General features: G+C 45.8%; 2 protein-coding genes across 2 annotated transcripts; both read right to left on the minus strand.

Moving 5' to 3' along the window:
* Positions 1 to 38,607: 38,607 nt before the first annotated feature.
* Positions 38,608 to 66,668, minus strand: NUAK2 (NUAK family kinase 2). The gene is made up of 7 exons (XM_030220873.1): positions 66,263 to 66,668; positions 56,891 to 57,011; positions 55,513 to 55,664; positions 52,976 to 53,041; positions 43,858 to 43,977; positions 42,929 to 43,061; positions 38,608 to 41,815 (listed from the first exon to the last, which is right to left on the minus strand). Exons 1-7 carry the CDS (start codon positions 66,446 to 66,448, stop codon positions 40,761 to 40,763), a joined length of 1,833 nt encoding a protein of 610 aa, XP_030076733.1. The 5' UTR covers positions 66,449 to 66,668; the 3' UTR covers positions 38,608 to 40,760.
* Positions 66,669 to 80,928: 14,260 nt separating this feature from the next.
* KLHDC8A (kelch domain containing 8A) lies at positions 80,929 to 89,298 on the minus strand. The gene is made up of 5 exons (XM_030221496.1): positions 88,923 to 89,298; positions 86,195 to 86,359; positions 83,318 to 83,533; positions 82,357 to 82,458; positions 80,929 to 81,122 (listed from the first exon to the last, which is right to left on the minus strand). The coding sequence occupies exons 1-5, from the start codon at positions 89,296 to 89,298 to the stop codon at positions 80,929 to 80,931; spliced, it is 1,053 nt and encodes a 350-aa protein (XP_030077356.1).
* Between the last annotated feature and the right edge of the window lie 14,989 nt (positions 89,299 to 104,287).

A 104,287-nucleotide genomic window follows, 5' to 3' on the forward strand; every position in this document is an offset into this window, starting at 1 on the left:
TTAAGAGATCGCCAATCTAAGGAGTGTACATAATTATGCTTCAATTGGTAATATACAAATCTATTCCCCCATCTCTCTGCTATTCGCAATTGAAGGTCTTCCAGGGGAATAACAGAATTATCTCCTACAATAATTCGTTCCAACAGGGGATCTGAAGCCAGGGTGACTACGTTTGCAGTTAAACCCTTACAAAATAAGATCGCCACTCCTCCCTTTTTATGATGCGCCTCTGCCACCCACCAGCATTTCAACGTAAGATGTTCCGCAACTGTTAGGTGCGTTTCCTGTAAAAAGGCGATATCGCTTCAACTGCTGCAAAATCTTTGGCCTTTTCATAGGGGAATTAATACCACCTGCTGAGACGGGGGGGGGGGGGGGGGGGCAAAATATCCCGGGCCTCCAAGGGGGGCCAGGCGCTGGGGTCTCTCTCTCTGCTGCTCCTGACGGGACCCAGGTGATTGCGTCACGACAGGCGCAGGAGAGAGAAAAGTCCGGCGCTGGGCCCCCCCTTGGAGGCTGGGGAGGGACTCGCAGGAGCAGCAGATACAGCGGGCAGAAGAGCTCTTTTTCACAGTCAACTGCCGCATTGCCTTCCAAGCAACTGCTTTTCCCCTGAGGCGCGCATGCTCGGTTTTGAAACCCAGCATGCATGACCCGAGATAAAAAGCAGCCGCAGGAACAGGCCACGCGGCAGAACTGTGAAGAAGAGCAGTGCTGGACTGGAGGAGAAGACTCTTCTGCTGGCACGGCCTTGGCATCCCTGCCAGCAAAGGTATTTCCAGTTGCGCCAGGGAAGGCGGACCGGGCGGCAGCGGCCCTGACCCGGGCCCAGCTCGGTCTCTCGGTGGTCCTGAATAAGAATCAACTTGCAAGTTCATGTAAAGGGAAGCGAAGAAACGTTTCCCATAGCAAAGGCAGGACTCCTTGGACTAGGAAACATTGAGGGCTCACATCCTGCTGAAAGTCACGGATCACGCACACACGCACACACATTCGTAAACAATCTGCCAGTCCAATGTCCTGTTGTCCTTGGCCACCCTCGACCCTTAGAGAAGTTATAAATGAGATAAAGTTCTGTGGTCAGTGGCGTTCCGACCCTAGCTGACACCCGGGGCGGATCGCCGATGCGACCCCCCCCCCGGGTGTAGCGCGACCCCCCCCCCCCAGCGAAATGACCCCCCCCCCGGAACAGTAACCTGTTCCGGGGCAGACTCAGAGGGAGCAGTGAACACATGCGAATTGCAAAATCGGACTGAAACAGGGCAACAGGCGCGCGCCGCGGCACCCCCCCAGCGGCGTGCACCCAGGGCGGACCGCCCCCCCCTTGGTACGCCACTGTCTGTGGTTCCTGCCTGATCAAGTGCCACTGAGTATCGGCAATTAGCCGGCTCCAAGCGATTTTAGTGGACAGAAGCCTCACTTGCCCACTTAAACCGCTTTGAATATTGGACAGATAATTTCTATAGACACAAGACACATAGGAGAGAGTTCCTGCTGGGAAGAGCTTGCAATCTCTTCCTGGTGGACCCAAGGAATCAATGGAGTCTGGAGTTGGCAGTGGAGGAGAAGGGGACAGATAAGAGCCTCCTATCAAGTAAACGGAGTTTCTGGGGAGAGATAAGAGAGAGGAGCTGCAGAATGAATTGCACTTGAAAGAGGAGTTTGACCTGTATATGGCAGGGAGGCAATGAAGTGACCTGAGTAGAGGGGTTATGTGAGTTCGAGCGGAATTTTGAATAAATTGAAGGGGAGCGAGAGGAAGTTAGTGAGAGACCTGTGAGAAGCAATTTGCAGTACAGGGCCACTGACAGGGGGGGCATGGGGAAATTCCCTGGGCCCAGTGTCCAAGGGGGGGGGGGGGGGCCTGGGTCTGGCACCAGCAATCTTCTTCCTGCCTGCTTCTGGGTCTGTCCTCTCCTGCCTGCCGCCCAGAACCCAAAAGATTGCATTTAACGTGATAACACGTTAATGCGATCATCCAATTCCCAACTCCTGGCACGGAAAGGAGCCGCGCAGGAGAGGACAGAGCAAGCAAGCAGATAGAAAGGTGTACGGGAGCGGCCTGGGGGGGGGGGCACGCGGCAGTCCAGCCCTGCCCCCGGCCTGGCTGTGTCTCTCAGCGGCCCTATGCACTGTCTAAGCAGGAGAGAACAACAATGTGGATAAGGGTTTTGTTGGTGTGTTCAGAAAGAAAAAGCTGAATTTTGCTGATGTAGAGAAAGAAATTACAGGTTTAACAGTGTGTTTGATCCTGTAGATGCAGAGAACGAAGAGTCAAGGATGACCCCAAGGATACAAACTCAGGAGACAAGGAGGGTAATAGTGTTATCCACAGAAACAGAGAATTGGGGAAGGGAGAGGTAGGTTTAGGGGGAAAGATGAGAAGCTCAGTCTTGGTCATGTTTAGTTTCAGAGGACGGTGAGACATCCAGGCAGCAATGTCAGACAAGCAGGCTGAGATTTGGGCCTGGATTCTTGCTAAAACAAACAGAAAAGTGGGCACAAAACCAGGAGTCCCAGAGACTGGATCACAGTAAAGCTAAAACCAAATTTTATTCACAGTAAAGCTAAAACCAAATTTTATACTAATTAATAAAATTTGGTTTTAGCTTTACTGTGATCCAGTCTCTGGGACTCCTGGTTTTGTGCCCACTTTTCTGTTTGCTTTACAAAGTATCCGTGGGTCTTCTTTGAGTTCTCCACGCTTTGTGGATTCTCTATTGCCTGGATTCTTGCTGACATTTCTGGTGTGGAGAGGTAGATCTGGGAGTCATCAGCAGAAAGGTGATACTGAAAACCATGGGAGGAGATCAGAGCGCCAAGGGAAGAAGTACAGATGGAGAAAAGAAGAGGTCTCAAGACCAGAACCCTGAGGTACACCAACTGACAGTGGGATAGAAGTGGAGAAGGATCCACCAGAGTCTACACTAAACGTACGATGGGAGAGATAAGAAGAAAACCAAGAAAGAACAGGCCTGAAATCCAAGTGAGGACAACGTGATCAACAGTGTCAAAAGCAGCAGATCGAGAAGGGTGAGGATAGAATAGAGACCTTTGGATCTGGCCAGGAACCGGTCAATGGAGACTTTAGCAAGGGCTCTTTCTGTTGAATGTAGAGGGCGAAAGCCAGATTGCAGTGGATGGAGAATAACTTGAGATGAAAGAAAGTCAAGACAGTGGCAATGAACAGCAGGTTCAAGTAGCTTGGATAAGAAAGGGAGGAGGGAGATGGGAGGATAGTTGGATGGGCAGGTAGTGTCCAGTGAAGGATTTTTGAGGAGTGGTATAACTACAGCCTGTTTGAAGGCACTTGAATGTAACTTGCTTTGAGCTGGTACTGAAAAGGTCTAAGTAAACAAATACATTTCATGTGCCACAAGTTGGAAGACTGGGCGGCTAAATGGCAGATGACGTTTAATGTGAGCAAGTGCAAGGTGATGCATGTGGGAAAAAAGAACCCGAATTATAGCTACGTCATGCAAGGTTCCACGTTAGGAGTTACGGACCAAGAAAGGGAACTGGGTATCGTCGTCGATAATACACTGGAACCTTCTGCTCAGTGTGCTGCTGCGGCTCGGAAAGCGAATAGAATGTTGGGTATTATTAGGAAAGGTATGGAAAACAGGTGTGAGGATGTTATAATGCTGTTGTATCGCTCCATGGTGCGACCGCACCTTGAGTATTGTGTTCAATTCTGGTCGCCGCATCTCAAGAAAGATATAGTAGAATTGGAAAAGGTGCAGCGAAGGGCGACTAAAATGATAGCGAGGATGGGACGACTTCCCTATGAAGAAAGACTAAGGAGGCTAGGGCTATTCAGCTTGGAGAAGAGACAGCTGAGGGGAGACATGATAGAGGTATATAAAATAATGAGTGGAGTGGAACAGGTGGATGTGAAGCATCTGTTCACGTTTTCCAAAAATACTAGGACTAGGGGGCATGCGATGAAACTACAGTGTAGTAAATTTAAAACAAATCGGAGAAAATATTTCTTCACCCAACGTGTAATTAAACTCTGGAATTCGTTGCCGGAAAATGTGGTGAAGGCGGTTAGCTTAGCAGAGTTTAAAAAGGGGTTGGACGGTTTCCTAAAGGACAAGTTCATAAACCGCTACTAAACGGACTTGGAAAAATCCCAAATCCCAGGAATAACATGTATAGAATGTTTGTACGTTTGGGAAGCTTGCCAGGTGCCCTTGGCCTGGATTGGCCGCTGTCATGGACAAGATGCTGGGCTCGATGGACCCTTGGTCTTTTCCCAGTATGGCATTACTTATGTACTTATTAAGTTGAGAGAAGTAGATGGCAGGAGGCAAAGGGGGGCGAGGGACATGGGTTTTAAAAATTGCCATCGAGCCACTGGGAGGGGCTTCAGAAATTCACTAATGGCTTTAAAATATTATCTTCAGTGCACCCAGCTTAAAGGTAGAAAGAGTTCCACCCTCCCCCCCCCCCCCATTTGATGTTAGGGAGGGCAGGATAGGCTCACCTGCTACCTCTAGGGAGCCCCACTGTCTCTCATGGGACTGATAGGTTCTGTGGTCCTCAGGATCCTGTGGGGAGGGGGATGGGAAGGCCCCTTAATTACCTGAGCACTCACTAGACACATTCCTGAGAAAACTGGAGCCTTACCCACTTTCCTTCTTCCCCTGCTAATGAAATTCCCCTGGCACCTCATGCTTCATCTCATCTATGCCACTAATTAGCCCATTAACATCCTACCAGAACAATGGCCAGACACCAAGTTACCAAGGGGGAAGAGCGCCACAGGACCCAGAAACCTCAGCAGCAGATCAAGCAGCTGAAAGGAACCCTGTACATCATCTACTCAAAGAGCTGGAGATCAGAAGATGTCATTATCCTCTAGTCAGTCCCTGCCTGACACAACCCCGACACAGTCAACTGCAAGCCTCTTGGAGTTTAGTCAAGATCGGGAGGCAGGGCTGGTGGTTGGGAGGTGGGGTTAGGGCTGGGCAGACTTATACGGTCTGTGCCAGAACCGGTGGTGGGAAGCGGGACTGGTGGTTGGGAGGCGGGATTAGTGCTGGACAGACTTGTACGGTCTGTGCCAGAGCCGGTGGTTGGGAGGCAGGGCTGGTGGTGGGGAGGTGAGGATAGTGCTGGGCAGACTTATATGGTCTGTGCCAGAGCCGGTGGTTGGGAGGTGAGGATAGTGCTGGGCAGACTTATATGGTCTGTGCCAGAGCTGGTGGTTGGGAGGCGGTGATAGTACTGGGCAGACTTATATGGTCTGTGCCAGAGCTGGTGGTTGGGAGGCGGGGATAGTGCTGGGCAGACTTATACGGTCTGTGCCAGAGCTGGTGGTTGGGAGGCGGTGATAGTGCTGGGCAGACTTATACGGTCTGTGCCAGAGCCGGTGGTTGGGAGGTGGGGCTGGTGGTTGGGAGGCGGGGATAGTGCTGGGCAGACTTGTACGGTCTGTGCCAGAGCCGGTGGTTGGGAGGTGGGGCTGGTGGTGGGGAGGTGAGGATAGTGCTGGGCAGACTTATACGGTCTGTGCCAGAGCTGGTGGTTGGGAGGCGGTGATAGTGCTGGGCAGACTTATACGGTCTGTGCCAGAGCCGGTGGTTGGGAGGTGGGGCTGGTGGTTGGGAGGCGGGGATAGTGCTGGGCAGACTTGTACGGTCTGTGCCAGAGCCGGTGGTTGGGAGGCAGGGCTGGTGGTTGGGAGGTGAGGATAGTGCTGGGCAGACTTATACGGTCTGTGCCAGAGCCGGTGGTTGGGAGGTGGGGCTGGTGGTTGGGAGGCGGGGATAGTACTGGGCAGACTTGTACGGTCTGTGCCAGAGCCGGTGGTTGGGAGGCAGGGCTGGTGGTTGGGAGGTGAGGATAGTGCTGGGCAGACTTATATGGTCTGTGCCAGAGCTGGTGGTTGGGAGGCGGTGATAGTACTGGGCAGACTTATACGGTCTGTGCCAGAGCCGGTGGTTGGGAGGTGGGGCTGGTGGTGGGGAGGTGAGGATAGTGCTGGGCAGACTTATACGGTCTGTGCCAGAGCTGGTGGTTGGGAGGCGGTGATAGTGCTGGGCAGACTTATACGGTCTGTGCCAGAGCCGGTGGTTGGGAGGTGGGGCTGGTGGTTGGGAGGCGGGGATAGTGCTGGGCAGACTTGTACGGTCTGTGCCAGAGCCGGTGGTTGGGAGGCAGGGCTGGTGGTTGGGAGGTGAGGATAGTGCTGGGCAGACTTATACGGTCTGTGCCAGAGCCGGTGGTTGGGAGGTGGGGCTGGTGGTTGGGAGGCGGGGATAGTGCTGGGCAGACTTGTACGGTCTGTGCCAGAGCCGGTGGTTGGGAGGCAGGGCTGGTGGTTGGGAGGTGAGGATAGTGCTGGGCAGACTTATACGGTCTGTGCCAGAGCCGGTGGTTGGGAGGTGGGGCTGGTGATTGGGAAGCGGGGATAGTGCGGGGCAGACTTATACGGTCTGTGCCCTGAAGAGCACAGGTACAAATCAAAGTAGGGTATACACAAAAAGCAGCAAATATGAGTTATCTTGTTGGGCAGACTGGATGGACCGTGCAGGTCTTTTTCTGCCGTCATCTACTATGTTACTATATGTTACTATGTTACTATTGGAGTTGTGCCTGGTGCGTTAGCTCCGGCTCCAGGCCGCAAAGCAGATTAGTCAGTTCAGCAGTTGCAGAGTCAGGGCCATTCTCCCCTCACTCATCCATTCCAGTTCCCCTGCAATCCAGCTTGAGAGTGGGTCTATGGTCTGGAATAGCGATCCGGGGGTTTGGGGGGCACTTGTACCCTCATCCTCAAAGATACTCTGTAAATGCCCTTTAACCAGTCAGATAAATGCTTCAAAGAGTGGGAGCCACAGTATCGATACACTTCAACGCTCAGCCCTCTACAGCTACATGAATTACGGACCTCAGCAGCGAGTCTTTTCACGTGGGCAAACTACCCATGACTCGCCTGCCTCCTCATCGCTCCAAGTACTTTTAGTTAATCTGCTTATGTTCTTACTTTTTTAAGTAATATTTTCAATTAAATCAGACAGAAAACTTCAACTTAAGCCACCTTCTGTTTGTAGATCACACGGACTATGTTTCCCCCAGAGCAGCTAGGGCGATGCACAGAAGTTTTAAAATGGGTGCGGCAGGGGCGTAGCCAGATCTTACGGTGGGAGGGGGCCAGAGCCCGAGGTTGGGGGCACATTTTTAATGCTGCCCTGCCGCCCCCCCACTGCCATGCTTCGCTTCGCCTCACCTCCCCCTGCCACCGCCTCGCGCTTCCTCACACCCCCCCTTGCCTCCTCGCCTCGCAAACGTCTCTCACATCCTCTGTTAATAACTTGTTATCAGTGTCCCGAGTCCTTGTCTTGCAGGGGATCAGACACCTGGGGTGTACTGCAGGTTCATGGATCCCCCCACCTCACCTATAGCTTTTTTTGCATACCATGATGTTACCGGCATTTAACTGCTTTGTGTCCCTTTTGGGAGGGGGGGGGGGGGGTGAGATGAAGGTGATTTATGAGAGAGTATATGGTCAAGCTGTGCAGAGAAACAGCCAGCAGAAAACAAGGAGCTTTCAGCTAAAGAGAGAGATCAGATTGTTTGAACTGCAAGGAGAAGCCCCCTCTTGCAGAGTGGAGAGGGGGAGAAGAAGCATCTTTTGTGAGATCCAGAGAAAGATCAGAGGCACAGCTAAGCTTTCACCCCTTGAAGGTGGTGGATCAGAGCCTACTTAGGAGCTAAACACTGAGATGCCTCCCGGCTGATTTCTAGCACGAGATAAAATCACTAGTGCATCTAATCGCAGTAGAACGTTTTCGATTCTTAGTTCAGGCTCTATTGCTCTCCCGGTTAGACTACTGCAATGCTAGTTATATAGATCGGACTAAATTTTTGTTAAAGAAATTGCAAACAACACAGTTCGACTGATCTTCTCCTTAGGTAAATAGGATCTCACATTACTATAAGAAATGACATTGTCTCCCCATAGCAGTGAGGGTTTTATTTAAACTCTCGTGTATTTTACACAAAACTCTGTATGGTGAATTAGCATTGAACATGGATGAACACTTTTATTCTTGTTGGTTCGACTAGGCCGTGCAGAAGGTGTACCAATAATCCTTTTGCTTTTCCATCTTTGAAGGGCGTTAAAAGACTGCAAATAAGATGTTGTTGGCTTTTCCAGCAGCTAAAATCGGGAAGGAGAGCTCCAACCTTTTCTGGCAATTTCTTAATTATAACCATTTTAGAAAAATGTTGAGAGGTGTGGTAGCCATGTTAGTCCACTTTTAGAGGTAATCAATAGAAATCAAACAAAATAAAACATGGAAAAGAAAATAAGATGATACCTTTTTTATTGGACATAACTTAATACATTTCTTGATTAGCTTTCGAAGGTTGCCCTTCTCTCGTCAGATCGGAAATAAGAAAAATGTTGAAAACTCTGCTCTTTCAGAAATATATTTTAGCTGATTCAGGGCCTCTTCTATCAAGCTGTGCTCATCCCTCACAGCATTTTCCCACTGGGAACCGCTAGCGTGGCTCGATAAAAGAGGACCTGAATGTAACTTATCCTGATAGTATTGTGGATTCCGGGAATTATGCTCTGTTTTTCTTTAATTTGTTAACCGTTGTAGCGGTATAAAAAGCGACTGGTATGTTATACCCTAATCTGTTATGTAAACTAATGGTCTATAACCAACCAAGGCCAAAATCCACCTGAGTGGTGGCTGCACATTTGTTTTGGTTCCTTCTAAACAGAGCACATGCTGCCTTGTTTGTTCGGGGGAAGGAGGGAGAGGTGAGTGATTCACCTCTGTGTCAGTGCCCTGAGGACCAGGCTTGTCTACCTGTCTGTCTGGAATTTCCCACCTGATGCAAGTGATGACATGCTTCTTTGGGGGGGGGGGGGGGGTAGGAAAATGCTCAGAGAAAGACACAGAGAGGAAGAAAAGCACAGATCGATTTCCAGATACCCAGGAAAAAACCTGCAAGGGGTAAAGGAGCCCGCTTCCACTGTGTTTTCTGACTGGCTTATGTAACCCTAGACAAGTTTCCCCTTTCAATAGCTATTGTTCAAAGTCCTCCCTGTCTCTTCTTTCTTGCTGTAAAATCTTTCCTTTTAAAGTCAGTCAGGCGATTTTGCAGGAATGCTGTCTCAGGCACACTCGGGAAGATGCCCTGCCTTCTTTAGGTGTGCTGCCTGGATGTGGGCCAGCCAGAGAATTCAATCCTCCCCAGCAACAGCCAAGATCCCAGGAGGGCACATCCAGGTATCTTGGGATAAGGAAGCACAGGGGACCCGGCCCAGCTGCCCACAGTGAGATATTTGAAGCTGAGAACCCAAATTCTATAGCAGCAAACATTTTCAAAAAGAGGGGATGCCTGACCCTGGGAGGGCACATGCACCCACTGCCCCCCATCCAGCTAGCAGGATTTAGCCAGCCTCTGGGAGTGGGGGGCCTGGTCCCTTCTCTCCTCTGCTGACAAATCAGTACAGGGTCAGAAGAAAAGATTCTCCCATTGTTCAGGGCAGCATAAGGATGTTTTGATCAGTCTGACCTGGAGGTCATTCACTGCAGGCAGCGTCTGAGCCATTTGCAAAGCTTTGCAAGTTCAGGGACCTCCACGGGAGTTTCAGTCAAGGATGGCTCACTTCTGCTTCCTCCTTTCTCGCCACATGGTTTATGATTTATTGCATTTAATATGCTGCCTTTTGCATACACGACAAAATGGTATACATCAAAACAAAATGTGAAAGAGATTTGAAAGGCACCTACAACAGGAAATAGGAAAGTGAAAAGAACAGAGGTAACTTGCCGCTTTGAAACCTGCCCCAGGTGAAAAAGGCCCAAGGCATTCTGGGATAAGCATTGGCTTTGCACAATACAAAGTAATGTGTAATAGGCAAGGACTCTGCTCATACTTTGTTCCATACTTTGTATTAACTCTGTGTTACTTTGTACCATACCTTGTAAGCCGCACTGCACCTGCTATCGAGCGGGAAAGAGCGGGGTATAAATGCTACAAATAATAATAATAATAATTATGTTCCCCAGACATGTCTTATCCTTCCATCTCGCTGTATCCCATGACCCAGGGTGCAATAAAAACCATCTCTAGATCTTTCTATCCCTTCAGTATCTCACCATCCCCAGGTGTTTCAATCATTTTGATATCTCGCTCTATCACATGGTGCAGTAAGGACCAACCCCAGGCATTTCTATCCCTCCTTCTCGCTGTATCACATGGTACAATAAAGACCATCCTTCCTTCTCGCTGTATCACACGGTGCAGTAAGGACCAACCCCAGACATTTCTATCCCTTCTTCTCACTGAATCACACGGTGCAGTAAGGACCAACCCCAGGCATTTCTATCCCTCCTTCTCACTGTATCACACGGTGCAGTAAGGACCAACCCCAGACATTTCTATCCCTTCTTCTCACTGAATCACACGGTGCAGTAAGGACCAACCCCAGGCATTTCTATCCCTCCTTCTCGCTGTATCACACGGTGCAGTAAGGACCAACCCCAGACATTTCTATCCCTTCTTCTCACTGAATCACACGGTGCAGTAAGGACCAACCCCAGGCATTTCTATCCCTCCTTCTCGATGTATCACACGGTGCAGTAAGGACCAACCCCAGGCATTTCTATCCCTCCTTCTCGCTGTATCACATGGTACAATAAAGACCATCCTTCCTTCTCGCTGTATCACACGGTGCAGTAAGGACCAACCCCAGGCATTTCTATCCCTCCTTCTCGATGTATCACACGGTGCAGTAAGGACCAACCCCAGGCATTTCTATCCCTCCTTCTCGCTGTATCACATGGTACAATAAAGACCATCCTTCCTTCTCGCTGTATCACACGGTGCAGTAAGGACCAACCCCAGGCATTTCTATCCCTCCTTCTCGCTGTATCACACGGTGCAGTAAGGACCAACCCCAGGCATTTCTATCCCTCCTTCTCGCTGTATCACACGGTGCAGTAAGGACCAACCCCAGGCATTTCTATCCCTTCTTCTCACTGTATCACACGGTGCAGTAAGGACCAACCCCAGGCATTTCTATCCCTTCTTCTCGATGTATCACACGGTGCAGTAAGGACCAACCCCAGGCATTTCTATCCCTCCTTCTCGCTGTATCACACGGTGCAGTAAGGACCAACCCCAGGCATTTCTATCCCTTCTTCTCACTGTATCACACGGTGCAGTAAGGACCAACCCCAGGCATTTCTATCCCTCCTTCTCGATGTATCACACGGTGCAGTAAGGACCAACCCCAGGCATTTCTATCCCTCCTTCTCGCTGTATCACACGGTGCAGTAAGGACCAACCCCAGGCATTTCTATCCCTCCTTCTCGCTGTATCACACGGTGCAGTAAGGACCAACCCCAGGCATTTCTATCCCTCCTTCTCGATGTATCACATGGTACAATAAAGACCATCCTTCCTTCTCGCTGTATCACACGGTGCAGTAAGGACCAACCCCAGGCATTTCTATCCCTCCTTCTCGATGTATCACACGGTGCAGTAAGGACCAACCCCAGGCATTTCTATCCCTCCTTCTCGCTGTATCACACGGTGCAGTAAGGACCAACCCCAGGCATTTCTATCCCTCCTTCTCGATGTATCACACGGTGCAGTAAGGACCAACCCCAGGCATTTCTATCCCTCCTTCTCGATGTATCACATGGTACAATAAAGACCATCCTTCCTTCTCGCTGTATCACACGGTGCAGTAAGGACCAACCCCAGGCATTTCTATCCCTCCTTCTCGATGTATCACACGGTGCAGTAAGGACCAACCCCAGGCATTTCTATCCCTCCTTCTCGCTGTATCACACGGTGCAGTAAGGACCAACCCCAGGCATTTCTATCCCTCCTTCTCGATGTATCACACGGTGCAGTAAGGACCAACCCCAGGCATTTCTATCCCTCCTTCTCGATGTATCACACGGTGCAGTAAAGACCATTGTCTGTTGTTTCTATGGGACTGCTGTGGAAGTTTGCTATTGGCACGGGAAATCACTGGCCCACAGCACCCTAAGGAGCCCAAAATATAGCCTGCTGTTGCTGCTGCCTGGGAGATTGACCAGGATACGAGGTGAACGCAAGAGTGGCTAGATGGAAAACGCTGCTAATACCCAGTAGAATAAGTCTGTATCAAAACTTCTGGAATGTATATATTTTGTGTCCTTTTATTTAACACTATGTCCCAACTCAATTGTTACATTCTGTACAGAAGAACTTGTTTCAAGTGACTTTTTTAGGAAGAAGACATGGGACAGGAGGGCTTTTAGCCAGCTGGCTGTGCTGGGATGGAATAATTTGCCAGCAGAATTGAACCATATCAACTCCTTATGGTTTTAGAAAGGCTCCGACATGTCATTGATTTTCTAATACCACATGAGGCTTTGTTGTTGTTTTATTGTAAGTAGGTGTTTCTTTTGTTTTGATTATAAACCATCTTGATTTGTTTAGCCAAGAAGAGGGTAAAGAAAGTTTAATAAATAAACTTTACAAATTGCAATGAAGCATAATAAGAAGCATTTAAAGCACTTATTTATTTATTCCATTATTTAGCTCCTGACAGCACCTGGAACAGCTTACAGATTTGCGTTCATAATATAATAAATAGTACAATATATCACATACAATTAAATTAAACAATGGTTCCAGCCTCACAATTTCCATTTCAACTCATCAAATTGCTAGATTGAAACAAGTGCATAAGAACATCAGAATATCCATACTGGGTCAGACCAGTGGTCCATCCAGCTCAGTATCCTGCTTCCAACAGTGGCCAATCCAGGTCACAAGTATCTGACAGAATCCCAAATCTTAACAAGATTCCGGAATTCCAAAGAATAGCAACATTCCATGCTACCAATCCTGGGGCAAGCAGTGGCTTCCCCTATGTCTATCCCAATAGCAGACAATGGACTTTTCCTCCAGGAACTTGTCCAATCTTTTAAAAACCCAGATATGCTAACCGCTGTTACTAGATCCTCCGGCAGCGAGTTCTAAAGCTTAACTATTCTTTGAGTGAAAAAATATTTCCTTTCAGTGAGTGTCCCCTGGTCTTTGTACTTTTTGAAAGAGTGAAAAAAATTGATTCTACCCATTATAGACCTCAATTCCAAAAGATCATTAATAGATTTCACAAAGGAAGTTTCCTTGTTCCACAATCAGGTCATAAAATAACAGTAAGCTTCAGAGCAAGCACACTGTAACTGAACATGTCCAAGACCCAGCTTATCGTCTTTCCACCAAAACCCACTTCTTCTCTTCCTCCACTCTCTATCTCAGTTGATGGCACCCTCATCCTCCCCGTTTCATATGCCCGCAACCTCGGAGTCATCTTCGACTCCTCCCTCTCCTTCTCTGCGCATATCCAGCAGACAGCTAAGACCTGTCGCTTCTTCCTCTTTAACATCAGCAAAATTCACCCCTTCCTCTCTGAGCACACCACCCGAACTCTCATCCACGCTCTCATTACCTCTCGCCTTGACTACTGCAACCTACTCCTCACTGGCCTCCCACTTAGCCATCTATCCCCCCTTCAATCTGTTCAGAACTCTGCTGCATGTCTTATATTCCACCTGAACCGATATACTCATATCACCGCTCTCCTCAGGTCACTTCACTGGCTTCCAATCAGATACCGCATACAGTTCAAGCTTCTCCTTCTTACCTACAAATGCACTCAGTCTGCAGCCCTGCATTACCTCTCTACCCTCATCTCCCCTTACGTTCCCGCCCAAAACCTCCGCTCACAGGACAAATCCCTCCTCTCTGTACCCTTCTCCACCACCACCAATTCCAGGCTCCGCCCATTCTGCCTCGCCTCACCCTATGCTTGGAATAAACTGCCTGAGCCCTTACGCCAAGCCCCCTCCCTACCCATCTTCATATCCTTACTCAAAGCCCACCTCTTCAATGTTGCTTTCGGCACCTAACCTTTATACCTTTCAGGAAATCTAGACTGCCCCTATTTGACTGACTGTACATTTGTCCTTTAGATTGTAAGCTCCTTTGAGCAGGGACTGTCCTTCTATGTTAAATTGTACAGCGCTGCGTAACCCTAGTAGCACTTTAGAAATGTCAAGTAGTAGTAGTAGTAGTAGTAAAGGATCCAGCAGGAGGTAAAAGAAAATGTCTATCACTCGGAGAACGTACTACTAATTCTTATCATTTCTATAACACTACTAAATGCTATAGCTCTACTAGACATACACAGTGCTGTACACTTGAACATGAAGAGACAGTTCCTGCTCGACAGAGCTTACAATCTAATCAAGATTCCGGAATCCTAATAGAGTAGCAGGATTCCAGAATCCCAAAGAGTAGCAAGAGTCTGGAATCCCAAAGAGTAACAATATTCTAGAATCCCAAAGAGTAGCCAGATTCCGGAATCCCATAGAGTAACAAGAGTCTGGAATCCCAAAGAGTAACAAGATTCTAAAATCCCAAAGAGTAGCAAGAGTCTGGAATCCCAAAGAGTAGCAAGATTCCGGAATACCAAAGAGTAACAAGATTACAGAATCCCAAAGACTACTACTACTACTACTACTTATCATTGCTATAGCGCTACTAGACATACGCAGCACTGTACACTGAACATTAAGAGACAGTCTCTGTTCGACAGAGCTTACAATCTAATCAAGACAAGCAGGACAAATAAGGGATAAGAGAATTACTTAAAATGGGAATTATAAAACAGACATGGGTACTGAACAAGTGAATAGAAGCACTTAGGAGTATAAATTGGCAGCTTATCGGAAACGTATCTTGGTACCATGCCATGAAATACTTTAAATGCCAACACCAGTTGCAAAGAAGAAAGAATAGGTGAGACATGATCTTGTAAGCCTAAACTTTTCAAAAGTGGAACAGCTGCATTTTGAACGTGCTGGAGTCTTTTTAAACTCTTATCAGGTAACCCCACAAACAATGGTGCATAAGCAGGAAGCAACTGAGCAAAATCAGACTCTGTAAAATACAAACAAATCCTGCATAGTTGACCTAGATAGTAAAATGAAGAAGAAGCCAACTGAGAAATAAGCTCATCAAGAGTTAATCCAGCATTTAGCAAAACTCCCAGACTTGGTCTTTCGTCACTGTATTAGATTCTTCTCATGGTAAAGTTGGATGAGAAAACTGAAAATGACCTATGAATCCTTATGAATTTGGTTTTGGACGCATTCAATTGCAACTTATTCAACATCACCCAATTTTTTTATTTCAGTGAGACAAATCCACAATTTCTCCAATTGGCCCTCTCGGGCTGATCCCAACAAAATGACCCCCCCCTCCCTGTTTACCCCACACAGCCCATTCACTTTGAATTTTGCTGTGTCAGCGTTGTTGCGTGGCAGCCGCTAGCACGACTTTGTAAATGGGGGGGGGGGGGGTGTTAAAATAACTGAATATCATCAGTGGATATGAATTCCATATCTCAAGATTAAAAAGCAATGGTGACAACAGAGCATTTTGTGGGACACCATATTTCCAAAATGTAGGTTTAGAAAGTTCAGAGTCAACAAATACACTCTCTGGCCTCTTCTCTTTCTCTAGAAAAGATCGAAACCAGAGAAGCACAATGTTTATGTTTATTAAAAACTTGATATACCGCCTTTACATAACAATAGGGCAAAGCGGTTAACAATAAAATATCAAAATAAAATAATTATCATGAAAGGAAAGAAAACAAACAAACAAACAGTCATACACGAGTTAAAAGGAGCACTAATACACAACCAAAAATGACAGATACACAATGAAACAATAAAAGGCCTGGTGTGTGCAGGCCAAATCAGGAAGTATGATTATTCAGAACTAGTTTGAAAAGCCAATTGAAAAAAGCAATTAGTCTTTCAAAGTTTTCTAAACTTTGGAAGGGAAAGTTCCAATCAGATATTGACTGGTACATTATTCCTTAGATGTGGTGCCATAAAGTAACATGAACGGAAGATTGTTGTTTTTTGGGGTTTTTTACGGGAGATTTGGACTCTCTTTGTCGTTGTTTGCCATAAAGTAACATTACATATCCCAATTTCCAATAATCTGGTTAACAGAATTGAGTGATCTTGCGCAATGTATCAAAGGTGGCACTTAAGTCCAATTCCCTTGATTTAGTTTTTAAACAATTTTTTTATTGATGGTTCAGCATGTTACACATGTACATACTTAATATTATAAAATGACAAAATTACTTGAATAACATAACACGCTTGTGAACATGGAAGTTCCTGCTATTGAATTTTTTTATTTCCCCCCCCCCCCCCGCCCTCTGTACTCCCCCCTTCACCTTTCCCACCCGTGTAACTCGTAACAGAATGCTTATGGTTATACTGGAAAAGAAACTTCCAAATAAAATATAAACTGTTACCAGGAACTTTGTAGTCATTGTTTATTATTACACTACTATGATGTTCATTCATCTACAATTCCCTTGATTTAAATATTTTCAACAGTCAACAGCAGTGTCCAACAAAACAGTTTCTGTACTATGGAACTTCCTAAAACCAGACTGAAACTCAGGGGAAAAAAACCCCCTGCTTCTCAACAAAATCAAGCAGTTGTGTTAATGCCACCTGTTCTAAGACTTTTAATAAAAATGGTAAATTAGACACTGCCCTAAAATTACCCAGCAGACCTGTGTCTAATGTGGGTTTCATTAATATGGTTGAACTACTGCTCTCCTCCAAGCCTTAGGTGCAATTCCCAGTCTCAAAGATTCAGTAATGAAAGGTATAACAGACTTAAGCCTTACATCTTTCACAGTCAAATTAAAGCTGAAGGACGCAAGGAAGCAATTAATTTTCTGAGGTCATCCAACAAAACAGCCCTTTGTTACTTGGGCTACTCATGAGTCACACAAGACAAAATAGTGGGTTTGAAGGAAGGAGCTTGGGGTGGGGGAGGTTTAGGTTTAAGCAGTGCATTTTTTCTAGCGAAAAAGGTGCCGGTACTCAAATGCCTGGCCACCCTTCAGGGGTGGGGAGATCACTGAGGAGCCCACCCCACAATAGCCAAGCTCCCTTCAACCAGTCACAAAATGTATGACAAGGTAGAATTGGTGTGTAGAGCTTGAGCGCTTTCATTAAAACTTGGGTATCATGGGTCAATTTTAGCAGACAATGGAAAAGGTGCCGGTACTCAGTACCCCCAAGTACCCCCTCAAAAAAAGCCCTGGGTTTAAGAGGGACCAGGATGGGGTGATTTTTCTTTTTTAACAGTTTGACACATTATCCACTCCTACTCTAGCTGAGATAACATTTAACCATTTCTCTGACCTCATGTGCAACTTTCTTTAAATCAGTCGCCTTACTTTCTAACTCTTCCTACTTTCTTACCCTTCTATATGTTACGTCTTTGCTTTACCCTTCGCTATCACCGATAATGTTCTATTACGTATTGCGTTGACATTGTAAATAGTATTATGACTATTAGTTCACTCAAGCTCAAACCTTCTTATTCGAAATTCCAATCACAGCTTCACACCCACCGTGTAGATAATTGGGTACAGGAGACAGCTATCACCCCAATTGTGAAACAACACTCTGCACCGTAGTGGAGAAATAAAGCTTCAGTGACACCACCCAGCCAGCCCGAGAATATCAGACTATAAGGCGTGGGCCTGGCGTAACATAATCTAGCCACAGTAGCTTAGTGTCAGGTGATAGACAGGTTCATGTATCCATAGATCACAGGATATCAATAGATTCAATTCTTTACAAACTTACATTGCACTATAACCGAAAGTCACTTATCTTGACTGGAGTCAAGATAAGTGACTTTCGGTTATAGTGAAGCTGTGATTGGAATTTCGAATTGTAAATAGTATACCATGCCATACTTTGTATTGTTGTTCGAATATTTTTACTGCTGTAATTGCATATTGCTCATGCTTGATCTATTCTTACTGTATACCGCCTTGAGTGAATTCCTTCAAAAAGGCAGTAAATAAATCCTAATAAATAATTTGTAAATGTGTTCTGTATTGAAAAATCTGTATAACAATAATAATTTTTAAAGAATGGATTGTTAGCAGTGGGGTCACCAGGTCTAGTGTTATCCATCAGCACTCCTTAAACAGGTGAAGTCCATTGCCAACAAATGTGGTAACAGTAGTTAGCATAACTGGGTTTTAAAAAAGTTTGGATACGTTCTTGGAGGAAAAGTCCATAGTCTGTTATTGAGATAGACATGGGGAAGCCACTACTTGCCCTGGGATTGGTAGCATGGAATGTTGCTACTCTTTGGGATTCCGGAATGTTGCTACTCTTTGGGATTCCGGAATGTAATTGTGACCTGGACCGGCCATTGTTGGAAACAGGATACTGTGCTGGATAGACTCAGTTTGTCCCAGTATGGCTATTCTTATATTCTTATGGGTTAAGTGCTGGGGCCACCTGGCTGAAAATCAGGCCACAAGTTTTCTGCACAAGTACAGGAGGAATTGGTGAGAAAGGTGGGTGTAAATCCTCAGAGAATGATCCCAGGTTTGGAAGTAATTGTATAACTGTTTCAGATGTACTGGGAAATATCCTCTGGCCTTTCTCCTCCCTCACTTCTTTTAGTGGGGGATTTGGGAAGAGCGAAAATCTGAAATGTTTGGACCATGGGATAAGAGGTGCAGGGATGATATAGGGTTGTTGAGTGACAGAACCATTCTTTTGGCAGATTTTCATGATTGATGTTACTGCATCAGGAAGGTGGGGAGGGAGAGGAAGAGCAGATGAGAAGGGGAGGGAGGACAGAGCAAACAGAAAACAGGGGAGTGCAAGGGAGAGAACAGATATGGAGGAGGGGGGCGGGTGTTCTGGATTTCCTACAAAATAGTGTGATATTCATGTAGGAATGCTCTGTATTTGGCACAAGGACAAGACTGGAAAAATCTGGGGATCATTTTGTACTGTTTGGTGTTAAGTCTGACAATTTGGAGAAACCCCAGTTCATAAAAGCGTCATGAAGAACACGTTTTTGCCCTTTGCAATGACAGTGGGAGTGGGCTGGATCTAAGAACCTGCACGATACGGTGAGGTGCGGGGGGGGGGGGGGAATGATCTGCCCCACCCTCCCGAACAGAATTGCATTATCATTATGGGTGAAACAGGCGGATTAATGCTGCAGATGAAAAGAAATCTGTAGGGTACAGGCTCACAGTGTGAGAGAAGACGCTGCTTGGTCGAAGGGGGGGGGGGGGGGTGAGAGGCTGCCCAGTACCCCTCCTCCCCTCCCAATCGTCCTTCCGCATTTTCTCCTCACGTGAATTGACAGACTTTTTTTTTATTACACCAGCAGAAGTGCTTTGTAAACAGGTTCTGCGTAATTCCAGGGACAAACACATTATTACTGCCTAGGGAGTGGCTGAGATCTTCCTCGTTCCCCTCCTCCACCTCCTCTTCCTCCTCCTCAGGAGGCTTTGGCCAGACATGAGTCATGAATAGGATAAAATAATCAGCTTTCAAACCCCAGTCTTGTGAATGTACCACATTCTGTCCTGAATCACCTCCTCCCCCCCCCCCCCCCCAGTGCTAAAGACTCCAAACTAATGCCCCTCAATCCTGCCCTGCAAACCCTCTTGTTATTCCAGTACTGAGATCCCTCACTCTGCCAACCCACCAGCACCCCAATATTGAGACAGTAACCCCCTCCCCCCCAGCTTTGCCAACCAACCCACCTACGCTATAGGACACTCTGCTATTCCAGTACCAAGACCCCCCCACACTCTGTCAATCCACCTCTCTCCTACTCTGCAGCACCCCAATACTGAGGTCGTAACCCCCCCACCAACATACACAGCTTTGCCAACTAACCCTCCTCACTCAGTCTATAGCACATCCTGCTGTTTATTTACTTATTTTAAAATTTATATCCCACCTATAACAAGGTGGGTTATAAATATACACTCAAACAATATACACAAACAGAATTAATCTAAAATTAGTATTAATATGCCCCCAAAACTGTATCTATCTATTTATTTGTTGCATTTATACCCCGCTCTTTCCCGCTCGGTAGCAGACTCAGTGCGGTTTACATAGTGTGGAATTACATAGTATCACAGAAGGAACACAGCTGTAGCAATAGTAGAGGTAAGATGTGGTTGTTAGGAAATAGGTTGAGATAGGTGAAATGGGCAGGGGATGTAGGGGTAGGAGAGGTAGGAGTGCTGTAGAGTGGGTTCATAGGTTAAGCCATTTGGGTAGGCTTGTTTGAAGAGGTAAGTTTTTAGCAACTTCCGGAAGGGTAGATGGTCTAACTGTTCGAATGGGTCTTGGTAAGGCGTTCCAGAGTTGGCTGCCTATAACGGAGACGTTGGATGCGTAGTACGTTTTGTAGAGAGGTAAACACAACACAGTTAAGCAATACATAACAATGAGTTGTCGATCATTTTACAAACTGTTGTAAATTCTTACAACACCGAACACCACTGCTTCTACCAAGACTTGCTCTCTGCCAACCTACCTCACTCCTACCTTGCAGCACCTTGAGACTCTCCTCCTCCCCATTACACACATAGTTGTGTCAACCCACCTCACTCCTACTGTACTGCACACTCTGTTATCCCAGTACCAAGACCCCTACTCTGCCAGTGCACCTCATTCCTGCTCTACAGTGCCATCTGCTGTTCCAGTACCAAGACCTCCACTCTGCCAACCCACCTCACTCCTACTGTACAGCATACTCCTACTGTACCCCCACTCTGCCAACCTACCTCATTCCTACCCTGCAGCACCCCAATACTGAGACTCTCCGCCCCCATACTACACACATAGCTCTGTCAACCCACCTCACTCTTACTGTACTGCACACCCTGTTATCCCAGTACCAAGACCCCCACTCTGCCAGTGCACCTCATTCCTGCTCTACAGTGCCATCTGCTGTTCCAGTACCAAGACCTCCACTCTGCCAACCTACCTCATTCCTACCCTGCTGCAGCACCCCAATACTGAGACCCCTCCCACTACACACATACACAGTTCTGTCAACCCACCTCACTCCTACAGTACAGCACGCACTGCTATTCCAGTACCAAGACCTGAACTCTGCCAGTGCACCTCACTCCTGCTCTACAGTGCCATCTGCTATTCCAGTACTGTGGATTCCCTCCCACAAAGTCTCTGCAGGGGTACTAGACCCTGATGGACCACTTTACAGTGATCACTGATCCTTGTACAACAGAGCACAGAAAATTGAGGGCAGGAGTGACAACCTCGTAATTCTGTAACGCTCTATTTAGACATATAGGACCAGATTCAGTGAACTGCATCAAAATTGGGTGCTGAAAAATATATCGCTAAGCGCAATTCTGTAAAGGGTACCTGCCAATTCCCGTACCTAAATTTAGGTGCCAGCCTTACGCATGCTGAAACCTGGTGTAAATACCGGCGGGCAATTTAAGCGCGCTGAGGCCGTATTCTATAACTACACATGCAGCTTTTCAGAACGCCCCTGACACCCCATGTCCATGCCCCCTTTTTAATATGTACAAACAACAAAAAAGCAACACCGGGCCTTCAAGACTGAGACAACAGGAGTATTTGATTGACAAATGACCCGACACGGGCCGTGTTTCAGCGTGAAACAATGCCTGCCTCAGGGGTCAGGGTGTACTTGCAAAGTGTGCGCAATATATATGCGTCCAACGCCTTTGAAAACGAGAGAAGGCTTTAAAACAAATGTTCCTGTTGCAAAAGACAGTCGCGATGTTCGAAGTAAACTCCTGTATTAACATTGTTTTTAGCTTGTTTGTTTTAAAGCCTTCTCTCGTTTTCAAAGGCGTTGGACGCATATATATTGCGTACACTTTGCAAGTACACCCTGACCCCTGAGGCAGGTATTGTTTCACGCTGAAACACGGCCCGTGACGGGTCATTTGTCAATCAAATACTCCTGTTGTCTCAGTCTTGAAGGCCCGGTGTTGCTTTTTTTTGTTTGCGTACTTTCTATGTATGCTGATCACCCTCCCTCTCTGTTTGTTCAGTCCTTTTTATTGTGCTGCCTTATAGAATAGCCCACAGCCAGGTGTGTGTGCAAATATTAACTTCAATTTTATGTTTACTATACCACATAGGCCACACACGATGAATCTACGCAGTGCACAATTGTAATTAAAATATAAAAAGGAAAAGAACTCCATGACATGACATGAAGGTTGCTGCAGCCCTGTGCTTGCTTTTTTTAAAATTTGTTTTTCTGCCGCTGCTGCACAGCTGTATGCAGCAGCAGCTCAGGCAGGTGGGAGGTCAGGATTTTCTGCAGCACTCCAGAGAGTTCGCTGAGGTGCAGCAGGGTGCCACAGTGCACAGTTTGGGAAACCCTGGCCTAGTGGGTAGTGCAATGGACTTTGATCTTGGGGAACTGGGTTCAGTTCCCACTGCAGCTCCTTGTGACTCTGGGCAAGTCACTTAACCTTCCATTGCCCCTGGTACAAAATAAGTACCTGAATATATGTAAACCGCTTTGAACGTAGTTGCAAAATACCACAGAAAGGCGGTATATCAAGTCCCAGTTCCCTTTCCCTATCTAAGATTCTACATGGAATGTTGCTACTATTGAGACTCTACATGGAATGTTGCTACTATTGAGATTCTGTTGCTACTATTTGAGATTCTACATGGAATGTTGCTATTTCACTAGCAACATTGCATGTAGAAGCCTGCCCTTGCAGATCAGCAACGCCGCCGCGCAGGCTTCTGTTTCTGTGAGTCTGACGTCCTGCACGTACATGCGATGTTGCTAGTGGAGGAGTAGCCTAGTGGTTAGTGTAGCAGACTCTGATTCTGGGGAACTGGATTCAATTCTCACTGCAGCTCCTTGTGACTCTGGGCAAGTCACTTAACCCTCCATTGCCCCTGGTACAAAATAAGTACCTGAATATACTATGTAAACCGCTTTGATTGTAACCACAGAGAGGCGGTATATCAAGTCCTATTTCCCTTTCCTTATCTAAGATTCTACATGGAATGTTGCTAGTGGAGGAGTAGCCTGGGTTAGTGCAGTGGACCTTGATCCTGGGGAACTGGGTTCAATTTCCACTTGTGACTCTGAGCAAGTCACTTAACCTAATAAGTACCTGTATATAGTATGCAAACTGCTTTGAATGTAGCTGCAACAACTACAGAAAGGTAGTATATTAAGTCCCATTAACAAGATTCCAGGCACAATCTCAAAGAGTAGCAACATTCCATGTAGAACCCCAAAGAATAGCAAGATTCCGGAATCCCAAAGAGTGGAGGAGTAGCCTAGTGGTTACTGCAGTGGAACATGGAATGTTTCTTCTATTAGAGATTCTGGAATGTTGCTATTATTTGAGATTTTGGATGGAATGTTGCTAGTGGAGGAGTAGCCTAGGGGTTAGTGAAGTGGCCTGAGAACCAAGAGTACCAGGTTCAGGTCCCACTGCAGTTCCTTGTGACTCTGGTTAAGTCACTTAACCCTCCTTTGCCCAAGGTACAAATAAGGACCTGTATATACTATGTAAAGCGCTTTGATTGTAACCACAGAAAGGTGGTATATGAGGTCTCTTTCCCTTTCTCTTGCAGAGGAGTGTGGTAGCCGTGTTAGTCCACTCTTAAGGTTATCAATAGAAATCAAACAAAATAAAACATGGAAAAGAAAATAAGATGATCCCTTTTTTATTGGACATAACTTAATACATTTCTTGATTAGCTTTCGAAGGTTGCCCTTCTTCCTCAGATCGGAAATAAGCAAATGTGCTAGCTGACAGTGTATATAAGTGAAAACATTCAAGCATTACTTTTCCATGTTTTATTTTGTTTGATTTCTATTGATAACCTTTCTCTTGCAAAACCCCCAGCTCTTCCCCGATTCCACCCCAGATGCCAGCGAGTGCCACAGTGTCAGAGCCGATATTCAGTGACACTTTCTAGTGTGATTTAACTGAGCAGAAGGCTTTGAGACAGACATAGGGGCAGCGCTGGATTAACACAATATTGGGCCCCAGGCAATCATGTATTTGTGCCCCCCCCCCATTTTCACCGCTCCAGAAGTAGCAGGGGCAAATGCAGAGCCTAGCGGGTATGAGGGAAGTAATAGTTTGTGAGTGAGAACTGGGCTATGCAAGCACATGCTTTGAATGAAGAGGCTTAATGGATAGAGAAGGAGAGCTGCCAAGTTACCCAGTTCCAGGAGGGAAATTCTGAGCCAGTCCTGGATTTCTTCAACCCCTATCCTGGTACATTATGGGATCCCAAGTGATGATTTCAATTGATTTTTTTTTTTGTTACATTTGTACCCTGCGCTTTCCCACTCATGGCAGGCTCAATGCAGCTTACATGGGGGCAATGGAGGGTTAAGTGACTTGCCCAGAGTCACAAGGAGCTGCCTGTGCCGGGAATCGAACTCAGTTCCTCAGTTCCCCAGGACCAAAGTCCACCACCCTAAGCACTAGGCCACTCCTCCACTGTTGCTACTATTTGAGATTCTACATGGAACGTTGCTATTCCACTAGCAACATTCCATGTAGAAGTCGGCCCTTGCAGATCACCAATGTGGCCGCGCAGGCTTCTGCTTCTGTGAGTCTGACGTCCTGCACGTACGTGCAGGACGTCAGACTCACAGAAACAGAAGCCTGCGCAGCCTTCTACATGGAATGTTGCAACATTCCATGTAGAATCTCCAATAGTAGCAACATTCCATGTAGAATCTCCAATAGTATCTATTTTATTTTTGTTACATTTGTACCCTGCACTTTCCCACTCATGGCAGGCTCAATGCGGCTTACATGGGGCAATGGAGGGTTAACTGACTTGCCCAGAGTCACAAGGAGCTGCCTGTGCCTGAAGTGGGAATCGAACTCAGTTCCCCAGGACCAAAGTCCACCACTCTAACCACTAAGCCACTCCTCCACGGATGATCTCAGAGACTACAAAAAGAACACAGACTTGGGATATATAAGTTCAAAACAGAACTGTAACTTGGCAGCTCTGCAGCGGTGGGCTCAGACCAAGTCATATTCACTGTCTATTGCCTCTTATACAAACCAGAGATTCCAAGGATGGACGGCCCAAAAGAGTGGGTCCAAGATATACATTTACAAAGTTTTTACATGTGAAAAGAGGTTCACAAATGGAAAAAGCAAAATAAAATATTTTAGCTTTGTTTTAATGCTTCTGAAAGAATATAGGCAGAGTGGAAGGAATTTGCCCGAGTAATTTAATAGTTAAGAGGGTAAATTCCCTGGGTTGAAAACTTCCCTTCAGGTTTATTTGTACCAGTGAACTTCCGCAATCCAGCCCAGATTTTCAAAGGGCAGCTTCATTCCTATGAGATAAACAAACATGACCCTGCACTTTCTAACTCTTTTCTAGTGCTGTCCTGCTGCTCATGTGCTCATTCAGGCAGTGCCCCCACCTCTCACCAGGTCTGCCCACTATCCTGTAAAACTCTGGCATTTGCTGCCTGTTCTTTCCCTCAGCAGACAGCAGACCCTTCACACTTCCCCTGCAACAATATCTCCCTCCTCCACCCCACCCCAAGACCATTCTCTTTCTCTCCACAAAGAGCATGTGCAGAGCTCAGCTTCAGGCACCTCAGCCCCTCCCTTCCTGTGACTACTAGAGCCTTCCCATTGGCTGGATTCTACCACAGCCTCTGCTCTGGAAAGGGGGAGCATTGGAGAGCTGCCATGGGCTAAACTCTGAAAAATAGCCACACGCTTAGCCATCCTTCTGGCTTTCAGATAATGCAAAAAATTTTAGAATCCCGAAAAAATCCAGACAGTTGGCAATCCCAGCCTCCTGAATCCTGAGCACATCTGACAGGACCCCCCCCCCCTAAACCTTTGGGCACAAGGCACGTGCCTACAAGTTACCAAGTCCACTGGTTTCCCCAATTCCCGCACAATTGGGCTCCTTTAATAAGTTGTCTGCGGGTGGTTGCTGGTTGTGTTTTTTGGGGCTGTTTCCGTCTCCATCTCCTATTGGTTGAATTTGGTGTTGGAATGAGGCTCGGTGCGTCTCAAGCCTCATCCTGGCTCCAACTTCGACCAATAGGAGGGTGAGGTGGGTGATGAGGTCATCAGCCCTGTGAGAGGCGGCAGCAGCGGTGAGCAGAGCAGTGACCACGTGGGATGGGAGTGGGATTTCAGCACCGAGCAGTGACCCCGTGGGATTTGTGGTTGGGCTATTTTGGGCTCCTTTCGGGTGCGGATTGGGCTGGATTTTTTTTTTCTATCTGGCAACCGGGTGCTGCATGGGGGGAATCCACTGCTTACCCCAGGTTGTGGAATGTTGCTACGTTTTAGGATGCCTCATGGAATCTTGTTACTTTTGGGGGTTCTGTCAGGTACTTGTGACCTGGATTGGAAGCAGGATCCTGGGCTGGATGGACCATTGGTCTGACCCAGTATGGCTATTCTTATGTTCTTACATTCTTAACATCCATCCCCTGGTGTTGTCATGTCATGTCACTTACAGTGTGTCTGCAGGTGTGACTGTGTGGCTAGGGAAGGAGTGGCTCGGCAGTGTCTGGGAACCTCTGTAATGATCTCAGCACCTTTCAGGATGCTTAAAACTGCTTTTAGTCTACCAGCCAGAAGCTTTTGGACACACCTAGGCGGTGCATTGATACACTTACCAATTCTAAAGAACCTAGAAATCACTGGTAGGGTTATTGCAGACAGGGAGGAGCATAACTTGCTCAAGCAAGAGAGAGAAAGTCACAGCTTGTCCTAATGGCATTGCCTTCTCAAGAGCCTATGAGTGGGAGAAGGCAGGGATCTGCCATGTGACAAATCAAACCACCCAGCAACTACAGTACCAAGCGTAAAGTCCAGAGTACAAGCACCAAGGGAGTTACAGGTTACCTCCTCTCACTGCTGGGTGAATGGAAACATAAGAATAGCCATACTGGGTTGGTCCAATGATCCATCTAGCCCAGTATCCTGCTTCCAGCAGTGGCCATCCAGGTCACAAGTACCTGGCAGAAACCCAATGAGTAGCAACATCCCATGCTACCAATCCCAGGGCAAGCAGTGGCTTCCCACATGTCCATCTCAATAACAGACTATGGACTTTTCCTCCAAGAACTTGTCCAAACCTTTTTTAAACCCAGATATGCTAACCGCTGTTACCACATCCTCTGGCAAAGCGTTCCAGAGCTTAACTATTCTTTGAGTGAAAAAAATACTTCCTCCTATTTGTTTTAAAAGTATTTCCATATAATTTCATTGAGTGTCCCCTGGTCTTTGTACTTTTTCAAAGAGTGAAAAATCGATTCTCTTCTACCCATTCTACACTACTTAGGATTTTATTGACCTCAATCATATCCCCCCTCAGCCCTCTCTTTTCCAAGCTGAAGAGCCCTAACCTCTTTAGCCTTTCCTTATATGGGAGGAGTTCCACCCCTCTATCATTTTGGTCGCTCTTCTTTGAACCTTTTCTAATCCTGCTATATCGGCGACCGGAATTGAATGCAATACTCCAGGTGAGGTTGCACCATGGAGCAATACAGAGGCATTTTAATATTCTTGGTCTTATTTTGCATCCTTTTCCTAATAATTCCTAGTATCTTGTTTGCTTGTTTGGCCACCGCCAGCATCACACATTGTGCAGAACTTTAAAGCCTCAAGAGATTAGGGCTCTTCAGCTTGGAAAAGAGATGGCTGAGGGGGGATATGATTGAGGTCTACAAAATCCTGAGTGGTGTAGAACAGGTAGAAGTGAACCAATTTTTTTTACTCATTCTAAAAGTACAAAGACTAGGGGACACTCGAGGAAGTTACACGGAAATAGTTTTAAAACAAATAGGAGAAAATATTTTTTCACTCAACGAATAGTTAAGCTCTGGAACTCTTTGCCGGAGGATGTAGTAACAACGGTTAGCATATCTGGGTTTAAAAAAGGTTTGGACAAATTCCTGGAGGAAAAGTCCATAGTCTGCTATTGAGACAGACATGTGGATGCTACTGCTTTGCCAGGTACTTGTTGTGACCTGGCTTGGCCACTGTTAGAAACAGGATACTGGGCTAGATAGACCATTGCTCTGGTCCAGTATGGCTATTCTTATGTTCCTATGACTCCTAAGATGGACCCTAGCATCAGGTAACTGTGATTTGGATTATTCTTCCCAATGTGCATCACTTTGCATTTGTCCACATTAAATTTCATATAAGCCTTTCCGCAATTTTTCACACACGTCATGTGTTTTGACAACTTTGAATAGTTTTGTGTTATCTGCAAATTTAATCACCTCATTCATCGTTTGGTTTTCTAGATCATTTATAAATATGTTCAATAGCACTGGTCTCAGTACAGATCCCTTTGGCACTCCACTATTCACCCTTCTCCATTGAGAAAAATGGCCATTTAACCCTACCCTCTGTTTTCTGTCCAATAACCAATTCCTAATCCGCAGAAGATTGCCTCCTATCCCATGACTTTCTAATTTTTTCAGGAGTCTCTCGTGAGGAACTTTATCAAAAGCCTTCTGATAGACTACATCAACTGGGTCACCTTTATTTATTTATACATACCCCACATTTTCCAGCTTACAATTCACTTAAGTAGACAGGTATGAAGTTGCGAGGGTCAACCTGGTTCAGATTCTATCTGTGATCATGTTCTGTGATGTGACATCCGGCCAGATCCCCTTGACTAAGTGATTTTGTCTGAAAGGAACTTCCTGAAGAGATGGGCTTTCATATGTTTTTGGAATGTTATTTAGTGGTTCATGCATTTTAAGTCTTTCGGTAGAGATTTTGGTGTAAGTAAGTGTATTTGGGATAGTGAAAGGAAAAGGGAAATGGGACTTGATTTACTGCCTTTCTGTGGTTTTTGCAACAACATTCAAAGCAGTTTACATAGTATATTCAGGTCCTTATTTTGTACCTGGGGCAATGGAGGGTTAAGTGACTTACCCAGACTCACAAGGAGCTGCAGCGGGAATAGAACCCAGTTCCCCAGGATCAAAGTCCACTGAACTAACCACTAGGCTATTTTTCCATTCCACAGTTAGATGTGATTTTGCATTCTTATTTATGTTACGTATTGGTAAATCTATCAGTCCAGCCAAGTATTCTGGAGCTAGGCCGGAGATCATTTTATAGGCCAGCGTGCATACCTTGAAGGATACGCGTGCTTTGGTAGGTAGCCAGTGTAAGTCCCGGAGTAGTGGGCTCGCTCATCAATCTTTTTTTTTTCAGAATATAAGTCTGGCTGCTGTGTTTTGTGCTGTTTGTAGTCTGTTTAATGTTTGTTCCTTACATCCTGTGTAGATTCTGTTGCAGTAGTCTGCATGGGCGAGAACCCAAGTGTGTGGAATTCCTTTCTGGGGAGATACTGAATTCCCATATAGCGTGAAACATTTTCTTAGTGGTATTTGTGACCTGGTCATCGAAGGATAAATTGCGGTCGATGGTCACTGCTAGGAGTTTTAGTTTCTCTACTATTGGGAGGGGTGATGTTTGTGAAGCGTTCAGTGTTGTGACGAGATGTTAGTATTACACAATGTGTTTTTTTTTCCCCATTCAGTTTTAATTTGAACACTGAGGCCCAGGTTTCCGTGGTATTTATGCTATCCAAAATCATGGTAGTAATTTCAGATAGATTGTTCTTGAAATGGATGAATATTGTCACATCATCTTGCATATATGAAGGGGTTGGAGCCTTGTTTGGACAATGATCGGGGAAGGGGTGCCATCATTAGATTTAATAGTATTGGAGAGAGTGGTGAACCATGGGGGACCCCGTAATCAGCTTTCCATAGGGAAGAGACTGTGGAATTCATCTTTACTTGGCAGGATCTAGTAGTCAGAAATCCCTTGACCCATTCCAGCACCTTATGTCCAGTTCCGATTTTATTGAGTATTCTTCGTAAGATTTGATGATCAACCATGTCAAATGCCCTGGACATGTCGAACTGAAGTGGGAGGATGTTTTTCCCAACTGAGATTTCCACATGTTTATTGATGCCTTTAAAGAAATGAAGCAAATTGGTGAGACAAGACCTCCCATGGCTGAATCCATGCTGACTCTGTCCCATTAAACCACGTTTGTCTACATGTTCCGTAATTTAAAGTTTCAAGTTTATTGAGCACTTGCGCAATGCCAACTAAGTGCTTACAGACTAAAAAAGAGGAAGAGGCATATGCTGCACCATATGCCTGGAATAGACTTCCTGAGCCGGTACGTCAAGCTCCATCTCTGGACGTCTTCAAATCTAAGCTAAAAACCCACCTTTTTGATGCTGCTTTTAACTCCTAACCCTTATTCACTTTGTTCAGAACTCTTATTTTATCATCCTCACTTTAATATTCCCTTATCTCTTGTTTGTCCTGTTTGTCTGGCCTAATTAGATTGTAAGCTCTGTGGAGCAGGGACTATCTCTTCAAGTTCAAGTGTACAGCGCTGCGTACGTCTAGTAGCGCTATAGAAATGATGAGTAGTAATAGTAAAAGGGAGGAGTGAACGCAAGCAGAGGGAAGGAGGAAGAACCACATTGCCATGACAGTAAAGAGGGGGAAGGGAGGTACACTTGGGAGGGGGAGCCACTATTACTCCCAGCACTGAAGTCAGGCTTACCGGTCTGTAATTGCTCAGCTCACCCCTGGAACCCTTTTTAAAAATCAGCATTACATTGGCCACCCTCCAATTTTCAGGTACTATGGATGATTTTAACTAGGGCTGCCGAGGGGGGGGGGGGGGGCAAGATTTCAAGGGAGCAGAAGCTTCTTCTTGCCTGCTTCTGGGTCTGTGTCTCTCCTACTCCTTTGCGCCAGGACCCAGATGATTGCGTTAACGTGATAACCCGTGTCCCGGCACACAGGAACAAGAGGACAGACCAAGGGATGAGCAGACACAGGAAGATAAAGGGGCAGGGACATTGTTTGGCAGCAGCCCCGGTGGGGGAGGGATGGTCTTGCCCCAGGCCTGGCTGTGTCTCTCCGTGGTCCTGATTTTAAGGTTACAGATCACTAAAAACAGATCAGCACCACTGGTAATACCCACTACTGAGGGAGGAAACATTCAGGCCATCATCTGCTATATGTGTCTATTCACACCCTCTAACTCTACCTCCTGTGATAAGGACATATTTTTATTTATTTATTTAGATTTTGCTCCCACCTTTTTCAGTAGTAGCTCAAGGTGAGTTACATTCAGGTACTCTGGATATTTCTCTGTCCCAGGAGGGCTCACAATCTAAGTTTGTACCTGAGGCAATGGAGGGTTAAGTGACTTGCCCAGGATCACAAGGAGCAGCAGTGGGATTTGAACCGGCCACCTCTGGATGTCAAGAGCGGTGCTCTAACCACTAGGCCACTCCTCCACCCCCAAAGAAGCTTGCTACTCTTTGGGGTTCTACATGGAATGTTGCTACTCTTTGAGATTCTGCATGGAATCTTGTCACTGTTTAGGATTCCAGAATCTTGCTATTCTTTGAGGTTCTACATGGAATGTTGCTACACTTTGAATCTTGTTACTCTTTAGAATTCTAGAATCTTTTATTTATTTATTTAGATTTTGCTCACACCTTTTTCAGTAGTAGCTCAAGGTGAGTTACATTCAGGTACTCTGGATATTTCTCTGTCCCAGGAGGGCTCACAATAAGTCTGTACCTGAGGCAATGGAGGGTTAAGTGACTTGCCCAAGATCACAAGGAGCAGCGGCGGGATTTGAACAGACACAGATTGTCTGTGGCTTCCTGCTGACTTTTGGTAGAGATCCTCAAAATTCAGAAGTGGCTTGATAAAAATGGAGAATAGATAGGTGAGGAACTGAATGGACTGGTAGGAGGCAGGGGGGTGATAGCACAGCCTGAGAGGAATCCTTTTAAAGATTTTATTTCTGAGCTCTGGGAGGGTAAAATTCTGGCTCCCTCAGATGATGTCACCATTGTGTGACCAACTCATCCTGCTCTCCATGGGAAACCCCTGTTACAGGTACGTAACCCTGCTTTGCCAGCTTAAAGCATGTTAACATTCCTCTTGAGAACTGTAGAGGCGAAGGTTTTGATAATATAACAGAGAAGATAAAATAGACGTGAGTTTATGTCCAAAAGCTAGCTCGCTGCCTCAGAAGGAGCCCAGTGCCTCCGTGGAAAAGAGAGTTTGGTGCAGGCGGGTTAGTTGGTTAATTCTTGACGTAGTGATGTAATTATGCTCTGTTAATGTTTTATGGAGGTCAGTTTGGAAGGGTTAGGGGGTCATTTGCACTGTTTACATATGGAAGTTGAATTTTTTTTAGAAAAGCCACTGTTACACAATATGGCCACTACCCCAGGCCACGTCTGGGTAGAAATTACACCTGTTTACCCCAGTACATACAGGTCTGAAGAAGGCAATGTTTTATTTATTTATAACATTTGTATCCCACATTTTCCCACCTATTTGCAGGCTCAATGTGGCTTACATAATTCCACAAGTGGTGATTACCAGTTACGGATAGGAGAAATATATAGTTGGGGCAAAGGGTCAGATTAGGTTACGTTACAAGAGGAAAGTTCTAGGTGCACCTAGAAGGCAATGTTTATGTTTGCATGGGAAATAGTCAAATATCTGAAAAAAGTCCTCTGTTGGTATTGTAAAAAGAAATGTTTACCAAACCAACCCAATGCATTGTACATGGACTGAAATTACAAATGTAGAAATGTCCACACAGTCCTCCAGACCTGGAATGCTACTTTGGACTGAAGTTTCAGGAGACGAGAAACACAGAATCAAGCTAAAAAGAGAAAATGAAATAGATAAGGTGATCGGATAACTCCATCATGAGGCACAGACTGAGCCAGTCCTGGTTTTCCTCCACCCCCCACTGCCACCGCAGCTTTGCTGTTCTGAGAGAGGCTGGAACCAAAAGTCCCAAAATGCTCTGGGGGTAGAACCAGCTCCAATGACATGGAATCAGTCGGCAAACTGAGGCTCTGCCCATGATGTGCCCACTAAGGTCATGCTGCTTTCACTGTGTGGATCCTGGACTCTGTTTCAGGATCCGGCCTGTTGCAGGACCACTGGCCACTGTCACCATTTCATAATCCCTCCCCCCTCCCCAGTGAACTATCTGCTCCAGAAGGATTTATTTTAACAGGCTGACCTTCATAGGAATGTGGGGAATTCTCTGCAGGGGGTGAGAGCAGCAGCTCCTAATCACCTTTGGCTGTGATTCCAAAAACTTTCCTCTCTCAAAAGTAGCCACTAGAATTGCAAAACAACCTCCCTGGCGATTACATATTCCAGACAATAAATGTTTAATAAATAAAAACATGTTGAAAAACAAGGAAATGAGACCTTTTCATTGCACTTTCACGTTTGACCAACTTTTGAGAGTTGAAACCTCCTTCCTCTGGATAGGAGAGTCTGTTCTGGGTCCAAAAACATGGTGTCTCTTAAGCACCCAGGCTTCAGATGCGTTGGGGGCTCTGACCATAATTCCATAAGCAGCATAAAATGTATTGTACTGTTTTGGGATCTTGCCAGGTACTTGTGACCTGGACTGGCCACTGTTGAAAACAGGATACTGGGCTTGATGGACCTTCGGTCTGTCCGAGTATGGCAACACTAATGTGGGGCAAGGACAGAGCTCCGGGCAGGAAAGAGGGGGCTCTTTCCTGCCCCGAAGAGGTCACTAGACCACCAGGGCAGTAGATAGTAAGGGAGGGGAGGTGACAGGGGGCGGGGCGAGGATACAAAAGGGGCAGGGGCAGGGCCATGTGTCCTCTTTTTGACAGGACAAAATATGGTAACCCTAACCTCAGCGGCATACAGAGGGCATTCACAGCCTCCCTCCCTGGACCTCCTTAACTTCTGCCTGGCCCTGTCTCTTGAACTTCCCTGTAGTGACTCCACCCCTTCCAGAAGCAGCCCAGGCTAATCAAAGAGGGACTTTTCTTAACCATGAGGGGCAACATCCTATACACCCCCTCACATGTATATATGCATCCTTTCTAACATGTAAGGTGGTGCTTAAAATGTTTCTTTTTTAAAAGGCCTAAGATGACCTGTGAGACTCCAAGTTCACCTCAAGTGAGCTGACAGACTGTGTCCTTCTTCTGTCCGTTCCTTTCCCCTCTGCTCTTCTGATCTGATATAAACTGCCTTTCTATTTTGTAAGGAAAGGTGGTATATAAAGCTGAATAAACCTCTTTCCGACAGTAAGCACCCAGAACCTGCTACCACTGATGACTTCAGCCCTGCCCTGGAGAGAAAGGTTGGCCGACACTCATGCGGGTGACTGCTTAACCTGGCTTCTGCCGAGGACTGCACATCACTGGCTCAGTGGCAGATGCTTGGACAGCACGTTACTCTCTTACTTTCCATAAGTGTAGAGGAGTGTGGTAGCACTTCACAGAACCAGGACACTGTACCAGTGACTTCACAGTGAGAATCCTGAAAGGTAACTTTAAAACCATACAAGAACGTAAGACCTTTGAAGTCAGAATGATTGAATATTTTAACACCCAACAGAAAGGACTTAACAAGGATCTGGGGTTCCTAGCCCATTATAAACCATAAAGCTGCATTTCTCTGTTGATCACCCCACCCCTCACCTATCCACACCCATCCTGTTAGAATATCAATGATATGCTTTGATGTCCCCATGCATACCTCCGACCCACCCCCATCCTCCCACCCTGTCAGACTGTCATAGTAATGCTTGAATGTTTTCACTTATATACACTGTCAGCTAGCACATTTGCTTATTTCCGATCTGACGAAGAAGGGCAACCTTCGAAAGCTAATCAAGAAATGTATTAAGTTATGTCCAATAAAAAAGGTATCATCTTATTTTCTTTTCCATGTTTTATTTTGTTTGATTTCTATAGATTCTACATGGAATGTTGCTATTCCACTAGCAACATTCCATGTAGAAGTCGGCCCTTGCAGATCACCAATGTGGCCGCGCAGGCTTCTGCTTCTGTGAGTCTGACGTCCTGCACGTACGTGCAGGACGTCAGACTCACAGAAACAGAAGCCTGCGCAGCCTTCTACATGGAATGTTGCTAGTGGAATAGCAACATTCCATGTAGAATCTCCAATAGTAGCAACATTCCATGTAGAATCTCCAATGGTATCTATTTTACTGTCATAGTAATGCTTGAATGTTTTCACTTATATACACTGTCAGCTAGCACATTTGCTTATTTCCGATCTGAGGAAGAAGGGCAACCTTCGAAAGCTAATCAAGAAATGTATTAAGTTATGTCCAATAAAAAAGGTATCATCTTATTTTCTTTTCCATGTTTTATTTTGTTTGATTTCTATAGATTCTACATGGAATGTTGCTATTCCACTAGCAACATTCCATGTAGAAGTCGGCCCTTGCAGATCACCAATGTGGCCGCGCAGGCTTCTGCTTCTGTGAGTCTGACGTCCTGCACGTACGTGCAGGACGTCAGACTCACAGAAACAGAAGCCTGCGCAGCCTTCTACATGGAATGTTGCTAGTGGAATAGCAACATTCCATGTAGAATCTCCAATAGTAGCAACATTCCATGTAGAATCTCCAATGGTATCTATTTTACTGTCATAGTAATGCTTGAATGTTTTCACTTATATACACTGTCAGCTAGCACATTTGCTTATTTCCGATCTGAGGAAGAAGGGCAACCTTCGAAAGCTAATCAAGAAATGTATTAAGTTATGTCCAATCGAAAAGGTATCATCTTATTTTCTTTTCCATGTTTTATTTTGTTTGATTTCTATTGATTCTACATGGAATGTTGCTATTCCACTAGCAACATTCCATGTAGAAGTCGGCCCTTGCAGATCACCAATGTGGCCGCGCAGGCTTCTGCTTCTGTGAGTCTGACGTCCTGCACGTACGTGCAGGACGTCAGACTCACAGAAACAGAAGCCTGCGCAGCCTTCTACATGGAATGTTGCTAGTGGAATAGCAACATTCCATCTAGAATCTCCAATAGTAGCAACAGAATCTCAATAGTAGCAACATTCCATGTAGAATCTCCAATAGTAGCAACATTCCATGTAGAATCTCCAATGGTATCTATTTTACTGTCATAGTAATGCTTGAATGTTTTCACTTATATACACTGTCAGCCAGCACATTTGCTTATTTCCGATCTGAGGAAGAAGGGCAACCTTCGAAAGCTAATCAAGAAATGTATTAAGTTATGTCCAATCGAAAAGGTATCATCTTATTTTCTTTTCCATGTTTTATTTTGTTTGATTTCTATTGATTCTACATGGAATGTTGCTATTCCACTAGCAACATTCCATGTAGAAGTCGGCCCTTGCAGATCACCAATGTGGCCGCGCAGGCTTCTGCTTCTGTGAGTCTGACGTCCTGCACGTACGTGCAGGACGTCAGACTCACAGAAACAGAAGCCTGCGCAGCCTTCTACATGGAATGTTGCTAGTGGAATAGCAACATTCCATGTAGAATCTCCAATAGTAGCAACATTCCATGTAGAATCTCCAATGGTATCTATTTTACTGTCATAGTAATACTTGAATGTTTTCACTTATATACACTGTCAGCTAGCACATTTGCTTATTTCCGATCTGACGAAGAAGGGCAACCTTCGAAAGCTAATCAAGAAATGTATTAAGTTATGTCCAATAAAAAAGGTATCATCTTATTTTCTTTTCCATGTTTTATTTTGTTTGATTTCTATAGATTCTACATGGAATGTTGCTATTCCACTAGCAACATTCCATGTAGAAGTCGGCCCTTGCAGATCACCAATGTGGCCGCGCAGGCTTCTGCTTCTGTGAGTCTGACGTCCTGCACGTATGTGCAGGACGTCAGACTCACAGAAACAGAAGCCTGCGCAGCCTTCTACATGGAATGTTGCTAGTGGAATAGCAACATTCCATCTAGAATCTCCAATAGTAGCAACAGAATCTCAATAGTAGCAACATTCCATGTAGAATCTCCAATAGTAGCAACATTCCATGTAGAATCTCCAATGGTATCTATTTTACTGTCATAGTAATGCTTGAATGTTTTCACTTATATACACTGTCAGCCAGCACATTTGCTTATTTCCGATCTGAGGAAGAAGGGCAACCTTCGAAAGCTAATCAAGAAATGTATTAAGTTATGTCCAATCGAAAAGGTATCATCTTATTTTCTTTTCCATGTTTTATTTTGTTTGATTTCTATTGATTCTACATGGAATGTTGCTATTCCACTAGCAACATTCCATGTAGAAGTCGGCCCTTGCAGATCACCAATGTGGCCGCGCAGGCTTCTGCTTCTGTGAGTCTGACGTCCTGCATGTACGTGCAGGACGTCAGACTCACAGAAACAGAAGCCTGTGCAGCCTTCTACATGGAATGTTGCTAGTGGAATAGCAACATTCCATGTAGAATCTCCAATAGTAGCAACATTCCATGTAGAATCTCCAATGGTATCTATTTTACTGTCATAGTAATGCTTGAATGTTTTCACTTATATACACTGTCAGCTAGCACATTTGCTTATTTCCGATCTGACGAAGAAGGGCAACCTTCGAAAGCTAATCAAGAAATGTATTAAGTTATGTCCAATAAAAAAGGTATCATCTTATTTTCTTTTCCATGTTTTATTTTGTTTGATTTCTATAGATTCTACATGGAATGTTGCTATTCCACTAGCAACATTCCATGTAGAAGTCGGCCCTTGCAGATCACCAATGTGGCCGCGCAGGCTTCTGCTTCTGTGAGTCTGACGTCCTGCACGTATGTGCAGGACGTCAGACTCACAGAAACAGAAGCCTGCGCAGCCTTCTACATGGAATGTTGCTAGTGGAATAGCAACATTCCATCTAGAATCTCCAATAGTAGCAACAGAATCTCAATAGTAGCAACATTCCATGTAGAATCTCCAATAGTAGCAACATTCCATGTAGAATCTCCAATGGTATCTATTTTACTGTCATAGTAATGCTTGAATGTTTTCACTTATATACACTGTCAGCCAGCACATTTGCTTGTTTCCGATCTGAGGAAGAAGGGCAACCTTCGAAAGCTAATCAAGAAATGTATTAAGTTATGTCCAATCGAAAAGGTATCATCTTATTTTCTTTTCCATGTTTTATTTTGTTTGATTTCTATTGATTCTACATGGAATGTTGCTATTCCACTAGCAACATTCCATGTAGAAGTCGGCCCTTGCAGATCACCAATGTGGCCGCGCAGGCTTCTGCTTCTGTGAGTCTGACGTCCTGCACGTACGTGCAGGACGTCAGACTCACAGAAACAGAAGCCTGCGCAGCCTTCTGCATGGAATGTTGCTAGTGGAATAGCAACATTCCATGTAGAATCTCCAATAGCAGCAACATTCCATGTAGAATCTCCAGTAGTAGCAACATTCCATGTAGAATCTCCAATAGTAGCAACATTCCATGTAGAATCTCCAATAGTATCTATTTTACTGTCATAGTAATGCTTGAATGTTTTCACTTATATACACTGTCATCTACCACATTTGCTTATTTCCGATCTGAGGAAGAAGGGCAACCTTCGAAAGCTAATCAAGAAATGTATTAAGTTATGTCCAATAAAAAAGGTATCATCTTATTTTCTTTTCCATGTTTTATTTTGTTTGATTTCTATTGATAACCATAAGTGTAGAGAATGTTTAAGATACTGTGAGATCCAGGGACGGCAGAACATCATGTTGGTTGCAGGGGCCAAACAGCCCTCAAGCTCTCGGTTTACTGATGCTGGGTTGGCAAAAGATCAGTGTGGCCTTGGTCCCCGTTACCCACCCCATGCCGCTGCCTAGGTTGAGATTTTTGGCTAAAATGCCAAGAGTGGTCCAGATTTCTTTGGCTTTGTGTAGGGATAACACCCCCTCCTATTTTCAGTGGAATCTTAGGGAAAAGTGGTGGCCATCTTAGCCCTAGTGGCTGCTGGGCTGTTATACGGAAGGGCGTGTGCAGAGAACCGAAGTGTGGATGAATGAACGGCTGCCTGCCTTGAGGCCTAGAAGACATGGAGTGAGACTGAGGCACTGGTATGGTTCCAGTCATAACTTTATTCAAAGTGGACCCCTGTGGCCCACACGGTGGCAAAAAAGATGAAGTCAAGAAGACCTGTCATCCAAAAGACGAGGCAGCACAAGACACCTGTTGTAACTATTATTTCTGAACCTCCTCACAGTCACAGTGTGTAGCACAAAAATATTAAACACAAGGCACAAATGACAAGAAGAAATGTATAATTATTAACAATTTTATTTTTCCATACACTTTGCTAAGGCTCAGAGGACAGAACTTTTTATGCAGGTAGATTTGGAGGTGGAGGTACAGGACTGAACTGAGAATTTTGCCCTTTAGACTGAAAGATGTCCAAATGGGCAGGAATCGGATCCGTTTTCAACATTTTTCACATTAAAGGGCTCCTTTTACAAAGCTGCACTAGGGATTAGTGGTGTGCAAAATGCAACGAAGCCCATGCAATTCCTTCGGGCTTTGTCGTATTCGGCGCATGGTAATCACTACCAAGGCTTTGTAAAAGCAGCTCTCTATATCTGTTGTCGGAAAATTATTCTCCCTCCCTGCCGCTGGGAAGTCGGTGTGTGCTTTTGTTCCCAGGAGCAGGCGGCGATCACTGCGTGTTTGGATCAGGGGAAGAAAATACACACAAGCTGATATTTTCAACTCCTTGCAAAATTCTAGCCTCCGAAAAGCAAGTGCATAGACTCTGTACCCCGTGCGAGGTTCAGAGCAAACGTGCATGCTACAGTTTAAGACCCGGTACACAGTCTCTGTCCCAGTATCTCCAGTTAACACCAGTAAAGCCCAGGCTGATTGCTGGACTCTTCATCTCATGTTCACTGTCCCCAACTGTTCTTCCGGCCGGTTCCACCGATGCACAGCACGGATGAAGGACTGATTAGTGCAGTAGGCTGGTCACTGGCAAACCCGGTTTCTTTTCTAATTCCTCCAGTCTGAGATTAAGGTATCGGATCTCCTCCTCCTCCCCGGAACCAGCCTTACCAGGAATACAGAGGAGTCTTGGATTTGATTGCTCACAGGGGTCGTTCTCCACAACTCAGCAGCCCGACTCTTTCCCCAATATACAGACCAAAAAGCAAGCGCTCTCTCTGGGACCCCAGGGCCTGAACACACCTTAGCTCACCACGCCTTAGCTCACCACACCAGAGTCCCTTGATGCGTTCACCTCCTTTCAGGTCTGATTTACTTTTGACAAAACAAAACCATCTCTTGTGGCAGTGAATAAGGGACCAAAGCCCAGGATCTGCCTCTCCAGAGCCCCTGAGCTGGCCTTGGAGCTAAGTCCTGTTCCTGTGAAATAAAAGGTCCCACCCTTTATCCCACAAGAAACATAGTGCAAAAAACCAAAATCACCCCAGCCCAGCTGAAATGCAATCTGGAATCATTCCAACTGTGAGGGAATAAGATACCCCAGGCAGTCAGTGTGAATAGTGAGGTCTGTGCATTTTATATCAACAGAACATGGAGAAGTAAAAATAAGGTCTCCCTTTCTCAACTCCCACTGAACTACTTCCATGCAGCTCAGTTAATGCTCACATATTACAACATAGTCGGAGATACAATCCGCTCATCCCCCCTCCTTGCTCTGAAGGCTATGACTGAAACAGCCAATGAGTCATCGAACAGTGGAAGAGAGACACGTCCAAAAATCCTCCCAAATCCACGCTCAGCATGCTGCAAAACCCAACAGCCAGCGGCCCCAGCTCCGGCAGCCTCGTTTTCATCGTATGCGGCTGTGGCAGCGGATTTTGAGGGGTCTGCAACGCTGCCTGTATCCAGGGACACTCAATCTACAAATCCCTTCTCACGGATCAGCGGTCGAGTCCCACCCTGGCTTCTCCTCAGCTAAGCTTCAGGCCGATCCGGATGGCTCTCTTGTATGCTTCCGTCACATTCTCGCAGTCTGTCAGGGAGAAGCAGCTGTCTGCGATGTGACGCTGGTAGCAATGCGTGTCCTGGAGAGGTGCAGGGTGACCCCTCTCCTCTGCATCTTCTAGCTGTAGCAGATCGTCTGCAGAGATGCAGTTCCGCATGCCCCGGCTCTCGGGCAGATCCAGTTGGTCAAAGGACTCTGTGGAGAGAATGCTTTCCTCGCTGACTGCAGTGGCTGGACGGCTGCGGGGCAAGGTTAGAGGGACCTTGGGGAAAGTCAGCTCGACCAAAGAGCCATAGTTCTGGGCTGCAAGGCTGCCGGAGTCGGGGCTGGAGGAATAGCGTCCGTTGTATTTCAGGATCCCTTTTCTCCTGAAAGGTATTACCGGGGGGGCCTGGGTTGGGGAGGTGTCTGTGTAGAAGACAGAGGAATTCTGATCCATATACGCACAGTCCAGAACCTCCCCAAATTCGCTGGGTTCAGAAGAGGAGTAATAGCCAGACTCCCTCTGCTGGGGCTTTTTCAGGATGCCCTTCTTGGGTAGGGATGCACCGACTGCCTGGGACACAGGATTTGGGTTACTAGCGGAGGGCGAAATCTCTTCCTTCCTAATGTCTGGAGTGTCAGTCTGCTGCTTCTTTTTCAGGATGCCCTTGGGACGCTTCAGGATGGACTTGGCAGGACCCACGGTTGCAACAGCGGTGGTGGCTCCTTCAGGTGTGCCGGAGCTCATGTTCTCTTTCTTGGACTTCTTCAGTGACCGCTGCCTGTCCAGGGTGACACTGGGCATGTGTTGTTTGAAGAAACAGCGAACTTTCGAGCCATTCTCAAAGAGCGGCCGAGAAGAGCGTCGAAGCCACTCGGCAACGGTTGCCAACGGGGACTCGCTATCCCTATGGGTCTCCACCTCACCCACTTGTGTCTTGTAGCCCCAGTTCACCCACCAGTGGTTGCTGATGTCTTCTATGGTGGCCCTGCGGTCCGGGTTAACCATCAGCATCCAGCGAATCAGCCCACATGCCTCTGTGAACAAACAAGAATGAACAATGAGGGCACCTGCCCAGCCAAGGAGGCAAAACAGTCTCAGACCTACCAAGTCATCTCCCGCTGAACAGCAGAAAATACCTTCATTAAACGTCATCTCCTACTGCCGCTGGAAAGGGAGGCTGTGTTGTGGGCAGGCCCTAAATCTCTCTCAGGAGGGTGACCCCCCCCTTGGCAGCTCTGCGGCTAATCAGGTGGCACGTTTACATCCACAGGGGGTGGGGCAATTAGACTTCCCTCTGCAAATGTGGCTGGTAGCAGGACAGTGGGTCTAACAGAGCCACATGCCTTTTTGCATGCAGGTAATAAAGGGAAATGGGACTTAAATACCGCCTTTCTGTGGTTTTTGCAACTACATTCAAAGCGGTTTACATATATTCAGGTACTTCACCTGTGTTCCTGCCAGTGGGAGGTGCTGTTTCAGTAGCGAGGGAAAGGCAAGCTCTGCAGGACTCCAGGGAACCTGACTGTCCCCTAACGACTGAAAACAGCACCCTCCACTGGCAGGAGGACTCCTGCACAGCTTAAGAGAGAACATTGCATGCTGCTGGGCCAAGTTTCTTTTGGTCTGAGATGGGGCTTGGGTGGAGGAAGGGTGAACGCAGCAGCAGTGGGATGGGGGAGAGGGGGAAGGTACTGGGCAATGCTAGACTCTGGAGGTGGCAGGTGAATGGCTGAAGGTTTGTCTAAGGCCTCAGATACCCTCGGGCTGGATCTAGAAACCAGGCTTAAAACTCCATTTTCCCCACTGATACTCCGACCTTGGGTAATTCACAGCACCTCCTGCTATCTCAAGAACCCACTTAGACTGTAAGCTCTTTGGATCAAGGACTTCAGTACAGATCAATATTAAAAGCAGCACTATGAAAATAAGGATTGTGCTGAACAGGCCATATTTTGTCTGCTTGCGACATCAGATGTGGGACTGGTAATGGGCCAATGTCACATGCAAGGATGAGCTAGAAGTCATTGTATGTGGGAGGTAGCAGACATCCTCCAAAAGTCCCTCAGTCGCTAAATTTAACTCCTTTTCATCACATGACTTTTGCATCAAGTCCTCTGTATCCCATAGATTTCAGCCAGTCATCTTACCTGAAGGTTTGCCAGGGTCTCTGTACTCCCCACTGCTGATCTGTTTCACCAGGTTCCTGTAATCCTGACTGTCGAAAGGCATTGCCCCATGCACCAAAACGTAGAGTAAAACGCCCAGAGACCAGCTGTCAACCTGCCCCAAAAGGAAGAGAAGAAACGACTGTTAAAGCCACCCCAACTCCTCTCACAAATCAGACCTCTCAGAACCAAGAGATGGCCGAGACCACCAGCTGTCATCATCAGAGGTGTCCCCTGGTGCAGAAACATGGAGTAAACAAGAAGCAAAATAATTGAGGGAGGAGAGGGGAGGACAAGGCTGGGGGTATAAAACATTCAGCATTATTTCAGGATTGCAGGCAGGAGAAGAGGCACCAAAACTGGCAAATTAGATCAGTCAGCAGTGTGTAGACCACAGCCCACAGCTAAAGGCTTTACTGAGAGGGGTTTTAGCAGAATGAAAACTCCAAAACACAAGTACATAAGTGTTTTAATTCTGGGACAGATCAAAGGTCCATCAAACCCAGCGTCCTGTTTCCAACCTGGCAAGATCCCAAAAACGTACAATACATTTTATGCTGCTTACCCCAGAAATAAGCAGTGGAGTTTCCCCAAGTCCATTTTAATAATGGTCTACGGACTTTTTCTTTAGGAAACCAGCCAAGCCTTTTTTAAACCCTGCTAAGCTAACCGCCTTTACCACATTCTTACACGTTGAGCGAAGAAAAATTTCCTCCAATTGGTTTTAAATTTACTACATTGTAGCTTCATTACGTGCCCTGATGGGCTGGGTCCCCCTTTCTCAATGGGGTTTCTAATTTAAAGAAATGGGAACCTTAACTCTCACTGCCCTTACTACTTTCTGTGGGGATGAACAAGGGGCAGGAGCTGCACAGAGCAGGGCATTTCCGAGAAGAGCAGGGAATCCTCACCTCTGGGCCCTTATAAGGCCGGCCATTCACAATCTCCGGTGACGCATACAAGGGGCTTCCACAGTATGTCTGAAGGTACTTATCGTGCTGGTACACGTTGGAGAGCCCAAAATCTGCTATCTAGGAGGCAAAACAAAAGAGAATTATATACATAAGGAAAAGAAGCTGCAAGTACTTAAAAACTAAACGACAAACATGGCAGGAACCACTGTGGTCAGGGGTGAAACAGAACAACCACTGGTGCAGCTTCACAATCTACTTGCACACACCCAGTATCCAGGTGTGTAAAGGAAGGAGTTTTGATGAACGCACTACAGATGTGTGGTAGACTGCGTTTGTAAAAAGCACCGGTAGCTTCTGCACTTTAAATCCACATTTTATTTTTGGGACCCCCCGCCCCCCCCCAACATACTGCCTCCCAGAATCTCAGCTCACCTGACACAGGCTACAAGGGCAAATTAAAATAAAACATTGAGTAAACATAATTAAAATCATATACGGCAAATACAAGAAACAGCATTTAACAAAGTTTATACCCTCTTGATCTGGGGGGGAAAGGGAAATGGGACTTGATATACAGCCTTTCTGATGTTTTTGCAACTACATTCAAAGCGGTTTACATATATTCAGGTACTTATTTTGTACCAGGGGCAATGGAGGGTTAAGTGACTTGCCCACAGTCACAAGGAGCTGCAGTGGGAATTGGACCCAGTTCCCCAGGATCAAAGTCCGTTGCACTAACCACTAGGCTACTCCTCCACTCATTCCACCAATAAGAGCCAACCTCATCAGTGATGTCACAATGGCTTGATTGCCCAATACAGTTCCCCAGGATCAAAGTCCACTGCACTAACCACTAGGCTACTCCTCCACTCATTCCACCAATAAGAGCCAACCTCATCAGTGATGTCACAATGGCTTGATTGCCCGATACTTGGCTCACTTCTGATATTGTGATGTCATAAGGGAAAGGAGGGAAGGGAAATGGGACTTGATATACCGCCTTTCTGTGGTTTTTGCAACTACATTCAAAGCGGTTTACATATATTCAGGTACTTATTTTGTACCAGGGGCAATGGAGGGTTAAGTGACTTGCCCACAGTCACAAGGAGCTGCAGTGGGAATTGAACCCAGTTCCCCAGGATCAGAGTCTGCTGCATTAACCACCAGGCTACTCCTCCACTCTGCAGAACATTCAAAGCACTTACTAAAATATCCTTGAGTGACCCCCATCCTCACAAAGAAATCGACAGGCAAGAGCCCAACCCTGAGGCCAGAATCAAAGTTTTCCAACTTCCATCTAGTAAAGACAAGAACTTCCTCAGGCCCAGACCCTTCCTCCATCGTACAGTATTATAAGTCCACATCTTCCTAAGCTTTAAAAATTAGGCTCCATCCTCATTTCAGTGTGGGAGATCCATGTCATAAGCTCTGCGCCAGAACTGAAAAATCAGTCCACCACAACCATTCATTCCCATCACTCATGCAGTAGGGACATGAAATACCGATTCCCACCTGGAACAAAATTCCTAACCACCAGTACCCGCTCTGTAAAGAGGCTGTCTCCACCCCTCTCCGGACCCAGAAGCTATTTCAATGACTGGAGACCAGCGACAAGGTTCACAAACCTCCCGTCTCCTGTAACTGCTCTTCCAGGCGCGATCTGTAACCTCCCTGGGAATGGCGCATAAATGAGCTGGGAACCAGAGCGGACGTTACCTGCTGGAGATTCACCAGATCCAAAACACAGGTGTAACCGAGATCAAAACCCCCTTCGCCACAGAGGAAATAAAAACCACTAACCAACCTAACTCCTAGATCCTCAGCCTCCGTGCAGAATATTAATTAACCCCACCCCTTAAGACAATGCCCTCCAATCCACCTCCCCAGTACACAAAACCTTTATTATTCAATCCTCATTCTGCTTTCCTCAAATGTTTATTTAAATCATCCAGAAGCCTCCTAATTGGATTTACCCCATTAGATTCCAAGTATTGAAACCAATTATGTAACGAATGTGGTTAATGGTTCGTGTGTTACACTGGTATTTTTCCTCTCCTGTTCCTGTATTGTGCTTTGTGCTGATCCCAGTAAAGTGGAATATCAACTCCAATTAAAAACACAAATACACTAAACAGGGCTCCTCCCTCTGCCCCCACATCCCCTGCACCAGCCGTTCTCCACCTGTGTAGCAGCTTCTCCACTTTTGCCAGAACCCGTCCTTAAATCCAGAGATCAAGTAACTGAACTGATTATTTCAGCTCAGTCACCTGCCGCGAACAGAGCGAGGTTAGCCACGCCCACCTCGCCTCCGGTAGTGAAGTCAGTAACACGCGCTTTTAAATTAGACTTTGAATTGTGGCGAATGCCTCAGGAGCGCACAAAAGGCACAGGACGTGGCTCCTTGGTGTACATTTACTTCACTATACATGAGCTGTCGTCTCCCTATCTGCGTCCACTGGGGGCACCGTCCATGTTGCCCAGATCGCTATGCTTTTGGCACGTACATCTCGGGTAAGTTGTGTCCATACCGTTATATTTTCCGGTAAGTAATACCTCGCTGCTCCAACTATGTCTACATGTATGAAACTTGATGTGCTCAACACCTGTTCTTTACCAGGTAAAAACATACCGTTATTAAAGACTTACGTACTCAGCATTCAATTGATATTCTCTGTACTACTGAACAGTGGCGTAGCTACGTGGGGCCACGGGGGCCTGGGCCCCCATAGATTTGGCCCTGAAACCCCATGCTGATGACCCTCTCAACCCCCCCTCCCACCGCCATGGGCTACCTTTGCTGGCGGGGGACCCCAATCCCCGCAAGCTGAGGTCCTCTTCTTCCGGTGCAAGGCTCCATTCTGTTTCCGAGTCTGATGTCTTGCACGTACAACTCAGAAAGAGAACAAAGCCTTGCGCCGGAAGAAGAGGACCTCGTCTGGCGGAGGTTGGGGTCCCCTGCCAGCAAAGGTAGGCGACGGCGGGGGAGGGCTAAAATGTGTCCCCTCACCTCTGGCTCTGGACCCCCCTCCCGCCGAAGTCTGGCTACACCCCTGCTACTGAATCGTGGCTCATGGACAATGATATAACAGATCTGAACCAAGCAAAGCCCACCCCCCCCAGATTTTCCTACATATATAAGCTAATAGGAAAGAAATGAGGAGGTGGACTAGTTGTTTTTTATGACTCTAAACTACCTTATACCAAATCCCTAAATCTTAGCACATCACCCATTGAAAGTTTAAACTTTAGACTGAACATACCACAACCTCTGGACTTTTTACTTAAATATGCTCCCCCACCGTTAACATCGCATCATTTTATCAACTTGGATCACTAATTAGCGATCACTATTTTAAGAGATTTTAATCTCCCTGTAGATGATCTACAGGCTTCACTTAGCTCAGATTCTTTTCCTTTAATAATGAACGAGCCCTCATCCAACATATTACTGCCCCCCCCCCCCCAACACTGCTGGTCACACTTTAGACCAACTACTTACTCACTTCTCCACCGCTGCTGCCGCCGATTGCGATGCAAATCCCGTTTACCCATCATTCGCTTATCCTTTCTGATTTTTCAATACCGGCTCTCTTTAAATCTTGGGCTACCGCAATTTAGAGAATCCTAGAGGTGCATCTTTCTCTACTAAAATTCACTTTCTCACCCGACGTCTTCCCTACTCACTAACTCCTGTAAAACTGATCCTGCCACACCATTGTTTCGATCCGAACGTTGGCTTCCACTCTCACATCGTATTACTTACAAGAATCACTCTGGACAAGCACTTTATTTTTCCTGCTATTTAACACAATGTGCGCCATCCAGATCTCTCTGCTCATCGCAAAAGAAATCGTCTCATTGTACCAACTCACCGGCGAATTTGCCTCGAGACTATGCGCTGTAAAATGTTCAATGTTAACGGACCTTTTCTCTGGAATATGCTTTTTTTGCATCTCTGTTTAGAGGCTTCTCTGTAACAATTTATAGTAGCATTAAAAACGTTTCTAAAATTCTGATGCATACGATAATCTTTAATATTTTACATCACGATACGGAATGGTACACAGTAGCTTGGAATCGGCTATTTTTCCCCTCCCTTTTAGATTTTATTATTTAATTCCTATCCTCGCTTGGCTTTATGATTCCTCTGCCCTGTTGGTTTTGTAGTTCTTTTCAAACTTCTTATAAATTTTAAATTTAATTGTAAACCGCCTAAATGTTAACCTATGTGCGTTATATCAAGTTTAATAAAACCTGGAAACCTGAGTCACCAGTGTGGAGGCTGCGCAGCTGTGTGAAGCAATATCCAATCTATGACAAAACTGGCAAACCTCTCTGTGGGAGATGGTTATTAGCCTAGGTTGTGCTAATCTGTTCCAGGAAGGTTGCACTGCAGACAGACTGGTTCTCGACATGGCACTGCCACAGGGCACAAATTCAGGTTAAGCCCAAAAAGGTACTGTGAACCTTCCTAGATCACAAGGTATGCAGACAGGGCTGGCAAGTCTACTGCATGGTCTTTGTGAAAACCAGACCTGGGTATAGAATTCTAGGATCAGAGCTGTGAACTCTTAAATGTATCCTGACATAAGCTGCACTTGGAGGGCCAGGAAATATGTCTTCTAATAAAAACCCCGAACATCATAAATAGTAAATATTGCCTGGAATGCCTATACCAGCCTTCATGTTTTGATTTAGAAGTTTGATTCTAAAAATTCTATCTGAATTTCCTGAAAATTGTGATAATCCCCTATTATTGTGGACTATAGACGAGTAATGGTATCTTTGTTAATTATAATTATTTTTACAAAGTTTATATTTTTTCTTTAAAAGTGTAATTTCTTAAGACACTAAATCGTCTTTATCTGTATTCAAGATATAATACTTGATGTAAATTGAAAAATTTAAATAAAAAAAAAAATAAAAAAAAATAATAAAAAAAAAAAACCCCGAACAGCACAAATCCGTAAGTCCTACTGAGAAGCCTCAGCACAGCATAAGACTCGCAGAACCTCTACTAAATGCTAAAATTCACCCCCCCCCCCTCGCCAACAGCAAGACCTCAGCCTCCTCAGACAAGGTTCTGCTGATTTCTCTTCCTGCTCCACCCAGCTAAAAGGAAGGGATGGGGGAAAAGAGAGGAGAATAGCTGGAAAAAAATGCACTTTACAAAACCAGAACACTGTACCAGTGATTTCATGGTAAGAAAATCCTGAAAGGGACTTTTAAAACAATACAGGAACATAAGACCTTTGAAGTCAGAATGATTAAATATTTTGACACCCACCAGACTAGACTTAAAGATCTGGGTTTTCTAGCCCATTATAAACCATAAAATTGTACTGCTTTGTCACCCTCCTGTCTCCATGCATATCTCCCTGTCCCTCATCCACTCGACTCTCCCTGTCTCTCACCTATCCACCCCCATCCTGTTAGACTGTCACTGGAATGCTTTGATGTTTCACTTATATATACTGTCATCTACCAACATTTGCTTATTTCCGATCTGACGAAGAAGGGAAACCTTCGAAAGCTAATCAAGAAATGTATTAAGTTATGTCCAATAAAAAAGGTATCATCTTATTTTCTTTTCCATGTTTTATTTCTGTTGATTACCTTTAAAAGTGGACTAACACGGCTACCACACCTCTCTACTGGAAAAAAATACCAGTCCTGGAGTGTTGAAATTACTCTAAAGGTTAGCGAGGTCTTTTGCTTTTGGTTTCTAGATTTCTCAGTTTTATTATATAAAAACTTCAGGGACGGAGCACCTCAAGGACAGAGTAGCTTGTAATGGAAACTTTTCTTCAGGAAAGCCGAGAACACAAACAGCTCGTGACATTCCTAAGCCCGGGGAATCCCCGAACAGCACACCTCCTCCCTTCCACCAAAAACAGAAGCTGTGTCCCTGGCCTCGGGTAATGTGGACTTCAGAAATCGAGACCTGAACCTTCTCCTGTCTTTCCTGGGACAAAGAGCAAAGCCCTGCAGTGTCCCCATGTGCCTCTTTTTTTTTGTTTGTTACATTTGTATCCCGCGCTTTCCCACTCATGGCAGGCTCAATGCGGCTTACATGGGGCAATGGAGGGTTAAGTGACTTGCCCAGAGTCACAAGGAGCTGCCTGTGCCGGGAATCCAACTCAGTTCCTCAGTTCCCCAGGACCAAAGTCCACCACCCTAACCACTAGGCCACTCCTCCACTGTTGCTACTATTTGAGATTCTACATGGAATGTTGCTATTCCACCAATGTGGCCGCGCAGGCTTCTGCTTCTGTGAGTCTGACGTCCTGCACGTACGTGCAGGACGTCAGACTCACAGAAACAGAAGCCTGCGCAGCCTTCTACATGGAATGTGGCTAGTGGAATAGCAACATTCCATGTAGAATCTCCAATAGTAGCAACATTCCATGTAGAATCTCCAATAGTATCTATTTTATTTTTGTTACATTTGTACCCTGCGCTTTCCCACTCATGGCAGGCTCAATGCAGCTTACATGGGGCAATGGAGGGTTAAGTGACTTGCCCAGAGTCACAAGGAGCTGCCTGTGCCGGGAATCAAACTCAGTTCCTCAGTTCCCCAGGACCAAAGTCCACCACCCTAACCACTAGGCCACTCCTCCACTGTTGCTACTATTTGAGATTCTACATGGAATGTTGCTATTCCACCAATGTGGCCGCGCAGGCTTCTGCTTCTGTGAGTCTGACGTCCTGCACGTACGTGCAGGACGTCAGACTCACAGAAACAGAAGCCTGCGCAGCCTTCTACATGGAATGTGGCTAGTGGAATAGCAACATTCCATGTAGAATCTCCAATAGTAGCAACATTCCATGTAGAATCTCCAATAGTATCTATTTTATTTTTGTTACATTTGTACCCTGCGCTTTCCCACTCATGGCAGGCTCAATGCATCTTACATGGGGCAATGGAGAGTTAAGTGACTTGCCCAGAGTCACAAGGAGCTGCCTGTGCCTGAAGTGGGAATCGAGCTCAGTTCCCCAGGACCAAAGTCCACCACCCTAACCACTAGGCCACTCCTCTACTGTTGCTACTATTTGAGATTCTACATGGAATGTTGCTATTCCACCAATGTGGCCGCGCAGGCTTCTGCTTCTGTGAGTCTGACGTCCTGCACATACGTGCAGGACGTCAGACTCACAGAAACAGAAGCCTGCGCAGCCTTCTATATGGAATGTTGCTAGTGGAATAGCAACATTCCATGTAGAATCTCCAATAGTAGCAACATTCCCTGTAGAATCTCCAATAGTAGCAACATTCCATGTAGAATGTCCAATAGTAGCAACATTCCATGTAGAATCTCCAATAATATCTATTTTATTTTTGTTACATTTGTACCCTGCGCTTTCCCACTCATGGCAGGCTCAATGCGGCTTACATGGGGCAATGGAGGGTTAAGTGACTTGCCCAGAGTCACAAGGAGCTGCCTGTGCCGGGAATCAAACTCAGTTCCTCAGTTCCCCAGGACCAAAGTCCACCACCCTAACCACTAGGCCACTCCTAACCACTAGGCTGTTCCTATTACACATGATTTCGGAGCTGCAGTGGTTCAGGAATTAGTCGAAGCCCAGACTGATTGCTAGCTCTCCGAGGACCTCCAGACTGCTAACATAGTAACATAGATTGTAAAATGACGGCAGATAAAGAGACCTGTACGGTCCATCCAGAGAGTCCAACAAGATAAACTAATTTTACGTGGTATGTGATACTTTATACCCGAGTTTGATTTGTCCTTGCCATTCTCGGGGCACAGACCGTAGAAGTCTGCCCAGAACTGTTCTTGTACTAAGTTCTGAAGCTCAGGTATATCTGGAAAAAACCAGCCCTGCTCATGGCCAGAACTTCTCTCCACCCCCCACCCCCACACTTCAAGAATGGCCGTCATGGACAAGGAGTCACATTTTCCAGGTGCAAAGTGACCAGAGGACTGCGTCATCATATACAGAACTCTCTTCCCCCTCCCCAGGGGAACCGACACTTTACTTCTCCCCATTAGATATACAGCTGCAAAAAAACGACAAAGTAGGCAGGCCCTGATGTGGAGAAGGTAACAGATGTGAAGTCCGACTCCAGAAGGGATGGCACCGATGGGACTTAGGGCTCGATCTGGGAATGGAATTACATGAGCATGGAGGGAGGGGCTCAGAAAATGGTTATGGAGAAAGGAAGGGGGAACGTTAATACCCTCTGACCGAGGGCCACATGAATGTCAATACTATTCCTAGCAGGCTGCACACAACAAATTTAACAAATGCGCCATTAAATAATGTCAGAACTGGAAATGCAGAGCGACACGGACCTTCTGTGATAAATATGCAAACATTTTACTGGAGTGGCTATTCAGAAAATACCTAGCGTCTCTTATCATTCCCCCTTGTCCTGCCCGAATCCTATGGTCACCAAATGACCATAGGATGATCTTGCCTGGGCTGCAACAGCCCAACATGAGAATATCCAAAACTGAGCTCGCCTTGTGGAATAAACCTCTGGATGGAGTGAGATATCGCTGCCCCAAATTCAAGTCAGCAATCAAAACCTTGGTGTTTACCCAGGCCTTTCAGTTACACCATTTGAGTTGGGTTTGTGACCCACCTCTTTCCCCTCCCCCCTCCAGCTTATTGTCCTTGCCCCAACCCTCCCTTTACCTGCCCCCCCCCCCCCATTTCCATTTGAGCGTTTTCTTTCCTATCCATTATTCTGGTATTTCCCTTCAATTTCTTCCTTTTTAATTGATGTGTTACCCATTCGGTTCCTCTTGTCAGTAGTTGTTATATATCAAATTCAAATAACGTAAATAAACAAACAAACCAGTGAAACAACATCTCAGTCACATTGTGTTGGTGAGGGACAGAACTGTCTCGGGTGGCCAACCTCAAGTACCCCACTCTCAGCAATGGCTGCATCCTCCTCTCCGGGGGGGGGGGGGGGGGGGGTCATTGCTTTGATACCAACACTGTGCCCACCTCCTGGGATGACAAGTAGCCATTGGGGGGGAGGGGAGCCCACAACATGTGATGTATTAGCAACAAAGCAAAGCAAGAGGGGTTTTTACATTAAAACTGCCGAGGAGGAAGTGCCAAAGAAGCAAAAAGTTCTCACCTTTACACTGCCGTTTGAATCCAGAAGAATGTTTTCCAGCTTCAAATCTCGATGAACTATACCATTCTGAAAAACAAGCACACAGCAAAAATTAATCAGCTCTGAACTCTTGCAGGAGTCAGCAATTCGTGAGCAAGCAGTATCTGGCACAGCCACTCAAAAGATAACAGCGTTTTATATAACAGATGCGAAACGTGATCAGCAGAACGCAGGCGACTCTGGGGTTTACTCAGTCACTAACATCCTCATTTGATAATTCTTGGTTTATACAGAACATGAGGTACATAAGTGTTGCCAGACCGAAGGTCCATCAAGCCCAGTATCCTGTTTCCTACAGTGGCCAATCCAGATCACAAGTACCTGGCACGATCCCAGAACAGTAAAACAGATTTTATGCTGCTTATCTTAGAAATAAACAGTGGAGTTTCCCAAGTCCATCTTTAATAATGGCTTATGGACTTTTCTTTTAGGAAAGTAGCCTAACCTTTTTTAAACCCTGCTAAGCTAACTGCTTTTTGCAATTCATTGCCAGAGCATGAGCTGAGTTTAATTACACATTGAGTGAAGAAGAAGTATTTTCTCTAATTTGTTTTAAAATTTACTACTTAGTAGCTTCATTGTGTGCCCCCTAGTCCTAGTATTTTTGGAAAGTGTAAACAAACGATTCACGTCTTCCCATTCTAGTTCACTCATTATTTTATATACCTCTTATCAGTGGGGTAAAGCTTTGGCAGTGTGGCGGTGGGGGCGGCTCAGGAATCACACATTTAGCATGTCCTAAATCTCATCATGTTAGAGGTCTGTGTGTGTGAGGGTTGCTTTGGTTTGATTTTAGAAATTTGGGATGGGGGAGGGCACCCTAAAGCTACTCTCCCATTCTCCGAGTGTCTGAATTCAATTCTTCACATTCCACCAACGCAAAGTGTTATCCAAAGATGAAAGTTGTGGGTGTTCAAAACCACACAGAAACAACCGATTGTGTGCTTAATTCCTTTGAGATGTCATATAGACAGGTCAAAGATGTAGCAATGTTTCAGTTACCTATAAAAAGATTTTAACTTCCCAGAATCCTCTGCTCATATATTCCCTCATGCTGGAGAGTGGCCACATCAGTGGCGTAGCTACGTGGGGCCAGGGCCCCCTTGGACTTGGCCCTGGACCTCTCTGCCGATGACCCGCTCGACCCCACCCCTCCCGACGCCAACGTTGCCTGCCTTTGCTGGCGGGGGACCCCAACCCCCGCCAGCCAAGGTCCTCTTCTTCTCGCCAAAAGGCTTCCTTCTGTTTCTGACGTCCTGCACGTCACAGAATGAAGCCTTGCCGATCAGCTGATCTGCAAGGCTTCGTTCTGTGACGTGCAGGACGTCAAACAGAAGGAAGCCTTTTGCGAGAAGAAGACCTCGGCTGGTGGGGGTTGGGGTCCCCCGCCAGCAAAGGTAGGCGACGGCGGGGGGGGGGGGGGGGGGCTAAAATGTGCCCCCTCACCTCGGGCTCTGGACTCCCCCCTCCTGCCGAAGTCTGGCTACACCCATGGGCCACATATACAGTACAGCCAAGCAGGGACAATCTTCAGCTCACCCTACCACACAGCCAGCAAGCTTTGAGATTCAGATTTCTTGCAATTTGATTGCCTCCTGAGCAAAAGTGGCTGAAAAATGCAGCTACACCCTAGAGAGATGCAGAAGAATGCACTGGCTAGTCCTACATATAAGTTCAGGCTCCCAATGCAGACATTTCTCTTTATTTCAACTTCTCAGTTAAATTTATAGCATTTGAAAGAACCCATCTGAAGTCAAAATAAAATCCCAGCGTGCCATCATGTCTCCCCTCTAGAGTCAAACTCCAGTGCCTTTTCCCATAAGAGTTCGGATAGGTTGCCACATGACCCCACCTCCTCCCATTTCAGGAACTAGTGGTACTGGTTGTATCGCTCCATGGTGCGACCGCACCTCAAATATTGTGTCCAATTCTGGTCGCTGCATCTCAGAAAAAAGATATAAAGGAATTGGAGAAGGTGCAGAGAAGGGCGACGAAAATGATAAAAGGGATGGAACGACTTCTCTATGAGGAAAGGCTGAGAAGGTTAGGGCTCTTCAGCTTGGAGAAAAGGCGGCTGAGGGGTGATATGATAGAAGTCTACAAGATAATGAGCGGAGCAGAGCGGACAGATGTGAAGCGTTTGTTTACACTTTCAAACAACAACAAAACCAGGGGACACAAGATGAAGCTAGAATATGGTAGATTTAAAACAAACGGGAGAAAGTTTTTCTTTACTCAGCGTGTAGTTGGACTCTGGAACTCGTTGGCGGAAAATGTAGTGACAGCAGCTGGCCTTACGGAGTTTAAAGGGGCTTTGGACAGATTCCTGAGGGAAAAGTCCACTGAACATTATTAAAAATAAAATTTTTTTTTTAATGGGTTTTGCTGGGTTCTTGAAGCCTAGATTGGCCGCTGTCGGGGACAGGATGCTGGGCTTGATGGACCCTTGGTCTTTTCCCAGTATGGCAGTGCTTATGTTCTTATGCATATTTACTAACCTTGTGGCAGTAATACACAGCAGACACAATCTGGCGGAAAAAGTGACGAGCCTCCTGCTCCGTCAGGCTCTGCCGTTCGCTGATGTAATCATACAGGTCGCCTCTGCTGGCGTACTCCATAACAATGACGATCTTGCTGCTGTTTTCAAACACTAGGGAGGAAGAAAGAGGAACACCAGTTACATAAAACCACAGAACGGAGGTTAAAACCCCAGAAACTGAAGTCCGTGGACACACTGGGTGTCACAGCCTCCCCTGACAGTGTATAAAACCTGCATTAAAACCACAAACCACAGAACATTGTAAAAATCTCCACGTTAAAAAAAAAAAAAAAGAAAAAAAAATGACAACGTGTGATATTCAATCAAAACGGACTTGACTCTGTCCCCCTCATTCCCTCAAAGTGCTGTCAGGGAAAGGTGATGTGACTTTCGAATGCAGCCTACATTCTTTCTTCCTGAGCTCAATGGAGACTCGAGGAACGAGAAAGACAACAGTGATACCAGGAAGAGAAAAAATCTGAAATGTCATAAAAATATAACATGCTACAGAGCGGGCGAGGTGCAGACAACAAGGTCGAAGGATCTGCAGTTTTCCCAGGTCCCAGCATCCAGCTGAATGACTGGAACTTTAACACAAGACAGACCCTTTCCCTTCACACTTCGAGAACCGAATTAACCCACGGTTTTTGGTTTCTGCCAAAACTGAATCTGTGACCAAAACTGGCTGCTTATCGGTTTCAGCAGAAAATGAAAGTGTAAATGAAAGTGCTCCCCCCCCCCCGCCTCCACAATTACTCCTGGCCTCTTCCCATCTGACACCAGTAGGCCTGGGGGGTGTCGAGTGAGGGGAGTTTTGACTTCAGCCAAAAATGCACAGGCATTTTCAGCTGAAACCTGAACCCGGATATCGGGTCTGTTTCGCTGTTGAATCCAAAACCGAAATTTGGCTAGCCTCTACAGGCCCCCCCCCCCCCCCCAACATTCCTCTGCACCTCCTGTCCCCCACACTTGCCAGCCTGGTGACCCTCTGTGGCTTCTACCCACGCCGTATCCTGGATCACCCCAAGAACCTCATTGGCTGATATCTACATCCAGAGAGAGGAGGGACTGGTTAAAAATGACAGGGCCACAGTGCAAAAACAAAGCAGATGCTAGACCTGTATTTCAAGAGGAGTCCTGTCCGTGGCCAGTGGCATTTAGCTGGACAGAAGCCAATGAAGCACAGTCCAGTCCTACAACACACTGTACTATGGGGTTTATGGACTAAGCAATCTTCCACAGCCAAAATAGGATAAAGCCCATATTTCAGAGGGCCCTGTGTTTCCATTGTACCCTCCCCTCCCCCCCTCATGGTCTGCTCTCTGCAGTCGACCCACCTTCATAGATTGTGATGATGTGCGGGTGGGACAGTGATGACATGACCTCTATCTCTCTCCGGATGTGTACGAGATCCTCGTCGTCTTTGATCCTGTCCTTCCGGATGGACTTTATGGCGACCTGAAAACAGAGATTGGAACCGTCTATCAGAATCTCACTCACTGTAAGTTCATCTGTGACAGAAATGGTAACCAAAGTATAGAGATGGCAGAATCCCTAGATCAATAACCTATAATCAGAAAAAACAGAGCTAGAAATGAGCCAGCATAGGGGAGGGGGCTCACTCAGGGAGCTGCTGTCACTTGAAGGAAATCTGTGATCACACCGAGGTCCTGTCTGAGACAGTCTATTCCCCCCCCCCCCCCTCCCAACAAGCCCTGATGACAATTTCAGAGCGCTAGGAGGACTTCTTTCTGCAGCTCTTCACAACCCTCATCTCACAAAAAATAACAGAATTTCCATCGTGTGGGCCAGCGCAGTGGTGTAGCCACAGGTGGGCCTGGGTGGGCCGGGGCCCACCCACATAGGGCTCAGGCCCACCCAACAGTGGTATACGTTTAGCGGTAGCTGGTGGGGATCCCAATCTCTACCAGCTGAAGACTTCCCCCTGATGGTAACAAAAATGCTGCTCTCCACGATACTGGCACCTGCACACGCTCAGTTTTCAGCGCATGTCTGCTGCAGACGGCCAAGGTGGAGAGAAGCATTTTTTTGGTGCAGTGGAGAACTCTTGCTGCCCACCCACTTCTGGCCTAGGCCCACCCAAAATCTGCTGTCTGGCTATGCCCCTGGGCCAGTGTCACAGATGGACTCTTGGCAGCTCCAGGGGAGCTTTCAGTATCAGGCAGCCTTTTACCCGGGTAATGAAAATGAGGTGACGTTTAGTCATTTCCACCCTTAAACTTATTTCAGTTCTGTTTAGAGGTTTACTTATTAATTTTTGGATTTCCGAACACTATCCTGTGCCCTGGGGTTCTGTGGTGATTTCTATCTGATAGTAAGGATGTACAATATTAAAATGTTTATCTGATAAGTATAAATTATACCATTCAATTGCGTCTCTGTTTGTTATATTATCTCAATTAGAAGAGCAGAGCCAGGCTGCGACGGAAGCTGGTGCTTGTGCTGTGGGAACAGGCAGGAGGGGCAGGGTGGGCTCTGGGCCGGCCGCATTGCTGGGCCACCACTGCCGACACCATTGTGATACTGACGCAGTTCTGTCACACTAGCCAAGATGGAAGGATGAGAGCCATCTCACCATCATGGAGCCCTCCAGTCTCCTGCTCCCAGACATTGGGTGGATACTTTAATGACATTCATGTGCTAAAAATGGCCCCCCTGACCTGTGAACAGCAGATATGGCAGTGCATTCACAGAGCAGAGGACCATAAGTTAAAGGAGTCACCCCCTTCACAAGGAAAACAACCAGCCACGCTCAGGAGCCGGCCATCACCAGCTGAAGAGAATGGTAGCAGCTGTAATCCCACCACCTCCACAGTGCCTGTGCTCCCCCTCCCTCTACTTTCTCAGGTCTCTACCCACTGCAGTGCCAGCTCTGATCCCAGCTGGTCTTCCCACAGTAGCCACCTATGTAAATGAATTCAGGGCTCCTCCCTCTACTAAGACCCATCAAAGGCACAGTGTTGCCAGATGGGTGGGTGTTTCCCACTCAATTGGGCTGGTTTTTAAGCCAGGATGCTGGAAATTTTCTAAGGCTGCGGGCTGCGGGAAATTGGGCTTCTTTTTCGTTGCAGCTGTGCGGGGTTTGCGCTTTTTTTGGGGGCTTCTATTGGTCCAATTTGGTCCAATAGAAGCTTTTCCGGGGTAGGGTTTACATCAGGGGTGGAGTTAATGACATCAGCGGTGACGTCAGGGGCGGGGCTAGACTTTGGGTGGGTTTTGGGCTGGTTTAGGGCCGATTTGGGGTGGGGAAAATTTTTCCCATCTGCCCACGCTGGGCACAGGTGAAAGAACAGTGAGCTCACCAGCACCCGGCTCCTTCCCTCTCATACTGCCGATAACCAAAATGCATCTGAAAACCATACAAAAATAGAAATATTTTCTCCTTGTTTCAGCCCTTTGGAAATGCGATGCCAGGTATATATATATATATATATATATATATATATATATATATATATATATATATATATATCTAATCTGCTACTTCACCATGGAGAGATACCAAAGAGAAAAGTGGATGGCTGGGGCTCTCCAAAGACAAGGAAGTAGGGCCTGGAGCCAGCCGCAGCACTTTCCTGGTAATAAAACCCAGAGTAAACATGATGGGCTTGAACCAGAGGCCTTGGACAAAGGGCGTTGCTAAACGCCTCAGAACACGCTCAAATTTCAGACCAAACAAACCTGAGACCTTCTATTCAAGGGGACGGCTGCAACCAATCCCTTCTCTCCCTGTAAAGGGATTTGCGAAACAGGAGAAAAATAATACGTTCAGGTTCCAATTTACAACGAATCTACACTCGGGCCTCTTTTCTTTCAGGGGCCAAGAATGCGGAATTGAGCTAATCCTATAAAGAGATACCAGGACACAAGCTCCCAGTAGCCAAGGGAACAGGGTTACAAGACATCTTGGTGAGGGTTCACTGCCCTCCCTCCCCCTCCCGGTCCTCCACAACCATGCTGATGATTAGGGCTCTGGAAAGCTTTGGGGAAAAAATGGCGAATAAGACCCAGTAACAGGATTCCCACACAGCATCGCTGATTAACTGTTTTTCTAGGGGCTGCAGTTCTAATGTTAGTTTGTGGTGGAAAAAAAAAAATCTTGCATTCAGACCGACTCCCTAGGGTTGCAGAGGAGGCCAATCTTGAGACATCTCAGGTGTGCCTTGTACCGTCTCGTTGCATCAGACAATGATGGACTAACTCCCTGACTGGGTCTCTGGGTCTCCCAACTGGTAGGGGGAAGGGGAAAGGAGCAGCCTGTGGCCTCATCCATCTGGGATACCTCAGAGTGAAGTAAGGTAGGAGACTTATTTCTACCAAGGGGTTTTAAACTATAATCTGTGAAAAACAACCAGTTTCAAGAAATTGAACTAGAGCCGAGAGTCTCCCCACCACTGAAAATAGGCAGCTTGGAGAGATGACACAGCCTGTCTTTCCCTCTCTCCCCTACACCACAGAGTGACAGAGAAAGAGACAGCACGGATGCACTCACCCACTTTGGCCTGAACTGCCCCACATCGCCTATCAATTACAAACAAGGAGTTATCAGTCCCAGACAGGGTCCTGTGTTTTCACATCAAGTTTAGCTCTGGCAGAAGACCTGCAGCACACTAGTACATCTCCAGACTCCCACAGATGGGTCCAGAAACATAGAGAACCTGAAATGGAAATGGTCCAAACAGAGCATCTGGCATAGCACCCACAATCCCAGTGCAGCGGGAAGGAGGCCTGGCAGTGCCCACAGCAGAAACACAAGAGAAACAGGGGAAATCCAAATCTCACCATAAGACTTCACATTCCTTTCTATCCTCCAATACCTGACTCTGCAAAGAGGTGGGAAAATGTGGGATACAAATGCAATAAATAAATAAAGACTCTGAAACTGTAAACCAGGGCTATGAAGTTTTAAAAAGTTCTCTCTTCCTTAACTGGTTGGGGGGGGGGGGGGGGGGGGGAGCTGTGAGCATATCCTGAGGATGATGTGAACTGACCTTCCATCCCTACCACCCAACTTTCACCAATAGGTCTGTCTAATGCCGACACTACAGTGAGAATCAGGGTAAGCCAGGTCTGCGGAAAAAGAAAATGAACAGTAGAGGTCAGGACTGAGGGAATAGTCTCCCCTCTTCTGGGGTTGAAATATTAACATTTACCTCCCTAACAGGAAGGCAAATTTGCAATGTGGGCAAATGCTTGGATTAGAGAACTCTTTACAAATAACTGATCCCTGAAGCCCGACTCCTGCTGATTTTACAATACTCATTAACTCTCCTCATCCTCATAAAAGCTTTTCACCACAGGCACTGAACACACTATAATGAGTCATTACCCCCATCCCCCCAGGACTCCCCAGAGCTCCTCTGAAGGCACTTCCTGAAGAGATAGTAGAGCTGGGGGAATACTCAGGGCCCCTGAGTTCAGAAATTCCCAAATCACAGCAGCCTCAGCAGTGCAAGGCCGACCCTCAACCCTCGCCTTCCCAGTGGCAGCTCAGGAAAACAATCCAGCCAATATTCAGCTGGAGTTGGACAATGGGGTTTTTTTGTCCGTCGCTGACGCTAAAACCAGAAATCCAACGCTGGACCCTTTGCGGGCTTTAGCATTGAGTTTCTGGGGTGAAGATGCACTAAACTTAACGAGCCATTAATGTGGGTTTGAAACTGGTTCTAGCCAGTTTAACGTGCAAGTAGTAAACCAGGACATGCACAAAAGGGCATTGTCCGATCACGATAGCAGCTAACAAAAACGGAATGCAAATAAGCAAATTAGTATTATAATGTGTATAAATCGTATCGTAATGAGATGCACTATCGTTTTCCGATTGCCTAACCGTGGAAAATCTAACGGGAGGTCTGTACCTATTGTTGGGGCTGCGTGGGATTGAAAAACTTCTATAAATGTAACAAAAAAAAAATCAGAATAAAAAACATTCCAAGTGCCCGTCAGGGCCGTCCTTCTAAAGTGCCTAACATGGACGTCCTTCACTGAAACATAAAAAAAAAAAAAAGGACGGCCCTGACGAGCACGTGGATGTTTTTCCCCAGATTATTTTGTGATGGGAGTTCTTCTGTGAGGACATCCAAATAAAAAAACTATTTGGATGTCCCTTTCGATTATGCCCCCTCCAGGTCTCTCTCAGCCAATCACAGCGCGTTTAGCTGCCACCGATGTCAGCTAAACGTGCTGTGATTGGCGGAGAGAGACCTGGAGGGGGCATAATCGAAAGGGACGTCCAAATAGTTTTTTTGGACGTCCTCGCACGTCCCGATGTCGGCGGTGGTAATTTGGTGCAACTCTCACCCCACAGAGCCCCCAGAGCCCCCAGAGCCACGCGTTCCCGGGGAGGAGGGTCTCCACGATCAGCCGCAATCCACTCCCTTCTTCCGAGGGTGGGGCGGCAGGGATCACCGGCTGTACCGGCGGCTCCGGCCCGCAGCTCTGACAAGTGCTCATCAGGGACGTCCTTTTTGGACGTCTTTGGCATGCGCAGAGCAGCCAGCATAACGCTTGGCTGCTCTGCGCATGCTCGACCGGCCGACTGGTTTCCGAGGGAATAGGGAATGCAAGTGAGTACAATGAGCAGCTCCTTTGCATTCCATTTCCTTGATGCATGGCCATTCCCTACTGATTCACTATGGAATCGGTAAGGGAACGGCTCTTCCGAGGACTTTAGTGCTTCTAGCCCTGGGTTTTTAAAAGCCAGCTAGCTTCATGCCTGGTTAAGTCTATTTATGCGCTAAACATGGTTCATTAGCTCTGGATGTTGGTAGGTAATCAGACTCCTCCCCTTGGCGCTAACCGATCATTTTCGGCAGTACTAACCAGTTACCGGAGAGCGGCATGCAAGCGAGTTAACTAGTCAGCGGTCACTCCTGGCCAGTGAAGTCGCTTTGACTGTCGGCCGGAATGTCTTTTTGCCATTATCGGTCCCTACCTGGGACTCCGAAATCAGGGCAGACAGAGGCGATTTCAGGCTTATACATACGGAAAAATCCCTCCAGGAAAAATAACACACTATTTCCTGCGTCATGGCTACTAACCCGATATAAGATCTTTAGTTAAACAATACAGCGGCACTGTGCCAACCCTCCCATTGAAACAGTGCAGCACCTGTGTCCATCTGCCAACCTCAGTACCAGGAAAGGGATGGTTGCTATTTCTGACTTCCAGCCACCTCCTCGTTCCTCTGCAGCCAAACACACATTCCTGTTGTTGTAAGCCCTCTTTCTTCCCAGGGGCTGGGGTAAGGACAGTAATGAGCCCACCTCTTTCAAGCAGTACAGGGAAATACAAAAGCAAAGGGTCCAAATTAGATCAGAAGGCATATGCAAACAGCGTTTGAGAGAAAGGCGGGGCCGGTGCGTCACTCACCGCATGAGCAATGTATGTGGGAAGTCTGTGGCTGCTTCTAAAAATACCAGGAAGAATAACAAAAGGTGCTGCAGGACAGGAATGAGGTACTTTGGCATAAACAGGGTATGCGGTTCCCAGAACACAGGCTTCGTCCCCCACAAGGCTGCTCTTAAATTATGATAAGTCCCAGAATCAAGTTCCGTCAGCTACACAAGCCACCCACGACCGTCCCTTTTTAACATTTTTGTAAGCGATATTGATGAAGGGTTCTCTGGTAAGGTTTGCCACTTAGCGAAGTAGACCCTGCTGAAGGTGTGGATAACATGAGGAAGGACTTGGCAAAGCTGCGGGAATGGTCTGGAATTTGGCAGCTAAGATTTAATGCTAAAAAGACAGGGACAAAAACTCGAGGGAATGCTACAGTTCAGGGGGTGAAGAACCTTTTTGCACAGGGGGTGATCGTATGTGAAGATCTTAAGGTGGCCAAACAGGTAGAAAGGTGATGGTGAAAGCTAGAAGGATGCCTGGGTGCAGAGGGAGAGGAATGACCAGCAGGAAAAAGGAGGTGATGATGCCTCTGTATAAGACTCTGGTGAGACCTCATTTAGAATATTGTGTACAATTCTGGAGACCAAACCTTCAAAAAGATAAACAGGATGGAGTTGGTCCAGAGGGTGGTGGTCTTCGTCAAAGCGTACGGGGACAGGCTTAAAGATCCCAATAGGTATACTTTGGAAGAAATGTGGAAGAGGGGTGATATGAAAGAGATGTTGAAACACTTCAGGCGGCATAAATGCACAGGAGGGGAGTCTCTTTCCACTGACATTAAGTTGTGGAAGGAGGGGGCATAGGATGAATTGAAAGAAAGACTGTGTGAATGTAGGGGAGATGCAGTTTGTTTCCTAAGCTCCTGCTGATGGCTTTAGCACTCCCAGGCCTTGCTGTTAGTCATGCTGTGGGAGGAGGAAAAGGAGCCACTTTCATTATAAATCTGTGGAAAGAGCCTCCTTTCACTTTCCTTTGTTCTGATGGATTCCAGTGATACAAGGCAAGAACACACATAGAAGATCTGGTCCCTGCTCATCTTTAGGGGGGGGGGAGGCTGGGTCTGTCCTCCCCCCCCAACCAGGTCTCTGTACATTATAGCTTGAAACAGACTACACTGGCAGATGGACAAGCACAGTAAAAGGACAGAGGGACAGCCTGCATATTTTTACCAATAGCTTGTCCTTGGAAATCACTAAACTTGTACATGTGTTGTATGTGGGCAGCAGTCGGGAGAGGTGGCAGGAGGCTTACATAACACATACTTTGGGAAATGTTATGTATTTGCACTAATCACACCTCCTCACAATCCAGTAGCAGAAATACCTGGGCAGAGGATCGGGTGGAGGAACATTCTAGTGGTTACAGCGTTGGGCTGACACCTTGAAAAGTCCAGCTCAAATCCTGCTGCAGCTCATTATCACTTCGGGGTCTTTTTATAAAGCTGCGGGACGCATGAACACATGCCTTCCGCAGCGTTAAAGGGCTTACTCTGGAGCGCACTGAGGCATCCCACGGTAATTTGGGAATGCACGTGGGTAACTGCGAGCTAAAATATGTAATGTTATTTTCCCGCAGAGGGGGCATGTGTGCGCTGATCAGTTAGCGTATGAGGTCTTGCCACCTGTTTTGTACACGATGGTAAGGGATCACATACTTTTTTAAATGGCCGTGTGCCAATGGGAAAATTAGCCCCTGCCCATTAAAACAAAAAAAATAGGAAATATGGACATTTTACTGCTGCGGTAAAAATGGTCTTAGCGCAGGGAATACCTGTGCAAGGATACTGTAAGACACTTTCAACCGCAGTTTGGAAAAAGGGCTCCTTTAACCTATCATCTCAGGTACAAAAAAAACCCCCTAGACTGTAAGCCTTCCAGTGACAGAAATACTCAGGGCTCCTTGTTAACTAATGGATTTAATGCTCACTAAATGCTAAGGAGTCCAGAGAAATAAAGTGGTTTCTTAGCATTTAGTACATGCTAAATCCATTAGTTCACCTTAGTACTAGGACCTCTTAGTGTACCTGAATGTAACGCACCCTGAGCTAAATCCATAAAAATAAAATAAATTTTCAGCCAAATCAATATACCCAAATAAACAGCTATTTACTCAGATAAATAACTGTGAACATTACTTCAGACTCCATTTAATTGCTGGCTTTTCCTTTCACAGGCAGGGGGTCCTCTGTGTGTCTCCCTAATTTTGCACATTGCACACACTCATAGATGATTTAACAGGGCTATATCTTTCCTCCTCACTCAAACCATCAATACTTAAAGCATTTATACTCTGTACATGCAGTAGTGCCGAGACAGACTGGTGATAAGGGGGGAGTTACCAGCCACTGACTGTTTATCATACTGGGAAATATACTCCCCATAAAAATGCACCTGTAGCACTGTTGACATGGCAATAATCTCCCTCTGAAATGAACCAATGACATTACTTCTTGACATTTCAAATATAATTCAGTTGACTTTAAGAGCAGAGTCCGGGAATACACTGGTCGCGCTGTGAAGGCAATATCAATGTATAGTGTTATGCACATTATGTGACACGTATTACATCATGCTGAGATTTATGTGAAGTTTATATTAGGCAGGAAAGGCGAGTGGTGGATGAATGTTGATGAATTGTGAGTGCATGTTGAAAATAAAAAGTTAAAGTTTTTGTTACACTACTGGAGTTTTTAGTGTTATAGCATATTTCAAATTAATGCCAAGGTACCATGGAATGACTGGCCCCTTAACCACCAACTCTGGCCTGGAGCATCCTGCAGCCCTAGGCAAGGATGATCTGACACCTGTGGCAGGAGAGAAGTTTCCTTAGGCTCTTCTGATACTTGGTCAACCCCCTCCCCCCAATCCCTGCAGCTCACAAACATGCCCAGGCCAGTAATCAGAGATTACTGGGTGCCCACTGCCACCCCTAAGCCATCTTCCATCGCTTCCTGTCAGGGAGATGATTATTATGAAATTTTGAGGAAAAAGGTGGAAGACTCCTGAGCCAGTGGCACCCCCCCCCCCCAAAAAAAAAAAAAAAATAACTTTTCGGTACATCGATGGATAATTGCCACCATGCAAAGTGCATACTGTCCAGGACCAGAAAACCCGAGCTCCGTGATGGGAAAGATTATTGCAAACTGGAGACATAGCGGGTTCGGGTAAAACGTGGATCCTGTGCACCTCGCGGATCCTACCAGCAGAGTTGCACCGGGATCCGAGAGTCTTGCAATCGCAGGTTTGGGGTGAGGAGGAGACACAGGGGAAGGGGTCGGCGGTTCTTACCAATCGTCCGGATCTCTCTCGTGCTTTCTTCACTTTGCCGTAGGTGCCTTTGCCCAGAGTCTCCAGGAACTCGTAACGGTGCTTCAGGTTGTGCTTGTGGTGATGCCGCTTCACAGCCTGTTTCTTCAGCCCGGCCGTCACACACGTGGAGGGGGGGCAGCCGGGCTGCAGGAAGGCTCGATCCATATGCACGACCGGCGGGTGCTCAGCTCTTTGGGATCGGAACCAAAGTTGCAGCTGCAAACAGCCTAAATCACCCGGGACTGGGATGGGGATCCAACGCTGCAGGCAGCAAACACGCCGGGATCGGGCTCAGTAGGATTCGGATCGGCACCGGCGCTGCTACTGCAGCAGACACTGGATTCGCACCGGGATCGGCAGCGCCACTAACACCCCCAGGGCTCGCGCCGGCTTTCACTTTCCGAACGCAGAACTCACAATAAATGTAAAATGTAGCAAGTCGAGGCCCCGCCCCCACGATCTGATTGGCCGCGCTTTGCGGCACGTGAGCGCCCCTCTGGCTTTACCTCTTGGACTGTCACTTTGATCGGCGCCGCTTCACTTTTAAAGGGACCGGAGACAGCCAGGCGGAGGGGCTTTTTCAGCTTGGTCAAGTGCGATCCTTAATGTACTGAGCTAACCCCCACCCCACCCCCCATCTCCCACTGTCCTCCCTTCAGCCCTGCAGCCTTTTGGGCACCAGCTCAGTTTGGACTGGGCAGTGGTTTGGCTGTATCACTACTACTACTACTATTTAGCATTTCTATAGCGCTACAAGGCGTACGCAGCGCTGCACAAACATAGAAGAAAGACAGTCCCTGCTCCAAGAGCTTACAATCTAATAGACACAAAATAAAGCAAGCAAATCAATTAATGTGTAGGGGAAAGAGTCCATAAAGGCATGAAATCCGCAGAGCAGCTGCTTTCCCTGCACAGAGCAAACAAGGGGAGCCGAGATTAAACAGAAGCGAGTTTCGATGTCAGAGCAAACAGCTCGCATCCGGCTAAAGGGAAAGCAGCAGCTTTGTTTGCATGTCCCTTCGGGTTCACTATCAGGGCTGTTTCTTATCTGCTATTGCTATTAAACGTTTCTAGATAGATACAGTGCCGCAAAGTGTCCACTGGGCCCAGGGCTCTGATTTGGCTTCCCTGCTGAGATCCATCGATCTGTCTAGTCAACTAAATGAGTTATTATTCTTGATTCTCCACATCTCAGATAAGGACGAACTGCTGCCTCCTCCCACCCCACAGACAGCTGGATGTGAAACCACTTTTTCAAAGTGGCTGGAGTCACTAGACAGCTGGGACTAAAATCTTGACCTCATTTCTTGAGGGGCTGTAAACAGTCAGCCAGACGTAGACAGAATTAATTTAATTTTAATCTATTTGGATTTGGCTCACACCTTTTCTGTAGTAGCTCAAGGTGACTTACATTCAGGTACACTGGGTATTTCCCTGGCCCTGGAGAGTTCACAATCTAAGTTTGTACCTGAGGCAATGGAGGGTTAAGTGACTTGCCCAAAAAGCCAGGGATCGGGCCCAGCACTGCTGCAGATACCCCCGAGTCTGAACCACAGGGGTCTATAGGCTATTAATGAAAGCTACACAATACCCACTACCACTTCATTTCCTAAGTTGAAAATGATAACTCTATAGTCGATGAACTAACCTATGTTACAACTCACTATCACCTCCATGCATCTCTGTACCATGTAGGTATGCACCTTAATGCAAAACCATTTGTAATTTTGTACCCGGAAAAGGAGGTCATTCAGAAACCACTATGCAATACCACAATGCACTCTTCTTAACCATGTATGTATGCACCTTAATGTAATACCATTTGTAATCCTGTACCCGGAAATGACGATCGCCATCATGGCAAAATGTAAGCCACTTTGAGCCTGCAAATAGGTGGGATACAAATGCTACAAATAAATAAATAACATTTTTTTGTGTAGGGGGTGGGACTGTACCCACCATCTCTCTCTCTCTCTCTCTCTCTCACACACACACACACACACACATTCTTGTAGTACATATTGTGTTGACATTGTGATGTAGGATTCTATGCCATACTTTGTATTATTGTTTGAATATCTTTACTGTTGTAATTGTCTGTTGCTTATGTTTGACTTATTAGTCTTGCTGTTCACTCCCTTGAGTGACTCCCTTCAAAAAGGGGCGGTGCCTTCTTTTTTTCTGGCACCTGCATTATGGAATTCTATGCCAAAACATCTCCTCCTCTCCTACCAGTCATTTTGTGCAAATAGGAGGAATATGTTTTCACTCAAAGAACAGTTAAGCTCTGGAACTCTTTGCCGGAGGATGTGGTAACAGTGGGTTAGCGTTATCTGAGTTTTAAAAAAAAGTTTTGGACAAGTTGCTGGAGGAAAAGTCCATAGTCTGTTATTGAAATGGACATGGGGGAAGCCATTGCTTGCCCTGGGATTGGTAGCATAGAATTTCGTTACTCTTTGGAATTCCACATTGCAGTTACTCATTGATATTCCGGAATATTGCTACTCTTTGGGATTCTGCCAGGTACTTGTGACCTGGATTGGCCACAGTTAGAAGCAGGATACTGGACGGGACGAACCATTAGTCTGACCCAATATAGCTATTCTTATATTCTTATCTTGGAAAACTTATCTCTTCCAGTTAGCATTTGATACATGAATGGAGGGTTGTCCTGCAGCGGGTGAGTTGCTTTTATAGGTTAGGGGTAGTGATTATGCTGGATGTATGTTCTTGCATGAGTGCGTCTTATTTTTGGTTTGAGTAGTCTACTATGGCTGGAGTTTGGAGATTACTCTTTCCTATGTGCAACTGGAGGTCTTACTTTTTAATTTTGTTTATTTTATTGTAAATCACCTGTTTGTTTACAAACTAAGTGGTATATTAAATAATAAACAATAAATGATACATACATCTTAATTAATACCAGTCTAGATATGAAAGTTACTATCAGTGATCACCCTCACTGCCTTTCCTTGTTTTCAAAACCATCTGAAGGCAGAACTAAGAGCCACGATCATGTAGTAATTAATTAGGAATAAGTGCTTGCTGGGGGACTGGACATCCAAATGGCAGATGACATTTAATGTGAGCAAGTGCAAAGTGATGCATATGAGAAACAGGAACCCGAATTATAGCTACGTGATGCAAAGATCCACGTTAGGAGTCACCAACCAGGAAAAGGATCTAGGTGTCATCATTGATGATATCTTGAAACCCTCTGCTCAGTGTGTGGTGGTGGGTAAGAAAGCAAATACAATGTTTGGTGTTTGGAAAGGAATGGAAAACAAAAATGAGAATTGTATAATGCCGTTGTATCGCTCCATGGTGAAACAGCACCTTGAATACTGTGTGCAATTCTGGTCAACGCATCTCAAGAAAGATACAGTATAACTAGAAAAGGTGCAGAGAAGGGTGACAAAAATGATAAAGGGGATGGGGCGACTTCCCTATGAGGAAAGGCTGAAGCGGCTGGGGCTCTTCAGCTTGGAGAAGAGATGAGTGAGGGGAGATATGATAGAGTGGATAAAATACTGAGTGGAGTGGAACAGATAGATGTGAATTTTTTGTTTACTCTTTCCAAAAGTACTAGGACTAGGGGACAGCATTGAAGCTACTACGTAGTAAATTTAAAACAAACTGGAGAAAATATTTCTTCACTCAACATGTAATTAAACTCTGGAATTCATTGCCAGAGAATGTGGTAAAAACAGTTAGCTTAGCGGGGTTTTTAAAAGGTTTGGATACATTTTTGATGAATGAAATGCAATGTTAGGAGAACAGATTCAGTTTGTCCGCCCGACACACCTCCTGAACATCTGTGCTTGGAGCTACTCCCTCAGGACAGTCCATTTCTCTTCAACACCTAGCCAGGGCCACTGGAACCCCATCTAGGACAGTCTATGTAGAAGAAAGGTAACACATAAAGGCTGAGATGCTCTCCAGGGTGCCGAAGTAACCAGAAAATGTCTCAAAACGAACACAGGCTGCTAGAAATATGGCTCTAAAGTGACCTCTTCTGGTGGCAATTCAGTATTGCAGCAGTAAAGCTAGATTTAGAAAGCTGTTCCTGCTCTTTTTTTCACTTTGCTTCTCCTCCTCCTCCTCCTCCTCCCCCTCCCCCTCCCCCTCCCCACCCATGTTCTGTCATCATCCCAAGGGTGAGGAACCAACAGATGAGTATGTTACAGACTCAATATGTTGGGTGGGTGTGGACCAGGCTTATCTGGATGAAACGTTGTTTTTCTTCCTTTCTTATGTTCCAGGTTTAGCTGGGATTTTAGCTCTACAGGGCTCAGGGGATAAGGCTCAGCCCCTTTTTTTAGAATAAGAAATTTGTCAGGGTGTGTAGGAACTTCTCTCCAGATTAAAGAGCGGAGTTTGGTTTGGCAACAGGTACATTTGCCACATCTCTCTCCCTGTAAATGGCGCCAGCAACCCTCGTCTTCTGCCGAGCTTGTGGGCTGAAAGCTGGAATGATGGCTTTGCCTGCTGTTAAATTCCCAGTCCAAGCATCACCCACTGCGCCAACCATGCCAGTGCCACCTGCCACATTGAAATTCAAAGGAGGGGTTGTGCCAGGGCCAAGGAGACCCTTGCAGACTTACAATTATAATTATTTCTCACTCTATTCTTCAAGGATGGATAAAATCCTAAACTGAGCACATCAGTATATTTATTCATGATGCCAAGCCCGCGCAGACGCTGTAGGAAGAAGAAGGGGTTCTGAAGGGTGCTGCCTTCCTTCTGGACATCAGGAAACCACCGTCATGAGGCTGCTATAAATACCTAAGCATCTCAACAAGTTGTCCTCCTGAGTGCTAGAATTATTATGGTTTTAGAGTCAGGGCCGTCGAGAGGGGGGGGGGCAGGGGGCACAAAATTCCCTGGGCCTGGGCTTCCAAGGGGGGCCCGGCGCCGCAGTTCCCTTCACCCACCCCCTCCGTCCACTACCGGGCCGGGCCCCTCTGAATTCAAATCATAGTGCCTCACCTCGACCTCGCTCCATGTGAAAGAAGCGCAGCAGCAGCAGTCTGCAGATCGCCTCCCTTCGGGCCTTCCCTCCCTGTGTCCCGCTGTCATCTGACATAACTTGCGCGAGGGCAAGTCCCAGGGAGGGAAGACCCGAAGGGAGGCGATTTGCAGACTGCCGCCGCTGCACTTCTTTCACATGGACCGAGGGCGAGGTGAGGCACTATGATTTGAATTCAGGGGGGCCCGGCCCGGTGGTGGGTGGAGGGGGGCGGGTGAAGGGGAGGCGGCGATGACGAAGACCTTGGGGGGCGGCGGCAGGGGCGGCCTTGCCCTGGGCTTGACCCAGTCTCTCGGGGGGGGGGGGGGCCCTGTTTGGAGTCTGTGCACCTGTCTTGTGGGAGCTGGACAGCAGCAGGAAAGAGGACTTTGAAGATTTCCTCTCTGTGTCTGGCAAGTTGCTGTTCCTGATCTCTGCTGACTTTCAGGGAGCCAGCAGACATCCAGAATAGTTATGAAGGATGCGTGGAGTAGGCGAAATCTTTAACAAAGGGTGTTTCTCCTAACAAGTGCCAAACTTGTACTAATGCAACCGTTTTTCAACAGAGGAAGAATATGAAACTGAAAGACAGAGAAAGAGAAGCAAGCTGCTACCTGCCGGGGCCCAGATGTAATCAGATCTGAGATAACACAACCCACGTGATGTTTTTGAACAGGCAGTGACAGTCTCTCAAAGAATAACCGTGACTGTACCATGTGGTCTCGACAGTGTCCAGGACATTGACTGGTCCCATCTACATTCCTTTTTATTTTTGTTTTATGTTTATCTAGAGTGGTGGAAGGCAGGATCATCCCTGATTCTTCTCACGAGGGCTTCTGAAATATCAATACCAGGGAAGCAAGAAACCCCAGGTTCAGAGGCTTGGATGCAGAGTGAGTGTGACGCAGACAGCAGGGCTGTTGTTAGTGGCCACAGACATGTCTTTGTTAGAGTAAGAGGTGCAGAACCATGAGGTGAGATTAAAGGTGTAGCTTGATCTTAAACTGGAGAGAGGAAACTGCTAGGATTGGGGCTGTTTTAATTGGTTTACAGGTGAGTCTTGAGTGCAGGTTCCATGAATCCAGTGCAGGATTTTATTGTTATGGGAGAGAAATTTTAAGAAGTATCTTTGCTTAAATTAGGTATTTCCAGTTCATAGAAACAGTCCGGTTAGGATGTACACACTTTTCCTGTCTGTTTCATGTACATGTTTAATCTGAAGAAGTCTTGTGATTCTGTTTGGAAACAGAGAAGGATTTTAACATTTCCATTACAGTCAGTGAAGTGGGTGAACGTCTGTCATTTTTAAATGACTTGGTACTGAAGACAGAAGGAGCCAGAGAGAAGATAAGTATAACCTGGTCTTTTGGGGGTGGGGGGTGCTGTAGGTTGGTAAGGTGGGTTAGCGAGTGACTGTGTGTGAGGGGGGGGCACGTAGCTGGTTTGAGAGTGGGTGGGTCGGAGGAGGTGTTAGTGAGTGTTGGGGAGGGGGACTCAGGGATCCTGAAATCAGAAGGTTTTTTTTTTGGGGGGGGGGGGGGGGGTCCAGGGTACAGTATCTCTGGCTCAGGGATTTTACACTGGATGAGGGAGCCTCACATTATTTTAATTCAGTGGCCCGGTACTGAGCCAGTGGCTGCAACTCTGGATGCAGGTAGAAATATTTTTAGCTGCATTGGCAGGAGCAGGGCTGGCTTAACCATTATACTTAGGCAGTGGCCTAGTGGAGGAGCTTCTGGAGGTGGTATAGAGCAGCTGCAGTCAGAGGAAAACATTAGACCCTTAGTGTAACACTTTACCTGGAGGGAGGGTGGCAATTTCAAGTGGACAATCAATTTCATTCATTCACTTACCCAGGAAAATGACTTTAGGACATTGCCATCATCGCATGAGTAAATGATGTACAAAGCAAAGTTTAATGTCTAAAAATATGGTGTCCAGTTCTTCATTTGTATAGGATTGTTCTGAGAGGGGGTACTGTTGAGTTTAGTTGTCAAAATCTCAGGGTACAGGGAGAGCCAGGGGCCTGACGGGTCACCCAAGGCACCTAAGACCCTTGCAATGGACTTTGGACAGAAGACATTCCTGAGGGTGTGTTTAGGTTGCGGGAGGAAAGTAACGCGTATAGATTGGATTTTCAGATCTAAATTTCCCTTTAAACGTTTCCAGATACAGACACCACAAGCACTTTGTACCCAGGGCAATTATAAAGACCCAGGGTGACTAGTTTGATTTACTGCATCTTACAGACCCTGGATTTACATTGCAACATGGCAAGCTGTGTACTTGCCTCTGTGCTTAGCTAATTCATGGGGATTCCTCTCACCTGCACTGCTAATATCACATTACCATGTCTGTGGAATTATCATTGATTTATTAATCATCCTTTATAAAGAGATTCACCCTGACCTCTCACTGCAGCGTAATCTCAGGGCCTGCCCCGGGCACTTCTCAATCTCCAGGACATCTGACTGCATAATGAAATTTCAGCTTTTTTTCTGTCTGTCATGCCTAACTCCTTTTGTTTGTTCCTCTGCCCCCTAAATTTTGTTTTCTTAAGAGCCTGAGTTATTTCTGGAAACAGCAGGGAAGTTGCAGCTGTTTACTGACACACATAAATCCATCAGTGTGAATCCTGTCTGAAGGATTAGCGATGCATTCTCAGACCCTCTTCCCACTGTTTCCTACACCTATTCTGTGAAATGGGAATTTTAAAGCAAAGCTGAACGACAAATATTTATATCCAGAGCACCTCAACACAGTATATCACGTACCCACAGACATGCACCACTGTCTGTGTGCAGTACTACGCACGGGGATCACAAAATGCCTCGCTCAGCTCAGCTAAAGGATTTGGAGGTGGGGGCTTCTGGTCTGTCAGTGGCTCAGTACAGATTTATTAACCTCTTTAACAAGGCAGTTAGCTGAAGAATCAGTCTGCAGGTGACCAGCACTTGTAGCTCCCCAGCAAACTGCTTTGAGATATTCAGGTTTCCAGAGGCTTTCTACTAACCCAGAGCTACCAAGTTACCCATTCCAAGAGAGAGATTTTGGGCCAGTTCTGGATTTCTGCCAACCTCATTCTGGTGCATTATGGGACCTGCAGTTCATGGACCACATATACTACACTGCTTTGGGATATAAGTTTAAAACTAGGACCGGCCAAAAAATGTCTCCCTCCTGGAATGGATAGGTTGGCAGCTCTGCTAACCCCCATATAGGCAGCTGGAAGTAATCTATCAGCTCATAGAAACAAATCCTTCCCATGGGCTCTACACACAGCTTTCTAAGCTCCCAGGCTTAGTTAAAAAGCTGCAGGCTGCCAGAAGGTCTAATTGTGAGTTACCAACCCCTAGTACATAAGTACATAAGTACTTAGTTAAAAAGCTGCAGGCTGCCAGAAGGTCTAATTGTGAGTTACCAACCCCTGTTTATGAATTTCTCCTTCCCTGAGTCTCCACTTCAGCTGTCTGTGCTGTATTCACACTTTATGTTTATCAGTGTTATGCCTGTTCTGATGAAGGTTCACTCTTCAGCTGTTTGTGCTGTGTTCACACTTTCCATGTATCGGGTTACCATATGGCTCCAGAAAAAGGAGGACGGATTGAGCCAGCCGGGTTTTACTTCCGTTGCTTTCAAGCAATGGAAGTAAAACCCGGCTGGCTCAATCCGTCCTCCTTTTTCTGGAGCCATATGGTAACAGGGCTTTTGACAGTGAAAAGTACAACACTTTTGTTTGCTAAAGATTCACAATGGTGGGTGAACCAAGCAACAGGACTTTTGGAATCCTTTGAACCCTATAATTACCTTCTCAGGATGTAAACAGCAATCAAAGGGGTCTTAACTGTTCACTGGATTATTCAAAAAACGGTGTTGCTCAATTTCACTAAAATGAGCATGTAGGACGTGAGGGGAAGAGCGAGCAGAGCAGGCAACATGGCGGTGCCAAGACTGGCACTGGATGAAGGCTTCAGCTGGCGGGGGTTGGGGTCCTCTGCCAGCCAAGGCATTAAATTGCGGTGGCGAGGTGGTGGGGAGCAGCAAGGTGGTGGCAGAGGGGGACGGGGAGGTGGCAGAGCGGCAGACCAAAATGTGCCCCCCCACCTCAGGCTCTGGCCCCCTCCTTCTGCGAGCAGGGCCGCCGAGAGACTGGGGCAGGCCCGGGACAAGGCCGCCCCCGGGGCACCCGCCACCGGGCCAGGCCCTCTCCACCCCCAGGCCCTCTGCACTGACCTTAAGCGCCTCACCTTTGAAAGCACAGCAAGCAGCGGTAGACCACTCCTTCCTTCCATGTCCTGCCCTCGTGGAAGTTACGTCTGGTGAGGGCGGGACACAGAAGGAAGGAGTGGGCTGCTGCTGCTTGCTGCGCTTTCGAAGGTGAGGCGCTTAAGTTCAATGCCAGGGAGCGATGGAGGGCGGGCGAGCCAGACTGTGGCGGTGGCGCCGGGCCCCCCCCGGAGGCCCGGGCCTGGGGAATTTTGTCCCCCCTCTCCCCCCCTCTTGGCGGCCCTGGCTGCGAGGTCTGTCTACACCCCTTATCATATCCTTCCTCAGTACAGGAGGTCCCAGAGCAAGTACAGGACAAAAATATACCAAGGTGTCTGTATAGAAGAACCAAGAATGGGGACCATAGCTAGGTGGGGTGCAAGGGGAGCAGCTGCACCCCCTGACATCAAAACCTGGCTATGCTTCTGCCGTGCCAAAGGTACCTCTGTCGACATTCTTGAACTCATAATAGGAAATCACTTTGCAGGCTGGATATTTTTCTCTTTGCTGGAATAGTAAAATCCACATTACATCTGTGCTCTTAGCTCCTGATCCAGCTCATCACTTCTTAGATAATTTACATATGTTAATTAGAACAGTTGGGAAGATGCAGTCAAAGGACTTTGTTTCATGCTTGGTGTGAGCTTTTCATGTTGCTCGGTAGCATTTATGGAAAGAAGGTGCTAGAAAACAGCCCTTCCGCCCCCCGCTTCTCCGCCTCCTCCCTACCCAGCGTACAAAGTGCTCCTTTAAAAAAACCTTTTGCTGTTGCCTCTCTTTTTAGCAGGACGTGGGCTGTAATGAAATCAGTCACCGCTATATTTTTCTTTTACTCATTTGCATCGTTGCCTCAGATAGCGTGAAAGTCATGAGTGGGCCAAAAAAAAGAAAAGTTTTCATACGTTTATAATCATTTTGATTAAATTTGAAACGAGTAACAAACCAGCAAAAAAAAACAACGGACATCAGAGCAATAGGGGTTAGAGCAAAAGAAGAAAAAGGGGGGGGGGGGGCGGCCTAGTCTCTTATAGCCCAACCTGACAAAAAGAACAGACTAAACCGCCCTTCCCTTATCCCTCCTATTACAACATAAGCCCTTTGGTAGACCTTCAAGAAAGAGGAAAAAAAAACCCACATGCCACGTCATGGATGTAAACCTCCAAGCGGACAGAAACAATTTCCTGCACTTAGGTGACGCCTTGGCCTGGTGACTTTAGAAAACCATTACATAGTAACATAGTAGATGACGGCAGAAAAAGACCTGCACGGTCCATCCAGTCTGCCCAACAAGACAACTCATGTGTGCTACTTTTTGAGTATACCCTACTTTGATTTGTACCTGTGCTCTTCAGGACACAGACCTTATAAGTCTGCCCAGCACTATCCCCGCCTCCCAACCACCAGCCCCGCCTCCCATCACCAGTTCTGGCACAGACCGTATAAGCCTGCCCAGCACTATCCCCGCCTCCCAACCACCAGCCCCGCCTCCCACCACCGGCTCTGGCACAGACCGTATAAGTCTGCCCAGCACTATCCCCGCCTGCCAACCACCAGCCCCGCCTCCCAACCACCGGCTCTGGCACAGACCGTATAAGTCTGTCCAGCACTATCCTCGCCTCCCAACCACCAGCCTCGCCTCCCAACCACCAGCTCTGGCACAGACCGTATAAGTCTGCTCAAACCATTAATGCATGAAATTTGTTATGCCAGGCCCAAAAAGACAGGGTGAGTTGGACACCATCCAGACTCCCAAGATAGTTGCTCAGGAAAGTGGGCAAAAAAAACCCCCTAAGAAAAGTTCTCTTTCAGGGACTCCTTGGCACTTTCAAACACATCTTTCTGTGTGTTGGGGGGGATACGCAGCTGAGAGTCCTAACACATATGGGCAGATGAGGACATTTCAGCCATTACTCTTACCGTTCTTTCTGAGGCCTGTGTTCACAGCGTTTGCTCACATCAGGGTCCACTATATCCCTGGGAAGGTCACTTGCTGGTTGAGTTCCTCTTTCCCAGACCTTTTCCCATTCTGCATTTTCTCTAAGGCTAGTTTGACAGGATCTACTTGGCACTCTTGTTTGCTTCCTAATCCGTTGGACCCTACTCGACTGTCAGAGTAACAGCTGTACCATTGACAAAGAAGGCCACCGAGTACCCAAATCCACTTCAGAGTAAGACGATGGACATCCCTATGGTCTGGGGGTGGGGGGTGGGGCGAGGTTTGAGGTTACAGCACTGGCTCACATTCCTGCTTCACAATGAGCCAGGGCTGTGCTTACAACCCTTGGAAGACTGGAGGACTAGGCAGTTCTTATAGCTACACCTGATAGATCTCCATAGAGCAGGAGGGACCACGGACAGTGTGCTCTCCAGTGGCTGTACTGTTGTCGGATCTTGCCAGGTATTTGTAACCTGGATTGGCCAATGTTAGAAACAGGAAGCTGGGCTTGATGGACCTTCAGTCTGTCCCAGTAACGCTTATGTTCTAACTGCATATTTGGTAGGGGTGGGGAGGTGGGCAGAGGTTAACATGGGGGGGGGGGGGGGGGGGAGGGTGAACTAGGTACCGAAGAACCCATTTCTCTGCCTCTGCCCAGGATCCATCACTTGCTTCCCTTTTCTCTCTCTTTTCCCCCTATAAAAAAACACCATAGCTGGCAGAGATCCCCAAATCCGCAAGTCAGCTGAGAAGTGAAGATGCATGGCAGTCAGTGGCTGCATGTCAAGCTGCTGTCACTGGCACCATTACCATGCTGAGTACTGGTGGGTGAGCAGGAAGTGCTCGGGTGGCAGCATTAGTGGCTTGAAGTGACTTCTTAGCTGACCCGGGCTATGGATTTCTTCAGCTGATGAGGCTTGGAAATCAGCTACGGCAAAGGTGAGCTCAGCCGCTAGGGCAGGGATTGAGGCAAAAGCAGAGGGGCCCCAGGTTAAGCATCTGGTACCCTCTACACAGGAAGGCACCACAACTGGCCCTTAAACAGCAGAGCACAAAGCAAGCCAAAACGCAGCTAAGGAAAGACAGCACAGAAGGAGACCCACTGCCCAAACTGTTCTGAAAATGGCTACAAATATCTTGGAACATACTACTTCAGGAAGCAGGTGAAAGCTTGGCTCTTCAACCAAACCTTTAACGGAAGAAGCAACTAACTTGTTAGTCTCACTCACACACACAAGGATTGACTCGGGCTGCACATACAGCAGCGGGACATGTTTATCCACTCCTACCCTAGCTGAGATAATATTTAACCATCTCTCTGACCTCATGTACAACTTTCTTCAAATCAATCACCTTACTTTCTAATTCTTCCTACTTTCTTACCTATCTATATGTTCCATTTTGCTTTACCGTTCACTATCAATTATAATATTCTATTACATATTGTGTTGACATTGTAAGTATACTATGCCATACCTTGAATTGTTAATTTGAATATTTTTACTGATGTAATTGTCTATTGCTTATGTTTGATTTATTCTTACTGTGGACCACCTTGAGTGAATTCCTTCAAAAAGGCAGTAAATAAATCCTAATAATAATAATTATTAATAAAGTATGTGCAAGTTGCTGGACAGTCTCAACTGATACTAAAGTTATCACGCCAGCCAAAGGGCTAAGATCCTGATTTGCACCCAGGATCAGCTTAAGACTTGAGCCAGGTGAGATACTGGCTTGGGGCAGCAAAGCTCAAGGGTACCCCCTGTCTTAGCCCAGGTTTCACCGTGGTGAGAATTTGCTATTCTGCTCTGGACACTGCGATCTCCTTATGCTGCTTGTTCTTGTATTTAAACCTGTGATGGTGCTGAATCTGAGGCTCCCCACAATCCCCATCTTCAGAGGGTGCAGCGGGCCCCCTCATCTTTCCAAATCCCAGCCCTTCTTCTTATCCCCACCCCCCGGAACTCCAACTCACCCCAAGGGTCCCAGGGGTGCCAGGAGCAGGAGCAATCCTTGCTTGCTTCTACCTTCTTCAAAATGGTGCTGCTGATCTTTAGCAGTAATGTCACAGTACTACCACTAGGGGGTTGAAAATGCCATATAATGGGGAGCTAACTGGAAGGCAGTTGATGTGGGGGTGACTGGCTGGGAGCTGATGTGGCTGCCTGGCTGGAAGAGAGATGGGGGAGGGAAGTGTTAATGCAAAACTTGGCTCAGGGCACCACAATCATGGTATAATATTTCAATTATCTCACATGAATTCAGAAAAATATACTCAGCGCTGAAGTTGGTGTACTGTGCATGATACATGGAGGTAGCGAGGTGTGGATAAGATGCAGGTGGCAGAACAATTCATATCCGAGAATAAACACAAAAAATAAACCAAGACAAGAGAGACCACAAGCAGTGTGGTTGCATTTAATAAAGTATTAACAGAGAAGCTCTGGCTGTATTTCCCTGAGCACTGCAGCTTCACACGCTTCTCACAGTGACACATTCGAGAAAGATGTCATTTGCCCCTGATGCAGAGAAAAACTCGAAACACATCAGGAGCAATAGAAAAGTATTGCTAATGAGCGTCATGAGAACTGTGGCGAGATTGCACAATAAAAAACAGAAAGGAGATTTGGACCTTATGACTATGATAGGAAAGAAAAGTCTGACAGTCACAGAGAAGACCCAAAGCGCCCTTTTATGAGGGTTCTTAAATATAAGTGTCAGTTGGGTCTTACGTGAGAGGATTTACAAACTTTAGGATGGACTTTCGAAGAAACCCAGTCGAGCAACGAGACATGCTTCAAGAGGATGGAAATGAACACGTTCTTGGTCCATCACACACTGTTATACTTCTCCGTTGAGTCAATCATAAGCCGCAACTTCCAAGACCAGCCCACAAGAACCGTGGAAGTGGAAAGTTTTCCAGCTCCGCAGGATCACCTGTGTGCAAAGCTTCTTGACTGGATAATTATTCTGCATAACATGACGCTGCTACCGTGACGTGTATTCACGTTCGAATGTTCCACCGTGGCTGGCCGAGCAAGGGCATGTCTTGTCACCGTGAGACGTTGCTCCATAGTGCAAATACCAGAAACAGGAAGCAGGAGCTTTCAGTAAGTGCAGGGAAGTTCAGTTTAATATAGGAAGCTTTGGTATTGGTTGAGACCTCTGTCAATTCAGCTGCAAAGTTAGACTGGCACGTGGCTGGTACGTGGGATGTCACTAGTGAGGCACAAGATTCGGGATATGAAAGCTCTAGAAGAACAACAAAAAAAAAGTGCTTTTTGCCCCTTCTCTAGTCCAGAAGAGGGAAAGTGAACCAAACGCCTCTGTGACCTGGTTTTTGTGTTAGCCGAGCAAACTCCAAGAAAAATGGAGCAGCAAACCCGCAACCAGAGCCCCGGCTGGGTGAGGATGCAACCGAACACCTGAAGAGACTTAGGAGTCCGACACACACAGAGCCTCTGCGGCATCACTTGGCCCTTGGTTCACCCCGCCGATGGCGAAGAGACAGTTCTTCACCACGATGCTGGAACAGGTGCAGCGAGGGGTGGGCATGGGGGCTACACTCTCCCATTTATTCTTGCTGGGGTGGAAGGCTTCAGCTGAGTCCAGTATGTTTGGCTGGTTCCCTGAAAGACAAAGACTCAAAAAGTGGGCCAACACTTTACAAGACCAGAACACCGCACCAGTGATTTCACAGTAAGAATACTGAAAGGTAATTTTAAAACAATACAGGAACGTAAGACCTTTGAAATAAGAATGATTGAATATTTTGACACCCAACAAACAGGACTTAATAAGGATCTGGGTTTTCTAACTCATTATAAAACATAAAGCTGTATTTCTCTGTTTATTACCCTCCTCTCACCTACCAACACCCATTCTGTTAGAATATCAATGAAATGCTTTGATGTCCCCATGCACACCCCCACCCTCCCACTGTCAGACTGTCAAAGTAATGCTTTGATGTTTCTCTTATATATACTACTAGTAAAAAAGCCCCGTTTCTGATGCAAATGAAACGGGGGCTAGCAATGTTTTCTTCTGTGTGCATGTGGGAGTGTGTGTGTCCCTGCCCTCTGGCCTCTCTCCCCTCCCCCCTCTGAGTCCTTCACTGTTACAGAGCCAGCGATTTGATTTTGGTGCTCTGCTGTTTTCCTTCACTGACTGTGTTACAGAGAGGGCGGGGCAGACACTCATAGGGAAACCGGATATCTCGCCCCCTTCACACTTCCGGCTGGAGGCTTCATAGAACGTTGGTGTTGCTTTTTATATAGAGAGATCTGCTACCACATTTGCTTATTTCCGATCTGAGGAAGAAGGGCAACCTTCGAAAGCTAATCAAGAAATGTATTGTTATGTCCAATAAAAAAGGTATCATCTTATTTTCTTTTCCATTTTTTTTTCTTTTCCATTTTTTATTTTATTTGATTTCTATTGATAACCAAAAAGTGACGAGAAAGAAATTGAGGTTCCCTGATAAGTCAAAATCTTATGGGGCACTTGGCCACTGGTAGCAGGACGAGGGCTGAAGCTGTTCATATCTCTGCGTTTTTGCTTCAGACAGGGAGGACCTCACACCACTGCAGTATCTACTTAGCATCAGCGGTGTAGTTTGCATTTGGGTGGGTGGGGGGGGGGGGGGGGGGGGGGGGGGGGGGGGGAGGGTAAGGAAGTCATATCGGTAGTGGGGATGAGGAGGACAAATTCAGCATTAGCAACCCCTCCCATGATCACCCCAGACTACATCTATGCTTAAAGTAGTGGGGTCGCATAATTTAAGAGATTCCATATTTTCAACAACTGAAAGATGAAAGAGGGGGACTGGGAGTGATATCAAGCTAAACTCTTTCCTGGCCTCACCGAGCCCTCCAGCGATGACCACCCGGCCCTTCAGAGAGCCAGCAATGAAGTCTGCTCGCCTTTTCCTCAGGAAACAGGAGCTGTCAGTCTTCAGCCAACCACCTGCAGGCACACACAGAAGCACTCTTACAAGGATAAGACTTCAGAATGGAGGTAATTGCATCGACAATCCATATCCACTACTACTACTACTTATCATTTCTAAAGTGCTACTAGACGTACGCAGCGCTGTACACTTGAACATGAAGAGAGATAGTCCCTGCTCGACAGAGCTTACAATCTAATTAGGACAGACAAACAGGGCAAAATGTAACTGCCATCCTGTGGTGGCCTCCAAAGCCCAGTGGATCTGTAGCCTATAGCCATAAACCACTGGCCCCCTTTTCTGCATTCTGAGCACTGAGCAGGCAGAGAAAGAGAGTCTGGGACTGAGTAACGGGGCAATGACTTCAGATCAGGGTTAAAAGATGGAGGCTGAGAACACTTAACTCTGGTGATACGTTACTTGATTTTACATCCAGTGACTGAAAAGTGAACCCCAGACCCTAATATGTCTTCTGATGACATCAGCACAGAGGCCACTAGTGTAAGAAAAAACACAGAGCGAATGTCATCATTCAATTTCACTCTGCAGTAGAGATGTAAAGAGCCAGGTAAGCTACAACAGGGCAGCAGGATTTATAAAATTTTACACATCTGTATACAGTGGTGCTCATTTCATTTGAAAGACACTGCTTGGTGGTGAGTGGGAAGTACTTGTATTTAAAATGTTATACCACAGGAAGGCAGCATATCAAATGCATGACCCATAATGCCCTTGGGCACGGATAGACTCCTATGTTACCGTACTGAGCGACTTGCCAAGGCCTGTTCACATCTTCCTGGCTGGGAGGCTCAGCTGTCCCTCATCAGAGCTTCCTCAGCAGAGAGACCTCCCATCCCCTTGGGTTGGAAAACTCACCTTGTTCCAAGTCAAACACATCCACGGTCTTTGTGAATTTGGGGCGTCGGTACGTGCCTCCCTGTCGCAGCCCCCCTAAGCTGAACAAATTGTTGTCTGCGATGACGAAGCTGGCAAAGGCCCTTTTGTTGGGGATGTTTGGGAACCTGTTCCATGACCTTGACTCAATGTCAAATACTTCAAAGGCATTCACTGCGTATTTGGACTGTCTTCCTCCTAGCAGAGACAGGTGGAAGGTCAGGCAATGTACATGTTCATATTTACTCGTATTTATTACTAGGGGCACTTGCTTCACCTACGTTTTATATTATTGGGGTAGTTTTCTTAGGGGCCTTTTTACTGAGCCGCGTAAGGCTCTACGCACGCCCAACGCATGCCAAAATGAAGTTACCGCACGGCTACCGAGTGGCTCTTGCAGTAATTTCATTTTTGGCGTGCGTCCGATATGTGCGGTCAAAAAATAATTTTTATTTTCGGCCGCGTGTAATGGGCGCACGCCAAGTAGCATTTGGTTTGCGTAGGTCATTACCGCGTGAGATTTTACCACTAGGTCAATGGCTGGCAGTAAGGTCGCAGGCCCAAAACGGATGTGCGACAATTTTGATTTTGCCGCAAATCCATTTTCAGCAAAAAGTTTAAAAAGGCATTTTTTTTTTACAGATGCACTGAAAAATGATTGTCCGCCTCCCCAAAACCCGCGCTTACACTACCTTAAGCCATTTTTCAGCGCACCTTAGTAAAAGGACCCCTTAGATTCATATTTATATTTCAAATGTTCTTATCATGACCTAGGAACGTTCTCCAATTTACTTGTTCCCTTCATGCACTTGGGGAAGGCAATTTCTTTATTCACCACACATTTTTTCATTATTTCTTTTTTAACTTATTTCTTGTCTCCCTACATCATTTTCCTGTGTAAATTATTTTATGTATCTTTTACTGACCATTCTATTTATTGATTTATCAAATTGAATCAAATCAATTCTTGTATACCGCTAATATCCCCTTTCCAGGGTTCAGTGTGATTTACGTTCTAAGTGAGACAAAAGCCGATAATGTTAGTGTGAGGTACAGGGGCGTAGCCAGACAACAGATTTTGGGTGGGCCTAGGCAAGAAGTGGGTGGGCACTAAGTGTTCTCCACACCACCACCACCATCACCACCACCATCAAAAAAATATCTAAGCTAGCAGGAAAATGCTTCTTTCCACCTTGGCAGTCTGCAGAAGGCATGCGCTGAAAACTGAGCATGCGCAGGTTCCGGTATTGTTGAGAGTAACGTTTTTGTTACCATTAGGTGGAAGTCTTCAGCTGACGGAGCTTTGGATCCCCACCAGCTACCGCTAAATGTCTGCTACTGTTGGGTGGGCCTGAGCCCTAAGTGGGTGGGCCAAGGCCCACCACTGGTGGCTACGCCACTGGTGAGGTATGAGAACAATTAGAGACCTCAGGTACCAACTTAGATTGTGAGCCCTCCTGGGACAGAGAAATATCCAGAGTACCTGAATGTAACTCACCTTGAGCTACTACTGAAAAAGGTCTGAGCAAAATCTAAATAAATAAATAAAAACAAGCTGAGCCCATTTCATAATGCTTTACAGTAAAAGGGTCTTTATATGGAGTCATTATTATCTTTATATTTGTCATTTGAAGAAGTTGTGGTGAAGACACCGAGATATTTTTGAGTCCTAATTTAAGGACACTCAAATGATGACATTTGGAGATTGAACGGTTGACCCTGTATGGTGTTGGTATTCTGTATTATGAACATAACAATGTTTTAGGTGTGATTTAAGTTTTCATACAAATTTTTGATTGGAGAATTTCTGATTTATGCTTCACTCATAGAAGATTTTGCATTAAAATAACTCTTCCCCGACTCCCACACTGGTTTTCTTGACTTTAGAACTATGTGCATCCAGACCCCCCACCCCTGGGCCAGTACATTTAGAGGTTATGGACCAGCTCCTGCAAAGTCACTCATTTCCCTCATCTGCTCTGTTACTGCACTTGCTGAACATATCAAATAGCAGAAGACATTCACCAGTCTGCATTTTTTTGGGTGGTGGGGGGTTGATAAAGGGTAGGGCTTTTGGCACATTATGAGAGAGGACTCTCGGGTGAGTGCCTCCACTTTTCACGACAGTTGAAGCCATGATTCCATGGACATGTCTCACACTCTCACACCTTCTGAGCAGCTCAGAGTTCTCCTTGCCCCACTCCCCCCCATACAACCAGGTTGGGATTTCAGGGTATTTACATATTACAATTATATCCTGTATTATCTACACATAATCTAAGTGGGTCACAGTAAAACCTCCATAACAGTAGAACAACATATGCAATAATCATATACAATCATTCACCATAATTTAGACAAAATCAACCTCCACAGTTTAGACAAAACCCAGCATGTGAACCTCCCAGCTGTGGTCATCTAAATATTCCAAACGAACCCTGGTGAGTGGGCAGTCTATACGTTTATTAAATAGATAAATATCCATGAGGTAAATGTGGACAAACTGCCTTCAATTTATGTAAATTTGCCTCATTCATATTTATGAAGGATATCTTGAAAACCTGACCAACTGGGGGGTCAAAGATTACTTTTCTCACCACTCTACTAGTGGTCCATGGGAGATGGCCTCTCTCACACAGTTGAGAAAGTCACCTGGCACCTCTCAGTGTAGACAAAAGATGGGGTGGAGCTCTTACTCCTGGATGGTCACTTGGACTTGTTTTCTTCCACCCCGTCTTTTGTTTGCTTGCGTCATCGTGGAAGGAGTGGACCCCCCCTTTCTCCTTTTCCTCTCAGTGTAGACCATCTTCACCGAGTCTGCTCACCATTGCAGAGTATGAAAAAGGATCTCCTACTTACCCAGTACATAGACCTTGCTGCCACGCAAAAAGGAGGTAGCAGCATATCGTGGGGTGGGCATGGCTGAACAGTGCACCCAAATGTCCTTCAGCATATCATACTGCTGCAGGTAAGCCTGGGGTCGCAGGTCTGCACCCATTCCTCCTGCAGCATAGACTCTGCAGTCTGCAAAGAGACAAACATTCAGAAAGCATCTCAGAGAGAAGAGTGCACAACCAGGGAGATCAGATTCTGCTTTTTCCCCACTGTCACTCCTTGTGGTCTTCTCAAGTCCATTGCTTCATGTGCCACTCAGATCGGGAGCCCTCCTGAGGGCACAGACATGACTTGTAAGTTGCTTTCAGCTTAGATTTGGAAAATCCCAAACCTGGATTCCTCAAACTGCCTCACTTTGCTCCATAATACTAAAGCCAAGTGTGAGAGATGCTATAGAGCCAACCCTTGAGGCTGGGGTGACATCTCTGGGCTTGTTTGCACACACCGTGACAGCAATGGCCTTGCTGCTCTGCCAGCTTTACTAATAATGATGTGCCTGTGACGAATCCCTGGTGCCTTAAATCAATGATCAATGGCGCTGAACTTAGCAGGCGCAGTGATTGCAGGAACCCTTGTACTGAGATCTAGGATTTCGTGGAAGAATTGCAGAGAGTCTGTCTGCTCTAGTGGATGTATCGATATCAGAGAACCCTCAAGAAAGTAAGACCAAAATGTAGACTCCAAACAGTACTCTCAGAGAAAACGTATAGCCTGTGCAGACAATATAGAATTATATGCATATAAACAAGTAATAATAATTGTGTATGTTGGGTCCTCAGTGTGGGATTTCGAAGGTAGGTCTCGCGCGTTAATGGAAAAATTAGTGCGGGACCTGCAGAAAGAAAAAAAAATCCTGCTTTAGGGACATGCTAGAAATGGGCTTAGCGTGCAGGAAAGTCCCAGGTTAAAACGCGCTGAGCTCATTTCATAACGCTTTACAGTAAAAGGGTCTCTATACGCGGTCATTATTATCTTTATACTTGTCATTTGAAGAAGTTGTGGTGAAGACACCGAGATATTTTTGGATCCTAATTTAAGGATGCGCAATGATGACATTTGGAGATTGAACGGTTGACCCCGTTCTTCCCAAGACAATGTTCTTCCCAAGTATGCAGCTAAATGGAATCAGTGTTCGCTAACTGGCTTAATCTTCATTCCATCATCGGACACAACTATGTGTGAAATAGATGCACCAAAACAATAACAGTGCATAAAAATAAAGACAATATGTGTATTTATAAATCGATGTCTCTATTGTCTGCACAAACTATAGTGGACAGTATCAAACTTAGTCGCTAGTTAAAGCAGTCCTTGAACAGTTCAAAATGGTGTACAGAATTCGTGAAAAGTCTTTAGATTGCATGCAACAGATTAACCATGTTACCAAGAAAACATATTTTTTGAAGCAAGGAACTACTTGCAATTCTAACTACGTAGTATATGTAATCATTTGTCCATGTGAGAAAAACTAAGTGGGTCGCACCATATGGAGCATTAAAAATGAGACTGCAAGAACATCACAGTTGTTTGAAGAACAGAACCATTAATGCTCCTACGGTTTCTCACTGAGGATCTTCGGTGGCTTGTTATTGAACAAGTCGATGCACCTCTTGATGGACGGAAATTGAAACGTTTAACATTTCGGGAGCAATATTGGCTCTTTGAATTGAAGACAGTGGGACCTTTTGCTTTGAATGATTGTATAGAATGGAACACCATTTTGTTAATTTGTTCGGTTTCGATAAAGTTGTTGCTAAATGTCACTTCCAGTTCCTTTATCAACAGCGGTTGTTTTAGCATCTTTTGATCAGTCTCCATTTTTGAGCAACATTGCAGTCCTAACTAAGCTGTCTAGTGGTTATTTTCAGCTTGTGATGGGGCAATTTCTGAAACAAAATTTTGTAATTGGACTTATCTTATTAGATAAGTTTTCTACTTAATAGACATTATTCGACTTTGAATTTTGACTTTTCATGAATTCTATACACCATCTTGAACTGTTCAAGGACTAGGGGATATACCATGACGTTATCTAGTTGTACATTGAAAACAAAGAGGAGAAAATATTTTTTGTCATTCAATGCATAGGTAAGCTTTGGAAGTCATTGCTGGAGGATGTGGTAACAGCACTTACTATAGTTGGGTTTAATAAAGATTTGCACAAATTCCTGGAAGACAAGTCCATAAACTGGGTAGACCTGGAAACAGCCATTGCTTAACCCTGGGGGGTTAAGCAACACATCACCACTCCACCTATATTCTGAATGTCTTCTTTCTATAACTGTTTGCTGATATTCAATTTGTCATCCTTGGTCTCTTTGTAACACCAATTGTATCTTTCACCCCGATATGGCGATGCCATAACGGGATTTTGTAAGCCACATTGAACCTGCAAATAGGTGGGAAATGTGGGATACAAATGCAATAAATAAATAAATAAATAAATAAATAAATAAATAAATAAATAAATATCATGCTATCTTGGTACTTTTTGGAACCTGGACTGGCCAATGTTGGACGTAGGATACTGGGTCTGACCCAATATGGCAAATCTTATGTTCTGATGGAAGAGGTTAAATGTCTCTTTCACGTTTGTGCTGTTTTTGGTACAGGTGGACGCAAGCACCTCTGTACCCACATAAGCACTGAGAAGGGAAGGGGATGCAGTGATATGCAGGAAAATGAGACTCACCTTTCACAGTCACAGAAATGCCCATGGCGGCTTCTCTCAGCATGCTCTTCTTTTTCCACTTCCCCTCGTCTACGTTGTACACCTCCACTACTTTCAGAGGGCTCTGCTCTATCCCGACACCTCCTATCACCATGATCCGCTTGCCCAGTACTGCCGCCGCCACCCCAGCCCTAGCCGTGGGCATGGGAAGCAGGGAGTTCCATTGGTTAGCTTCAGGGGAGTATACCTCAAAGGAATTCATAGGGGTGCCGCTGTCATCGCAGCCTCCAAGGGCAAAGATTTGGTCCCCAACCTCCACCAGCGAGCAGTAGACCCTTTTGCTGGGTAGTGGTGCCAGAGTTTGCCAGTGAAAGTCTTTGGCATTGGCTACATCCATGGTGAGTCACCAAGAGGACCAGAACATCTGGACCTGCACCTTACAGTTCAGGAAGACTATTAAGCTTCAAGAAGTCAGTGGTGTTCAGCAAAGGCCATTAAAGAGCAGGACGGGCAGAAGCTTCTTCAAGTCCTGTGTCTGTCCTAATCCCTTCCGCAGTCCCTGCCTTCCCCTCCCTGGTACATCAGGTGAACAGGAAGCTTTGGAGAAGATACAGAGAATGAGAGGTCCCCACAATCTGCAAGTGAAGCAGAGAGACAGACAGCAGCAAATATACAGGTTAATAAAACACAGAAAATAAAAGAGGATACCTTTTTAGTGGACTAATTCAAAATATATATTGACAGGTTTTTGGGAGCTAACACCCCCTTTGTCACAGAATGAGTAAAAATGATAAAACTAGAACATGTAAGTGGCGGAGTGGCCTAGTGGTTAGGGTGGTGGACTTTGGTCCTGGGGAACTGAGGAACTGAGTTCGATTCCCACTTCAGGCACAGGCAGCTCCTTGTGACTCTGGGCAAGTCACTTAACCCTCCATTGCCCCATGTAAGCCGCATTGAGCCTGCCATGAGTGGGAAAGCGTGGGGTACAAATTTAACAAAACAAAAAAAAATCATGAAAAGATTAGGGGGGGGGGGGGGAAAGAAGAGGTTGATGGGCGATGAGAAGCTGAGAGGCAGTGCCAGCCCAACCATTAGGCAAGACTAGATGGTTGCCTAGTCACATAAGCTCAATCAATGCATGTTTTCACCTGCAGGAATGGTGGGAAACATCCAAACAGTTTATTTACCTGGGTAAATCACTTTTGGAAATGACCCTCATTATTTGTGTCTGTGTGATATAAGCATGCTGTCTTGGGGGGGGGGGGGGGTGCAGATTAGGGGCCTCAAAGTTAATTGAAGTGGGGGAATAAGGCTGAGCGCCTGGTACCTCGGCATCCGCCCTGCTACGACTCAAAATAAGTTAAGTTCTTTCCCCTTCCTTCACTGTCCATGGAAAAGAGGTGAGAACCCAACTCAGAAACAAGTTTCCTGAATCCAGCTGCTGTGCACAGCTGTCAGAGCACATGTGGCCTCTATTGCTTGGTCCCCACCCACTGCTGCAGCCTTCTTCCTAGGGTCTACCACCGCCAACTCCAGGCTCCGCCCTTTCTGCCTCGCCTCACCCCATGCCTGGAATAAACTTCCTGAGCCCATACGCCAGGCCCCCTCCCTGCCCACCTTCAAAGCCTTGCTCAAAGCCCACCTCTTCAATGTCGCCTTCGGCACCTAACCACTACACCTCTATTCAGGAAATCTAGACTTGACACTTGACATTTCGCCCATTAGATTGTAAGCTCTTTTGAGCAGGGACTGTCCTTTTTGTTAAACTGTACAGCGCTGCGTAACCCTAGTAGCGCTCTACAAAATGTTAAGTAGTAGTAGTAGTGGTCTGTCCCAGGCTTCAATGAGTCTTATTAGGTTAAAAGAGAGCTGAGGATTGCTCTAGACCATACATGAATCTGGCAAAGAGAAGACCTGCAGTGTGGGTAGAACTGGGGGGGAGGGGGGAGGTCCCTTTGCCATTTAGTAGCATCAGACAGTGACCCAGGTCTGACAGCAAGACCCTCAAGGAACGGCAGGACAAAGTAGGAGCCGGCATAGGAAAGAAAGATCCCCCCCCCCCCCCACCTAAATGCAGAAAAAATGCAAATGAGATGAATAAACTGGAAAGGTTAGATGCACTCACAGTCATCCCTCCCAATGCATATACATCCAACATTCACCCTCCCCCCCACACATATACATCCCACATAGATACTCCATCTGTACCACCACCCCCACACACACACGGACCACACATTTATGTCAGATATGTACCCGCATAGACATTCCATAAGTTCACTCATTTTTCTGAAGCTTTCTATAATTTTAAATGCTCCCATTCTCATACCAGAAATACAGGGAGAATTTCAAAAAGAGGAGAAACCAATCTAAATAGTACATTAATATCCCTTCCTTAGACCACCATAAATTGGGGAGTGAAACATAAATTTACGGAGTACAGAAAAAAAAGAAAGACTCGAATCAAGACAAAGCCTAGCGTGATAAACCCGCAAGTGCATATCAACATCAGCTAACTCTCAGATATTTTATTTCCCCTAGAGAGGTTCTTCAGGTCTAAAATGGATCTAAGGGGCCCTTTTACTAAGGTGGTAGGTGCCCTATGCACGTCCAACATGCGTCAATTTGGAACTACCATGGTAATTCCATGTTTTACGCGTCCAATACGTGCGGCAGAAAATATTTTTTCTACCGTGTGGCACTAACCGGGCGGTAATCAGCAGTGTATGCATGCTGACGATTACAGCCCAGTTAACGCATGGGACCTTACTGCTAAGTCAGTGGGTGGCGGTAAGGTCTCAGGCCCAAAATGGATGTGCGGAGATTGGGAGGCGGGGCTAGTGCTGGGCAGACTTCTACGGTCTGTGCCCTGAAAATGGCAGATGCAAATCAAGGTCAGGTCTACACATAAAGTAGCACATATGAGTTTATCTTGTTGGGCAGACTGGATGGACCGTACAGGTCTTTCTCTGCCGTCATCTACTATGCTACCAATTTTTATTTTGCTGCACGTCGATTTTCATTGCAGACTCGCTGAAAAATGGACCTGCGTGAGTCCAATATATGCATCTACAACAGCGCGGGCCGTTTTTCAGGACATCTTAGTAAAAGGACCCCTAAGTTGGTCTGGTACAAAAAAAACATATATTTGCCATTTACACGGGTTAAGACAATAGAAAGGAGGCCCTCATTTTTTTTTTTTTTACTTCTTGCATCACTAGAAATCCTTTTCTCCTTTCTTGTGTGGATTTGGTGACACCTGGATATATCCATATCCTTTGCCCACAAAACTAAGACTGTTGATTTTGAAAATAAAACGTCATAATTGCGTTTAAGTCCTGTTCAAAGACGAACGGGACTAATAAAGCTGATCTTTCAGTTATTTCTGAAAAAGATTCTTCCAAAATTGTAGGCAAATCTTTATTATCCTCTTTCCTTGATGACACATGATTTTGGACCTCTGTCATCTCCTCCATCTTACTACAGGCATTTGGAAGATAATAAATTCTGTTAATTGGAGGAATAGCTTCCTGAGGTAACTTCACAATTTCTAAGAGAAATTTCTTCAAACGTTCCAGAGGAGATAAACCTGGGGTTTTTGGACAGTTTGACACTCGAAGTTCCTGGAGGAAAAGTCCATAGTCTGTTATTCAGATGGACATGGAGGAAGGCACTGTTTGCCCTGGGATTGGTAGCAGGGAATGTTACTATTAATTGAGTTTCTGCCAGGTACTTACCTGGATTGGCCACTGTTGGAAGCAGAATCCTGGGCTAGATGGACCACTGGTCTGACTCAGTAGGGCTATTCTTATGTTTTCATTCAAAGAGTGTGAACCCTTTTCCAGATAGTGACTGTATCCATGAACCATCATTCATGCACACTCTTGCAAACACTATTATGAAAAGTGTGCACTAGTTAACAAACGCACACAGTATGTGTAAAGAATGCACACCGCATAACAAATGCCCAGAGAAAAGCAAACCAAGTTTCAGCTCTCCATCTGTACTGGTCATGAGATTTCAAGATTAAACAAAATTTCTCATTATAATGTCATCAAAACAGACATTTCTGAAAGTTCAGCTATAGCATCATCTCTGGAAAACTTTTATACTAAAAAGTACCAAAATCTCTCTGGCATGACTCAATGGCTTCCAGGAGTGCACAGCTCAGCTATTTAATTCTATCTCCTCCCAGGCACAGGGAATAATCACTTAATTACCCTAACAAATTGCAGTGGTTAACATTCTTTGAAATGACGGTGCTAACAGAGAAATTAATGGTAATGGATAAAATGATTTTAGTTATTGGCAGTCCTGTCTGGGGGCTGCTTCACAGCAGGCGTCCGTTGCATTGGTAGAGTTGGTTTTTTTCTTTTGGGGGGGGGGGGGGGGGGGGAGGCAGTCTCTGTACCAAATAGCAGGGTATAACTGTCCTCTGTCTTATAGTAGGAGCTGTGATATTCATGAGTTCTGAAATCCTGTTTAGAAAGTGAAACGGAAAGGAACTGGTGTAAGGTGTGATTTCATGGAAGGAATCAGTAAAGGGTGAAAAAAATTGAATTAAAGAGTTTCCCCTTTAAAAGGGGTTTTACCTTGGCTCTGGGCTGCTCCGGGCTGTGGGCACTTCGGGACCATTTTTGAGGTGCCCCGTGATTGTTCTTCGATCCTTTGCGGGTCCAGCAGTTTTGGTGCCGTGTTGGGCCCATCCGGGGTTTTAGTGGGTTTTTGGGGCATTTTCAGTGCGGAGCGTCCTGCGCTGCTCTAATTGGGGTTTTTTTTTAATTCTGTCGACAGAATTTGGGAGCATATATGTTGTTCAACATATGTGGGAAAATTGGTGAATTTTTATGGGGTTTTAGATGGTATTTTGGAGTAAAAGGTTGAAAAATGGAGTGGAAATGGAGTTTAAGGAAAATAAAACAGGGTCTGGATTTGGAATAAAGTGACTTGGAAGTTGGTATAAATTTTATTTGAGTAGAATGAAAAATACATGGTATTTTGTGTAAAGATCAATTTTATCCATTGGTTTTAATGGGTAAGGTTGATTCCAACATGGAAATTGATTAGGAATTTTAAACTGTAAAGGTAGCTGACAGTCCGTGAATCAGCGCCTGATTGGTGACTACAAGTCAGGTGGCTGCGCTGAGGCTTGGTTACTAGGGGCTACAGTGTGGTTTACAGAGGCAGAGGAACTGAAAACTTGGAGAGGGACAGACCTATGTGACACGAGCTCTGCCTGCCTGTGTGGAAAAGTGGGTCTGAATCAGTGAGAGAGTTTAAGTAAAGCATAGGGTGTGACTGCGCTAAAGAGGAGCTGACAGCTGAGAGACAGCTGTTTTATCAGACAGAGATCCTGAACTGTGTGCTTGAATGTCTCCACATTGTACAGGGTGTCTGAAGTTACAAGTTATTTTAAATATAAGTTGTATAACAAGCAAGTAAAATTTGTTTATTTATTTATCTATTTTTGTTCCAAGTGTAGATTGAGTGAGGATGGGTCTTGTAATAAATCCTGCCCCAGCTGAATAGATTCACAGCTGTATACAACCCATTGGCCATTATTTATAAAATTTTAAGTAAGAATGTATGTTTGATGAGGGTGGGATAAAGAGAGAATACAAAGTGAGCATTGGAGTGAGACTGTGAGTGTCTTTTGCCAGTCTATGAAGAGTTTTCCTCTTTAGAGAGGGAAATAAGTACAAGAACTGTCATGAGCAAATACAGGATTTAGGTATCTAGAGGGGATTTGCAATTCTGTCCAGGATAGCAAAAAGCCCCTGGCTTCCGCTGCTCAAATGGGTGAGGCAGACCTAATCATTACAATAGGGAAACTAATTATTTTTTTTTTATAATTAGAGAGTTGGCCACAATAAAGAAAAACGAAATTCATTCCTATTTAGAATTCCTGTTAGATAGGAAGCTAGGGTTTTATTTCCCTTTGAATTAATTAAAGAATAGGTCAGGGAAGCAGCTGAAGGGACAACGCTGGATCGACAAGTGCACCAGCAGTCAAGAAAGACCAAAGGTACCACCATTCAAGAAAGGTCAACAAACCAGCTAAGTGTCCCAGCATCCACAATTTCTGTCAGTTTATGCACATAGTCACCTGATAACTGAGAGATTAAAATTGCCTGAGTTCATTCAAGTAGAGGAGAGTTGGTTCTGAAAGTAACATACAAGGGAGCACAAAGTATCAATTCCTTTCCTGGAGTGAGTAAAGGAAAAAAAAGAAATTGAATTTACTCTGATGTTTTTTTCTCCATGTTGTGTGAAGTTTGGGTTGAAGGGGGGATTTGTTGTTTAAAATAGTAAACATTTTCTGGGAAAAAATATTATAAGGAAACCTAAAGAAATTGTGAAATCAATCTTCTTATTCATTCAAATATGGTTAATGGCTTTTAAAACATTTTGCGCAATAAATTATTTTAAATCAATACTCTTGTGTACAATTTTAATATTGTTCTTAATGCTTGTAACATCATAGGAAATTCCTGGACAATTTCAAAGTGCACATTATAAAACGTTCATAATTCTGGAATTTCCTAAATTTTCTGTAAAACTCTTATTGGTGAATGCTTAAGCGGGAGACCCCTATACAGTGCTAATAACATCTAACCATCCTAATTAAAATTCATCAATGAGCGTGTTACAAATGGCGTCACGGTGACAGGAGTTCTGAACATTCTATTTCTGAACATTCTAATTAAAGTTTTTTCCTATTTAGAAAGTGAAACGGAAAGGAACTGGTGGAAGGTGTGATTTCATGGAAGGAATCTATGGAGCTCCGTATTCAGATATTTGCTGACACAAATGTAAAAGCTTAAACTGTCACGGGGGCTTTGAGAGATACTGTAGAAAGGGAAAAATGTGCCATCTTTCTGTAATCACTGTCAAAAGCAGTTACTGCTGCTGTGACTAGTCCTGAGGAAGTCATTAAAATGAGATGGATGCCTGTGATCCCTGCAGTACGCAGAGGGGCAGCCATGATTCATCACTTTCTCAGGAAAATGAATGGAATTCTACTGAGGGCAACCAGAAAGGATTTCGCCAAATTCATATCAGATCTGTGGTCACTAAGCGGGCATAAAAACACTTACATTTCAGCTCCAACACACATGAGTGACATAGAAACAGCGAAAATGACAGCAGAAAAAGACCAGGCAGGTGACCTATCCAGTCTGCCCATCCGGGCCACCTACTATCCCTTCCTCACCCTTAGAGATCCTATGTACATGTCCAACACTTTCTTGAATTCAGATTGTCTCTTTCCTCCACCTCCACCAGGAAGCTGTTCCATGTATCTGTCACCCTTTCCACAAAGAAGTATTTCCTTAGGTTACTTCTGAGTCTGTCCCCTTTCACCTTCATCCTATGCCCCTCGTTCCAAGGCTTCCTTTCAGTTGAAAGACACTCACCTCCTATGCATTTAAATGTCTCTATCATATCTCCCCTCTCCCACCTTTCTTCCAAAACATACATATTGAGATAATAAGAACATAAGAGTAGCCATACTGGGTCAGACCAATGGTCCATCTAGCCCAGTATCCTAACATAGTAACATAGTAGATGACGGCAGAAAAAGACCTGCACGGTCCATCCAGTCTGCCCAAGAAGATAAATTCATATGTGCTACTTTTTTTATTTGTACTGTCCTCTTCAGTGCACAGACCGTATAAGTCTGGCCAGCCCTATCCCCGCCTCCCAACCACCAACCCCGCCTCCCAACCACCAGCTCTGGCACAGACCCTATAACTCTGCCCAGCACTATCCCTGCCTCCCACCACCGGCTCTGGCACAGACCGTATAAGTCTGCCCTGCACTATCCCCACTGCCCAACCACCAGCCCCGGCACAGACTGTATAAGTCTGCCCAGCACTATCCCTGCCTCCGACCACCGGCTCTGGCACAGACCGTATAAGTCTGCCCAGCACTATCCTTGCCTCCCACCACCGGCTCTGGCACAGACCGTATAAGTCTGCCCTGCACTATCCCCACCGCCCAACCACCAGCCCCGGCACAGACTGTATAAGTCTGCCCAGCACTATCCCTGCCTCCGACCACCGGCTTTGGCACAGACCGTATAAGTCTGCCCAGCACTATCCCCGCCGTCCAACCACCAGCCCTGGCACAGACCATATAAGTCTGCCCAGCACTAGCCACGCCTCCCAACCACCAACCCCGCCTCCCAACCACCAGCTCTGGCACAGACCCTATAAGTCTGCCCAGCACTATCCCCGCCTCCCAACTACCAGTCCCGCCTCCCACCACCAGCTCTGGCACAGACCGTATAAGTCTGCCCAGCACTAGCCCCGCCTCCCAAACACCAGCTCTGCAACCCATTCTAGGCTAAGCTCCCGAGGATCCCTTCCTTCTGCACAGGATTCCTTTATGTTTATCCCACGCATGTTTGAATTCCATTACCGTTTTCATCTCCACCACCTCCCGCGCATCCACCACCCTCTCCGTGAAAATATACTTCCTGACATTCTTTAAATTCTGTTTTCCAAACAGTGGCCAAGCCAAGTCACAAATGCCTGACAGAAACCCAAATCGTGGCAACACTCCATAGTACAAATCCCAGGGCAAGCAGTTCCTTCCCATGCCTGTCTAACAGCAACGGACTTTTCCTCCAGGAATTTGTCCAAACCTTTTTAAAACCCAGATACACTAACTGCTTAAGTCTGTCCCCATATGCTTTATGATGAAGACCACTGACAGTTTTAGTAGCCACCCTCTGTACCGATTCCATCGTGTTTCTCTCTTTTTGAAGGTTTGGTCTCCAGAATTGTACACAATATTCTAAATGAGGTCTCACCAGAGTCTTATACAGGGGCATCATCACCTCCTTCTTCCTACTGGTCATTCCTCTCCCTATGTACTCAGGCATCCTTCTAGTTTCCAGTGTCGCCTTTTCTACCTGTTTGGCCACCTTAAGATCATCACATAAGATCACCCCCAAGTCTTGTGCAAAACAATTCTTCAACCCCTAAACTGTAGCATTCCCTCGAGTTTTTGCACCCCAAATGCATGACCCTGTGTTTTTAGCATTAAATCTTAGCTGCCAGATCATTCCTCTAGCTTCGCTAAGTCCTTCCTTAAGTTATCCACACCATCTTTTAAGAAGAATTAACATAAACAAGGGCTGAAACTTTGTATTGAAAAAATCAGCAGATAGAAAGAGGTTCCTTTTTAAAATGTATTTATGCAGATTTCTGACTTGCTCAATTCAAAATGACTGTATCTGTGCAATCAGTGCACACTCAGGGTTGTCCAACTGTTCAGACATAAAACAGTTTGCGGAGGCTGGAAAAGTCACCCACGCGAGGAAATTCATGAGGTGAAGGAGAAAAAAAGGATCAACCAGCAGAGCTGGAATCCTTTGTGGTAGACATCAATAAAAGATAAGGCATCCTGGGACTTCTTTCAAACTGCAGCTTCCTCCCCCCGGGCAAAAGAAATGGATTTCAAGAAGAATTAAAATCCAGCCCCCTAGTGACTACATTTTGTGTAGGCTGGACATCTGCAATGTGTTAAGGAATGAATCTCCTTCCCTGGAACTGTGCCAGAGGGAAAAATGGCCTGTGGAGCAGATACACAGCCTGTGGGCTTCAAACAGAGCCCCTTAGATAAAGGATTCTCTTTCCCTTTATAAAACAGGATGCAGGGTTGCCATGTTTGTCCACTTGAAGGCACAGAAATAAAATGAATAAAAATGACTGGACTAACTCAATGTGTTTCTTGTCAAAGGTCAGAGCAAAGACGTTTGAAATGAGAATGACTAAAATTTCAAAAGGAGCATATGAGAATGACAGAGTCTAGAGGGGTTTTAAACTCTGGTCTCTCTGTTCTTTTCTTATTACTGCTAACACTTAACCCTCCATTGCCTCAGGTACAAACCTCAATTGTGAGCCCTCCTGGGACAGAGAAATATCCAGAGTACCTGAATGTGACTCACCTTGAGCTACTACTGAAAAAGGTGGGAGCAAAATCTAAATTAATAAATAAACATATCAAACCCCTGCCTCTGCCCATTGCAATGTCAAAAGTAATTCACTTGCTTGCTCAGGAAATCTCCCTTGTTACTGACTACAGAATGACATGGGGACAAAATTTTTTCCCGTCCCCATAGGTTCTGTCCCGTCCCCGCTCTGTCCCTGTAGGCTCTGTCCTCATCTGCAGAAGCCTCGAACACTTATGATTTGATATTTAAATCTTTTTATTAAAGTATAAAAAGGAACAATATGTATAAATTATAAATAGAAAACAATAACAATGAGCAACTATAATAACCCCCCCAACCCCCCTCTACCCTTCCAACCCCAATAGCTGACTTCTTCTACCTCAGGAAACCCTAATTCACCCAGGGGTACAAAATACAACCCACTCTGTATGCCCTAGTGGGGGGAGTGGGGGGGGGGGGAATACCCCCTATAAATCACTGTTATGATTTTTTAATCTGTGGATGAATAAGAAGTCATCAACAATCTCAGGATTCAATCTAGCTCTCCTGTCTTCCACAGTCCTTCCTGCAATAGAAAATGTCTTCTCAGAAGACTTGTTGGTAGAAAGACTAACCTAATACATTTATTGACCATTTTCTGGAGCTGACCCTCTTTTCCTTGGCTCAGAACACAATGACCAGGCCAGAGTTAGAAAATGAGTCGGTGACAGGGATGGGGACAAACCTTGTCCCCATGTCATTCTCTGCTTGGAAGGCTGTTAAGGAAATGGACAGTTATTTACGTTTGAGTGATGCAGACAATGATGTTTTGATTTTTTGGAAAAAACAAGCAAATGTGCTGGCCAAAACTGACAAAATTTGCATGAGGGATTCAGTGGTTTTCCACCCAGACCTCAGGAGACACAACCCCAGTCTGGTTTTCAGGCTATGCACAATTAATATGCAGGAGATAGATTTGCATATAATGAAGGCAGTGTATAAAGATCTACTGCGACATTTTCATTGTAGAAATCATGAAAACCTGACCGGCCGGGGGTGTCCAGAGGACTGGGTTTAGAACCATTGGGCTGGTCCATAAAGTGATTATCACCTGACTTTTATTGTTTCCTCCTTCCAGGGGGAAAAAGAGCAAAGTTCACCTGATATTAATTGAAATGGTATGTGTCTGACTTTTGTCATTCTGAACTGTAAATTTAAAATGAATTGGAGAAAATATTTCTTCACTCAATGTGCAATTAAACTCTGGAATTCGTTGCCAGAGAATGTAGTAAAAGCGGTAAGCTTAGCGGGGATTAAAAAAGGTTTGGATAACTTCCTAAAAGAAAAGTGCAAAAGCCAGTATTAAAATGGACTTGGGAAAATCCACTGCTTATTTCTAGCAGCATAAAATGTATTGCACTGTTTGTAACCTGGATTGGCCACTGTTGGAAATAGGATACTGGGATTGATGGACCTTCGGTCTGTCCCAATATGGCAACACTTCTGTACTTATGAGATGTTAATATTTCAGTTATATGCTCTGTACCACCATGTCTATGTCTCTGGATATTCATACCCAGGGTAACATATGCTCTTCTCTCTTTATGCACCATATGGGCGAGAAACCCCCAACTCGGAGCATGAGAAAGAACGAACCCGCCAAGTCACTGAAGTTCAATAGCGACCTTCTGTCACCTTCTGGATTATTATTTGAAACAACTGGACCCAGCGGTGGGATTTTATTTTATGATGCTGAATAATTATGGGTTTTTTAAAAATGTTCTTTTGCTGTGTACCTTAACGTGCTCTGATGCTATGTGTGAGAGGAGGAGAGGATGACATGTGTGTATAAAATAAAAATTAAAAGCTAATAAAATGGCCCCCTGTTATTAATGGTTATGGAGAAACAATGGGACCCTCAGCAGCACATAAATACCAGGGCAGGGCAAACAGTACATTCGATTTGCTTTCTGATGGAATCACTATGGAAATGAGGATGAACAAGCAAGTTGTAGGTAATAAACTTATTATTGAACTAATGTCATATATCTGTAGGAATTGAAATATTTTAAAACAAAATATAAAGAGGTGTTAGTAGAGTGTCATAAGGATCTGTTCTTGATCCACTTCTTTTCAATACGGCGGAAGGGTTATCAGGAAAGGTTTGTCTTTATGTAGATGATAAAATCTGCAATATGGAAAATATGAAGAAGAATCTAGTGATTTGACGGCTGAGGTGTAATCCTAAAAAAATGCAGGGTCATGTGTTTGGGCTGCAAAAACCAAGGGAGCAGTACAGGATAGGGAATGGGATATCACCTTTCTGTGTTTTTTGCAACTATATTAAAAATGGTTTACATAATATATACAGGTACTTATTTGTACCTGGGGCAACGGAGGGTTAAGTGACTTGCCCAGAGTCACAAAGTAGGAATCAAACCCCAGGACCAAAATAACCTTACTCTCGAGAGCCAAGTAAACTCTGTAATAAAGAAAATGTTCTACTCAATGTGGAAACTCAAACGAGTAAAACCTTTCTTCCCAAGGGAAACTTTTCGAAACCTAATACAATCAATGGTCCTAAGTCATGCAGACTATTGCAATGGTATCTTTGCGGGATGCAGAGAAGAACTCACGAAGAAACTCCAAACCGCCCAAAACACAGCAGCCAGACTGATATATAGCAAAACCCGATTCGAAAGTGTCAAACCCCAAAATTATATATGGCATAGTCCCAGGATACATGATAGACCTTATAGACCTACCATTAAGAAACAGTATCGGATCATCACAATCCTACCTAAACCTACATTACCCAAACTGCAAAGGACTTAAAAACACAACAACTTATGCATCCGACTTCTACACACAACTATGGAACAGGGTCCCTAAAGCTGTAAAAAAAAAAAAATCCATGATCACCTAAACTTCAGGAAATCATTAAAAACCACCCTCTTCAAAAAGGCCTATCCCAATGATCCAACGTAAACCCTTCACCCAGCAACACAGTATGACCAATGATTGTACCGGACAATATACAATCTTCATTACCTTCGACCCTCTATAACTACCTCATTCAAGCACTAGGCATCCATGTATTTGTTATCAACCGACCTGGCGATTGCCTTGATGGTACTATGTAAGCCACATTGAACCTGCAAATAGGTGGGAAAATGTGGGGTACAAATGTAACAAACAAACAAATAAATAAATAACAAAATCCACTACACTAACCACTAGACCACTCCTCAACTCTGATAGGGGGGGTGAAATACTCCTGTGCCTGAAAGAGGAGCAGGTTGGGGTAATTGTATCTGATGATCTTGAGGTGGCCAAACAGGTAGAAAAGGCAACGAGAAAAGCTAGAAGGATACCTGGGTGCACAGAGAGAGGAAGGAGCAGTAGGAAAAAGGAGGTGATGATGCCCCGTATAAGACTCTGGTGAGACCTCATTTAGAATATGGTGCACAATCGTGGAGATCAAACCTTCAAAGAGGTAAAAACAGGACGCAGTCGATCCAGAGGGTGGCTACTAAAATGGTCAGTGGTCTTCATCATATAGTCTATGGGGACAGATGTAAAGATCTCATAATATGTCTACTTTGGACAAAAGGCAGAAGAGGAAAGATATAATAGAGATATTTAAATACCTACGTGGCATAAATGCACAAGAGGAGAATTGGAAGGAAGCCCTGGAAGGAGGGGGCACAGGATGGAGGTGAAAGTGGAAAGACTCAGAAGTAACCTGCGGAAATGCTTCCTTACGAAAAGGGTGTGAATTTGTGGAACAGCCTCCCAGTGGAGACAACGTCTATATCTCAATTCAAAAACACTTGGGACAAATACGTAGGATCTCTAAGGCAGAGGAGGAGTGGATGAGTTGACTGGATAGGCCATATGGTCTTTATCTGCCTACATTTTCAATATTTCTATAGAAAGAAATCTACCTTTTCTTTGATTTCTGCTTTCCATCAGCTCAGTGGCCAAAACAAAGTCTCCTCTGAGTCTCTGTTGAGTGCTTCATGGTATTTGGGGGTGGGGGCAGGGGATTGAGGCCCAGGGTCAAGCTTTCTTCTGATTGTATCATAATAAACTATGGCATCTAAAGTCCAGCATGGGCCATCTGTTGTACCCATTAAGGTGGCTAGAAGTGTACTGGCCCCTCTGTGCAGGTTACCCCTCCCCAATGCCTTTGTTTAGGGTTGTAGCTACTGTTCCCTGCAGATCACCCCCAGCCCATGCATTTTTTGAACTGTGAAAGCCATTTGAGCTTGCTAGTGTAGGAGAGTGTGGTAGCCTTGCTAGTGGAAATCAGGGCTGTAGCCATGGGTGGGCCTGGGCTCCTTCACTTTTACCTAAGGCCCACCCAACAGCTGGGCCCACCACTCCTGTAGCCCCACCAGCTGAAGAAATCTGTAGCTCAGCACCCTGAATCTGAAAAGCATGTCAGTTAGTTAGACCAGCTTGAGCCGCCAATACAAGCACTATGACCCCCCCCCCCCCCCCAGTTCATGCATGAGAAGAGTGCGTTATTGTAGCACCAGTTCCAAGCTGCCGCTATCTGCCATCTATTTCTGAGAGAGGACAGCAGACAGGATCTGCATTTCTTCAGCTGGCGGGATTGGGGATCCTTTTGCTTCCTCTCCCCCCCCCCCCCCCACCCCACCATGCCTCTTTTTGGCTCCAGTACTGGTGGAAATGCCCTGTGCTTTCATTCCATGTTCTTGGGTGTGCTTGTTTTTTTTTCAGTTCTAATCTTTTTTAATAGTTTTTTTTTTAAGTAAAGTAACACAAACATGTATAGAAAATGATGTTTCATCACAGAAATACATGACATGCTCAAATTAATATAACTATAAAAAAACAATTATGGTAACAGACAATACTGGATTCCATGTTTTTGTTATACAGCATTCCTGCAAAAAGAAACATTTCAATGTCTTTCAAACTTCAAAAAAAGCCTTAGGGGGTAACCTTTAGGGAAGGGCAATTACAACCCTAATCAAAACATAAAAGGGGGTTGAGCTGCACGATACAACCCTAAATCGGGGGGGGGGGGGGGGGAGATCATCTCCAAACAGAGGCAGGTACATTTACTGAATAATCTAGACGGGCTACTCCGGTCTTCACCTGCCGTCATTTACTATGTTACAGTCGGAAGTCTGCCCCCTGCCCCCCCCCCCCCCGGTAACTGGGGTTATAATGAGATTCTCCTTCACCCATTTAGAAGTCTGAGTCTGCTGAGATGAAGGAAATCACTAAGGACTGATAAGTCATAAGAAGAGTAACAAAACCAGGGATGCAAAGGTTCAGATAATGGCTCCACGTCCTCTGGTTTAGGATGATCCAGTTCTGGTTTTGCTCCCGTCCTGCCTTTCTTACAGACATTAGACCTTCGGGTGCACAAATGCACAGGGCTGATCTGGGGCATTAATCACGATTTTCA

Source organism: Microcaecilia unicolor, chromosome 12 (genome assembly GCF_901765095.1).
Source record: "Microcaecilia unicolor chromosome 12, aMicUni1.1, whole genome shotgun sequence".
NCBI lineage: Eukaryota > Metazoa > Chordata > Amphibia > Gymnophiona > Siphonopidae > Microcaecilia > Microcaecilia unicolor.

What these genes read in the sequence shown, in the direction of transcription:
- NUAK2 (XM_030220873.1), bottom strand. Translation starts at nt 66,448, where the DNA reads ATGGATCGAGCCTTCCTGCAGCCCGGCTGCCCCCCCTCCACGTGTGTG. An exon ending in GGCCTTATAAGGGCCCAGAG is followed by an intron (nt 43,062 to 43,857) that starts GTGAGGATTCCC and finishes CTTTTGGGGCAG; the next exon opens with GTTGACAGCTGGTCTCTGGG. An exon ending in AGACCCTGGCAAACCTTCAG is followed by an intron (nt 41,816 to 42,928) that starts GTAAGATGACTG and finishes GTTTGTTCACAG; the next exon opens with AGGCATGTGGGCTGATTCGC.
- KLHDC8A (XM_030221496.1), bottom strand. Translation starts at nt 89,298, where the DNA reads ATGGATGTAGCCAATGCCAAAGACTTTCACTGGCAAACTCTGGCACCA. An exon ending in CATTTCTGTGACTGTGAAAG is followed by an intron (nt 86,360 to 88,922) that starts GTGAGTCTCATT and finishes GTCTCTTTGCAG; the next exon opens with ACTGCAGAGTCTATGCTGCA. An exon ending in GGTCATCGCTGGAGGGCTCG is followed by an intron (nt 81,123 to 82,356) that starts GTGAGGCCAGGA and finishes TTTGTCTTTCAG; the next exon opens with GGAACCAGCCAAACATACTG.